Genomic DNA, 144,179 nt, shown 5'->3' with positions numbered 1-144,179 from the left:
CCGCCAGACGGAACACACCCCAGAGCTGACACAAACCTCACAACACAGCCAGCCCCAATCACAGCCCCACCAGGCAGCTCAGGAGCACCCCAAGTGAGCGCCTGGACAACACAGAGCCCACAGCATCCGGAAACCAGGTGGACACCCAAGCAAGCAGCAACCAGGCACGAACCTGCCGAACCAAAGAGAGCAGATGAGAGCCGGCGCACCCAGGTGGCACGGCCGGAGGCCAAGCCGAACCACCCGTAAGCTGGCCCTTAAGGGGCAACCGGAGAACAGCCCCCAGACCGCCAACCACACAAGGGTCAAAGAAAGAAGAACACTCACAGTGGAGCATCGCACCGGGAACCAAAACCAGCCAATAGAGGGACCTGGGACCCCAACAGCTGCAGGACCGTGCCACAGCCCCAGACAGCCAAAGCACAATGTGACCAAGGACACCAAGAAGCACCGAGCCTGCGGAAAACCCAGGTGGGCCACCACACAGGCACGAGCAAGGCTTGACCCAGCACAACTCCCGATAGGAGACAAGTCCAGAGGTAAGCTGGAAGACATGGCCGCAGGCCACAAAGAAGAGCCAAGGAAGGAGGAGAGCAGGGCAATGGGGGAAAACAAAAAATGTCTACAGCCCCAAACGTGGAAAATAAAACCCACCAGCACACTGCAGTCACAAGAAACAAGAGGCAGCAAACCCAGAGAGGAAAGTATCCCACCATAATTTTGGTCACACCCACCCAAAAAAAACAGGAGATGACCAAGATGAAGAAGAGGCAAACCCACAGAGGGCAACCAACACACAACATGATTCCCCCGAGCCAACAAGGAAGGAGGAGAACCCACTAAAACACCAGCAGAGGTCACCAACTGAAGGACAGCAAGGAGGCCACGCATGGAAGAAGACCCCAAGTGGCCAAACTGACCAGCAAGCCAGAAACCGGGACCAAGGAACACAGAAGGTGACAGCGACTCCAAGGAGGCAGCCAACCAGAGAAACAAGAAACAGCGCACCCAGGTACCAACAAAAGGTAAACCCCAAACCACCCAGTGGAAGGGAGCTTGCCACAAAGGCGACCAAGCCAAGAAAACGAGGCCGAAAAGGAGGCACCCCACAGAGTTCACAAAAGCAAAGCTCCAAAAGGGAACAGGGGCCAAATCAACCAACACCCTGGAACCCAGCGGACCAGAAAAGACAAAGCCCCAACAGGATACAAAAGCCCCCCAAGGGCGCCCACCGGACAAAAGGCTACCAAGCCCACAACACCTGGTAAACTCTGGCAATCACCCAACCATGTACAAACCAAGCCTGACACAGAACATCTCCTGAGAAAAAGATGAGAACAGGAGCTTGCATGTGGCATGGCCTAAGGCTGCCTCACACACACCGCAGCACCAGGTTCCCAGGCAGACTCCAATCAGGGAGAACCACAGAGATGAAGGAAAAAAGGAAAACTGCTATGTAGTAGTCACCCGGGGGACCGGGAGACACCCAGAACCTGAACAAGGCCCACCCTCCAGCCAGCCCAAGGCACAACACCAGCATCCATGCCCGGGCAGGATGAAAGTAAGCAGTCCGGTCACCAGGCACTCCAGGGGCATCAAAGACTGCCCTTCCCACAGCAATGCAAAAACAACAGTTGATGGACAGAATGCAGAACAATGTCATACATTCACCCCAGTACAGAGATCTGGGCCTAAATCCATCATTTGTTTTGCACTCCACCCCACTCCAGTTCAGAAATGGCCATATGCAAATCACCCTTGGCCCTGTGCCTCGTGGGAACAGTCCAGCCCGAACTGCCAAGCCATGTCTTCCCTGGACCGGAATCCAGCATCCTAGGACCGGTTTCTGGCTATCAGCCGTCATCAGCCAGGATAGCTTGACTCCAGTGATGTGGAGAGCAGGGGACTCACGTCTGAGCATACCCGTCCCACTCGGGGTGACAAATGCAAAAACAACAGTTGATGGACAGAATGCAGAACAATGTCATACATTCACCCCAGTACAGAGACTTGGACCTAAATCCATCATTTTTGTGCACTCCACACCACCCCAGTCCAGACATGGCCATATGCAAATCAGCCTTGACCCTGTGCCTCATGGGAACAGTCCAGCCCGAACTGCCAAGCCATGTCTTCCAGGGACCGGAATCAAGTATCCTAAGACCGGTTTCTGGCTATCAGCCGTCATCAGCCAGGATAGCTTGACTCCAGTGGTGTGGAGAGCACCGGACTCAAGTCTGAGCATACCCGTCCCACTCGTGGTGACAAATGCAAAAACAACAGTTAATGGACAGAAGGCAGAACAATGTCATACATTCATCCCAGTACAGAGATCTGGGCCGAAATCCATCATTTTTTTGCACTCCACACCACCCCAGTTCAGACATGGCCATATGCAAATCAGCCTTGACCCTGTGCCTCATGGGAACTGTCCAGCCCGAACTGCCAAGCCATGTTTCCCTGGACCGGTATCAAGCATCATAGGACCGGTTTGTGGCTATCAGCCGTCATCAGCTAGGACAGCTTGACTCCAGTGGTGTGGAGAGCACGGGACTCACGTCTGAGCATACCTGTCCCACTCGGGTTGACAAATGCAAAAACAACAGTTGATGGACAGATTGCAGAACAATGTCATACATTCACCCCAGTACAGAGATATGGGCCTAAATCCATCATTTTCTTTGCACTCCACGCCACCCCAGTTCAGACATGGCGATATGCAAATCAGCCTTGACCCTGTGCCTCATGGGAACAGTCCAGCCCGAACTGCCAAGCCATGTCTTCCCTGGACAGGAATCAAGCATTCTAGGACTGGTTTCTGGCTATCAGCCGTCATCAGCCAGGATAGCTTGACTCCAGTGGTGTGAAGAGCACGGGACTCACGTCTGAGCATACCCGTCCCATTCGAGGTGACAAATGCAAAAACAGCAGTTGATGGACAGAATGTAGAACAATGTCATACATTCACCCCAGTACAGACATTTGGGCCTAAATCTATCATTTTTTGCACTCACACCACCCCAGTTCAGACATGGCCTTATGCAAATCAGCCTTGACCCTGTACCTCATGGGAACAGTGCAGCCCGAACTGCCAAGCCATGTCTTCCCTGGACCGGAATCAAGCATCCTAGGACCGGTTTCTGGCTATCAGCCGTCATCATCCAGGATAGCTTGACTCCAGTGGTGTGGAGAGCACGGGACTCACGTCTGAGCATATCCTTGCTCACTTTGTCACTGGATTCAAGCAAGCCTGGCTGAAGACGGCTGAAATGCCAGAAACCGGTCCTAGGAAGCTCATTTCCGGTCCAGGGAAGGCATGGCTTGGCAGTTCGGGCTGAACTTTTCCCATGAGGCACAGGGTCAGACTGATTTGCATATGGCCATGTCTGAACTGGGGTGGCAGAGTGGGCTAAACGGTGATGGATTAAACCCAGATCTGTTGACTGGGTGTGAGTGTTTGATTGGTTCAGATGCTCCGTCCATCACCACCCCCTTTTGTACCGCTTCCCACATCAATGGGCATCCCAAGGAGGTCTCAAAGCCTCCAAGGTGGTCTCCCATCCAGGCACCAAAGGAACAAAGCAGGATCAACCACACCTGCCGAAGATCAAACGTTCCGTAAAGCCCACAGCATGTGGACCTGCCAGAGAGGCTGGAAGGCATGGGAACCAGCGACGCGGCACATCCTCCATCAGTCCAGGCCATAGGAAGACACGCCCTCCAACCCGGAACCGGCCGGGAGGCCGGTGCACCAGCCTCAAAGGGCAACCCAGCCGGAAGCAAGCCCGCAGGCCAGGAGGCATCACTGAAAATACCCCATCCAGAGCAGCCAGGCAGCCAGACGGGAACCAAAGAGGAACGCCACTCCAGTGCAGGAGGAGCAGCACCAGCACCTCATCCCATTCCTGTTGACAGACAGAAAAAAGGAGCAGGCGGAATTCTGGGTAACTACTACTTATATACTACCAGTGCGAGGGGTCGGGGTTAGGGTCCCCGCATTCCTCTGTTCTTTTTTTTTCGGTCAAGGGATGATTATCTCCACTTGTCATGATTGGGGCAAGGACAGGAGGGACCTGGGGGCACCTTTTATTCCCAGTAAACCAGTAAAACCAGTACTTTAAGCTCTATTTACATGCACAATCCATTTCCTGCTAAGTTAAGCATTTCTATCTTTATGTAAGGATGTTCACAAAAGGATTTTTTGGGACACAAATAAGTCCCTTTTAGCAGCCAATATCTGAAAAGAGTAGATTAATGAGAAACAATCCTACAGTGTTTCCTCTGTGGTGGGTGCCAAAATTACCTCAGGATTGAGGGATAACTAAGAGCTATAGTAACCTGAGTGTGGAGCACAAGATTGTACCCAATGGATTGTCAACCACCTTTTCCAATTGAATCTACAAAATGGTTAAGAGAGCTGCATCTATGATGTGAGAGTAGGCCTAGGCTCAATTTTAATTACGCCGGTGTAATCTGAGTAAATTCAGGAAGTTTCTTTGAGAAATTACAGAAAATTACATGATTACAAAATGATAAGTAATTTGGCATTTAAATCGTACTACAGGAGCACAGGAAGAATGAAATTGCTGAGCGATGGAAGCTGCTGCTTGTGTTCTTTGTCATTCAGCACTATTTTCTTAGCGCAGAGTGTATTCTTGTGTCTATTTTGGACGCAAGGGTGTATTTTGCATTAAGGAAAAAGCACTAACTACTGGGTTGCACTGCTTGAGAAATTCTGTGTATTCATGCATAATTTTGTCGTAATTTCGTGTATTTATGATACAGCATATTGCGAGAGTCACGCCCACCACTACCTGAGGGTATTTTGTGTAAAGATGAAAGACCTCAGAACCTTTCCTTGAAAGATAACTTCAAGGAGATAAAAAATCTTCCTGGATTCTTGCAGCTGCGGTGCAGCCTTCCTCCTTTGATTCTCCAGTATAAACATGTCACGCATGAAAATCAGGAAGGGTGATGTTTCAGCAGAAAAAACCAAATTCAATATATAATCCACTCAAACAACTTTACTACATGATGTAGTGATGATTGTGCTAAAGTGAACCAAAGAATACAAAATATCGGTCTCTAATCTGATAAAATGATCACAGCACTTGGTGTACGGTTGGACTGCGAGACCAAAACGTCGAGGATTGCTCCACGTTGGCCCTACATGTCTTCATAGTGCATCCTTCTTCACAAACACAAAAAACCTGCATGCGCACTTTATCTATGATAAACCGATGTTTCACTGAATGATGCTGCATGTATAAATGTGTACCCCACTATAGCACCTCCGTGACAGACATCATTAAGTGCCATTCCTCTGACCCTATGTACATATTTACCACCATTGTCTCAATGCTCAATATTGAAAACACGTGTCGATAAAAAAAATGCATTCTACATGTCTTTTTGTTAATTTGTACAGGATAGCCATTTGTATTTAAATTTACATAAAGTCTCATGATGGTGGTCAATTCATTTGTGAAGGTTATTTTCACATGATACTAACCGTAAAATATTATTTCACTCTGTCTTCTAAATGATTCCATTGGGCGCTCCTTTCCTATTTACAACAGTGCATAATAGACCCCACCATCCGTGCCTTATTTACAGCATAAATAGGGTTTACTTTTGCACCAGTCAGGCGCTGCCTGACAGTTCAATATGATAATCATACACTCTCGTTAATTGGATGCTGCTAAACTGTAACAAAGCGGGTGCCAGGTATGCTGAGTGCATGTTTCTGGGCCCAGGGACTTTTTGTGCAGCATAGGGCCATTTCAGTCCTGTGGGTGTGTGTTATGGTCAACCGAAATAATTACCAAATGTAAAACATATGCAAATGACTGTCGTTCTCCAAAGGTTCTACAGAACTAAACCCAGAAATGGGACCTTAGTGTACAACAACGCTGTGCAGAGCTGTGATATCCCACTACGGAGTGCCACAGTCTGCCCGAGGAACAAGTGGCCCTATGTCTAGAAATGCTGTAACTACCTGTATGACCTTCAACTGGAAAACAAAGATCTTTTCCTCCAGGAGCTACAGCATTGGACTCTATCTTCTAGCATAAACACCCACAATAGATGCTGTGGAGGAAATGTGGTATTGTGAGTTCCCTTTAGGGCCCACTCAGTTCTCTCTTTTTTTGTAGTCTAACTGCAACTTGTAGGCTGCTTTGCAGACATTACACCCAGCATGTTTATTGTTGTGCCACAAGATTATTTTAGCAAAATACTGCTCATGTTTTTGTTATTGGTCCTTCTCTTTGGCATTCTGTCTGAACATCTCGTACAAAGTCAAACAACACTGTGCCCTGTCTTCTGTGCAGAATTCTTGCAGAGGTGAGATCCTGAAACGAACGCGCCAGCCTTGCACAACCTGAGATGCAGATTACCGAATAATAATACAGGTATGGAGTTCGGTTCTCATCCCAGAGATCTATGATATATCACAGTGCCCCCGTAGTGAGGACAGGCTGAAGCAGCTATATCTTTAAACATGGTAGGGCTTCTCATTGTATATAGTGCTATTTGCTTTCCTGGCATACATATGTTTTCTAGTTACAGTGCAGTTGTTTTCTAATAGAGCACAATACTTTCAGTAAACATTGTAAACTGTTCTCTTGTCTTAGTTTTGTGTACTATGGACATGCAAGAGAAAGAAAACAAAAGGTGACAATCTGTTTCCAATGTTCCCTGAGGGGACTAGAGTTTTGTGTTTTGGGGTGCTAACTTGCCTGCCGCTCTGGGAAGGCTATGAGTGCAGACAAGGCACTATGAGCTAGCTTGGATTGGGGGGCATAGGTACTGATGTGGCATGGTGACTCAGTCTCTACATACTGATGTTCTGTGATCCCAGGCAAAGTTATGTTTACACAGAATCCTTGCAACAGTGGACCTGATTTTTTGTAGATGTACCTTAGTCTATTATAAAAAGAGCACAGCCAACACCTTAGGCAAGGCAATGGCAGGGCACTCAACTTTCTTTGTGTGTTAGCAATGGATAGAAATGAGAATGCCAGGCCATGAACCCTGATTCCCTGTCCCCATTCCTTTTCAAACACGTGACTTCAGAACCTTCCAGAAATGGAAGCTAGATCTTTCATGAAGTCAGGGAAATAGTGCAAGCTCTGCATTGTACTCATTTTAGACATGCTAGCCTCCTCCTGTGTATGTGGTGCAAAGAATGTCATATCCATTATTAATTTGTTTAAAACAAGACGCAAAACGATACAAATCCAACATACAGTGACCAAATAACAATAAAGCAAACATTTACTTTATATATAGTTGCTTGAAGTTGATAGCTCTGTCCGCGGCTATTCACAGCATCGTGAGCAAAGAAATCCAAAAGTTCTGGCTGACCGTGGCGTTGCTGGGGCAGTTACAGTGTCAGGGAGACCCTAACAGTACCTTTGGAGGTGCAGGGCGGTGCATCTTGCCGTGAGCTCTGGAGGAGTGGCGTCAACAGGTGTTAGTTCCGGAAGTCGGTGCAGGAGTGGTTGGGCCCTTGAAGTCATATGTGTTGCAGGTCTAACACCTTGAGTTTGAAGCCAGGAGCCCTGGTGTTGGTAGGTGTTGAGGCTGCGGTGTGAAGCAGAGCAGTGCTACATGCGTTGCCCACAGTGCAGGCAGCAGCTTGGTGACAGTTGTCCGGCGGCATCAGTGATACCAGGGCTACGGTGCAAAGCAGGGTGGTGCGCATTGTGGTGCTAATAGATCACGGTGCAGGCAATGGCGTCATCGTTGCTGAAGTGCTGTCCTTGGTAGAACCAAGGCTGCAGTGCGAGACAGGGCAATGCGGTGTGCAGGTCGCACAGGTTGTGGTGCATGCAGCGCCATGAGTTGTCGAACTGCCGTCAATGGCACTGGTGTTGGTGGGCCAAGTCTGCAGTATGGGGTGCATCGTGTAATTTACAAGCGGTGCCCCAAAACCACGGTGCAAGCAGCAACGTCGATGTCAGCTTGAAATGTTGTCATCGGTGAGATCAGGGCTGCAGTGCGCAGCGGGACGGTACTCCATGCTCTCCATGAGCTGTGTCCACAGGTCAAAGTGCAGGCAGCAGCGTTGGTGATGGCATTGCAGCATCATCGGGGATACCAAGGTGGCATTGTGAAGCAAGGCAGTGCGGATTGCGGTGCCCACAGGTCACAGTTCAAGCAGCGGCTCAGTGGTGGTAGCATTGTCAGTGAGACCAGGGTTGCGATGTGAAGTGCGTTGGTGCCCTCTGTGGTGACTTCAGGTCACGGAGCTATATCAGCTTCATTGACGGCGTTGGGCTACATTTTTCTTCTGTGGCAGCTGAAACATCCAGTTCCAGAAGCCAGTACTCGTAAGAAGTTGAAGTCTTTGATTTCCCTGAGACTTCCAACAGGAGGGCAGCTCTATATCAAGCCATTAGAGATACTTAGAATGTAGAAACAACAGTCCAGTCCTCTCCCTGTCCAAGACAGAAGCAGCAACTACAAGACAACCCAGCAAAACACACAGCAAAGTGGTAGTCTCTTCTCACTGTTCTTCCAGCCCTTCATCCTGGCAGGCTCCTTAGTCCAGCACTAATCTAAAGTTCTGAGGTCAGGGTCCCAATATTTATACCAGATTTTCCTTTGAAGTGGTTTGAAACAAAGTTCCTCTGGCACACATAAACCAGATAAGCCTGGCTCAGGCCAAATTCACCAAAGGAGGTGGAGACAGCTTTGTGTGAGGCAGCCACAGTCCTTTCAGGTGCAAGTGACAACTCCTACTACTACTCTAAATGCAGCCAGGTCTATCCAGCCTGGTTAGACAAGAAAATAGCCACTTTATAAAAGTGGTATTTTCAAACACACAATACAAAAATCAACTTTACTAAAAGATATATTTTTTAATTCTGAATTCAAGCATTTTAAATTCCATTTCTCTATCAGCTCCCACTGGCAAGCTACCTACGTAAATTTTACCAAGCAGCCCCAGGTTAAACTATGAGACGGATAGTCTTTTAACAGTGAAAACTAAATAGACTGTATTCCACTATTAGGAAATGCATCACACACCAATAGATGCCCTACCTTTCACATACACTGCACCAAGCCCATGGAGGTATCTTGGGCTTACCTGAGGGGTGTCTTACATGTAAGAAAAGGGAAGGTTAGGGCCTGGCAAGTGAGTATACCTGCCAGGTCGACATGGCAGTAAAAACTGTGCGCAGACACTGCAGCGGCACATCTGAGAACACTTTGAAAGGCTACTTGTGTGGGTGGCACAATCAGTGCTGTAGGCCCACTAGCAACATTTGATATGCAGGACCTGTGCACACATGTGCACATTACTAGGGACTTAGTAGTAAATTAAATAAGTCAATCATGGAAATACCAATCCTTAAACACAATTTACATGGAGAGCATATGCACTTTAGCACTGAATAGCAGTGATAAAGTGCCCAGTGTCCTAAAAACAACAAAAATAATGTCAAAAACAGGAGGTCAAAAAGCAAAATGACTGGAGGTAAACCTGCTGAAAAGTCCAAGTCTAACAGCAGCACACAACCACACATCTTATTTTCCCTGTGGACTTCAGGACACCAAGCATACAATGCTATATATGCATGCTATGGCCGTATCTATTGAACGTCCCTCATCTCCCCGGCTTCTCTGATCTCCTACCCCATAAGAAACTAATTATCCTTTGCCCATTAGCATTAGCACCATTAGCACAAACTTCATCCAAACGTTTAACTATACAAACATCCTCAGCTGGCCCTGCATGTATGCATGCTGTTCTCTTTAACAGTCGACAGCCACTTTTTGGGTTGCTCTTGAGGCCCTCTCTGTTGTAATGGCATCTTGTATCTTGGGATCACCTGCAACCCATAACTGTGCCTGGGTTTCATATTTTTCACATGCACTATAACCTGGTATCTTCTCATCTCGTCTGACCCAGTACCAAACTGGGAGTGGCGGTATAAGTGAAAATTATGGGGCATATTATCAAGGGGGTTTATCTCCGCTTTTTTGGCTTTAAAAGCCAAGAGAGCAGAGATAAAATTATCTCCCTATTACCAAGCTGTCGCTAACACCAGTTAGCGACAGCTAATAGGAGATAGCGACCATCTTGGGCCCCGCTTTGCATGTCAGTGATATTTATCACTAATGACATGCAAAGTGGGCGTGCCAAGATGTTAGCGACTGGAAACAGTCGCTAACATCGCTATCTCCTATTACCAACTTTTGGAGATATTCGCGCTAAGCGCGAATATCTCCAAAAGCTAACACCTGCCCTGAGCAGTTCTTAGTCATGTTAACCAATGGGAGGTGGATAACATGGCTAAGAGCATTTGCTCGATAATGCATGAATATCCCTGACTTTTCAGCGATATTCATGCATTGCGGCCGTTTTTTATCGCATTTGCGATAAACCTTGCTAATAGCAAGGTTTATCTGCGATAAAAATCGCCAATGTGCGGCGATAATTTTTGTCTCTAAACAAGTTAGAGACAAAAATTATCTCTATTGGTTGGTAATATGCCCCTATGTTATGCATGCTTGAAAAATGAAGGACGGTTATTCCAAACTGCATGCCCAGTTTATTTTAACTGACTGTGAAACTTATGATTTTTAATCCAGTCTTAGGGAAATTACAATGTAAACTTTTGTTTTGTCCCAATTCAGTTAAACTTGCATGTAAATCTTATGATTGTTTAATCAATTTAGGATACACTATTAAAAACACAGTTGCTGAAAACCATTGTCCTGCAAGCCTGATTTATAGGACGCAGTACATGCAACGTTTAAAAATATTTAATTGGCTCGCCAATGGAAAGCCACTTCATGATACATTCTCGCCGGCGACTTAGATTCAAATGATGCTCCGGTTATAGCTAAGGATAGCGGCTGCATGGAGCACAGCGATACCCTACGCTTTACCATCCGTACAGAAACATCTGCGCCCATTTTTCAATGTCATGCCTCTGTTATCAGATCAGAGACACTGCCTGCGGCACGTCTGAGGACTTACGGCACTTGTGGGACTGCTTCATGGGTGAGGGATGTACCTTTGGCTTCCGAATCTAGGGCATTCTCTCAGGCATAACAACCGCGGGCAAGAGAAAACCGGCTTTCATTTTGTGTTTATTGTACCTTTGTGAGCAATAGATGTGTTTTGTCTGATTACACTATTAGAATGGCTAGATGTTTCTGCTTATTCAATCTGTGTCATTTTTGCTGCAATAAAAAGTGATTTATAAGAAGACAGGAAATGAAATAAAAATAGCCGGATGTGTCGCACTTGGTGCTCTAGACACATATTCCAGGGAAAGGTACATAGTACAATATCATTGGCTGATTCTGTAGACCCTGGGCATTTTCATGAGTAGTTGTGTATGATAATTCCTTCATGGTCATAGTAGGGGTCACTTTTCAATGGTTGCTGGTTTGGGAAGTATTGTCAGCCACATTTTAAGCCATGTGCAAAGTGTGCTCTTCACTAGGGCACCATCCTCCCGTGGTCCCAATTTAGGGGCTGATTTGGATGTTTGTCAGAAAGCCTCCGACCGACATCCAAGGTTTCAAATCTGACAGTCTTATTACAATGAAAGCTGTCGTATTTGAAACTGGACGGCCAACCCAACTGGCTTCCTTCCGATGGGCTCAAGGAGCCCATTGGCCAGTTGGAGGCTGCCCATAATCCCCTATGGACGGCATTTCTGCCGTGGGGATTATAATGTCAGTTTCTGGCAGGCTTTTCATGTCGGGCTTTCCAACATGAAAAAAGCCTGTTGGAAAGCAACTTTATGGAGGCCCTAGCAGGGTTCTAATGCCTCTAATGCTTCCAGTTGGAGCTTGGGGGGCACCTATGGTTCCTTCCTGTAAATAATTGCGCCACACAGTGCCTGCCATGCAGTGCAGGGATTTACTCACACTGCAATTTCCCTGTGGGGGCTTCTCCTGCGGGCGGCCTTTGACTGCAACAAATGCTCCATAGAGAAATGGAAGTCTGTGACCGCGCCATGTGCGATAGCATCCAAATAATGCAGTCGTGACTGCCGGACAGAGGTGGGTCAGTCCTGATTCTGCAATGGTGTCCATGACATTGTAATCAGCCCCTAAGTGTGACCATCTCACTGTGCTTTTTAAAAAACAATGTATCTAACATATCCCTAATGCGGAAAGTTCAGGATGAAGATGGTTCTTCTACCTTGTTGGACATCGCTTACTTTTTCTTTTATCCTAATTCTGGGGACAATTTATTCTAGATCGGTTACACCCTGACACATTTATCTTGCTTTACAATGCAATTCCAGACTCATAAGTCACATGTTTTAATAGAAACTAAGGGCCATATGTATCAAGCAAATTCGCATTCGCAAAGACCGAAATTCGCACGGCCTTTGCGAATGCGGATTTGCTAAATGGAATGTATTCAGAAAAATTTGGTGCAAAATAAGGAATCGCAAAATTTGCGATTCTTTATTTTGCAATTGCATTTAAGGAATCGCAAAGTTTGCGATTCCTTAAATGCAATGTATGTAGCAAAAAAAAATTAGCAAAATGCCCTTAAGGAATCACAAATTACCACCAACTTCTAGTTGGTGGTAAGTTGCGAATTCCTTGAAAAATGCACGTTTTTGCATTTTTCAAAGAGCCATGTGATGCACATACATGCCCTTAGGGCATGTATGTGTGCCACATGTGCACCCATGCATATTTAAGGGGTGCAACAGGGTGTCCTTTGGACACCCCTGCACCCTTGAAATTATTCTCAATTTGCGATTAGCAAATTGCGAATCGCAAATTGAGAATAACTTCCCATTCATTCCTATGGGCCTGCCCATAGAAATGAATGGGAAAGTATTCCTAATTGCGATTCGCAATTTGCTGATCGCAATTTAGGAATTTTAAGGAATCGCAAAAAAAATGTGATTTTGTACATACATACCCATTTGCGATTCTCAAATAGCGATTTCTTAAAAATCGCTATTTGAGAATCGCAAATGGGTATCTTGATACATATGGCCCTAAGACTGATAAAATGCCTGAAAAAAATTATTTTTTTGTTTAATGGTTTACATAATTCCACTCTGAATTTAGAATTTTTATCATTCAGTGTTGCACATGTTTACTATCTGTTTTATTTTCCACCTTAAATGAAATATTTGGCAAATGTGAAAAATGCAGACAGAGCTCACTGCATGTACTACCACACGAGTATAATGATATAGTCCAATACACAGCAACAAACACCAAGGAAGTTGAAGAAATGCTTGGATTAATTACAGCCACTGCTGGTCACTTGGACGGAATTCCTTTCCAGTATTTTTTGTTACCATTCTACTTTGGACACAGATGCACAACTTTCAATTCAGTCTTGGTCCTCTTTCAACAGGAGCAGTCCAGCCCAAGCTGCCAGGGCATGTACCCTCCAGATGGGAACACAAGCAAACTCATACTTGTTTTGGCCTTCTCAGGCTTTGTCATCAAAGTATATGAGTCCAGTCGCACAATTAGCTGAGGATCCACATCTGGACATACCCATCACAATTAGGGAGGTGACCACAGTAAAGAATAAGGTGACAACCAATATACCTTCACCTATTCAATTTTTAGACAGTGGTTTGTCTATATCGAAAAGTAAAGATCTTTAAATACTTGCCATTCAGGATGGTGACCACAAAACGCCATGAGACAGACAGCTATACCAGAGAGTATCTATCTTTCTGTATACTGGATAGTTTTCAAAATTCTAAACAGAAGCATAGCTTTGCTGTCACATTCTTGAGTAAGGTAGATGTGCATAACAGAAGAGCCGCTCTCCAGCCATATGTCTGAGCCTGTATGATCCATGTAACCCAACAAATACCTTTCTTGTCGTAGACTTCAGCTTGCAATAGCTGTGTAACCTCAGCAATACCATTGAAAAACTGAGCCTGTGAGATCTAAGAAATTAGCAAATACAGAGTAATATATTGTGAGAAATTGGGTTACTGATTGACTGTGGTGTGAGCCTTGGTTAAACAGCAGCCACAATCCTTGTCAGGGTAAGGGACAGGCAAACCCCTAATTAACTTTTGCTCATCCCCCTGGTAGCTTGGGACAGAACAGTAAGGCTTGAATTAGAGTCAATGTGTAAAGTATTTGTGCAACACTTCAAACAGTAAAATAGGGACAACACCACACAAAAAGGATCCCACACTAATTTAGAAAATAGAGTTGAAATAAACAAGACCAAAATGACATGAATCTTATCAGTAGATACAGAGTTATGAATTTTGAAATAATAAACTGCAAAATAGCGCATAAAAGCACAAAGTGTCCACAACAGCTATCTGGTCGCACTGGACTGGGTCAAAGTCAAAAGTTCAGGTTGACCGCAATGGATTGTCATCTGCATACAGTACCAGATTAGTCCGCTGATGTTTTACAACCTCAAATATCATGCCAAGAGTCCCATTAGCATTGGAAATGGTTGCAAGGGGCAAAGAGAGCATCACTGGAGGATGCTGGTGTGGCACAAAGTGCAGGCCAGGCATTACAGACGTGTGGGCTGGTGCTTCAATTTGTTGATCTTCAATGAGAGGTCAATGCTGCAGTACGAAGAGAAGAGCTGGCAGTGGTTCATGCTGATATTCGGCATGAGCGCCATGGTATCGGTGCGAGGGGACCTGTTTGCGGTCATGAAGAGCCCAAAGTTTGATTTAAGAGTCTTTGACCCATGCCAAGGGTCTAAGACCTGAGAGCCACCACTTGGGGGATAGAACTTGCTGCAGCTGAGTCCATGAGCTGTATGGGAAGCCTTTTATGCCCTGACACTTTGATCATGAAGCCAGCAGACTAGCCCTTGGAGTCACTCTGAGGTCAAGGGTTCAAGATGAAGTTGCAGGTCAAGTTCTTCTTCCCCAGGCAAGATGGCGGCAGGTCAGCACAGAAGGACAGCAGTCGCTTTAGAGTAGCAGTCTAGCAGAGTGGTAGTCCGTATAGCAGCACAGCCGCCCTTCTTCCTGGCAGAGTATCTACAGGTCCAGAGACATACTGAAATGGTAGTGACTGAGACCCGTTATTTATTCAGAGATGTGCTTTTGAAGTAGAGAAATGCTTCTAGATGCAGGCCTTGAAGTGCACAGATGCCCTGCCTTCCTGGCCCTGGCTCTTGCCTAACTACAGGAGGTATGCAGCCCTTTGTGTGGACACAGGAAACACCCTATTCAAGTGTAAGTGGGACTGGGCCCAGTTCTTCCCACCCATCCTGCCAGTGATAGCCCATCCATTCACTCCTAAGCTCCCCCTTGTATGTAGCGGTTTAGGAGGTATACACGAAGCCCAACTGTCAGCTACACCCAGTCATGTGATCCAGAGACAGGATGCAAGCACCAAACAGCTAAGACATGAAAATGCCAACTATCTAAAAGTGGTACAAAAGGGGGTGGTGATGGACAGAGCATCTGAACCAATCAAACACTCACACCCAGTCAACAGATCTGGGTTTAATCCATCACCGTTCTTTGGCCCACTCTGCCACCCCAGTTCAGACATGGCCATATGCAAATCAGTCTGACCCTGTGCCTCATGGGAACAGTCCAGCCCGAACTGCCAAGCCATGCCTTCCCTGGACCGGAAACAAGCGTCCGAGGACCGGTTTCTGGCATTTCAGCCATCTTCAGCCCGGCTTGCTTGAATCCAGTGGCAAAGTGAGGAAGGGACTCACGTCTGAGCATACCCTGCCAACTTATGGCGAACAAAGTGGTACAAAAGGGGGTGGTGATGGACGGAGCATCTGAACCAATCAAACACTCACACCCAGTCAACAGATCTGGGTTTAATCCATCACCGTTCTTTGGCCCACTCTGCCACCCCAGTTCAGACATGGCCATATGCAAATCAGTGTGACCCTGTGCCTTATGGGAACAGTCCAGCCCGAACTGCCAAGCCATGCCTTCCCTGGACCGGAAACAAGCTTCTGAGGACCGGTTTCTGGCATTTCAGCCGTCTTCAGCCCGGCTTGCTTAAATCCAGTGGCAAAGTGAGCAAGGGACTCATGTCTGAGCATACCCTGCCAACTTATGGCGGACAAAGCGGTACAAAAGGGGGTGGTGATAGACGGAGCATCTGAACCAATCAAACACTCACACCCAGTCAACAGATCTGGGTTTAATCCATCACTGTTCTTTAGCCCACTCTGCCAACTCAGTTCAGACATGGCCAAATGCAATTCAGTCTGACCCTCTGCCTCATGGGAACAGTCCAGCCCGAACTGCCAAGCCATGCCTTCCCTGGACCGGAAACAAGCTTCCGAGGACCGGTTTCTGGCATTTCAGCCGTCTTCAGCCCGGCTTGTGACCCAGAGAAAGGAAGCAAGCACCAAACAGCTAAGACATGAAAATGCCAAATATCTAAAAGTGGCATTTTCAGCATTGCAATATATAATCTGACTTTACCATATGCTACAATTTTAAATTGCAATACCAAAGACACCAAACATGGAGGGGTACCTGTTCCCATTTGGAAATTGCACTTATAAAATGGAATAAGGTCATTCAAATGTTATCCTATGACAGAGGTAGGCCTTGAAGTAATGAACAATGAATTTGAGAGTTTTTCACTACCAGGACATGTAAAACCTAAAAGTACATTTCCTACTTTTTAAATACGTTCCACCCTGCTCTTTGGGCTATCCAGGGCCTACCCCAGGGTTCACTTATATGTATTAAAAAGGAAGGTTTGGGCCTGGCAAAAGGTTTACTTTGTCAGGTCGAAATGGCAGTTTAAAAACTGCACACACAAGCTGCAATGGCAGGCCTGAGAAATGTTTAAAGTGCTTCTTAAGTGGGTAGCACAATCAGTGCTGCAGGTCAACTGGTAGTATTTAAAACACAGGCCATGGGCAGAGGTAGTACCACTTTAATAGGTACCTAGAAGTAAAGTAAATATGCCAATTGGGTGTGTCAAATTCTACCATGTTTCAAGGAGAGAGCACAATCACATTAGCACTGGTTAGCAGTAGTAAAGTTCACGGAGTCCTGAGGTGTATATAGCACATGTTTGTGCTATATAGAGACCTGGGGTAAAGAAAGAATATGTGTATCATCCAACAAAAAAAACGATATAATGGAAAAATATTGAGACCCCACCATTGTTGCTCTTTTTTGTGCTCATTTCAGTACAAAAAGGGTTGAGGAATAGTAGGTTTCTTCTTGTTTTATCTTAGTTTTTTTAAAAGGTGAAATGTCTTTAAAAAGTTGTGGGAGAAAAAGACTTTTCTTTGTCCTGAAGAAGGTGGTTGGTATTAATGAAATCCACCAAAACGCGTTGATGCACTAGAGTCTAATAAATCTGATGAGCTGTAAAGGATACAGTGGATATTTATTCTTTAACCCCTTCCTTGCTGATGACGGAACCGCTCCGTCATCAGCCGCGGTCGCGCTGTGCTGATGACGGAGCGGTTCCGTCATGGCCCGCTCGGCACGCCTGCGCGGCGCGGATTCCGCGCCTGCGCTGAGCGTTCTATTGAGCGGGGCGAGTCATGACGGAACCGCTCCGTCATAAGCACAGCGCAACCGACGCTGGTGACGGAGCGGTTCCGTCACCAGCATGCGCCCGCCGCTCTTCCTCCCCGCCCCCTTAGCACTGCGGCGGAATAGCCGCCGCAGTGAAGGGGTTAAGGATACCCTGTATAGTGTAAACAGGAGCTAAACAGATTAGCAATATAAAGACATATGTGTTTGTCCATTGTATTCTCTCAATTTGTGTTGATTTTTGTTATATGTTCCTATTTTTAAATGGAGTATTTTTGCAAACTCAGTGGAATATTTCTGATTGTATACCTAGTCATAAGAGAGTCATAACCCATTGAGTATTATGCAAATGTTTTTAAGCAGGCCAATTTCATGAAAAACCTTTTTTTAAGAAATGTTGTTATAATGTTTTATCTTTGAGATATGTCCAAATAATGTGATCAATTTTAGATGTTTTTGATTTAATTTGCTAATTCCTTGACTAATAAAACAGCAAATATTGTTCTAATATATCAGAGTGGTGATATTCAAATTTAAATATGATCCTATATCAAGTGTGAGTGGAGACACAATCAGAAGTGTAAAAGGTGTGGGTTATTTTGTATGTGTACCCAAAGGGAAATTTCCCTTTGGTAAAGTGGGCCCCTCTTTATTGATTTTGCTATTTTAGGACAGAACAGCCTAACCACCCTCCCCTTCTACAGAAGCATACTGATTATACAGCAAAGATCTCTGGGTTTAGCAGCAGACCCCGTACTTTTGCCTACACAGTTGAATGTTCTACATCTCAGATACAGGTGTGATCTGTTCTCAGGAAATATCTGTTTATCTCTGTGTGTACCTTGCTGTGCACACCTATATGACAAGCTCCACATGCTCATAAATAACAGCTGCATTTTTGTGTTGTATTCAGGTGCGAGTGCCTGACCAGAACAAAATAACAAGGAACATTGTTGTTTGACCTTGTCTGCTGTTCAGGCTAAATACTAGGAAAAAATAGAACGAGAAAACAACAGCAGGTTCTGACAGAAAATTTAATGTAGCACAAAAGCTAACATTTTTATGTAGTAACATTTGCAAAGATAAAGCGGACTGTGTCACGCACAGATAGGCTAACATAGGAAAAACTTCAATAGGCCCTATGTAGAACAGATGAGACCATCTGCAGCAGATTTCCTTATGCAGCAGTTTTCAGACGACAATAAAAATGTCAAGGTAACTCAGGTGGTTAATGTTCCTGATGGAGAAAGATGGAGTTTTGTTTTGTCTAGTGGCAGTTTTGACTCACCATAAAGTAGTGCAGAGGATTAATATGCCTGATGCAAACAACGTGTACCATACAGATCACAGAACTGTATTTTATGTGGGTAGCTTAGTAGGTTACTGCTTTTGGCACAGAGATCCCTTTGTTATTTGCAGTTCATCAGTTAAAATCCTAATATCGCACAGTGATTGATGAACTGTCATTAAAGAGCTGCATGAAATCTGCATGGTATAGCTTAGAACATTTTGCTTTTTCTGATATCCTGGAGCCATCAATACTCGTCATTCAAGCTGACATCTGGACTGAATCCTGCCCATGCAGCTGGAGCTGCAAAATGTACCTGAGATTTTGCATAACATTCCCATTAGTAATCAAAGTCCTAGTGTTCACTGAAGCCACACATTTGGTGACCATCCATTTGGAGGTGTAATAAACCAGTAATATAACATACCGCACATTGTAGGCCATCAATAAAAAAAAAACAGTGATGCTCAAACCCAACTTGGTCCAGGGCTCTGACGGAATTTTAACCGGGAATAGGGGAGCAGTTTGTGTCATCTTCTTTTATTATTGTTAGCACATTCCCAGCCGTATTTCACAACGCTCTCAACTTGATGATCCATCCCCATCTATCAATATAATTTTCGTAACCTCGTTTTACTCATGTTTCTCTCCAAATGGCCCTCATGAACCCAGGTTGATTAATTTCTCCCTCAGATGATTGGGGGTACTACACGATTGCCTCTGAAAATATTTTCTTCCACAATGCAGACTTCATCCTTTACATTCAAGAATCCTCTTAGGGTGACAGGAACACCCTTGCACCCTGGCCAAACCTTTAGAACGAATTATTTTTAAACCAAGAAATCCGTATCTTTAAAATTGTCATCAGCTCATTCAATGTCATCAATTGCAGTCTCACACACCCATTCCACTAACCTGTTACCACACTTTTCTCCATCCTAAACAATTGGCAATCTTGATGAGCAGTGTGTATTGCTATTCTTGGGTCCTGGTACATAAGCTACAAAAAAATTGTAGTCAGATAATTCCTCCATCCATCGTTTGATATGAGGAGACACATTTTCTATCTCTCTGTAAGTAAAACTTTGTGTCAGTGGCTGGTGAACCAATTTAACAGTAAAAGGTATATAGCACAAAAAGAATTTGATGTGGAGAATGACCCAATATACAGCTAATGATTCACCCTGTATAACGGAATACCGCTCCTCAGCACCTTTCAATGAGCGAGAAGCAAATACCACTACTTTCAATTTACCATTAACCAACTGAGATAAGGCTGCGCCTAAGACTCTGATGCTAGCATTAGTAGAAAAGACTGTTCTCTTGCAAGTATCAAAATGCCCAAGTGTTGGTAACTTCCCAATCCTGCCATTAATATTGGTAAATGCTACGCCACATTCAGCAGTCCAATCGAATAAGGAACCCTTCTTTAACAGACTAGCAAAGTTTGGAATAAACTTTAAACAAATCTCTGCTAATCCCAAGAAGGTGCGCACCTGATCTTTATTCTCTGGCGTAGGTACCACAACTATACTGTTAGCTAAATGCAACTTTGGGCTTGAGGTGAATAAAGAGCTATTTTAAAATGCACAATCAATAGTTCCTTGAAAAACTCACACACCTCTTGAGAAACTAATTTTACCCCATTGTCTGTGATGAGATACTTGCGAATACCTTTCCAAGACAATTGTGATGTGGCTAAGGCTTCAATGTTATTAGAATATTGGGCATGTTATCCATGACAGCACAAAGCTCTGTACAATGGCTGTGTTCTAAAGTTAGAATTACTGTCAGGTATTTTTGCTGTCTTGGAGCTGCCAAAACAGGTTGGTGGTCTATTGCTGGATGCAAGTAATAAATCCCTAAAGCAACTTACACTGGAGTGTTTTTAGTGATTTGGAACTGGATGTATTTGTTGTATACAGCAACAGACCACCAACTCGCATTGAAAATTCCAGGACAGCCAAAATACCTGAAAGCAATTAAAAATTCTGAAAATAGCCAGTATACAGAGCTTTGTGCAATTCTAACATTCACAACATGACAACCATCAGAAAGAATACAACAGGTGTAGATGCCTAAAATGTACAATTTAAATGGTGTAGACCTATGTGAAAATTATAGTCCCATGCAATTCAATTGTGTTTTGTACTAATAGGGCTAGTTGTAATAGGCGTTCCTTCCTGGAGACGGTTATTTCTCTGACATTACCTACAAAGGCCCATTGTCCGTCATTGCGGATACACTGCTTACCTAGAAGATATTTACATTGTATGACATTACCTTGTGTTTATATGTATTGTAAATTATGCAAGCCTAATTAAAATAAGTGCATTGTAATTAGAGAATAATTTCTCTTGCCGGTGTCTTCCTTTTCTGCAGTACAGCAATGCCACCATTGCAATATTAACACAGATCACAGGAATAATAAAGATGAATTTTAAAGGGTGTTTGTGGCACCATTGAAGCGACAAATAAATATTCCTCTGGCTTGATTTTTTTGATTCATCCTGCTAGAGCCACGTTCGTGTTGTTCGTTCATAATCGAACAGTCCAGGCTCTAGAGGGTTATACAGGCCCCCCCTTTCGCCAGTACATATTGCAGAAGCTGCAAATCACACCTAACTGAAAAAGTGGCAGTTAGTCAAACTCACCTGAACAGACAATCATAGCAGTGATTGTGGCAGGGGTGCACGTACCTGTGCTCCTAATTTGTGGGAGAAAGGATGTAAAAAGTGTCCCAACCTTAGGCTTTTAAATAACCCTTTGCTCTTCTTCACTCGAACTTCCAGGAGAATACAGTATTCTCTACAAGAGTCAGAAGTGGGAGAGTCAATGCCGATCATGACAGCTGAAATTTTCTTTTTTTTTCTCCAGGGGCTCATTTTTTTCTCTAATGGAGAATATTTTTGGCAGGCGTGGGAGGAAGTAGGAGGAATGTTCTTTCAGGGAATGCCCACTAACATAACTGCTTGCTGTAGTTGTGTTCTGATTACACATTGTGTAATGGATTTTCTGACGTGGGAACGATCGACGTTTGCGTCACGTGCTTCACGCTGCCTCCTGTATGATTCACGACCATTTGGTACTTTATTGTTAGATCGCTCCTGTCATGAATTCAAGCTATGGTGGTATTACGGACCTGATTACTAGTAGTCTGTTAAATTGCGATCACTACCGAAATTTTTTTTCGCACAGGGATCGCAATGTTAGTGGTGCAATTTTTATCGCACAAGGTTATTACCAGGTGCAATAGAGTTCGTCAGATCAAACCTACCTGGGGCTTAACAGGCAGAAAAGACCCAGCATTTATTGCGACATCTACATTTTGGTACTTTAAAATCTGCATCCATTGCCTCAAAAAGTTAATATAGGCAATAATGATCACATTTGATACATTCTGGACAAGTCAGTGTCCAACAGGACCTACTCATAATCAAGATCTGAGTCGTTTGAAATTGTCACATGTTTACTTACATGGTTTCTCCTGCCAAAATTGTGTTAAAAACAAACATTTTAACCTTCAACCATTAGCCCCTGTACCATCAAGGTTCATCGATTTTTCTCACAATATGCTTTTTATTTCTCCTCAACTTATTATCTACGCTGGGTTAAACTGCTTAGTTAGCGAAACATAGGACATGTTTTTGCATATGGGTCGAAGAAAATTAACTTTCTGCTATAGTGATATTGTTCTGAGACAATCTTCCCATTTACAAAATTCATTACTTATCAACCACTTGTTACTTGTCTTATCTCTTGTTAAAACCAGAAGACAGTAAATCTGGTTTCAGCTCAATTTTGTAGAAAGAGGCATTTTTCAACACCTGAAGGTTTTTTAGAGTGTGACAGAAAAGAGTACTCCACCACAAACAGGGAGAGTGCCCTATAGGTACAAGTGCTCTATTTAAGTCTGGTTGAACCATTGTGTTACTCCAGCACAGGCCTTACTGTGTATTCTGGCAGAAACCATAGATCGATGGTGCATGGACATTAGGCCATCGTTCTATGCACCTCTGACCATTTACTTTATTTATGTGGAAAGTTGTAACTTTTTTCCACAGTTTTCCTATTTGGGACCACCCTAAAAAACGTGCTGGGCCTACGTAAAATAATAAAATGTTCCCCGGGTGTCAGGGCCAAGGATATTAGCTTTTCGTTTTACAAAAGTAAACTCTGGCTTGAAAAATGGTGACAGCTCACTAAATTTGCAGAGGCAGATTTACAAGCCCCTTGCCACTCATTTACGCCGCTGTTGCGGTGCGGGATACTTACAACGTGACGCGGAGATGCGTCATGTTGTAAAGCCCTGCGCCACATGTAGGTCTTCCTGCTCGGGGGGGATGGGGGTGGGTGAGCGCAGGAACGCCTCCTAAAAGTGGCTGAGTGAAATCTACAAGATTTCACTCAGTCACTTTTAAGCCCAAGCTGCATCAAAACCCTGCGCCTGCCTGAAGCGTAAGGATTGACGCAGCATTAACAAGAAAAGGCCCCCTCAGAGCATTTCTGGAGCTGCGTCGCGCTTGCGATGCAGCTCCAGCAATGCGCCGCCTTTACGGCACAGATGTGTCACGCATCTGTGCTGTTTTTGCCCCAGGGTGCGCTGCATTGTAAATGCGGTGCATCCATGCTGGCGGAGCCGTGGCGCACAATAACTGGCGCATCCCTGCTGATATGTAGCGATGCGCCAGTTATTGTAAATCTTCCCGCAGTCCTTTAGAGGAGCTGCTTTGGTGACGGCTCCTCTGAAGGCACAGAGATCTCCTGCAAGCAGGATGAGATCTGTGAGTATTGTGGGCTGTTGCTCACCAGCCCAGCAAAGTACATGCTCCTCCTTTCCTGGCGAAACTATGCAGACCTCATCAAATCATAAATAAACCGCTTACTTATTTAACCTAAACTAGCCTGAGAGACCTGGCGAAATGTCCCCATAATGAAATGTATGCATGGTGATTTTATTGACTTTTTTTTTCTGATGAGGGTTTTGGGATTATAAGGCACACATTCACAGTAAGTATATCTAAGGTAACACACTAGAATCATTGAGTTAGATGTGGCACATTCTACAGAACCAGTTGCAACTCGCCCCAATTTAGGTTTGTTGGCAATCAAATTTAGCAACTGTTTTCCATCGAGTCGAAAATAAACAACATTTTGTTGAAACACAACATATTTATATGTATTTAATGTGTGAGTTTCTTATTACTGTTATTGTTGTACATCTTCAAATCCAAATATTACTGGCAATGACTTATAAAATCCTAAAGAAGCAACATTTGTACCTTCAGTTATCCACAGTATTTAGGTATAACATTTTGAAATATAAACATAACAAAATTAGTTGAAAAACAAGAACTTCTCTACCATGTCAACTGAAGCAGCAGGGGTGGCTACTTTGCTGAGGCAAAGGAGCGTCGCCCCACTGCTTTCAAAGCAGTGAAAAAATAGAAAATAAAATGATAACTTTGTTTTGCAGGGCTGGGTTAGGTGGGGGTGGGCCTGGGTTCATAGTGGGAGGTGTGGTAGGGACGCTCTAAGTGTGCATGACTGTTTGGCCGGCCACCCTAGGCCAGCCAAATAGTCCTGCATACTTTGCATGTTACCTCCAGGCTGCATTACACAGCCTGGTGAGGAACATGCCCAGGCTCCCCTTTTCCTGTCTGAGTGCCGAATGAAGGTGCTCAGACCAATCACAACACTGAATTGCAGCATTGTAATTGGCTTAGGGGAGGGAGCTTGCGTGTGCTTCCAGTTCCTATTTACATTCTGTGACGTCTACAGCGAAGCAGAGCAGACACTTGACCAGTTAAAGAGGTAAGTGTTTTTCTGGTCGTTTTTTTCTTTACTACCCACTCCCCCTCCCCGCCACTCCCGTTCCCTACCAGCTGCCACTGTGAAGCAGCAGTCAATGCTGTGGGGCAATTGCTCTTAAGCAACTTCCTACCTCCATTGATGGGATGCATGATCTGAAGGTCGGAGGCCAGCAGAAAAAAAGGAGTAAGAAAAGAATTTGTAGGGCACATGAAAATCTGTTTGAAATGAGTAATTAGCAAATCCTAGTTTTGTGTCGGCTGGATAATGAAAGCATATTGTTGATGCTTGGGTAGATTGTCACCAAATTGGAGCTTTCCTTCCTCACTGGGACTGTGATTCCACCGCTGGTAAAACTATCAACTGTGCTCCATTATCGTGTAACTGGTTCTGTTCAGAGGACTGTGGCATTGTTCACTGGAATAGCTCAATGGACCTTTTGCTGCGTTATGAATCAAATCGCTGATGCCCATGGTGGACCAACTGTCTCATTTTATTACTGTTCCTCTAATTTTTGCTAAGATCAATGCAGTCAAACCCGACTTTTCTGAGTTTCAACTTTTCTAAGTATCATAGGTGGAAGAGGCTGCATGTTTGTGTGCTTTGTGTCACCCACTGCTTGTGAATAACTATTCAGGGCCAAAAAATGAAATATTCATTGCATGTGCAGATGATATGCAGTGCAGCCTGCTCCATCATTCACTGATGTGTGAACTATCAACAGTCGGCCCATGGATCCTAATCATACACCACAGGAGGATTCCTAGTGCCCAGCATGACTGAAACAGGCTATCGTATAAATTGGAGCTTTTGTACATTGGCCTATCCAGAGGCCTTTTTTTGAGTAACACACACTTATTCATGTCTGCTTTTCATGCAGATGATAGTGTCTACCCTCTAAAGCTATGGCTGCTCATTGCCTATCGGCATCCCCAGTCCGAGGCTGATGAAATTCATATTGAACCTCATATCGAAACACAGAGAGAACTTTTGAACTGCTGAAAAGCCACTTTCTATGTCTACACATAATCAGGGGGAGGAAACAGTCATAACACCACGGTCTGACCCACGATATGCAAAAGCGTACATACTTGCATCACATGCATAACATAATCATGTATAACATATTTACTGCAAAGTCATATAGATTTGTTAGAGAGAGAAGTGTACATTTTTATTATATTGTGGACAAGCACATACATGTTAACAGTCCCTGGTGGGAAACTCACAGTTTTATTTTCAATAAAACAATTGTTTCTTTTATTTAGTCTCCTGCTTAAAAATTCTTCGCAAGTATGGGAAAATGGCATTTCTATGATATTTTTCGTTAAATTTCGCTGTTTGAAGCAATACTTACTGATTCACATATGCATGACTCAAAGCTTTAAATTGTGGTTTCCTTCATCAGCTAAGCGACATTTCTTCTATTATCAAGCTTCATGCTAACCCTGTTCGTGACAAAAAAAGCAGCACTAACCACGGTTAACTCTGCTTTTTTATGTCTGCTAATTTTCAGACTTACAGCCAGATTCATCATTCTCCCGTTTTGCGAGCCCCTAATAGCGATTCATAAGGAATCGCTATTAAGGACTTGCAAAACGGGATTCATGTAGGAATTGCAAAAAATATTGCGATTCCTACATGTTCCTTATTTGCGATTAGCAAATTGCTAATCGTAAATAAGGAATAACTCCCCATGCATTCCTATGGGCCTACAGGCCCATAGGAATGAATGGGGAGTTATTCCTTATTTGCAATTAGCAATTAGCTAATCGCAAATAAGGATGCGATTTCAAGGGTGCAGGGGTGTCCAAAGGACACCCTGTAGCACCCCTGAAATAAATGTAATCTACATTGGTGTTGTGCACACACATGTCCAAAGGACATGTGTGTGTGTAACATGCAACTTAGAAAAATGCATTTAAATGCATTTTTCTAAGTTTTTGCTATTTACCACGAGGTCTGACCTCTCGGTAAATAGCGGCCCAAAATTGCAATTTTGCAATTTTAAAATGATTCATGAATTGCATTTAAGGAATCTCAAATAGAGATTCCTTAAATGCAATTCTTCGCAAATGTGCGAATTCTTTAATAGCGAATTTTGCATTTGGGATGATGAATCCCAAATACAAAAATTGCACTCGCAAAAGGCAAGATTCTGAGAATCTTGCCCTTTGCAAGTGCAATTTAGCTTGATGAATCAGGCTGATAGCCATGTAATCCAATAGGAGGTGGATTACATGGCTAAATCCACCATGGGTTATCAACAAGGATTTCCCTATCCTTGTAGTTTTATCGCTGCATTACCAGCGATAACCTCCCAAAATGCCGCTATCGCTGGATTTTTTATCGCCTAGGCGGTTAGCGTTGTTAATAACGCGATAACCAGGCAATATTATCCAGTGATAGCGGGCGTTAAAAAAATTAACGCTATGCGCCCTTAGCGTTAATTTTCCCTGTTACTTGCTAATATGCCCCAGAATTCTTACAAAAACTGGAAACGGTACATTTTCCTCACTGCTCCATTTCTAACTTCTTCTCTCAATACCGGACCAGCTCCTACCTCGCCACTCTCTGTACGCCATGTTTTCTCTCACTCCCTCATCTCTGTCTACACCAGATCTCAATATACGTCAACATTTGTTTGCAGCTTTACTCTTTGCTGCCACTGTTTCTCTTTCTACTTCTGCTACCTCTATATCCATGCTCTAACTACCGTATTGCTTTCTCACATGCTCTCCCTACCGCTGTCTCTTTTACTCTCTCGTAATCGCTGAACTTCCTGCTTTCTATTTGTACACCCCCTCTCTATCATCTCACCTTTCTCTACTTCTCTCACTATTAATTTCTCTACCTCAGAACTATATTTCTCATTCACCCCCTTACTCTGTTCCCCTGTATCAACCTTACCTCTCTTTCTTTACCTCACTTCTGTCTCTTTGCTGAACCTCTTTTCTATCTGCACCTCATCTACTTTTCTGTCCTTCACCCTCTCTCTCTACATTGTTCTCTAACTTCTCTTAGTATCTGACCTGTCTTTCTATGTCCCTTCTAATTTTGCCCCTTTCTCTGCCTCTCCAATTCTCTTTACACCTTGCTTCTCTCTTCTTCTCTCACAACCTCACCTCTTTATCTGTAAATATCATTTTCTCTCTGCCTCTACATCTCTCTAACTCACTTCTTCTGCCTTACATATCTGTCAACTTCACTCCTTGGTGTACTGTACTCCTCCACCTCTTGCCACATTATCTTACCACTGTCTAGCTGTATCTTACTTACTTCCACCTCTTCTTACCTCAATATATCTTTGTTTGTAGTCAATTCACTTTTCTCTTACTACCTTATGTTCCTTGCTACATCACTTCTACTCCATATCTGTCTCTATACCCCATCTCCATCTGCTTTACCTTTCTCATTATACAATTTGCTTTAGCTCTCTGTTCTCCTATGCCAGGCTTAGACAGGGCAAGATTTTAAGCAGAAAATGATCATGTTTCAACAAATGGAATGGTGAAAATCCTTGGAGCAGTGCTTTGAAATTCACTTTTACAGTGAAAATGTCAGTGGATTTATTTGTGATCACTAAGATCTGGAAATTAAACTTTAAATGCTATGTAAATATATCTTGTTTTAATGCCACCATGCTGTTACAATCCACCAGGTCACCCTTACAGTATTGTTGCTACAGAGGGAGGGGCAGGCTGGTGAGATAGTGAATTCCAAGTACAATATTGTTATTGTAAGAGAAAAAAACTTAAATTCAACTGCAAAAATAAATGGATTTATCAGTTCTTGTTCAAGCGACCCTTTATCTTTATTTGGATCACTGGTGACCCTCAGCTTGTGCTTTGTTACCACATGTGCCTCCATTTCTGAAGGTTTATTGAGTAATTAAATATTTGGCATCATGAGCACTCGAATTAGCTGTAAATGAAGAAAAAAATTAAAAGTTGCTTTGATCAGAAAGTATAGCTTACCCAGAGCACCAAAAAATATTTATGGTCGTGAGTGGTTAACACATCTGCCAAACACAAGTTTTTTTTTGTCAAAGTATTGGGTGAGGTTAGGGCTGTGACCTTCTGAATGGCTGAGAAAATGCAGAAGATAGGATGATATTTAGGAAACTATTATGCCCATAAGGGTTTTAGTAAGCCAAACATTTGCTGCTAAAACATGTGAGGCTTAATGGATGAAGTCCAGCATGCACAGCAGTTGGGGTTTATTTTTGCACCACAGACTTAATTCTGTGATGTGACTTATATAAAATAATTTGGATTGAAAAATGTACATTTGGAGACATTTTGCAAATCCCTGCAAATGCAGGGATGGAGGACTGTGATGGAGAACAGACTTACATCCCTGCGTTATCATTCAGCGTTTTAGGCATTTTTAGGTTGAGCTAAGAGTAAGTGTACATGTGCTGCTCTACGAGGCATGCTGTACTCCCTCTGTGAGGTTTGAACACACCCACACACGCACACTGATTTTTCATTGGTTGCTTGGTCTGCCTTTACAAATTCCATTGCTTTCATTGGCGAGTAGTGTACATTTTGTTACTGATGTGGGCTACTGCCCCTGCTACTTGGATCCTTTAACTAGTGGCCATATGTTTTGTTTCATTGGACTACTTTTTCTTTTGCCCTCTCCTGCCATCTTACTTGTATTTATTGTTTCCTGCTCCCGTCTTCAGGCCAGTCGTTGCTTCTTTTCATTTTCCAGCTGTGTTGGTGCCGTTTTCTTGTCAGCTTATTAAAATGATGCCATGATCTTTTTTTATATAACACCGCTACCTCATGATAGCTCTTTGTCATTAATCAGCATGGCACGCCATGCTTTATCTTTTTAAACATGGCGGACGCCCGCCTTAGCTGACGTGGGACCTGTTTCAGGTAAGTGAGTTCTTATTGATGGAGACCACACAAATTTTATTATAGCAGCACAGGTGCCACATTTCTGGTTTCAAATTCATTTATTAGGTCTCACCTGCTCGCTCTTCCCCCACCACCCACACACGTGGAGCAAATTACTATTGTGCAGAGTTACCCACCATTAGAGGATGCATCCCCCTCACGGAGGCTCCCTTCTCCCACCACTGCTTTCTCCACATCTAGTCATGGCACTTCCTAAAGCAGTATACTGCCCCTGACCACAAACAAAGTGTGTAGCATTTCTAATACCCTCTGAGACTGCATGCGGGCTGCTTGGAGGAAAGACGTGCACTTTGCTGGGAGCCCGTTACACTTGTACTTTAACCCTCCAATGTGTCGGACGCGTGGGAGCTGTCTGAAGCATAAGTGCTCATGTGCGTTGGATGGATCCAGCACGTCCGATGCCATGGCACAGGGAATCCCTCTGGTGCAGGCACAAGAGGGCTTTCCTTTTCTCCCCCAGAACCTCGGGAGCCGGGGAAGAGCTTCTCCAGCTCCTGAGGCCCCCGTGGTTTCTATGAAGTGTCGATCAGTGCGCACATCGCGCTGATGTCATTTCATAGAAGCTGAAACTGAAATGAGACTTAAGGCTGATTTCAGGTTCACTTTCTATGAGCTCAGGAGGCTATCTCAGCCCTCTGAGCATGTAGAAAGACGAGAGAGGTATCATTGCAAAGGGGAGAGTCTCCCCCTTCCAATGGTAACCTGTGGATCCCTGCTGGGGGATCACCACAAGAGGGCGATCCACAAGCAGGGATTCACCCACTAGACACCAGGGAGGTGGGAGCGGCCCCTTGGACATGGGCCTTTGCTCCCCCCCAAACAAATTGGAGGAATTAAGTCTTTCTGCTGGGGGCAGATGGGAGCAGGAGCTCCCAATCTGCCCCCCAGGAGGGCTAAAAGCCAAGTAGACACCAGCGATTTTTTTATTGGCAATTTTAATTAGGGTGGGGGCTGCCCAAAGCGGGCATGCCAATGCCCCCACCCCCACTGCAACAATTAGTCTTTCTGAGATGTCCCCAATCAGCCCCCCCCCCCGGTGGGGCAGAAAACCCACTAGACACCAGGGATTATTTTGTTGGCAATTTAGATTAGGGTGGGGTCTTCCCAAAATGGGCCTGCCAATGCCCCCATCCCTGCCAAAATGACAGCCAAAAAGCCCACTAGATGCCAGCATTTTTTGGGGGGCAATTCGAATTAGGATGGGGGCTGCCCAAAACGAGCATGCCAATACCCCCACCCCCGCAAAAATGTGTCTTTCTGCCCCCCCAGGGGGGGCAAAAAGCCCACAAGAAACCAGGGATGTTTTTGCATTCATGTAGGGGTAGGGTTGCCCAAAATGGGCATGACAATACCCCCACCCCCCCAGAGAAATTCCAGACTTTCTGCCCCCCAGGGGGACAGTTGGGGCAGTGGCCTCGGATCTGCCTCCCGGGGGGGCAGAAAGCCCACTAGGCAACAGAGATTGCACTGGCCTTTTTTTATACATAGGGGCTGCCCAGAATGGGCATACCAATACCCCCACCCCCCAAAAAATAGCCACAGTCTTTCTACCCCCTGGGGGGCATATTGGGGCAACCCCCTACCCGATTCCCCCCAGGGTGGCAGAAAAGCCCACTAGGCAAAAACTTGTTTTTAGCAATGTGCCTACCTGTGGATTTTGGTTCTTAGCGCAGCTGGCACATAGGGAAACATAGCAAACCTGTATTTTTTTGAAAACTAGACACCAAGGGGAATCCAAGATGGGGTGACTGTGTGCCTCTCACCAGGTTTCTGTTCCCAAGATTCCTTTGCAAACCTCAAACTTAGTTTAAAAAAAACACATTTTAACCCCCCCCTCCCCGGGTGTCTAGTTTTTAGAAATGTGTGGGTTTGGTAGTTTCCCAAGATGGCTGCAGAGCCCGGGGACAAAAACCCAGGTGACCCCTCTTGCAAAACCAGGTTATTTTGTGATAGGTCATTTTGATGTCTCCTCAATACGTTTTGGGCCCTTGCCCATCGCGGGTTCTTGGGGCACCCACATGAGTGAGGTATCATTTCCTGGGGGAACGCTGGGTGGTAGGAAATTTGTGGAGTTACGTAGATTCCAGAACTTTCCACCACAGAAATGTGAGGTAAATGTGTTTTTTTTTACAAAGTTTGAGGTTTGCAAGAAATTCTGGGTAACAAAATTTAGTGAGAGCCAAACAAGTCACCCCATCCTGGATTTCCTTGGGTGTCTAGTTTTCAAAAATGTATATGTTTGCTAGGTTTCCCTAGGTGCCGACTGAGCTAGGGTTCAAAATCTACAGGTAGGCACTTTGCCAATAAAGGGTCAGTTTTCACCGTGAAAATGTGGTGTGTCCACGCTGCGTTTTGGGCCATTTCATGTCGCAGGCACTAGGCCTACCCACACAAGTGAGGTACACGTTTTCTCTGAAGACTTTGAGCAATGCGGGGTGGGTGGAGTTTTGTAGATCCACGCAGATTCCAGAACTTTCATCCACAGAAATGTGAGGAAAATTTGTTTTTTTTTACAATTATTGAGGTTTGCAAGGGATTCTTGGTATGAGAACCTGGTGAGAGCCAGACAAGTCACCCCATCCTGGATTCCCCTGCGTGTGTAGTTTTAAAAAATGTATAGGTTTTCTAGGTTTCCATAGGCGCCGGCAGAGCTAGGGTCCAAAACCTACAGCTAGGCGCTTTGCAAAAAAAGGGTCAGTTTTCACTGTAAAAATGTGGTGTGTCCACGTTGCATTTTGGGCCGTTTCCTGTCGCGGGCACTAGGCCTTCCCACGCAAGTGAGGTACCATTTTTCTCAGAAGACTTTGGGGAAAGCGGGTTGGGTGGAATTATGTAGATTCACACAGATTCCAGAACTTTCCACCACAGAACTGTGAGGAAAAGTTGTTTTTTTGGACAAATTGTGAGGTTTGCAAGGAATTCTGGGTGATAGACCCTGGTGAGAGCCTGACAAGTCACCCCATCCTGGATTCCCCTGGGTGTCTAATTTAAAAAAATGTATAGGTTTGCTAGGTTTCCCTAGGTGCCAGCACGGCTAGGGTTAAAAATCTACAGATAGGCACTTTGCAAAAAAAGGGTCAGTTTTCACTGTGAAAATATGGTGTGTCCACGTTGCGTTTGGGGCCATTTGCAATTGTGGGCACTAGGCCTACCCACACAAATGAGGTACCATTATTCTCAGAAGACATTGGGGAATGCAGGGTGTGTGGAATTTTGTGGATCTATGCAGATTCCAGAACTGTCCACCACATAAATGTGAGGAAAATGTGGTTTTATTGACACAGTTTGAGGAATGCAAGGGATTCTAGGTAACAGAACCTGGTGAGAGCCAGACAAGTCACCCCATCCTGGATTCCCCTGGGTGTCTAGTTTTCAAAAATGTATAGGTTTGCTAGGTTTCCCTACGTGCGGGCAGAGCTAGGGTTCAAAATCTACAGCTAGGCATTTTGCAAAAAAAGGGTCAGTTTTCACTGTGAAAATGTGGTGTGTCCACGTTGCGTTTTGGGCCGTTTGCTGTCGCGGGCACTAGGCCTACCCACACAAGTTAGGTACCATTTTTCTCAGAAGACTTTGGGAAATATGGGGTGGGTGGAATTTTGTGGATCTACGCAGATTACAGAACTTTCCACCACAGCAGAATTGTGAGGAAAATTTGTTTTTTGGGACAATATCTGAGGTTTAAAGGGATTCCGGGTAATAGAACCAGGTGGTAGCCAGACAAGTCAGCCCATCCTAGATTTCCCTAGGAGTCTAGTTTTTAAAAATGTATAGGTTTCCCTAGGTACTGCCAGAGCCAGGGTTCAAAATCTACAGCTAGGCACTTTGAAAAAAAAGGGTCAGTTTTCACTGTAAAAATAAAGTGTGTCTGCGTTGCACTTTGAGCCGTTTCCTGTCACAGACACTAGGCCTACCCACACAAGTGAGGTACCATTTTCATCAGGAGACTTAGGGTAAGACAGAATTGTAGAGCAACTGTTATTACCTATTGACTTTAAATGCATTTCTGCCTTCCAAATAAAAGACAATGTGTAAAAAAGAAGTCACTTTGAAAAATGGCCTCTAACTCTCATGCTAGTATGGGTACTCACAATTTTGGAAATGTACAATTATCTACTGTTTCTAAACTCTATATTTTGTTACAATTCCAGAAATACATAGGTGTCTTTCATACCGATGTTTCCATGTATATGTTTTCCCAAATATTTTGCTATATACCCGGTACATAATAAACCATTGCAATACGATGCTCAGTTATTGGCTCTGGGTTCGTCGGGTTCTTAGTGAAACTACAAGTCTTATATATCACCACAACCAAAAAGGACCAGTGAATGTAACGGTATATTGCTTTCAAACATCTGTCATATTTAGAAGAAGTTAAAGGTGAAAACGTTGGCACAAATGGCTGCTTTTTTCAACTAATTTTCAATTTTCCAATATCCAACTGTTAGTTTCTATAAAGAAAATTTGAAGGATCTACACAAATGACCCCTTGCTGAATTCAGAAGTTTGTCTACTTTTTTTAAAATGTATAGTTTTACAGGATCCATTATTGCTTCCATACCCATTTCAACAATTAACTGGAAGAAGATTGAAAGCTCAAAAATTTGTAAAAATAGGCTATGTCCTAGTAAAATGCCAAAACTGTTTTAAAAATGTTTGTTTGCTGACAAAAGTCTGCTTGTCCCTAAAAGCTGGGAAAATGGTGATATCAGCCCCACAAACCCTTTGTTGATACCATTTCAAGGGGAAAAAAACCAGATGCTTTCATTTGCAGCACTTTTTTTGCACCCCCCCCCCAAAAATAAAATATGTTGCTGTATTTTGGCTACTTTCTGGGTCCCCTCCAGGGTAATCCACAAGCCTTGGGTACCTTTAGAATCCCCATGATGTTGGAAGAAAAGAACACAAATTTGGCATGGATATCTTATGTGGCCTAAGCGCGAACTACCCCAAATAGCAAAAAAAAGGCTTAGCACGGGGGGAGGCATAGCATAGCAGCGAAGGAGTTAAGAAGCCTTCATTGTTGTCAACATATATGAGCTATTACTCTGTGTAGTTTGAGTTAACTTGCTGTGCTGTGTGTGTGTAAGTAATTTCTGTCTGTCTTTTGTCTGAGTCTGTTTCACCACATTTAAACATGGCTGTCCTCAGCTCGTACACAGTGAGGACAGAACTGGCCATGGGTTAAACCGCTCCCCATCTAACCCTCACTCCTCTATCAGAGTGTGGCTCCTACACATCACCTGCTAGAAGTAAAATCCAAAATTAGTGCTAGCGCTCCCCCGCTGCAGCAGAGTAGCCCCTTCACCTTCAGTGCACTGTCAGTGTGTTTTGCAAGCCTACGCAGTTTCAGTAATTCGTTGATGCGTGCTTTGGGTCAACGTGGTGGCACGTGTAATATGGTGTGCATTGAACGTTTAGAGGAACAGATGGGGCTTTAGTTGCACAAGAAGGGGACCTAACGGCCATCAACGCCTTGGAAGATAGAAGAAAGCGTTAATGAGCTGAAAAAATCATTTCTAAAAGCGAAGATAACACTCCCCTGGTCTGGGCAAAGGGCACAGCATCAGCCATACTTAAACATAAATGTAGCAGTTGTTTCAAGTGTTTTGGTTTAAGTGGTTGTGTGATTGGGTAAAACTTCTTGCTTTTTCGAAATCCTAGACAAGTCGGATTCCGTAGTTAGTAATATGGGATTGCATGGTTTGGGTGCGGCAACTGAACTTTTGTTGTTTCTTTCTCATGTTATAGTGTGCTTACGTGGTGTTGTTGTCCTGTCATTGCACATATATGTGCGTGGTTTGATTTTCTTGTATGGAGAAAGGTGCTCAATTCACTGTATAATTGCAGCCTTCTTAAATGTTGCCCATGTTGTCCACTGACGTCATTGTCGCTCATATAGAGATACAAGTGATTCTTCTCTTTAGCAGACCTTGTTCTTTGGGGGAGGGTTGGGGGGCATTAAATACTCTGTGGACTCAGTCTCACCATATGTTGCAATGCACAATATGTGACTGGATGTCCCGGTTTTTAAAACCCTTCAGTCAAAACCTTGATGTCTGTGAATATTGCATTGTGAATTATTAATAATGACCTAGCGCCTCAGAGTAGCCCAAAGTAGTGTCAGCACATGGTAAAAAGCTTATTAACACAAACCTTATAATTAGGGGTTTAAATACTGCAGCACAATGAAAATTACTTTCAAGCAAAGCATTGAAGTCCTTTATGCTTTAAAGTGCATCTGATTACTATACATTTCTCATGTTTTGATTAAATAACTCATCTTGGCAAGTGGTTTAGGTGTGATTAATGCTTTGAAGATGAACACGCTCATTGTGAAAGCCAGCATCCTTCTGATACTACCCATTACGCTGACACAGGATTGATGTTTTTGAGCAAGAATATCAGGTTGCCAGGCATATGTGTCCGTGGCTTTCACAAGCTATTCTATTGGGAGGCAGATAGCAAGACCAAGTCTTCCCTAGGCTTTTCCATGTAGTTCATATTTACTCTTAGATACTAATTGATTGTTTTTGCATCAAGCATAAAGCTGTCTCTCTGACTACGGAGAATGGGTGCCCCACAGCTGATCAGGACTGCCCCACCTCTACTCCCAAATCTATACACATAATTCTACAGCACACTATGCCACATAATTACACTACACAAATACACTTCACACCACACAATTCCATGCCATACAATTCCACAACAAACTAATCCAATCCAACCCACATAATTCCATTACACTCCTCATGCATAAACTCCATAACACATAATAAAAGACCTTGCCATTTACAATGCCTAACTCAAGCTCTAACTCAAATAAAATGCAAGACCTAGTGCATTTCCAATGCTTTTTGTAAAGAGCAGCTGCATTCCCTAAAAGAGATGCACTGACAGAGGTCCCCGGTCTGCTGGACACACAGGGCCGCAAGGAACAATTTACAATCTGAAAAATAGTTAAACGGACATATTCCACTGTGCTAATCAGTTATCAATTTACGTCAAGTGTTAATAGCTGTTAAATAAGTTGCCATCACTGTTGCGGTCACAAACTACTGATGTATTGCATCCATATTCGCAAATAGGAGAGGACACCTCTCTTACGCCACCTTCTAAGCATGTTTCAGAACGTGTCACAATAGAAACTTTGTGAATCCTAAAGAATTTTCTAAATCCCAAAGTATCTTTAGAACATTGTGACACACTCTTTTCTCGGTGCAAAATACTTCTACGTACAATAGAGTTTCGTACATAGGGTTGTCGTGATCTGTATATCAAGGGCCTCATTTATGAAAAGTGGTGCATCGCTGCGTGAAAACAGCGATGCGACTTTTTTCATTGCACCCTCCTTGCGACACAAATGATGCGTCATATTTACAGTGTGATGCATCATGGTGCAAGAAGTTACAGATACGTCAGGATTTCTGACGTATCTGTAGGCGCAAAAATGACGCATTGCTGGAGTGTCACAAAAGTGACGCAACTCCAGCAATGGGTAATTTACACATGGGCAAGTCCCACGTGAATTGTGCCTGTGTCAGTCTTATGCCTGCCATGAAGCAGACGTAAGATATTGATGCATTTGCGTCCTAGAAGTGGCGCAGTGAAATCTTATAGATTTCACTGCGTCACTTCAATGACCCTTTCTTGCGTCAGAACGCCCCCCTGCATGTATTATACCTGGCGCAGGTATAATGTGGCGCAGGAGTTTACAAAGTGACGCATCTACCTAGATGTCTCACTTTGTAAATATGGTGTAACAAGGCACATTTTTTACGCCGCTGGTGCGTCACAAATAAGTGATGCACCAGCGGCATAAAAGTGACGCAAGGGCTCATAAATAAGCCCCCCTGAGTTTAATCTCAAATAAAATGACTCAGATTTCCATCCATACAGTTCAGTAAAGTGAGTACTACTCAATTAGGTAAGTGTATTGTGTTATTCTCAGCGCTTAAAAAGGCAGAAGTATGTATGAAGCGCTATATAAAAAACAAATTGTTGTTATTAAAAAATGCTGATAAATGTTTTACTGCATGGTGGTTACAAGCTTGCCTTAAGCACTTTGTACTGAGAGATGAAATCTCATTACAAGGGTATGCACTTAAATTAGACTAGACTCTGGATGCAGTGCTCCTCTATTAAAATGTAGCCTCATAGATCAGTCCTCCGAGAAAAGGAAGGAGACAGTGAGATTGCTGGAATACTGTCTAGCCAATACCAGATTTGTGCAGTCAATGTGCTCAAAGACAGAAGTGAAATTCCCGAGGAAGGGATCAGGGAACCAGAATCTGGGATTTTTATTGCATACTCAAATCCCAGATTTGGAGGGATTTTTAAAACTCACCTCCATTTGCAGGTCATTATATGCTTGTTATTAACCGGAGAGTGTCTAATAAATATGTCACCCATGCACAAGGGAAGTTAACATTTATAGCTGTAAAGAAGGCATGAAAAAAACTGAGGAGATTTTTGAAGCCTGGAGTTTGTAGAAAGATATGCCGACTACCCAGAGCTCCGAAGTAGAAAAGATGGCGCCCTGTAGTAAACCCCCTGATGAAATGGCACAATGTGTTTCCCTAGGGCTATTGCCCGCACACAATAATACTTGGTGAAAGCTTTACTGCAACCTGGAATTTTTTGTGTAAAAGCAGTAAATAAAACACACAGGCAACGTATAAACGTTATTGGGGATGGAAAATCGATACCTTGCGAATGTAGTGTGTCAGATACTATTTTATGGTCCAACGGGTCCCATAAGCATGCAATTATTTTCATAAACCAGGTTTTTCTCCTGCATACCATTCAATCTCTACGGCTGCAGGACGGTTACATGAAGGTCATAAATCAAACTGTATTGGGTGTTAAGTAGGTTGCATTGTAGGAGGTGGAATAGTTGTCAAATGGAGGACTAAAATGTGTTGGGATGATTTACAAGGGGTGGGGGGTCACAGGGATACTGGTTTTATGGCTTTTTTTTTACGTTTCTGTCTGTATTTATCCATATTTCATTTTTGTTCATTTTTTTCTGTATGTATCCATTTTTATTATGTTTTTCGTGTATAAATGTAACTGCAATGGGCATATTTCTACATTTATAAAACTGATAAATGTATATTCTCGTTTAAGTGGCAAACAGGTTTTAGTTATATACACTGCAATACAGTCATCTGAAAACATTTCCATGGTAAAAAAGTGTAAACAGCTGTGTATCTGTATTTACTTAGGCTTAGTAAGGAAATCGTTTTTTCTTTTTTTAACTACCTAGTGTTTCAGTCTACATACCTACTGACCTGGGACTCGTGATTGACAGTAGTGAGAATCATCGAAAGAAGATCTATTTTCGGTATTTGAAAATACATAGACAGTTTTATGTCTGTATGTATCTGCAAAAATGGAAACTGGGAGACCTAATTAAAATACAGTTTGCACTTGATCATACCCAAAATGAACGAGGCATATGCAAATTGCAGCCGCGGTCGGTAGTAGGAGTTCCTGATGGGCGGTGATGTGGGGTGTGGGAGGGGCATGGTGGGGGGTAGTAATGTATGGATTACGGACCTTAACAGGTAAGTAAACATATAAATAAATAAAACAAATTTCGTTGCGTGCACTGCATCACCAAATGCGATGCAGTGCGCGCAACAAAATTCGTTTTACTTATTTATATGTTTACTTACCTGTTAAGGTCCGTAATCCATACATTACTACCCCCCACCATGCCCCTCCCCCTCCCCACGTCACCGCCCTGCAGGAACTCCTACTTCCGACCCGGCTGGCAAATTGTGCTGTGCATACGGCTGAAAGGAAATCTAACTAAAATATGTGCAACCGACAAGCATTGAGCAGAGGCTCACAATGTCCTCCATCTTTATCTGGGTGACATACCACAAAAATATTGTGGTCGAAAATTATTATTTTTTTAATATCAATAAACAATATCAAATTGGAGCAAAATATAGACTTTAACATCTTGCGTGCTGGTGATGGAACCACTCCGTCACCAGCCACGGACGTGCTGTGCTGGTGACGGAGTGGTTCCATCACGGCCGCGCCGCCGTGCCTGCGCGGCGCATTCTATTGAGTGGGCGGGGCCGTGACGGAAGTACTCCGTGACAAGCACAGCGCGCCCGTGGCTCGTGAAGGAGTGGTTCCGTCACGAGCATGGCGGCGCCACGCGGCCCCCCTCCCCCCCAGCGCCGCGGCAGAATTACCGCCACGGCGAAGGGGTTAAAATATATTTTATTAAAAAACATGAAAATTTTTGTCAAAAAATAAAGTTATTCTCAACCAATACAAAATAGATTTGAATAAAATATATTTTTAAAAATGGTAATACATTATTACATTTTTCAGCTGAAACATAAACTATTTCTTTACATGTGCAATTTAAAAAGATAACATTTTAAAAATACATTTAATTAAAAACATGTAATTCTAAAATAAGTGTATTTAATGCTACTAAAATTAAAATTTTTAAATGAAGTAAAAAACTACCACTGGGGTATCCTTGACAAAAGGTAGGACAGTGGCGGCCAACACTGATCGGGGTGTCAGGGCAGGGAGCTGGGGAGGAAGCCCGGAACAAGAAGAACATCCAGGCTCCCCTGACCAATCACAATGCTGCAATGCTGCGTTGGGATTGGTCTGGGTGCCGTGGTTTGCGCTTGGCCAGGGAATGGGAGCTAGGGCATGTTCTTCACCCAGGATGTAAGGCAGCCTGGGTGGAGATCATGCAAAGTACGCATGACTGGACGGCCTGCCAATCAGTCATAGCGCATGTACAGTGGGTCCACCCCTCCTCCCCCTTACTCTCAAAGCAAAGCAGTTCCGCCCGCCTCAAAAAGACGCTGCAGCAGAAACAAATAAAATGATAATAACAACAAGTTATTATCATTTTTTTTTCACTGCTGAAAGCAGTGGGGCGACACTCCTCCGTCTTAGCGGAGAAGCTGACACTGCATGGAGACCGAGTCGTGACCCATTAGGTCTACCAAGCAGGTATAGTCGGTGTATGTATAAAGGGCCTGAAAAATCAGAAGGTCCCCTAAAGGAGAATGAAAAGCCCAATAATTACTTAAAGCCAGGTTCCAAGGACACTGGCACTAGAGAAGCATACACGAGGACAGTGCAAGGTGTGCTTCTGCTCCATTTGACTAGTGACTCACTTGGGGAGCAATCGATTCCCAGTGGCTCAGTGAGGGAGTAAATCCTTCTGTTGGGAGACTGCATCATCAAAGGATAGAGACGATGGACTGGATGGCCGACGGGCGTAAGAATGTGCTTGAAGTCATCCAGGTAAAGGAAGAAATAGAAAGTAGACTGAACATAGTTACTCCGCAATTGAAAATAACAGATACAAAACTCAATTGTATGCCCTACTGAATATGTATATAAGTGAAACTATCCATTAGGAACTGCACAATGATATTACTCACATCATTTTCGTTAATACTTCAAATAAATGGCAGACATACATTGATACTTGATAATTAAATATACAGTGTATGTATAACAGTAATTGATGTTGGCGGTATTGTGGACAGTTACGCATGATTTCCTTAGCCACATATAGAAGGACATCTGGACATCAAAACAGTAATAAATGCGACCTTGAGAAATTTCAACTCATTTTATCCTGGTGATAAATAACACACTCTTTTAGAAGGGTTATTTTTCTAAAAAACAGATAAACCTTGCTCTCGTGGTGAGACTTTAGCGAGGAATAGAAAGAAGTCATGTCAAGCATCTATATAGGATTTAGATCAAAAATATTTAATTCATTTAGGAAATTAAGTCTCAGAGTAGTGGTTGAACATTTCATAATCCTTTTTAACTCACATATATTCAACAACTGTATGTTCCCCCCTCTGAGTGGATGTTTCCCATTGGCTATAATTTGCCATTTAAATGATGTTGCAAGGTGAAACATATTCATAAAATGGGCAACCAAAGGTGCATTTTTAACTTGCCTTCTGAAAAAACTTTTATTTTGGATTATAAATTCCTTAATTTTCAAATAATTTGGATGATGTATGTCAGATTACAAGAGCATTGGATCACATAAACTACATCGTAGAGTTACAGTTATTGAATCCCATTAATGTGTGAATGATATTGCCATGTTGAGATATTGTTGTGTCTATGGTCTGACTACTCACAGAGCAGTTGCAACATTTAAAATTCCCAATTGTGGCTTGTAAGCCCAGTATTGTGGCAGTGGTAGTATATGTAGGTGCCAATGTCATATGTAAGAATGATTTTTCACAATATTGGCAACTTTGTTGGAGACTGGGATAAAAGAGGTCATACGGGTAATGTGAGTGTGGCATGTGTGTTATTGTGTGGTTTAGCTTTAAGTAGGGTGTCCCTAGGACAGCACCACAGCCTCTTTAGGGAACAGGAAAATAAAACTTTTGGGTATCCCCTTTCTGTGAGTTCACTGAATACCATGGCCGAAACTCTGAAATATTATGATCTCCATTTGCTGTACCTGCGAATGTGCAGGAACTTGACACAGAGGAGGTTACCCGTCGGTCCCCTAGGATGATAAGTGCCATAGGATAAGAGAGTATTGCGTTCCATAGGTTTCCAGTGTAGGTCAGTGCTCAGTTTGCTCTCGTGAATTTGATGATAAGGTCATGGAAGGGTAAAGATGAGGTGCTATGGTTATTCGTAAAACGTAACTTTTCATGGGCATTGTTCAATCTATGGATGAAATTTGTGGCCTGAGATACACTTCCTCTCCACGTCACGAGGACATCGTATATGTAGCATAGACATGCGCTGCACAGGAAAAGATTGCTATTATGTACAATGGTCCAATTCTTAAAGTTGTCCATGTAGATGTTGGCAAAGTTGGGTGCAAAGCATGGTGCCGTAGATACACCTTTACGTTGCTGGCAAAAGATGCCCTCAAATTGAAACCTTTTTTTTTTAAATGCAATATTGAAGATTGTTGAGAGGAAATATGTAGGTATTTGGTGTATGGCAAGTGTGGATTTTCAGAGTGATATGAAGATACGACTCCTTCATTCTGTGGAATATTGTTATAAAATGACTCAATAGTCATCCACACAAGTAGGTCCTGTGAGGAGTCAAAACTTAGCTCTTCAATTTCATTTATGAGATGCATATTGTCCCCATATGAACGTTTTAGTAAGTGGGACATAATCTTTAATGAAGAAGTTTAGATATTTACTTATGAGTTATGCTACCAACCAAAAGCCCAAGATGATTGGTCTTCCGGGGAGGAGCATAGTATTCATATGAATCCTGGGGAGCAGGGCTAGGTCTGGTATACAAGGAGTTTTGTGATTGAGAAAAAAAAATCTTTGTGATTGAGAAATCCAGCTTGTTCACCAGTTTTAGTGCTTGTAAGATTTATTTCTGAACACCTTTAGTGGAGTCCTCTCTCAAATATAGAAACTGATAGGTATTGGCTCATTGGCGGAGGCTCTCACTTATGTAATCACAATAATCCACGATAGCAATTCCCTCACCCTTATCTTCTGGTTTGATGATTGTATTGGTTTTGGCCTTAAGAGAGGTTATAGCGAGTCCCTCTGCTTTAACAATGTTGTAGGGAGCATACTCAAAAGTATCCCAAACCCCTTTGCCACAGGGCTAATTCCCCCACTCTGCAGGGGAGTGGGGCTGCGTGCGGTGCCGCGGTGCTCATGACGAGCTTGGCTCGACATGCAGCACGGTGGCGCTGTGCTGATGACGAGCTGAGCTCGTCATGACCACGCCCGTTTTCGTGGAATGTTCAGCACAGCAGGGGAATTATCCCCACATGGACATTCCGCGGTGGTCATGACGAGCTCAGATCGTCATCAGCACAGTGCCACCATGCTGCATGACGAGCTGAGCTCATCATGAGCACCGATGGTCTTAAGTTTAGAGAACTCATTGAGGACAAGTTTATCAATAGTGAGATCCTTGTTGGTTATAGATAAACTCAATGGATTAAAGGTGGAGATAGATGTATCCATGTCACATCTTTATTGGTGTGATCACATTGGTCCACAAAGAAAACATGTAGCCGGATTCTCCTGAAAAATCTAAGTAAATATTTATGCCATTGAAAACAACCACTTACTTCTGTGGGTACATATGTGAGTCCCTTACTTGGAAGACTAACCTCTTCAGATGAGAGGGAATACTGTATTGCTGCGGGAGGGTGCGATATCATGTTCAGTGAGGTGGTCAATCAATGTTGTAGTCAACATATTGGTATTTATTGTAGATTGCCCCACTGATATTACCTGCGTCTTGTTCAACCCTCTCCTGGGTGGACGCAGGTATGATTGCCCTTGCCTCAAGTTCTGTCCCTGCCCCTGTCCCTGTGTGTTGTTGTGTGGTCTAAGCAATCCATACTATTGTGGGGATTTCAGGTGTTGAAGTGCTGGTTCCTTCAAGTGGGTCCTCGGAAGAATACCAGAGGCGACTGATTTCAGATTTGTAAATGTGCTCCACGGCCACTGTAAAGTGGGTGAGTTGTGGGTGTAAAATTCATCAAACAGGTATGGATGTACTTTTTAGGTTTCGCCTCGCCGAAAGGCTGCGCAAGGCGAAATCTTTAGTTCTAGAGTAGTGTGTGTAGTACCGCCCCTCTGTTCCATTGGCTAGCTCCATAAATGGAGGCTAGCCATTGGAACAGACATCTGTCCGTCATTGACGGAGCAGATTCGTGGTTCTTCCCGTGATTTTTACTCATCCCACCCCTTTTCCTACGTCATGCGGCGGTGGGCGGTGCTTTTTTTTTTTATCCTATCGGCATGTTGGTTTCATTACCAACGTGTGCCTTGTAGGGGTGGGCTGCGCGATTTCGAGTTGCTAGCAGGTACGTTTTTTTTTTCCCCTCCCGCTGTTCGTCTTCCCGCCCCCCCCCCCCCCTCCCGCTGTCCGTGTGCTCCGCTCTCCTCCGTGGAAGATCCTTGTTCTGTGGTATGTTCAATTCTACCGCTTTCATGTTAAGTAGATAACTGTGTGATACGTTCGTTAAACGGTGGCATCAAAGGAATCCGATGGTTGACTAGCTCTGAAGAATGCATTGCGCATTTGAGTCACTTGCACCTTGCTGTGTCACACTTCCACGACTCCAAGAATAGTCAAAAATACATTCTGGGAATAACAAGTTGTACTTTCTAAACCTGACACTAGGTGGCAGAATTATGCGCGCCTATCTGGATCAAACCAAAACAAGCAGCAAAGTAATAGCTGCATGGATGTAATATTTTTCTTTTATCGTGTGGTATCATTTTACCCTTGCTGAACTTGTGCTTGTTTGCTATTTATGCCACGGCCTGCCAAGGGAAGCCATGTGTTAATGCCCGTGTTTTCTGCGTGCACTTTGTCCTCCTATTATTTTCAGAGTACGGGTTATCTCTCTGAATATATCCATGGAGGTTTCTGTGAATTTACGCCAGCATGTGCGAATGTTTTGAGACATCGGATGTTTGTTTGTGGCTGGGTTCCGGTCAGTATTAGTTATTTGATGGATCCGTGCAACTCTGCCTTACTCGTGGATCTTATGCAGCGCCATTAATGGGATTTCTGGCCCCGTATGTGACTTTATCTTATGTGTTTGACACTGAACAATACTGCCCATCTCCCCTCCTCATGTTTTTGGCTCAGATAAGGGGTTATGTCTACTATCAGTTAGTTTCAATGATTGTTTCCAGCCACAATAACATGTTTCATCCTTCAGTCAACTTGTGGTCACTGTACAGCGCTTTGCCACCTTCGGGTAATGTCCGCGCTTTATAAAAATACACTAAATAAAAAAATAAAATAAAAATAAACTGAACCTGCCGAAGGTTCTAAGTTGAGGTCTCTCATTCCAGGGTAAAATTATTCCAATTTGCTGCAGCTGTAGGCCTGTCTCAGTTTTGGTGTTCTCTTCTCTACAAGGCTCCAATGAAAACCAGACCTGATTTACACCACACTCCCCAAGCAATGCATTTATCTACAGCGTTAAAGCTACGGTCCCCTGGTTGCAATATAGTGATTTTTCTAGGGTCTACTGCTAGAACATGGATATTTGCGGTTGAAGGGTTCAACTCGCGGTTCTTAAGAGGACGCTGGTCTTGGCACACTCCATCCTAGCACAGAATGTCGGAATTGCCTCTGCTCTGGGCTTGGTCTTAGACCCATAGTGTGGGATCTCCAATGAAGCCCCTGTTGTCCAGGTCTGTTAAAGGTCGACTCTCGAAAACCACCACATAAATAAAAAATTTGTCATTTACAATGCCAATAGCTCTAACTTTTACAAAGGCGAAACCGTTGCATTGTAAATGCTTGTTTTGGGTTCGTTTTCAATATTCTTCTAGATCCTATTGATTTTCTTGCTTTGTTTCATTGAATGGAACTTGTTGATAGTTTTTTTCTAGCTTATTTAGAGCGTGTTCGGCATCTCCCACTGCTTCTGTTTCCCTAATGATCTTCTACATTTTGACTAGAGTATCAAGCTCTTTCATACTGTGCTCTAACCCAGTGCTTCCCAAACTTTTTAGAACTATGACACACTTTGTAGTACGACAAATTTTGATGACCTACCTTGCTTTATTGGACATGAGTTAGGCACATTAAAATGACTAAAGCATCATGTAGCAGCATATTCTAATTTACGGAGCACATTTTCCATTGAAATGGTCATTACATTTGCAAAGACACAATTTTACTGATAAAACTATTTTGCACAGAATAATATTGCATAGAAATCGGGTTTCAGTGAATAACTATTTTTTGGGCATAACCAAGTTGAGTGTCTTGATTTGTTCTGATCATATTAAAATCTCTACTTTGTTTTCATCTCACTTTATATTACAAAATAAATTGCTTTCCTATTTGCTGAATGCATACAGTTCATTTGCAGGTAATTACACTGTGTTGCTTATCATGAAAAAATGACATCCTTCACCCTTTCCTTTCACACTTTATATACCCCAGCAAGATTGTCACGTAATTTGCCTTACTTATCTTTCTCTGACTGCAAAGTGAGAGATGTTTGCTAACACCCGTCCCCATGTCAAAAAAATGTAAACTGCAGAAGATATAGCCTTTCATTTGACCTCTGTCTTTGAAGCACAGGAAATGTGACAAGGAAAATGCAGAATTTAAAGACATCTTTACTTATTGCTTGGACTTTCGAAATCTGACAAAAATCGGCTCACATGTACCAGTGGGTCACAAACCACAGTTTGAGAAAGACTGTTCTAACTCATGTCACCTTCCAACACCATTCAGAGGCGTTAGCATGTGGTTGACAAATGTCTATATCCAGAAAGGCATTTGGGATCAACTATGAACATTTCTGGTGGGTTACGAATTTGCAACCCCAATGATATTACACTGGTTTTTAAGTAATCTTTTAACATATGAGCTGTACCATATGATGATGTGCCAACGTATTTCTTTTTCAGTTTCTCCAGGCGGTTAACATTGGCTTTTGATGTATTTGTAATGCTCTTTGGAGTAGAAGAAAGATAGGCCACTGTGTTTTACTAATGGTCAGCAAACTGTTTTTACTTTTACTCTAACTCCAATTCCACAAAAACCGGGAAAAATGCATTTATTTGGATGGTTGAATTTACTTTTCGGATGCTAGCCCCACAAACTTTGTGGAAAGTTAATTTATTTGGTAGATTCACTATTTAAAACTATTTTCATAGTTATTAGGGAAAGTGCACATATTTTGGGGATCATATTTACTTTTTGTCAGAAACCTTTTCAGAGGGCCACAGGGCAAGCAGGCATTACTGACCCCTTCCATCTTGGTAGAGGCTTTTCACTGCTTATGTCCTGTGGCCGGCCTACTATGTGCTTTGAGCAAGCCATGTACCCTTTCAGCACTTGACTCTCGGTGGTTTCTTGAGGAGTGAGTAGGTGTAGAATAAAGACAGGCTCAAAACTCAAAATAGATCCAGTAACCTCAACAAATGATTACCCAACAAAATACTTGCTTTTATGACAAAGGAGTATTTTGCTTCTAACGCAAAGTACAATATTCCACACCACAAATAATATACTTCATAAGGCAAGCATGTTAGTGCTACTCTGGTCAGCTCTCAAGTCCCACTTCCCATTCTAAGGACCATGGATATTCCCCATTTATATTAGGTGACATCCAAGCTAGTCCTGCTAGTGTATGCCGGTCTTAGAAGTTCTACTATGACTATTGTTATGTTATGTTATGTTAGGCGTGCTTATATAGCGCGTGGCTGCCCTAGCAAAGGGACCCACCGTAACACATCAGTCAGCAAGTTCCCCCAGAGGCCTGGCAACTCAGTATTTAGTCTTACCCACTCTTGGTGGTGTGGCAGTTCAGAGTTCCTGGGCAAGCATCAGCTGTCTGGCAGTGAACAGAAGGCAGGATGCTGCAGTTGAGGCAGCAGGCATCCACTTAACTGCTCTGGTCATGCAATAAATCTCTCCCTGAGTCTGGCAGCAGGACTTGAACGCTCCTGGATTTGGATCATAGAATAGTTGCTCCACTTGTGGGTCACAGCACAGTCCTTCTTCAGGGCTGTTCCTGCTTCCAAGCGATGGTTCTTTCACTTCACCAAAGGTCCCTTCGAACACACAGGAGGTCGTAACAGGGTACACAGTGTGATGACCCGTACAGGCTACTGCGGTACACATGCCAATTGCCCTCTTCTTGATCTAGCGCTGCACCAAGGTGACGGACCTCAAGCCTCACCCTCCACCATGGCCCTTGAGAGAGCACAAATCTGAAAAATGTAGAAGTGCACCATATTTACAAGCACGTAGTATTAGTTTAGTACAGAATATACAAGAGTGTCAAACTTATAGAGGGAGAATATATATATGTGTGTAATTAGAGTAGGGATACATATATCAGTGTGAAAAACTAATATAGAGGTTTGTAGAAATGTTAGAATGATGTTGGAGTCTTACGTTATATGGCTGTGTGAAAAAAGAAATGTAACTCTGCAAACCATGGAAATGTGTAGGCCACATGGCATTTACAAGAAACGAAAGATGCTGCTACACTTTTAAGTAACTTGCATTCTAATGTCATTTTACTGTAGAGTATTATTAATCATAGAATTGAAATGTTTTAAATAGATGTGTTACATTATAGTAATGTGTGTTAGTTAGAATACTGTTTAAACAAAGAAATTAAATGTGCATATTGCAGAGGCCCGTTTCATGTAATTTTAGTAGGCCTGAACAGATAAAGTCGCTTCTTTGATCTGCATGTGCTCGTTAAGGAGAGGTCGCGCAGAGCACGAACGGAAAGTCTGTAACATGGTTTACGACTTTAAGATATGGTGGAGGCCGAAATTTGGGGCCTACAGAAAAAGTGTCTGTTTGCAGGTGCGAGGGGGAACCTAATCAGAAAGTGATGAATAGGCTTTGTTCAGAGACGCCTGGCACAGGCCTGTAGGAGTCTTCAGGAATTTTTAGGGGGTACCGTCTTGTCGGAGAGAAGCCTGGGAAGCAAGGTCAACTTTAACGAAGGGTCCCGAGGAGTACCAGCATGGAACTTGCCGCCAGAACCAGTACCACGTGAGAGGCGTCTCCAGGGGCGTTCCTATTGGAAATGTGATTTTGTATTAGGGACAGCACCCCGGGGTGGAGTTAAGGCAGATGATCTGAGGAACCTAAGAGAGCGGACGGGTAGGCAGATAGAGAACTGCAAGACATCGACTTTGAAACAAAGACTAAGGGAAGTGTGTGATCTTCTTAGGAAGTCACCACTGCTGACACCTTTTTAGGTAAAGATCTTGCTAAGTAGGGATGTCACTTAGTCTAGTGTAGGGACAGTCTAACCTGAACTTTTCCTTTCTGTAAATGACGCATAAGCTACAGCTTGTATCCATATTAGCAACTTTAATGCTTTTTGAAATTGTTTTAGTGATATCTTTCTGCCGACTAAGAGCATTTAGAGAATTCTTGTTTGTATTGATTCCTGTATATCTTTTGAATCTTATTCTGAGATGTTTGTATCTCCAGATAGCTTTGGCTTTATAATAAACTTTTAAACCTTTTCCAGTGGTAAGTGGTTCTTTAGAGTGGAGTAAGTTCTTTCTTGATTAACCTAGTGGTGGATTGCCTTTTACTCAATGACAGGTACCAACGATTTAGTCGACCTGAATTGGGATCTGGATTAACAACAATAGACCAGAAATCCCGCATTAGCTGTTGGTAGCAGAGTGAGGATGGTTATCTTCTTGAGGAAGGTAATCTAGACTAGGTTAGTTTACCCCAAGGTCCCTAGAGTTCGAGAGGTGTCCTGCCGAAGAAGGCGCTGACGGAGAGAGAAAAGCAGCAGTATCGGACGAGAGTGAGTATAACAAGGGTCATGCGTGGACAGATTGTGGTGTTTTGTGTTGTATCTGTATTGTAATGTCTTGCGGAGTTGAATGCCTGTAGTGAGATTGTGAGAAGGTTGTGAGCGCGCGCAACCTGGTAAAATCTTAAGCTCGGGGTAGAGCTAAAGTGGTTCGGGTGTATCGAACATCCAGAGTAATTGTCGACCAGAGTAAGGGGGTCATAAGGTACCATTGACCGCCGCAGGACCGAGATAGGGGGAATGCAAGAGTGTGTGTGTGGGTAACGGACGCAGGTCGGACGTTACCGTGTGCAAGTAACCTATCAGAATAGGCGATTGTCTGGAAAAGACATTTCGTCGGTTAAGGTGACAATTACAGTTCGGCTGTGGACGTACAGTCAGAGAAAAGTGATCGCTTGGTCGGAGGTAATCATTTTTCAGAGTATGAATGGGACGCATGCATGACCGCGGAGACGAGCTGAGAAAGGAGGGGAACTGCTGCGAAGGGGGACGAGTGACGTCAGCTAGAGCCGCGCTGAGATAGGCCGGTTAGTGAGAAGCCGTGCCGTGATAGGGCGGTTGGTGTGACGTCAGTGAGAAGTCGCGTTCTGATAGGCCAGTTAGCGAGAACAGCGCTGAGATTGGTGGATTGTCATCAAGAAGTAAATAAACGCGGAGAAAAATAGAAATTCTGTAGGTTTTGAACATGAAGTGTTTTAAATGTTTGAGAGGGATTTTTAAGAGAAAAAGAAGGAACTCTTATTATGGGCAAGAGGCACCGCCAGAGGGTACACCAGCTTACTATATGGCAACGAATGTTGGCTTGCATACTATACTATGGATTGGTGAATGGAGCAAGATCTCGGAAGGGAATGAGGAACTGACGTTTCCTAAGTATGGAACGTTCAGGTTAGAGGCGTTACATCGGCTGAAATCAATTATGTCCTCATTGAATCCTTCGCCTAGACCAACACAGTTTGAGGCCCTTAATGCGTGGATTAGGGCGGCACACGACAGGAACCTGAACAGGCGCCAAGAAAGGTTGAAGCGATCAGTAAGGGCAGTGCGAGATGCCCAATGGGATGCGGACGCCAAGAGATGGAGGGTACAGGCGATTGAGGTGGATAAGTTGTACCCAGTGAGAGAGGTGGCAGGAGAAAAGAGACTCATGGAAGAGGATGAGGAGAGCGAGTCGGAGGACAACTTGATAAATAGGTTGCTGATAGATAGACCGCCTCCGAACGTTGGGGAATAGAAAATAGGGGACTCGCAAGGGAAGATGGGGCTGCCATAGAGGGGTATATACCACTCCCTATATCGGATTGGACACCTGTCAAAGGTGAAGAGGCACCTCAACATAGTACAGTACCGAGGGTAGTCGGAAGGTTTGTGGTACAGAAGACGCCAACCACTGAGAAGGTTGAGTCTTACGGGTTGCCAGACGCTCTACAAGTACCCGTTACCATAGGTCCTATAGTATCGATTTACAACCCCGAGAGAGACAGAGAGTTAAAGAACAGATACGGTTAGACAGAGAGAGAGTTGAAATGGAAAGGAGAAATAACACGACAAATGCCTGGAGGCAATTGCCAGGACCAGTGACGTGGAGCACCCCATTTGATTCAGCAGTGGGTCCCGCAGCAGAACAGGGGGTCAGAGAGGACCGATGGACCTGAGGGGACCACGGCCGAAATCCTTTAAGGAGCTGAGAGCTGACTTGAGAGAATGGGATGGGTCCACAGAAGCACCAAACAACAGGTCAAGAGCAGGGGCTGAGTGGGGAAGTCGAGGCAACAGGACAGTATCTCACTGTGGGGCTAGCGAAAGCAGTCAGGAGCGTGAAGGGCAAAGTCATGAAAATAGGGGAGTTATATGTCCTATTGATGGTAGGGATCAGCAGGAGCGAAGAGAGAGAAGTACAGGATGTGGGGAGACGTCCCGTCTCATTCAAAGTGAGGGAGACCAACGGACCCAAGAATACAGAGAGAGGTTTAGATGTACTCACCATGCACCTAATGAGAATGTACAGCACTGGAGTCGTGGGAGCATGGGGAACAGTGAAGGATCTTGCCATGGGTCGAGAGATCAGAGACCACCGGCAAATGACGAAGAAAGGGGGAATAACGGAATGTCTTACCATGCATCTAGGGAAATCATGCAGGATGGGACTTGTGGGATTATGAGAAATGGGAAAGTGTTTCATCATACACCCAGGGAGGATGGAACTGCATGGGACCTGGAGAGATGGGAGCATGGGAGGACTCCCCGTAACTCGCCTGAGCCTAGACGTAGGACTCAGAGCTGGGATGGGAGAGATGTGAATGGACCCCCTAGAGCTAGCGTACTGAAAGCTGCGGTAAAGGCCAAAAGACTCGATGTCACTAGCTTAAAGTCTGATCTGGATGAGATAATAGAAAGGATTGACTTGTACGAACAAGATGAGTTACTGTTTATAGCAAAAGATATTACCCGAAAGGCAAGAGCAATTCATGAGAAACTGTCTGGACTGGCAGACAAGTATATGGTAGACTTGTCCAGAACAAGGACATTGCAGAGTAACCATAGGTTGCAGTATTCCGACCAAGACTTAGACGAGAAGAGAACTACAGGATTAAAAACACACATAAGGGAGCTGATAACAGGAATAAGAGCGTGGAGAGATCTGGACAAATGGGAAGAGAGGTGGTCCAAAAGGGGTACTGTCAGACGGAGCACGAGTGTGATGTCTCCGGAAGGAAGGGTAATGCAGATGGAGGCATTTCCTTTGAGAGAAATATCGAATGGGAACTATGTACATGTGCCCTGGAGGAGAGGAAATTTGGCTGCATTTACCAACTCATTTCCGAAGTTAAGGGACAATCCTGTTCAGTGGTACAAGCAGGTAGAAAGGTTTGTGAAAATCTCAAAGGTATTGTGGATTGATTTGAATACCTTGTTTGACATTGTAGTTCCAGGAGATTTGTGGACAGCATGCAAGACTAGTGTCGAGTGGCCAACTGTGGAACCAGAAAGGGATGCTGCTACAAATGGGCCGGCTGAAATTGTAATGTTGAAATATGAAAGGGTAATGACTTGGCTGAAGGATAAGGTCCCACCACAAGACATAGATTGGGTGAAAATAGACCGAACAAGACAGTAACCCAAGGAGACCGTTCATGAGTTTTATGAGAGATTGCTGAAAACATTCAAACAATACAGTGGACTCGATGTAATGGACCCCAAGGATATAGGACAGTTTGTGTCAAAGTTCGTTTTGGGGTTGAGACCTGGTATTTGTTTGATGATTCAGCAACATTTAATTTGTTGGCAAAACAGACCATTAGATGAGATTTTGAGGTATGCAAGCTACTGCAGTGATGAAATAGATTCCAAAGCAAAGAAGCTAAAGGAAAAATTGATGGTAGTCCAGATGCAGTCAGCTGGAAAGGGTGGACAGCACCAACAGGGAACAGGGACAATGGGACGAAAACCAAACAGTCAGAATAGAGACAGCGAGGAAAACCCGAGACCTAGAATAGACCTTGCTACGTTGAAGAAAACGACAAAGTGCCACCAGTGTCATCAGGTGGGACATTGGAGACGCGAGTGTCCCTATAACCCTGAAAACGGAGAACTAGAGGTAGAGGAAGAGGTTCCAGAGGTTCCAGTTCAAGGGGTGCCAGTGCCGAGAATCAAGGTGGCCAAAGGGGGGACTTTGGCTCCACGAGCTCAGTTTCCGCAGCCACCAAAGATTTCGACAGGGGGAAAGGTCTTTAGACAAATGCCTCTTTTCATAGATGAGGAAAAATGTTACTACATTGATCCATTGACGGGACAACGTGTAAGAGAAGAAGAGGACTGTACCCTCGGGGCAGTTCTGGAAGTGGATCAAAGAGGACCATTTGTTGAGGCTGAAGTGGCAGGGTGTCCCACAACATTCTTGGTGGATACTGGAGCTACTCGATCAACCTTGAGATCGGCAGTGGTTCCAGATCTACCAATGTCGGGGGAAACAATTCAGGTGGTAGGAGTTGCAAATAAGAGAATGACTAGCCCTTTGACGGAACCAGTGTCAGTGAAAATCGGAAACTACATGAATGAACATCAGTTTGTAGTATGTGATTCAAGTCCTGTGTGTCTGTTAGGAAGGGACTTATTGTGCAAGCTGAACTGTACCATATACTGCACACCACAGGGAGTAGAGGTAGAGACGACAGATGATGACGCTACTTTCAAAATTGTAAATTCGAGAACATGCATAGAACTGTATCCTACTCTGACTGTGAAGGACCTTCCTTGGGACTTACGCGAGGCAGTATCATCAGAAGTATGGGATTTTACAGGAGAAGAGATAGGATTGGTCAAAGGGGTAGAACCAGTGAAGATCGTAGTGAAACCAAATGTCGATTATCCAAGAACGCCACAATACAAGCTGTCCCAAGAGACGATTGCAGGAATAAAACCTGTGATCGACTCTATGATTCAACAGGGAATACTGAAGGAAATCGTGGGAAATCCATGCAACTCCCCGATTATGGGTTTACAGAAACCTAGTGGGAAATTTAGAATAGTACAGGACCTTCGAAAAATTAATAACATTGTTGTTTCATGTTGTCCAGTGGTACCGAATCCATCAGTGATACTGTTTCAGGTACCATTCCAAGCTGAGTGGTTCACAGTAATAGATCTTTGTCAAGCTTTCTTTTCAATCCCATTAGACGAAGAAAGCCAGTATCTTTTTGCATTTAAAATGGAGAGTCGCGTCTTAACATGGTGTAGAATCCCACCAGGGTTCACAGATAGCCCTTCAATCTTCAACCAGTTGTTGAAAAAGAACCTTGAAAGTCTAGTGCTGCCACAGAACTCGGTTCTGGTCCAGTACATAGACGACCTACTTGTTGCGTCAGGAACAGAAGAAGCTTGCAAGGAAGACACCATCACCTTGTTGAACTATTTAGCTGAAAATGGACACAAGGTATCCCCGAGCAAATTGCAGTACTGTCTGACAGAAGTTCAGTACTTGGGTCACCGAATAGAAAAGGGAAAGCGCAAGGTGTCACCAGATAGAATAGAGGCGATAATGAAGATGAACTCGCCTATGACACAGAGAGAAGTCAGGATGTTTCTAGGAATGGTTGGTTATTGCCGACAGTGGATAGCTAACTTTTCACTGAAAGCAAAACCCTTACAGAAACTGACGCACAAGGAGGTGAGTGATCCGGTACCATGGGACAATGAGTGCTTGATGGCGTTCCTACAGCTGACAGATGATTTGTGTCGTGCTCCGGCTCTGGGGATGCCGGACTATGAGAAGCCATTTTCCCTCTATTGCTGTGAAAGGGAGGGCTGTGCTTTGTCAGTCTTAGTGCAAGTCCATGGAAATGCCCGGAGACCAGTTGCATACTTTTCGGCTACTCTAGATCCTGTAGCCGCAGCGTTGCCCGGATGTCTCAAATCCGTTGCTGCAACAGGTGTCAGCATTGAGCGTTGTGAAAGCATTGTGATGGGACACCAGTTAGTGGTGTATGTACCTCATTCGGTGGAATTGTTAATGACCAGGACCAAGACCCAGCACTTGACTAACAGTAGGCTCACGCGCTATGAGCAAGTTATTCTTGCTGCAGAGAACGTGACCCTTAAGAGGTGCTCCGTCTTGAATCCTGCTACTCTGATGCCACTTCCTCATGACATAGAAGGTGAAGACTGTGAAGATCACGATTGCCTTGATGTGACTGAACTATGCACGAAGCCCAGACCAGATATTGTGGATGAGCCATTGATCGACCCTGATGAAATTTACTTTGTTGATGGCTCATGTTTAAGAGACGATACTGGTCGGTTGAGAGCAGCTTATGCTTTTTGCACCATTACTGGAGTTGTGGAAGCCGCTTGCCTGGAAGTAGTACACTCTGCTCAGGTAGCAGAAATCATTGCATTGACACGTGCCTGTACAGCAGGCAAGAAAATTAGAGTCACCATATATACTGATAGCCAATATGGTTTCGGTGTAGTTCATGATTTCGGGCAATTGTGGTCTCAGAGGGGTTACATGACCTCCTCTGGTTCGCCAATCAGAAACGGAGAATTTGTTTGACTGCTGTTAGAAGCATTACAGGGTCCAGCCGCAATTGCGGTTGTGGAATGTGTAGCTCATACGAAAAATACAGATTTTGTGTCACAAGGAAATAGATATGCAGACGAAGTTGCCCGCTATTGTGCGGAGCACGGATATTCTTTCACGGAGGTGGAAGTAGGTGGGGCTCAGGAAAGGACAGAACTAAGCATGATGTTAGAAACTGTTGATACCTGGGAAGATTTGAAACAAATGCAAGACAATGCACCTGAATCTGAGAAGCAGGCATGGGAAACAGCAGGTTGTGTGAGAAGCGAGATGGACTTTTGGGTTTCAGCAGATGGAAGGGCAGTGTTACCTGAGGAGTTAGCGAGCCCAATGGCACGACAGATACATGGTCCAGTGTATTTGGGAAGGGATGCCATGCTGAGGGTGTTCAGGCAGACTTGGTATTGCCCAAAATTTAGGATTGCAGCAGAAGCAGTGTGTAAGCGATGTGTTACTTGTCAGCAGTTGAACATAGGGAAAAGAACACCAGTTACACTGAGTCACATTGGGAGGTCTGGGGGGCCTTTCAACAGAATGCAATTGGATTTTATTGAAATGCCAAAAGTCAACCGCCTTAGGTATGTTCTGGTGGTAGTATGCATATTTTCCAGATGGGTTGAAGCATACCCTACACGCAGGTGCGATACACTCACAGTAGCAAAGTTGTTGCTTAGAGAGTTGATACCGCGCTTCGGGGTGCCTGCCTCTCTGGAATCGGACAGAGGAACACATTTTAACAGCGAAGTTGTGAAGATGCTTTGCTCTGCATTGAATATTGATCAGAAATTGCATTGTAGCTATCGACCAGAGGCTTCAGGTATCGTGGAGCAGATAAATGGGACGCTGAAATGTCGAATTGCTAAAGTATGTTCCTCAACTTCCTTAAGTTGGCCTGATGCTCTTCCTTTGGTCCTTATGAGCATGCGTAGCACACCCGACAGGAGGACAGGTCTCTCTCCACATGAGGTGTTTATGGGGAGGGCAATGAGACTTCCAACTGTCCCCACAACTGCATTATTGAACATTACAGATGACCTGATCCTGGATTACTGCAAGGGGTTGTCTGACGCCATTCATTCTGTGTGTCTTCAGGTACAGGCCGCAGAAGTTCCATCTTCAAGAAATCAATGCCACGACCTGTGTCCAGGTGACTGGATTGTGGTGAAGAAGCACGTCCGGAAGAACTGCTTGGACGTGCGCTGGAAGGGGCCTTACCAGATTATCTTAACTACGAACACTGCCGTGAAGTGCGGAGGACTGCCAAATTGGATCCACGCTTCCCATACTCGAAGAGTTCCAGCACCTCTTGAAGAAACAGCTCCTCTCGCAGACGAAAATCCAGTTGTGGAAGAAGAATCACAAGAGGGGATCAGTCAAGCTGTGGGGGTGTCTGAAGAAGTTGGGAGTGTCACAGATCCAGAAGAAGAAAGGCAGGACGGCAGTGAAACTGAAGTTGCCACTGAAGGAGAAAGTTGTTGTGACTACGACTCAGAGACAGACCAGTACCAGAGTGATCAAGAACAGAGTGTGAGGACAAGAAATAGGAGAACAAGACGTGGAGAGGTTAGTTGGCCCGAAAGAAAACAGAAGCCGAACTTAAAGCCAACTCCAGAAAGAACTCTTGCTCCTATATCCGAAGACTTGGATCCAGAAGAAAGTGCACAAGGACAAGAACAGGAAGGTCCGAGAAGATCAAGGAGGGTGCGAGTGCCTTGCAGAAGATACGCTACTCCTGAGTGGACCTACCTCGCTACAGATGTCCGAAGGACGCAGAACTGGGAGGGTGAGGGAAGTGACCCTGACCAGAACTGACCCAATCATCACAGTGGAAGTAAGGTTCCTGATACCAGGAGCGGAGGTCGAAAGACTGCTGACACTTAACATCGTCTATCCTCCTCTCCTGAGCGGAATAAGAAAATTGATCTTAGAGACAGTTGAATTTCCATGTTGCTGTTCAAGGTGTCCAATACTTGAGGGAATCCTTCTTCGTATGGAAATATTCGAGCAAGTGGTGGGAGTCCTTGGAACACGCATAATTTCGGACTACTAAAGACTTTGCAAAGAACTTTGTAAATACAGATTGGAGGATAACCTAGCGTCAAGAAGAAGACGACGAAATTGGGGATTTCAAATTAGAGGATGGAGAAGGACTAAGGTTGTCTATTGCTACAGAACTCAGAGACTGTTTTTGCGGAGGGGATTTTCAGCTTCCAGGTGTGGTTCGAAAGATTGGAGAAGCAAAGAAAAGAGACTTTGTACTGTGAGAGAAAAACAGAACTACACTGTCTTGAGATCATGGAGGCTGGCAACCCGAACCGCAGGGCAAAATGCATAATAGGCACACTTTTAGGGGTAGTGATTTCTCTTATAGTTTTAGTAGTTACTGTATCATATGTAGTGGGACATGAAAATGATGTGAAAGCAGAAAAGGAAGCAAAAAGTATATTAACACAGAAGCCTCCTACGGCTGGCAAACAGGGGGAAAACACAGCGAAAGAGAAAGCTTTGTTAGATGCTGAGATTAAGAGATTACATGCAGATGAATCACAGGGGAACTTTAAATCAAATGCTTATGCTAAATTGCTTTATGAATACATTGATGTCATGGAGGCGAAGAATTGCTACGTCTGTATGCAATTACCAGCCTCTGTAGATGAGGGCATTAGATACCATCATCTTCCATTGACTTATGGAATCAAATGTAGTTTGTTGCTGAGCATATTTTATGAACATGAGGGGTTTGAGTATTACTTCTCAAACTTTGACTCGGTATTGCCAGAGGTGCCAAATTATAAACACCTCAATAAATGGGACTATTACAAGAGTGAAGACAGGTTACAGAAATGTTTCCTTCCATGGAGAACCTTAGATACTTCACATGCCCGAAGAAATAATTTGACTTGTAAAGTGTCAGAAATTGAGAAAAAGTTCATAGGGCAGGTGGATGATCGATACAGGAGACAGAAGATTTTAAAATCGTCAGGCCAATGGAAAACAGATTGGACCCAGGAAGAAAGGGAACACCAAAGGAAGGGTAGCAATGGTCCAATAGCTTTAGACCGAGAGAAAAGGGGAAAGCTGTGTATACACAGAAGTCAAACATATTATGAGAATGTGTTTGTGGGAGAAGTCAGTTGTGAACATGCTTTCCAATTGGAGTATTACTCCAAAGACTTCCTAAAGGAAATGCAGGTAATCCCAAATGTATATTTTGTTTGTGGAAGAAATGCATACGTGAAACTACCAGATAATTGGTATGGATCATGTTACTTAGCAATTGTCTTCCCCAAAATATACCATGCTGAGGACTTAGAAACCAAGAAGAGAAGAAAACAAACTAGAAGAAGAAGGGATGTAAGCGCTGAGGAGGTAGTTGGAGATGTGTTTGGTGCTATGTTTCCTATTTTAGGGATAGCACTAAATGATGGTAAGATAAGAAGATTGGCAACAGTTGTAGATAGACTATCCGCCAGTACTGCTAGATCTTTAATGCTGGTGGAGGGAGAGATGCAATCGATAAGGGCAATGGTTCTTCAGAACCGACTTGCTCTAGACGTTCTGTTAGCTAAAGAGGGAGGAGTCTGTAAGGCTTTGAAGGTCCAGGAATGTTGCACTTACATTCCAGACAATTCAAAACCTCTAGAGAAGTACATACGAAACATTACTGAAATACATCATGAGATAGAGGATTTGACAAAGGTAACAGTGTGGGGAAAAAGTAGGTCAAGGAATGGGTAAAGTTGGAGGTTGGTTTGCCAACCTGGGAAAGAATATCATTTGGTACATACTGAAACCTATCATCATAATAGTGATTTGTATAATCACTTTGTGGGGATTGGTGAGACTGTACAAATGGTATAGAGCAAACAGGTTGCAGAGATCCATGCGAGAGCAAGGGAGGAGATTAGCTGCGATGCAGGAGAATCAGTACAGGAGTTTGAGGGCTCTAGAGGAGATGAAACGAGGGAATCTTGCAACGACTTCAGTTTGATAATCTATACCTTAGAGAGGGTGTCGTGATGATGATGACTACTGGAAGTCATCAAAGGGGGGATTGAAAGAGCACAAATCTGAAAAATGTAGAAGTGCACCATATTTACAAGCACGTAGTATTAGTTTAGTACAGAATATACAAGAGTGTCAAACTTATAGAGTGAGAATATATATATGTGTGTAATTAGAGTAGGGATACATATATCAGTGTGAAAAACTAATATAGAGGTTTGTAGAAATGTTAGAATGATGTTGGAGTCTTACGTTATATGGCTGTGTGAAAAAAGAAATGTAACTCTGCAAACCATGGAAATGTGTAGGCCACATGGCATTTCATAAGAAATGAAAGATGCTGCTACACTTTTAGGTAACTTGGATTCTAATGTCATTTTACTGTAGAGTATTATTCATCATAGAATTGAAATGTTTTAAATAGATGTGTTACATTATAGTAATGTGTGTTAGTTAGAATACTGTTTAAACAAAGAAATTAAATGTGCATATTGCAGAGGCCCGTTTCATGTAATTTTAGTAGGCCTGAACAGATAAAGTCGCTTCTTTGATCTGCATGTGCTCGTTAAGGAGATGTCGCGCAGAGCACAAACGGAAAGTCTGTAACATGGTTTACGACTTTAAGATATGGTGGAGGCCGGAATTTGGGGCCTACAGAAAAAGTGTCTGTTTGCAGGTGCGAGGAGGAACCTAATCAGAAAGTGATGAATAGGCTTTGTTCAGAGACGCCTGGCACAGGCCTGTAGGAGTCTTTAGGAATTTTTAGGGGGTACCGTCTTGTCGGAGAGAAGCCTGGGAAGCAAGGTCAACTTTAACGAAGGGTCCCGAGGAGTACCAGCATGGAAGTTGCCGCCAGAACCAGTACCACGTGAGAGGCGTCTCCAGGGGCGTTCCTATTGGAAATGTGATTTTGTATTAGGGACAGCACCCCGGGGTGGAGTTAAGGCAGATGATCTGAGGAACCTAAGAGAGCGGACGGGTAGGCAGATAGAGAACTGCAAGACATCGACTTTGAAACAAAGACTAAGGGAAGCGTGTGATCTTCTTAGGAAGTCACCACTGCTGACACCTTTTTAGGTAAAGATCTTGCTAAGTAGGGATGTCACTTAGTCTAGTGTAGGGACAGTCTAACCTGAACTTTTCCTTTCTGTAAATGACGCATAAGCTACAGCTTGTGTCCATATTAGCAACTTTAATGCTTTTTGAAATTGTTTTAGTGATATCTTTCTGCCGACTAAGAGCATTTAGAGAATTCTTGTTTGTATTGATTCCTGTATATCTTTTGAATCTTATTCTGAGATGTTTGCATCTCCAGATAGCTTTGGCTTTATAATAAACTTTTAAACCTTTTCCAGTGGTAAGTGGTTCTTTAGAGTGGAGTAAGTTCTTTCTTGATTAACCTAGTAGTGGATTGCCTTTTACTCAATGACAGGTACCAACGATTTAGTCGACCTGAATTGGGATCTGGATTAACAACAATAGACCAGAAATCCCACGTTAGCACCCTCATCAGGCTCATGGGTGTCGGGTGCAGCACACTAAAGATGACCGACTTCCTCAGATCATGGTGCTTCACAGGGCGATGGCCCTTCTCTTGTTCAGTGAGGTACCAAGCGTGGTGGCCCTTATACTTCACCTCAGCCCCCACCTGTCATTTGGGGGTCGAGAACTATGGATATGGACAGACGGCCTGACCAGTATGGCAGTATTGTCTGACCAGAATCTCACGTCCCGCTCCTGGTAGTCACTAAGCAGGATTCTCACTGGAGCTTTTTCCTACAGGAAATATACTTCTCCTTACAGAGTCCTCTGCTCTTAGGCCAGGCAGAATCTGGTGCACCATATGAGTGTTCTTGATTTCCCTGGCTGATGTCTCCTCACGAGTTGATCGCGGTGCCCATGGTGTGGCTGCGGTGGTCTTGCAGCAGCAGTCAATGGTTTTCCATATATATTGATGCCTGTGTTGGCATTTTGACTGCACATGTCAAATTCTCACATATGCATGACACATTTTGAAAACTACCACCTACCGATTACCGGAGTCTGGCCCAGATGTGGGCAGTCCAGGCAATGGGTATGTGGTACAAAAAGGACTTACCTGTATATCGACGCAAACAGGGTCGTATTTTTCAGGGTGAAGTTGCTTCTCTGAAGGTGGGACCTGGAGAAAGGGACTCATATCGAACTCTGATAGGAAGCAGGGGAAAGGTGTGAGTAAGCACCCCAAATCCTTCCTTTCTGCCGACTTGAAGACAGCGGTCCCACTGCTGCGGTCGGCTGGTTGTAAAGTCAACTCGTAATACAGACGGTGGGGAAACTTCTTAGTGGCGCCCTATGTTAGCTGCTTTTCCCAGACCATAGCCGCAGCGGTCTGCTGATGGCGGACAGTGTCAGCAGTTCGCTGGCAGGTCTTTGCAAATGCAATCCAACAATCTCATAATACGGTGGTCACAACTGCAGAACAATCTTTTTGTTAGTCATTCTTTTTATTTGAGTATTCTAAAAGTTATCAATACCGGTTAAAAGTCAATCAATAAGTGTTTGATAATGAATCAACTTAATATATCAACATTCAGCATTAATACAATTTAGGTAACAAGTGCATTCCATTAAGAAACATCCATACTCTAAGCTGAGTGAAGATAGCGGAAATGGGATCAAGAACTCTTGAAAAGAGTAGAATAAGCTGGAAAGGATTTTCAGTACAAATATTAGCAGATCAAAAAATAAACTAATCATGAGGAGATAGCCAGTAAACTCAGTACAGAGTCTCCTCTCAGAGAGTCAGTAAAAAGGGAAAGTTTAAATGGAAACGCAATCAGTCTGCTTTGCATCAAGGGGGAAAGAATCTCATCTGACCAACTAGCTAGGAACACACACTATTATTAAAACAAGTTTTCTCTATTGCAACATGTTCTTTTTTCTTCAGACTGATTGACTAATTGATTGATTCGATTGATTTATAGTTTTGTAGAGTGCTTGAATGCCCTTGGGTGTCTTGGCGTTACTCCTGAAATTAGAAAGGAAAAACTGAACTAATTGCTGATAAGCCATGTTTTAAGGGATTTCCTGAAGGACAAAAGATTTGGACTATCCAATAAGATTTCAGCATGCTCCCGGGAACAGGTATACTCTTCATCTTCTCACCAGAGTGTAATCAGCCATGTGTCCTTGAATGTTGTGGGCACATCCTTTTTGATTTGTAATATCGTCTTCCCATGAATCATCCTCCCTGTCATCTACATGTTCTGTGGTGTGAACCTCACTATCAGTATCTAATACAATAAATACCTATTAATTCACTAGTAAACACTAGCTTCTGAAAATGCAAAGTCAGAAGTAAAGAGAAAAAAACAATTTGCACAATTGTTGGTTAAAGTGAAAAATAAGCATTTCAGTATAAACAGGCCTTCACCTTAAAACATGATGTGATTACATATGTTAACATAAAAAATAAAAAAACGAGGCCTTATTCCAAGGTTACGTGTCTTATAGTTTCTTAGTATGGTTTCCTGCTACAATTGTTGCATAAAACATACTTAAATTTTAAACATAAATTATGCGCATTGTACATTAATAAAAGAATTTTGTAAATATTTATATTCACGTTAGCAGAAATGCAGAGAAAAGTATCAGGAAGCATGTCAGTCCTATGTGAACTTTAAAGGTTATATCAATACTTTAATTCATCCATTAATTGGAGAATAATTTACAGGTCAAGGTGAAAATAGCAACTATGGGCCAGATGTAGGTAAATCTGTTTTACCGACTCTAGAATACCGAATTTTACCGATTCGGTATTCTAGATTCGGTAAATTAGATGTAGGTAACAATTTGGTAATTTTTACCGAATCTGTATGATTCGGTAATTACCGAATCGGTATTTACCGATTCGGTAATTGCCATTGCTTCTTATGGGCCTACAGGTAATTGCCATTGATTCCTATGGGCCTACAGGCCCATAGGAATCAATGTCAATTACCGAATCGGTAAATACCAATTCGGTAAAATTACAGAATTTGCAAGGGTGACAGGGTGTCACTTTGACACCCTGTTGCACCCCTGATTTTTGCTTGTGTGCCATATGACACACATACATGCCCTTACAGCATGTATGTGTGCCACATGGCACAGGTGTACATGCACAGATGTGCATGTACACAGGTATTCGTTATTTACCATGCAATTGTATTACATGATAAATAACGAATCGGTAATGGCCTGTGGCACTGTTTGAAGTGCCACCAACATCTGGATTTACCGATTCGGTATTTTACAGAATCGGTAAATTTACCGAATCGGTAAATTTACAGATTCTGTAAATTTGAAGGCCCCTACATCTCCATTTGCAAATACCGGTCAGTAACGGCCGAAATCGGCCGTTACCGAACGGTATTTGCCGACCTACATCTGGCCCTATATCCTGCTGGTTCCACAGTGTGACACTCAAAAAGAAAGAGTGAACAGTTTATCCAAGTTAGCAGTTATTTTTCAAACCCAGTCTAAATATTTTATGAATTTAGTATGAATCCTGTGTGGTTAGAAATGGCACTTATGGATTGTCACTCACTTGCATGACATGGACAGGATCCATAACCTACTCTAAAGATAAGGTTGGGTCATCACCTCCCTCTCTTTCATCCCCACCTTCTTACCCTCCCTCTTTTTCCTTCTCTCACTATCTTTCTCCTCTCAGCTTTTTCAGCTTTTTCTTGCTTTCTTCTTTTTTCTTGTTCTTGTGTTCGTTCCCACCACACGGTTGCACATTTGTAATACTCTTCCCTAGTTGAGTCAGGGGTTTACTGTTTATCAATATTCACACCATCTAGTGAACTTAGAGCCCTATTTACGAGAAACGAACTCAGCGTGGTGCTGTAAGTCATTTGCTGCACTGCATTAGTTTGGAAGCACACAGATGCGACATAGTTACAACAATATTTTGCATCTCTGTGCTTTCCCATGTGCTGGTGCACAAACTGTAATAGGAGCCTGTAAATAGGCCCCTATGTTTTGCGCATCATTTATTAACTGTACTCAGCTCGTCTACGTGCCAATCATTTGTTTTGTATATTTGCAATTTTCAGTAACAATTTGAGAAATAAAACGAAATGCCACTGATGTTCTCAACAGTCTAGACCAACAAAGAAAGTGAACAAGGTCTTGCTAAAACAAAGTGTGGCAAAAATGGAAGACCACAGAGTTAGTGAATACCTCGATCAGGCCTCTCCTTAAAGCATAGCCAAAGTTGCAACAACTAATTGCTCTGAGAAAAAGCTATTTACATATTTATTTCTAGGTGGAAAAGTAGATGATGACAGCTGGCACAGTGGTTACACGAACAGGCTGGGCGGACACCTCGGGATGACTAATCCCCCTCTGATGATTGCACCTCAGAAAAAAAACAATAGTGCACTCTGTCTCATCAGTCCCAGTCATTCTCACTCATTCTGACAGTAACACTCAGTTGCACTCACTATCATTCTCCCCCACTAACTCACATTCATTCTCACACATACTCATCCTTACTGTCACTCATTCTCACTCACTCTGGCGTACTCCTTTACTGACTCTCTTTCACTTCAACTCATCTCTCTCTGAGTGTGATTGCACATCAGAAAAAAACAATAGTGCAATTTCAGTGGCGGCCGGCACTGATCTGGGTCGGCGGAGCGGTAGGGGGTCTGTTAAGAAGAATGAAAATAATAAAACAATAATGTAAAAAACTTACCGCACCGATGCTTCTCTTCTCCGTCTCTCTTCCTCGTCCCTCAGCACTGCCGGAACAGAACAGGAAGCACACCCAGGATCCCTAAGCCAATCACAATGCTGCAAAGCAGCGTTGAGATTGGTAGGCAGCGTTGTGATTGGTAAGCACCCAGGCCAATCACAATGCTGCAATGCAGCGTTGTGATTGGTCTGAGTGCCGCGATTCGACACTCAGCCAGGGAATGGGAGCCTGGGCATGTTCTCCACACAGACTGTAATGCAGCCTGGGTAGAGAACATGCAAACTGTGCATGAATGTTTGGGCGGCCAGAGATGGCTGGCCAAACATTCATGCGCACTTCCAGTCCCCCTGCTCCTGTGTCAAAGCAACCCCACCCTGCAAAGCTGCTGCAGCAGGACAAAATAAAATTATAATAACCTCGAGGTATTATCATTTAATTTCCCCTTTATTTTACTGCTACACAGCAGTGGGGCGACGCTCCGCCACTGCGAAATTTGGCATTCCTACAATATGGCCATCCGTACGAGGGACCAGGACTTGGGGTGAAAGTAATTTTTACCTGATAAAATCCGGCTCTGCACAGATCGCGATTTATTGTGCGTGATAAGTAGAACCATTTACACCTTTTTGGGGTATACTCTAGTACTCTGTGGTACACAGAATGTCTTGAAAATGACACATAATATGGATCAGCAAATTGCTTTGGAATCTCTTCCTTATCTAACCCTATTAGCAGATGCTCTGAGTCAATTTAACCTGCTCATTATTCTTTGGGGGTGCGCTGGTTCCTCTTTGTCAAATTAAAACAGGTGCTTTGTGGATTTATTTATTATCACAATCCCCTCTCATTATCACATCATTTAAAATCAGATGGTAAAACCCAAACAAACAACCATTGTAATCACTGTCTGTCTTTCTTTTGCAAGTTGAATTTGTTCTGAAAATTCTCAGATCAACCATGAAGTTAACCAAATCTTCTCTTTATCACTAGATGGGATTTCAAGATTCCCTGGTGAGACAATATGTTACTGGCGTGCCAACTCCCTGGCGCCACCCCGCGATATACAATTTCGGCTTGCTTCACACGGTCTTTCAGTGAATAGCCAGAATCACACTGTGGCCCAAAAGATGAGCTGGAGTCCCAGTCACAGAGTGGGTGTCTAGCTCGTGCTTCGAAGTCCTGCACAGTCAACGTCCATTACAGGGTGTGATACTGCCCAGGACATGGATGGCAGGCTTAGAAGCTTTTGTTCTTGTTTCAGTTTTTTAAAGTGGTGGCGTTGGGGGCCAGTCGAAGTGCTTCAGGCTGTGCTCTGTACTAAGGTGCGCCCTCTCCAAGTCCTTTCCCTCTCCACATAGACGGAGCTTCTTTTACATTGACATGTTATTTATTTAAAAATATGTTTAAAGGGTCACCCGGTGAACATTAAAGCCATTGGGATTGTTATCCTTCCTGCCTCCTCTGGTGAAAGAGAAATTTGACTAATAACAACGTGAATTTTATATAGCACTTCTGCGTTTTCCTGTAGCTGCTTATCTTACAAAATTCACTGGTACTAAATTTAAATTTCTCTGAAGTATGAGCTGGCCCTGAGAGGATTTGACCCCAAGACCCGCCGATCGCTGCCTCTTTAAGTCGGAGCAGGGGCTGGTTGCTCGGTGTATTAATTCGACCACTGCAGGGGCCTGTGTTCGACCTCATGGTCACAGGTTCAAATCCTGTTGAGTTCACTCAGCCTTACATCCATCTGAGGTCGATAAAATGAGTACAGTTGGGTAAAAATAAACATCTGTTGTTCAGCGCCAAGATACCTATGGGTGAACGTAAGCCTTAAAAATGCATGTGTTATGTTAAATGATGGACACTCAGCTCACTGAGCCATCTTTCCAGTCAGAAGCAATCTCCATATATGAGCTGGAAGTGGACCCAACGAATTGGAGTCTGTATTTTGATGAGCTCTTTTTTCCAGTAGACACCAGATGTCAGACCCTGATGTTTAGGCGAAGTCAGAATGTAACATTATGCCACCCACACCTTGAGCCAGCAGCCATGAGAGAATCAGAGGCAAACTATGACAAACAGATTAGAGGGGAAAGAGTTATCAGTTGCTTCCCCTAGTGGGCTTGATAACTGTTTTGAATACCCCCGAACTGTTCAGTGTGTTTCTAATCACACCAGGCAATTGTTCATTGAAAGACAAGTTCAGTTAGTGAGTGAACTTTCTGGATTCCATTCATTCAAGACTAAAGCTTTTTCCGGATTCATTCATCCAAGAATAGCAACTCTCTCTGTACACCTCTTTCTCTTAGGCAGTTCAGAAGTCAGTTGTGTCTTACTTTAGACATGTCAGTAAGTAGTGAGAGGAATAAAATCAGATAGGGCATTGAAATTCTCTCCTACTTCTGCAACACTGCAAACCAGAAATCCTTCTGTAGAATCATTTGCTCACAAATGTTCCTGCTGCTACCTGTGTGGCTATCCTCAAGCTGGACCCTTCCACAAAGCAACAAGCCTACCTTGCAAAGTCTTCTTTGGGAGATATTGGGAGCCACTGCTTTTGTGCTTCCTTCTCTTCTCATGGACTGCACTATCTAGCGGTTAATGCTGTTCAAGGATACCTTTTACAGAAACAGGAACTTAGGGGCCCATTAGGATGTCGGGCGGATCGCCACCACCACCACCATGCGGGCGGTGGCGATCCACCCGCCATCCTGGTCCACCCGCCACCCATTCCCCCCCGCCATATTACCATGGCGGGGGAGACCGTGGCAGACGGAAAGACTGTCCGCCGCTTTTCCGCCCCGGTCGCCTTGTGGCCGGGGTGGAAAAGGTATAATATGGTGGCGGTGTCTATCAGACACCGCCAGCCATATTACAATGGGCAGAAACAGATGCCTTTCCGTGGCGCATGCGGTCTTCACTTCGGGGACCCCCTGCGGGCCCCCGAAGTGAAGGCGAGGTGGGGGGTGCACATGGAGGGTACCTTTGGTACCCCCAGCATTTGCATACACAATGTGGCAGGCACCGCGCGGTGCCTGCCGCTTTGTGTATTCAAATGCATGCAAGCATTTTTAGCATTGTGGCGAGTGGTGCTGAGAGCACCGCCCGCCACAATGTTAAATATGCAGAATGCGCCCGCCACCGCAGTGGCGGGCGCATTCTAATACCCCCCACGGAACCCCCGCCCTTATGGCGAGCAGTCCCAAGTACTGTGAGGATGGCGGAGCGGACTAAGTCCGCCTGTCATCCTAATGACCCCCTAAGTCTTGCAAAAGCTGCGAACTCAGTTTGAGAAACAGGGGACCCCTACGCAAATAGGTTTGCTATAGGTAGGGAAATAACAGTTTTGAAAAAGACTTATAGCAAACAGATAATTAAATGCCAAAACCTCTCACTCATATATTGACATATATAGCTACAACAATCACACAATTCGCTATGTATATAATAGCAGAGAGATATATAGTTTGATATACAAAAAATCTTTTTATTTCATATCATTGATTACCTAATTCTTTTAGTTGTCCTATATAGACTTTATAAATAGATGTTTATAATACAAAATTGTATATTACATTTTCTAGAGGTATACACATAAAAAGAAAAACATGAAAACATAAACATATATCACGAAAAACCAAAGAGACAAATCGGTCGATAGTCTATAATGGTAGGCAAAAGCGGAGAGTTTTGACACTACGCGCGTTTCGGCATTCTGCCTTCATCAGGTGACCGTCATTCGCGTGTATACTGTACAGGACAACAAACTTATGTAGCATTGGTATGTTGATAGAGGTAAATTGTTTTAGAGGCCCACATCTATTTTCCTCAATCGAATTAGCGCCGATAGTGCACTAGTTTTATGATTACCGTTTCCAGAGATGCTTTAAAATAGGTTCATATGGTAATCAGACCCAGTCTGTGGTCAAGATGCTTGCTCGGAATAGGTTCAAATGCTCTAATCCAACACCTATAGGTGGTATCGATGTCTTTAATCAAACATGTAGGTGAGCTGAAACGCCATATTTGGGGGCCGGCACATATGTTTTCGATATCTTCTTTTCTTATAACGGGCGAACAAGTGGCAGTTTCTATTTTTTCATTTTTGTTGTAAACGACGGACGTCGCGTATCTTTCAATAGGCAAAAAAACCTTTCTTGATTATACAGAGTAGAATTCTCGCGTCGGACCTCCCCTCCGATGTGCTGATAGCTGCGAACTCTCAAGAGGTCCAAGATGGCGGATACACAAAGCTTAACTGCTGGCTTCAAAAAAGTCATGGGCCTGAGAGGCAGGATCCAGGCACAAATTATCTAAGACTAGAAAATGTCAACTTTTTAAAAGTAAAATTTTCAAAATTGTAATTTAAATTCACATTTTACCAGAAGAGAGAATTTTCCATTGCAATCCAAAAATACCAAACAGGAATTAGTTACATGCTCCTATTGTTATGAACCCCAACATACCCCAAATTAGACCTAGGTAGTTACATGGCCTTTTACCTACATCTGTCCTACCATTGCTTTTAAATAACTGGTCTAATGCTGACCTTTTGCCTAGTTAGGTGAAACATGATTGCTGTGTGGTTTTCTCTGCAAACTAGCCTCATGTATTAGGCATGAGGATTCTCAGTATCACAGGAGGATTACCATCTTCTGCATAATAGCTCTGTATAAGGGTCACCTATATCATCATCCTTGCCCAACATTCCCACAGTACACTTATAGGTAGAACCCGAGGGTACTTAACTTACTTGAGGAGGTGGAGGAATGTAGGCTACCTCATTATATCACTCCTCTGCTTTAATCACAGCCCCACAGAGCACTAACTGACATTCTAGAGAGGGATTCTCCCTAAGGAAGACACGTCCCTTTAAGGAAGGGAACTACCTGGATTACTTCAGCTTCATTGACGATGTCAGAGAGGCACGGGGGGGACAATCATTGCCTCCACCAGTCGAGAGGATACCTATCCTGAAAATGACAAGGGAAGAGTACACTTCCAGAGCAGAGAGAGGAACCTGCCATTGGAGGAACGCCATGGAGAAGACCCGGCCTGCCATTCATTGAGGACCAGGGAGATGCCAGAAGCTGAGCCACCTGAAGGGCCCGGGAAAGCCAAGGGTACCATGAAGTGTCCTGCCACACTCCTTGGGGATTGTGGCTCTCACAGGTGCATGCCAGAATATTAGGGTGACCAGGCGTCCTCATTTTGCCAGGACGGTCCCAGTTTTTAACCAGCTGTCCCAGCAAATTTCAAGAAATGTAGCTCTTGTCCCTGTTTTTAAAGAGGGTCGACTGAAAACGGTGGGAGGTGTTTTTTATGTTTTACAAAGCAGGGATAGTTAGCAGTTGTTTCAAGAAAGCAATTTAATTAACAGGCAAGCTACTGGGTTTAAAAATTGCATTTTATGTATGTTCTTACTGCCTGTTCTGTAATTCTCTGCTGAGGAGCGCTCTCATCGCTTGAAGTAAAATTGCAGTCCTTCTTCTATTTTTGTGAAATGTCCCAGTTTTTGGCTTTAAAATTCTGGTCACCCTACCGAATATGGGCCCTGATGAGAAGGAGGGAGGAAAGGGCAAGCGAGTCTGCTAACAGGACTCACAGAAGAGAAAGCATGTGATATTGTTACCCTAGGAAATCTCGTAACTGGGACACCTATAGCACTGGTTACGGTCTCACGTAAAGGGTGATTTTTCCGTACTCCTTCTCCCGTAAAAGAGTTGGGTAAGGGAAAAGGAAAAACCCATGCCTGCTCCTTAATCTTTTTCCCAAGGGACAAACATTGTTGTGGCATGAGAGAGGAGAGGACATCTCCCAGACTCTATACAACATGGAAAATAGGAGTAATCTTTCTGGAACTAGAATATGCAATGTATAAAATAAATAGTAAACAACAAAAAAATTCACACTCTCTGACTTTTAATCCCACAAACCCTTTACACATGTTTAAAGGAGAAACCACAAACACTTTAGCACTGGTTTGCAGTGGAAAAATGCACAGAGTCCTAAGGCCAGAAGAAACAAATTCAGCAAACAAGTAGAGGATAAAGGCAAAACGTTTGGGGGTGACGTTGCAGAGAGGGCCAGGTCCAGCAACCATGCAATAAACATAATGTAAAAATATAATACAATCTCTTTAAAATTATAAAAAGTGTATTTATTTAACATGTGGAAGCTTTCCACCGTAGTACATCAGGTTACATCACTGCTTGGACAGTAATAGTTTTTAGAACTATTTATGGCTCATGCTCTAATGACAGTGCCATTAGTTAATAAGAGGCAAGTCAATTGTCATGTAAACTCTAAACCTGGCCTAGATATCTATTATAGATGGAGCAACATCACAGTCTATTAAATGGAATATGAGGTGATTTTACAGTGCACAACCTGCCCTTAAAAAAGTGGGGGGGGAGGGCGGTTGGGGGTGGTGTAGTTTGCCTGGGTCCAAGATGGCCGCAATGTGGAGTATCTCCTGCGAGCCGGCACATACTCCGTCATTATCCTACAAATAGAGTGCACTAACTTACACCTAAACAAGTTGCCTACCTCCAGAAATGACTTACCCTCCGGGCATCGGGAAAAAAAACTTACCAAGGAGCACCCGGGCTCGACTGGCGCTTGGAGGGCCCTGGAGGCGGGCCTTAACTGAGCAGGCCCACTAAAGCACAGCGGACCCTGAGGTGCGCTACGCCCACCATCACCAGGACTGTCAGAGGTGAATCTTGCACAGCGCGTGGCCCTCACAGCAACCAGCACACGAAAATTAAAGTGGCTGACACACTGCCACTTAACGAGCAAGAAAAACAAGAGGTGCTGGGAGTGGGGAGGAAAAGCCTACAGGCGACACCTCATATGATACGATCAATGAAACAGGAAGCTTGTACCCAACTATGAGCAGTTTAGAAATGGGACCATAGAAAGCCAGAGTGACACTGCAAACATGGTATGGAGGTCTCCTCACCACCAGGATAAGCTACACCCCTCTATCTGTCTTGACACTATGAAGGTAGGCCCTGATGAGACCAGAGACACACAGGGTACTCAAGGCCAGCTCGGCACTGCGAACAGAATTCCTTCTTGACAAATCCAAGCGCCGAGCGCCAGACAATCAGGGTGAAATAAAACACATGCAGAACATCACGAGCTGGCGCTGGCACCACATTGCTGAAGTGTTAGAGAAGATTATACATACTAGAGAAGCAATCGAACAAAAAGCTGAGGCAACCCCCCCATCATAGACACCCACTATGGGTAAAGCAGACAAATTACGGCCTAAGTTACAATTTGAGTCACGCAGGACGGACTCCCAAGCACAGAGAAACTGATATGAATGCTGCCTACTCAGGCTAGGAGGCTGCAGACCCCTCCTCGGATACATTGTTAAAATAGATATTGTAAATTGATACTTGTATGGCGCACTACTCACCCGCAAGGGTCTCAAGGCGCTTGTACGAATACCGCTGTGGAACCCATCCTGGCTTTCCCTGTGAGGTGTCCACACCTGGGCACCCCCAAGAAGGAGGCCAGGCATCCTTAGCGTTGTGGAGATTAAGCAAGCTATTGCCCAGAGTTGCAGAGTGGGACTCCATGATTGGAATAGGCACCGAGGCGAGAATTATCAGGTCCATGGAATTTTTGAGCTCAATACCCGCCGAGGTGGGGAATTGAACCCTGGTCCCAGGCTAGACCTCTGCATCTGGGTCTGCCGCTCTAACCATTGAGCCACACTTCTCCACAATTATTAACCACTATGCAACGGAGCCTAATGATAACCGATGCAAACATTGACGCACTTACATTTAGAATGGATAGAATGACTGAGTGCCTAGACAAACATACAGAGAGACTGGACACTGTAGAAATGAGAGTATCAGATGCTGAGGATAGTATAGCCGAGGAATCTAGATAAGATCCTCCACACCATACAGTAAAAACAGAGGATTTGTAAGTGTACTCATGGAGGAATAATGTTCGCATTGTGGGATTTTCAGAGTCCACAAACACAGAGAATATGGAAAAAAATTGTGGAGAATCTTCTCACAGTGCTCCCTGGAAGAGACATTTTCTCCGAGATTTTCGTGGGCGAATGGGCCCACCATTCACTGGCGCCAAGACCAGTACCAGGTGCAAGCCCATGATGATTATCGCTCGACTCTTGATCTATAGGGACCGCAATGCTGCATTACGCAAAGCACGAGAACTGAAATCACTGCGTTATGAGGGATCTGAGATATCCCTATAACCAGATTTTACCCAAACAGTTCAAGATGCACAACAACTCTTTGTACCAGCCAAGAGACAGCTCCGAGACCTACAGCTGCAGTACAACGTGCTATACCTAGCCAAACTTAATGAAGGTGGACAGGAAGGCCCACTATTTCACTGATCATAGACAAGTTACACGCTACTTTAAGCAACAAGAGAATACAGGCACGCAAGTGAAGTCCCTAAGCCTAAGGCACACCCAGAGTGACAACGGAAGTACCCAGGACATGGATGAACAGTAGGCACACATTCATAACACTAGAGTGCCAACGATTGGGGTACATGGTTATCCAGCCAGAGACATCATGCTGTCACAAAGCCCAGCAAACCAAAAAAACAGCCAACCCCTGAACTACTGGTAAGACTGTTTAGGGTTACACCACGGAAAGTGGAATATTAGTGCCAAGACACTGGGGACAGATGCACAACAGGTAGTATCGATTGTAATGGACAAGATCAGGTATATATACCTGCAATACACATGAAAAAAGGGCATTTAGAAAATGATAAGGGAAAGAGGATTGATACATGGAGGCAGCATCAGCTCCAACCTGACTTTTAGAGTCTCTGTAAGATAAACCGGTTCAACAGGTAGACCAGAGGCAGGCAGCATCCATCTCGATGTGTTTATCACAGTCAGGTTTCAATGGGAGCTGTTTTTACTTAATTGGGGACACACAAGGAAAAGAGAGGGGAGGGGGAGATTTCAGCCAAGCAGAGTTCCATTGCTATTGGCGTGTGAGGGATTTACTTGATAAGTTGATGGGATAAACAAGAAAGGGTGGGGGGAGGGAAAAGTCTAGTCATACAAAGTTTAATTGTTTATGGAGTGGGAGGGAAGTTAATAGGAAATGCGTTCTTTGATATTCACCAAACAGTTAGTGAAATACACCACGTGGACAGGCAAGATGTTAAGGTACAGACTGTCGTGACCCGACAGATAGGGCGACAGGACATGGGGACACTAGGACCCTGTGGGTCATGAGGGAGGTGACCAGGTCACCGGACACCACATCCAGTTAGGGACAGGAAGGACGGCAGACTGATCAGGACGGGCATGGGGATGGACGTACATGTGGCCAGCAGCTAGGAGAAAGAAATAAAGGAAACGCTGAGCAACCTACCTGTGTCCAGAGTCCAGTATTTGTCTGGCGCCCACTAGCCCGACACGACATCTTGCAACGAGGGAGACGTTCCCATCTTGTGCATGGTCTTCGACGTCGGACGACAAAGATCGGCGATTTTAGACCAGGAGCCTACCCTGGATCGCGTTTGCCACAGAGGATTGCTGAGGAGAAATACAGCGACGCGGGAGCCCACCCCGATCGCTGGAAGCAAAGTGCAGGAGTGCCGGTAAGACGCTGTGCAAGTAGCGCGAAGTTCGAAGATTTGGCGCGAGCTCTCGCGAGAGTCTCGGCGGCCATCTAAGAATCAGGCGCGTGAGCCAATAGGAGCAGAGAAACAGCGCGGTGGCCATTTTGAGGACAGGCAGAATCACGATTGGCCACGAAACAACGCGTGAATACCGGCGGCCATTTTGGGAAAAAGGAAAGACCATAGAAACCAACAGGGCGGCCGTTTTAAGGTCAGGCAAGAAGGAAAAGAAGCAAAAAACACAGAAGAAAAAGACAAGAATAAAGACAAAAAAAAGGACTAAGGAAGTCCAGAAGAGGCCAAATAAAGTAAAATAAAAGAATAAAAACAAGAAATAAAAGGGACAAAGATCACAAAAGAACAAAGAGGACAAATAGGCAAACAGAAAGAAAAGAAGCAAAAGAGACAAAAAAAAAAGAAGAAAAGACGAAGAGCATACAAAGGCAAGAAGGCATGAATGGCAGATGCAAAGCCCAGCGCACAATACAGGAGGCCACTGCCGTTCAACTTATCGGAGCCACAAACAGGAATAAGGTGGGAGAAGTGGATCAGACGGTTCGAAAGATATATGGAAGCAACACATGTAACAGAAGGAAAGAGACTAGGGCTGCTGCTGAAATTAGCAGGGGATGACATCGAAGAACTTCTGGTGACACTGCCTACCGAAGAAACAAAGACATATGAGACATTAAAGAAATGCCTAACGGCCAAATTTGACCCACAACGGAATATTGACTTCGAACGATATACATTCACTATTGCGTGTCAACAAGTGGACGAGACGCTGGATGACTTCGCGACAAGGCTGAGAAAATTGGTGACACATTGTGAGTTCGACAAATTTGACAACGAACAAGCAATAAGGCTACGGATCATTGAAGGCTGTCGTGACACAGGATTCAGGACAAGGATCCTAAAAGAACCGACCTCATTGGAGAGCATCCTGTCACTGGCAAGAGCAGAGGCTAGAGCAACGGCACATGCCAAGGAAATTGAAAGAGGGAAGAGCGTCGAAATCGAAAACGCACACTACGTGATGAACAAATATCGCACAGGCCGGCGGAGGAACGACTGGAGGGAACAAACAGAGAGGAGACAACCCGAAGGAACGTGCTACAGGTGCGGAATGGAATTTCCACACAGAGGCCCGTGCCCAGCGTTTGGCCAGACATGCAAAAGATGTAATGGAAGAAATCACTACCCCAGTATGTGCCAAGGCGTACAATTCAGAGATGACGGAGGAAGAACAGGAAGACAACAAGAGTCGACAACAAGACACGTCAGGTATGTCGACGGAGAAAGGAGAAGTTCATCACGAGGGTCAGGCGAAGAAGAGGATGAAGAGAAAGTGGAAAGACTATACCACATGTCGGTGGTTCACACAGAACTGAGTGGGGGAGACGAAAGAGGAGAAACAACACACTCAACAGGCAGAAGCGCCCAAGAAAAGACGGACTTGGCAAAGATAGGAGTAGGAGCACATGAAGCGGAATTTGTACTGGACAGTGGTGCAACATGCAATGTCATGTGTGCATCAGAGTACGAGAAGATGGAAGCCAAGCCGACACTGAGAACGTCCAGGGTGAAGATTTTCACCTGGGGGTCCAAGGAACCGATAACAAGCCTGGGAAAATTCACAGAGGAACTGAGGCATAACGACAAAAAGAACAAAGAGGACATCCACGTGTTGAAAGGCGATGTCCCAGACCATGCCTGCTGAGCAACAGCACCGCCCAAACAATGGGTCTCATGACCATGACATATGACACAAAAAAAAATGAAAGACACACTGAGAGCAAGCAACGAGAAGACGCAGGGACGCCCACTAGCACGACACGACACAGACTACAGCTGTATGCAACATAACGTAAGGCAAGACATGTGACTACACAAAGCCAGAACCCACATACAAGTTCTTACATGGAACGTAAGAGGACTAAATGACAATAGGAAGGTACGCAAGATCATGGCATATCTCAAAATACATGAAATCCAAGTAGCCATTCTGCAGGAGACACAGCTGGCGCACAATAGCAGTACACTCTCCCAGCAGCGCTTGTAAGGCCACTTCTGTGCTGCAGGATTCACATCACATGCCCATGGGGTGCTGATATGGGTGGACTTTAAATTGAAAATACAGCTTTACATAGACTCTGGGGTAGATGTGTGGCTGTAATTTGTTGTATAGATTGTAAGGAGGTGAAGCTAGTGAGTGTATATGGCCCAAACTACAATGACCGTCAGTTTTACCATACACTAAGGGCAAGACTGCTACAATGGAGATATCTACCACAAATCTGGGGAGGTGATTTCAAATGTATATTGAACCCTGAACTTGACCAATCTAAAGGCCCCCCAGATGACCCTCAGCAGCAGCACTTGCACACAGAGACACTCCGGAACTCTTAGACTTGGTCGATCTTTGGAGCTATGACAACCCACAGGGAAAGAGATTTTCACTTGAATAGACTACTGGCTGGTATCTAAAAACCTGGAGCCACAAGCCCGTCGCTGTGAATCATTGCCACACACCTATTCCGATCACTCACCAGTAGTGCTAGATATGGACATGCAAGGCCAGGCAGCAGCTTTTATATGACACTTCCCCCCTACTCTCTACTGGACCCTGTTTTTAGAGCAGACGTAGCCAAATAAATAGAAGATTTATTTGCCGACAAAGTGGGGTCAGTGACAAATTCGCCATAGTGTGGGAAACATTCAAGGTTTGTATTCAAGGGATAACTATCTCTAAATACGCAGGGGTACTGAAATTACTACGTAGAAGACTATTCATATTTGAGAGGTAATTAGCTGAATTGGAAAGCGGCATCAACAAATGGGGGAGAACTCACTACTAGGTTACATAAAAACAAGGCTGACAGTGTACCATGATACAGCCAACAGTGAATTAAAACATATGGGCAAATATGCCATGTCCAGATTATATGAAGAGGGTGCGCACCGGGTCGGCACAAGCCGCTCTGCTGAGACCATAGAGAGAAACTGTAGGGATTAAGGAAATCCTAGATGAAGAGGGGGAAACACTGCATGATGAGGACAGTATAGCAGACACGTTCCGTAGATACTACGCAGACCTGTACCGCTCACATACAGAAGTAGAAGCCTACTCCTCTTGAAGTCCCTTTGGCCTGGACGATGGAACCAATCAGGTATCTAGATAGTCAGATCCATACAGATCCCACAACAGTGGTATTGGCAAATTTCGGCACTGCGATTACAAAATTAGAAAAAGACATAGATCGCTGGATTAAACTCCTATTTTCCTTACTGGGGCATGTTGCAATTATGAAAATGGTGATCCTGCCTAGGTTCTTACTCTTATTCCGAAATATCCCAATACTGCTAACACACACATTTTTCACTACGCTGAGATCTCATCTAATTTAACTCTAATTTAACTCGCTTGGGCATGCAAGCAACCAAGAGGGAAATGGGAAACGATTACCATGCCATATGACATGGGAGGACTCAACACACCATATTTGGAGTCATACTATAAAGTTGCACAGAGCTCTTATGCACTCTATTGGTTGCATGGACCACAAGATCTGCCATATCTCTACATAGAAATGCGACAGCCCCCCCGTATGCTTTCACAAACGCTGTTCTCTACCCCCAAATGGTGCATTGGAGTCTTTGACTCCTTGAATACCAGAACTCAAATTTGGTGGAGTCTTCTGGAGAAACAGAATCTGTGCTGTATTCATCGCATTCACCGGTGAAATGGTGCTCCTTGTTTACAATAGGAAAGGAATGAGAGGTGATACAGGTGCTCGGGTCTGTGGAGATTACCAAAATGGGAGACCTATTCAAAGATGTGAAAAGCTGGGACGAGTTAGGCGAGGAATCAGAACACTGAACAGTCAATACCCACTTTCATTACTACAGAGTTAGACATATGATATGCGAACGGTTGGGAGATGACATGCTAGAGCCCCTTGACATGCCAGCACTTTCATCCCTAATAAGGGAAACGACACCTAATAAATTAATTACAGAACTTCACGCCCATGCCCAGGAGGCCCCAGGCCCACTGTAATGAAGAGGAGGTTCAAATGGAAGCGAGACCTCGGCATTGTAATCACGCACGAATGCTGGAAATACTGTTGCGCCATGATTAAGGAAGTCTCATAAAATGGAAAAAACAGACTCATACAATTTAAATACATTAACCAGACATATTACACCCCCGAGAAACTATGCAAATTTGGGGTACAAGACACTGCGACATGTTATAGATGCTCTGAGCAAAACACAAACTTCGTACATGTGGCATGGCACTGCCCCAAGATATTTGCGTTTTGGAAAGAAGTTATATTAGAGATAGGGAAGATAACTACCGCGAATCACTGAGAAAATATTGAAGGTTATAATATCGACGTACAAAAACATCGCCACAAAAATATCGAAGACAAGAATATCGAAATCCAATCTACATTATGGTAAGTACCAAAATATCGAGGACAAAAATATTGATATAAATAATATCGTTGTTAAATTTTTATTTTTTTATTTAAGTTAAAAAAATAATGTAAAATGAAGTAAATAATATATATAATTAAAAGAAACTTAGTTAAAAAATATTTTAAATGCTTAGACATTATAAGTAATGTATATAATTTAATAATACATTATACTTATTAATATGTTTTAATATTTAGTTTAATAACGTATAAATTGTAAAAAAATCTAAATTCTAAATACATCTTTACACATAAAACAATAATATAAGTAAGAATTAAATACATATATGTATCAAATGTAAAATAAAATATTATTTTTAATCTTTTTAAAAATAATTATACAGTACATTAGCTAAAATAATACAAAAAATATTAGATACTGGAGGAAATATAATTACTATTCCAACTCCAGTGACTGCAACAGTAGAGAACGTGTTGGATAGCATAGGGGTAACAATTACTATTCCCACTCCAGTGAGTGCAACAGTAGATAAAGTGTTGGAAAGAGTTGGGGTAACATTTATTATTCCCACTCCACTGAGTGCAACAGTAGGGAAAGTGTTGGATAGCGTAGGGGTAACAATTACTATTCCAACTCTAGTGAGTGAAACAGTAGGGAAAACGTTGGATAGCATAGGGGTAAAAATTACTATTTCCGCTCCAGAGAGTGCAACAGTAGGGAAAGCGTTGGATAGCGTAGGGGTAAAAATTACTATTGCAACTCCAGAGAGTGCAACAGTAGGGAAAGCGTTGAATAGCATAGGGGTAAAAATTACTATTCCCACTCCAGAGAGTGCAACAGTAGGGAAAGCGTTGGATAGCGTAGAAGTTAAATATAACATACTTATAAATATTTTTTGTATTTAAAATATTTGATTACATTTTTAAATAACTCTACATCATTTACAAATACCCTTTAATAATTATTAAAAACAATTGAATAATTAATTAACAATCAATTAACAATAAATACCAATAAATATTAATTAATAAATATTAGTTACCAAATATTAAATGTTGAACAATAAAATATTTTTCATAACCAAAAACATATTATTTAAAATTGATTAACAATTTAAAAATATTAAACAATTACATTATTTTTTATACCAAAAAATACTTTTTATGAAATATTAATTACCAATTAACAAAAAAAATCCAATTAATAAAAATGAATGACCAATTAAAAATATTAACTGGCAATTAAAAATATTAATTGGCAATTAAAAAAATAATTACCAATTAAAAAAATAATTACCAATTTAAAACATTAATTACCAATTAAAAAATGTAATTGCCAATTAATAATTAATTAAAAATAAAATAATTATCAATACCAATAAATAAAAAGAAATCATTACTCGGGGCTCGCAAAACTCTTTGGGGGCATTGCTGAAAACTCCCGCATTGTTGCCTGTTTAGACCATCGCCCAGGGGGCCTGTTCAAGCCGTGGTTTCTCCCCCGCTGCCTGTAACAACGCGGCCGCCGAGAGGGGAGAAAGACTACAGCTACCAGCGCCCCTTGCCTGCTGCCGGTGGACGCCTACCTGTCACCGCACACTCCCGCGCCCGCAGGCGCATAAAGGCGAGCTGCTCCTGCTGAGGAGCGGGGGCTCGCAAAACGCTTTGGGGGCATTGCTGAAAACTCCCGCATTGTTGCCTGTTTAGACCATCGCCCAGGGGGTTTGTTCAAGCCGTGGTTGCTCCCCCGCTGCCGGTAACAACGCGGCCGCCGAGAGGGGAGAAAGACTACAGCTACCAGCGCTCCTTGCCTGCTGCCGGTGGACGCCTACCTGTCACCGCCCACTCCCGCGCCCGGAGGCGCATAAAGACGAGCTGCTCCTCCCGCGTCGCGGGATGCACGCGGGTGCGCCCGGGAGAAATCCCGGGACAAGGGCGGGTCGTCTACGGCCGTCCAAGGCTGTACAAGACTGGACTGGGCCAACCCCCTGAGGTTTCGCAGTAAGCCGGTAAGAGCCTATTTGGGGAGTTGGGACATTTATAACTGTGTGATCGGAGCATATTGGACATAACAAGACTTTGTCTGGAATGGCCATGCAACCCAAGAAGGGGAAAAAAACAGCATCCATGAAACATGGTGGCAGCATCACAGGGACCCTCGATAACTATATTAAGAAAGCAGTTGTGGTACTAGAGTGAGCAATAGCTCACGCGGAGAGACGTCTATCCATGGAACTCCTAGGCTCTAAGAGGTCTTCCCTGGGTGTTCTTATGAATGTGGTTACGCCAGAATATGCTGACAGACAAAAACATAGTGCAATTACCCTAATATCGCTAAGTAAAAGTCTAGATCGTACTATTCCTATTATCGATGAGTATACTTTATCCTGTACTTTATCCTGTAATAGTCTATCCTCAGAGAATACTATATCATGTAATAGTCTATCCCCAGAGGATTTTCACCCTATTGTTTTATCCTCCAAGATAACATCGAGTGTGGATTCACTTAAGGATACATCCATACGCCCCAATCAAGTGGGCAAAAGGAAAAGGGGAGGGGGTTGCCAAATTGGCAGGAAACCCAAAATCCCCAAGACATCCAATAAACCGGTAAAATCTATTTTTACCAAAGTAACCGAAACATTTAATACTCTTCCTATATGTGTATCTGCTACAGCTACATCTATACCCGGTATTAATTCCCAGTTTTCATCTGCTCGTGTAAGTGCATCTTCTGATGCGATATGTACCGTATCCCATATGGAACAGTTGTTAAAATCATTCACGCTTCCACTTATTGAGAGGCTAAAGGTATTAAATGACAAGGTGGATAATCTCTATAAGGCAACTGCAGAGAACACAAACAAGTTGGTGAATTTAACATCGAATATCCATACTAAGGGTACTGCGATAGATCTAAGCAAGCAGGCTAAAACCACTTTAAGTATCTCCTGTTTGAAATCAACCAGAGCACCTGAGGTATTAAGGTCGCCCTTAAATAAAAAGGACGCAATGAATGGAGCCCAAGGTAAAAAAGTAGTCCAAGAGGAGAATAGTAATAACATCAAGCAAAACATCCCAGCAGTAAAATCTCCATCTGTACAGCCTGAGGGGGCAAAGCACCTGGTTGAAACTATCGATAATGTGGCTACGCTTCCAGTTATTGACCTTCCACCTCAATCCTTACCTCTGGTTCTAGTGCTAGGAAATGTACCCCCCCCCCCTTGTCGAGGGAGCTAAAGAGGATTATAACCAATTAAGAAATAAGGTTGTGCATTGGTTGTCAAGCAACACCTCAGAAGGCAAGCTGGTAGGGCATAGTATCATAATGGCCCGTCGGGTGTCCTGGCTTGGAAGAACAATGAAATCCAAAAAAGGGGACTGTATTGTGATTAATTTTAATATTCCAATGCCAGTGGACAGGATACTGAGGCAAGTTGTAAATGGTGGGGGTTCAAAGGGGAATGGGAATTGACGCCGATTCGAGTAAGACCCGATACATGGAACAGATGGGAACAAGTGAGGAGGCCTCCACATGGTACGCAATCTAGATTAGGTGGACCATGGCATGGCCCACCTGGAGAACTCAATTGGGATAGATAGGGGTTTCCTATGTTTTCTACGTTTACAGGGCCAAACAGATTCGCAGGATTATCTAGCCTAAATGACTGCGACTGACTGTGCAATAACGATGTAGATCACATTGGGGATAAGAACAGACAGGGACTTAGCTTAAATCAGAGTATGGCCCATAAAGAGACCACCACACGATGGGATCAGCCAATTAAAATACTAACAGAAGTCCAAATGGTACCAAAACTAGTTCTGGATATATCTTCCTTGCTTGTGCATAACGTTTCAGCCGGTGAAATAAATAAAAATACATGTGCTAATCTGCCAAACCCGCATATTCTACAACCAAATTTTAAAATAGTAGATCCTATTGTTATAAAGAACGCAGTATGTGTGGAGGAAGCTGGTTTAAGGGGAACATCTATGCCTCTTACTGAAAATGTTAGTTTCTCACAGACTAAATTTTTAGTACCACGAGATCCAGTAAGGATAGTTTATTGGAATATTTGTGGCCTGGAGAATAAAGTCTCTAACTTTGTATGGGGGAGTTCATACAGAACTTTGAGATCCTCTGCATCCAGGAAACATGGCTCATAAATGAAAAACACATGGATGGTTTTAAGACCTTCCATGTCCCAGAGGTGCGCTCTACCCATGGCAGACACAAAGGGGGTATTTGTGTATATGTCTCAAATATGCTGAGGGTTCAGGGGTTAAAAATGACTAAGTATTCTTCCTATTATCTAATGATATCTATCCATCTAGTTTCGGGCTTAGAACTGCTGGTGATACATTTCTATAATAATATCAATAAAGGGAATTGTATAGAGGTAATGAATAACCTTATAGAAGATCTAACCCAATCAAACTTAGTCAAAGGAAGAGATGCATTTTTGGTATGGGGAGGTGATTTCAATATAAGTCTCTGTAATTCAAATGCATGTTCTGCACGGGAAAATGATTGGGAAGAAAACAGTGGTATGAAACATTTTGCACATTAGGATAGAGGGGAAAAAATAAATGACATCATAGCCACATTCGATCTCGGTTTTGCAAACATGTTGTGCTCCCCGACGGTTAAATTTAGCTCGACTTTCTCAGCAAGGGGCTTTCAGTCTATTATTGATTTTATCCTTCTCCCTATCAGATATTCCAATTGGGTGGAGAATTTTGTGACTCATTCAAATGGCCTTAGTGACCATTTGCCCCTTAGCTTGCATCTTACCCTACCTGACAGTAACAAATCCACCACTATTGAATCTTTGGCATGGTCACAAGATATCACATTGGCACGCCAAAATGGCTTTGCACTAAAGTGGAGTACAATAGACCCTGTAAAAGTTATTGATGGTATTATCTCTAAGGCGCTGTCACATATCTTGGTTTGTTTGGATGAGGACTCCACACATGAGGAAATCTTAGATGCCTTTGGACTTATCACGGGGGTCATTCAGGATTTCCTCATAAAATCCAACACCAAAAAATGTAACAAGAGCAACGGATGGTTTAATCCCCAGTGCACTAAAGCTTATTCTCAGCTCAAGATTGCACTCAGAACCAAACCTAGGGATCTTGGTCAAATTAGAGCCTGCAGAAGATCATATAATTTAGCACGGACCCTTCGAAAAAAAGAAATTAAAGAATTAGCTTGGCAGAACTTGTTGAATGCCTCCCAATGTAGAGACCCCAAACTGTTTTGGCAGACAGTAAAAGCTCCTTATTTCACAAACAAAGATACGGCAAGAATAGAGGTCGCCATAGACGAAAGTACGTGGATAGACTTCTTTTCGAAGGTATACAAAAACGATGCCAGGAATTTGGATATTCCTTCTGAGGAAACTAAGCTAGGTACTCAAAAGCCGGAACAACTCCCGATAGACTTAAAATTCCATACGATGAAGTCTTATTGGCAATAAATAACAGTAAAAGAAGTAAGGCTCCGGGCCCAGATGGAATCCCAAATGATATTTTTAAAATGACCACTGAGCTTTGGGCCCCAATCTGCACACATGTCCTTTTGGCGTGTTGTGCTAAAGGATTTATTAAAACTTGGTCCGAATCAGTGATAATACCGATTTATAAAAAGGGAGATAGAGAGAGTCCGGCAAATTATAGGCCTATATCCCCCCTGGATTCTCTTATGAAGATAGCTGGTAGGGTGGTCCTAAATAAATTGCAAACATGGGCAAGTGATAACAATATCTTAAGCCCTGTCCAATACAGCTTTAGGGAGGGGATGGGCACTGTAGAGCAGGTCCTTCATTTTTGCTGATGCAAGGGAAATATACCAGGGCAAAGAGAGAATGTTTATACGCCATATTTGTCGATCTCACAGCCGCGTTCGACTTTGTGGATCATGCAAAGTTGTGGCAAACCCTGGAAGAAATCAGTGTGGGACCTGCTATAGTGCAATTCCTCCGACAGCTGTATTCTGGTGCAACTGCCAAGGTGAAACACAGATTAAAGGGAAAGTGTACTGCGCCTTTTCGCGTAGAGAAGGGTGTCAGACAGGGCTGCGTGCTGGCCCCATTCCTCTTCTCCATCTATACTAACTCCTTGAAGGGGGAATTGGAAGCCAGTACAGTTGATTCTCCGAGATATGGTAAAAAGCAGGCTGTCTCCCTCCTCTATGCGGATGACTCAGTGCTTATGGCCCGAACTAGGATAGGCGCCCAAAGGGCACTTTCGAAATATAATGATTTTATGGTAACAAGGGATCTAAAAATTAATGCCAAGAAGTAATTCATTATGATGTGTGGGAGAGGACGGGCTAAATGTAAGGGTATCCAAGTGGATGGCCTTTTAATAGAACATACTAAAACCTTTTCCTACTTGGGGGTTTTGCTTGATGGCTCTGGTTCATGGGCTCCAGCCGTTAAGAGCAAGAGCTGTTTAAATGCTCCATAGCGGCACTAATGAATTTCTCTAAACAACTGGGTAAAAGACCGCCTGATATTCTTCTAAAAATGTATATGGCTAAATGTAGGAGTATTGCCCTATATGGGGCGGGCATTTGGGGCATCCTTAACGCAGCACCTATCCAAATAGTCGAAAACTGTTTTTTAAGATTTTTGTTAGCGCTTCCCCAGGGCACATCAGTATTCAATTGTCATGCAGAATTAGGCATGGAATTTATTTCCGACCTAATAAAACTACAACCAATTTTGCTCAGGCACAGAGTTTGGACTGTAGAAGCCCTGGGCCTTAACCGGGAAATTATAAAAGATGTAATGGCCCTGGAAAAGGTAAAACACATCCCATGGCTGACATATGTTAGGAAAACTTTTACTGATTTGCAAAGACCAGAACTGTATAATGTCCCGGAATCAATCAGTGGGCTATCCAGAAAGGAACTAAAATGTATCTGCATGAATCATTTTGAGCTGTTAAGATCTCCAGGCGAATTTACCAAAATGACTGTAATCCACCACCAATTGACTCTGGCCTGTTATGAGATACAACCCTATCTATCTATTTGCATTGTGGGTTTTGACCGTTTTATTCTGACTAGGTTCAGATTTGAATTATTTCATCGCCTAGTCACGTTTCCATCAAAAAATGATTGGTCAAGAAATTTGGAAATTTGCCCATGCGATGGCTTATCCTCGCAATCCACTTTCCATGTAATTCTATTCTGCAAGTACTATGACAAGGAACGTAGAAAGTGGTTTAAACAATATTTAAAACAGGGCTATTGGCGACAATGCCGACCAGCATATTTAAACTTACAGCAACTGGAAAATGAGAAATGTATTATGGTCATGACTGGTTTCTTAAAAAGTATCCTGAGGAAGCGGAATTTAATGATCAATGTCTAATGATTACTAAATAATGACTATTGTATTCCTTAATGAAATTCTTAATATGCAAATGCTTTACTCTGATAATGCACCTATTTAATACTATTCTAATGTTTTTAATGATTGCCTGTTATTTATTTATGATGAAGCCTGTCGTCCACAATCCAGAAATCCGAGTCAGATTCCTTTCCGACCGAGCCCATTGGAATGGCTCAGTCAGAAACGAATCCGGCCGGCACTGACCGATTCGGTCGGAAGGGCTCCGAACATGGTACGGAGCACTTCCGGACGAAATCGGAATCGGGCCCAGAGTAGCAGACCCAACGTAGGGTCCCCAGACCCAGTTACCAGGGCCGGCCTTAGGCATGTGCAAGCTGTGCACCTGCACAGGGCCACCAAAACCCAGGGGCCGCCACGCCAATATATATCCTTCGATACATATTTGCGTGGCAGCCCCTGGCAGGGATTTGGCGGCCTCGGGTCCCCTTCCTACGTTCCCTGCCCAGGGCCACCATGAGCCTAGAGCCGCCCCTGCAGTTACCAAGTCAATCGTGCATTTATCTGGGGGCATTGGGGGTGGAGGAGGACAGACCAAACCCTACCCCCACCCCCTGAAACTAAACTCCTGACCAGCTTTGCCAGCATTGAAGTTCATGACTTGCTCATCTCCACTTATTCTAAGCGATAAACATTTAGCTCATTGAGCTACTCATCCATCTAAGTGTCACATGGCTGTTATGGTCACAGACATGAATGATACTGTTGTTATGTGAAGTGAATAAAGTATTACTGAATATGCCTTTATGAAGTAATGAAAAGTACAATTGAGACTGAGGTTTTGATCAATATTACTAATTGTTTTTACTATGAATTAGTATCTCTCTGCTAGATTAAATATGTTTCAAATGTTGCCATTAAAAATGAGTAATGAGTTGTTTGTTAACAAAACATCGGTGGGGATTCCTACTGTTCCGCGGGTCTTCAGCCCAACCTTGAGCTTCCTCTTGTGACTTACACCAGCATTTTTACAGTACTTACCTCTGTCTTTCTGGCATCTCTGGAATCATGAGCTCACCTGGATTACAATTCTTGTTCCCCTATATTTCAGTAATTCTGGACATCACCTGGGGTACCCCTATCCAAGGTTCTATCACTCATTTTCATTACTGAGGCCATACAGGGTGACACCCACTTCCACTCTAATCAGGGTGTCTAGGCTTCTCTCCTTAAGGAAGAATACCCTGTGGTACATCAAATCAGAAAGGGCCCTGAGACATTTTTGGAATTGTCAGCACTCAAGAAAAATCTGCAATGAGTGGCTCTCTTCATTCTGTTACTCTCTTCAGCTTTTGTCCCCTCTGAAGCACCTATTACCTTCAATTTCTAACCAGTTCCATAGTTCAAGTCTCTGCTTCAATTCTCAACTTAAATCGCACTGACAGCTGACCGTTTTTTTCCTCTCAGACAACTGAACTTTCTATGTTCTTTCAGTACTACCATACAGACAGGCAGACACACACACGTGCACACATCCACCCCCACACACACACACACACACTTGCACACAGAACAGTTACACAGAGCATTTATATATCCAATCGTTAACATGTTGTCAGAACATGAGCAACCTAGAGTTTCTGCTACTTCTGAAATATAGCATCCCTTTATAATATGCCAGTGCCTAACAGAATAGGCAGTTTCATTCAACAGACCTGTGTCATTGGAGTGTCACAGAAATCAACCAGGGCACACCTTCCACATAACACCTCAAAGCTAAAAGGGATGATGCAAAGATCCCATTGAAATCCTACAGCAGGAGATGTGTATAGCTACCTTACTTCCACAAACACACACACTCAATCAAGCTCACATCAATGATCTTAATGGGGTGGTTAAGCTTTAAATGTGGTGCTGAGGAAATTGAATAACACACAGTCACTTAAGGTAGTAAGCGAGCTGTTATCATAAACTTGTTGAAACCTTACATAAAGAGTGAGGTTTCCTGTACATCTTTTAAAGGTTAAAGGCACCCTAGCTTGGCGTCAAAACCTACATTGGGACCCTTTCCTGGTATGTTTTGTGTTGAGCTCAGATATACCAACAGAGGATGCTGTAGGCCGTCCAGCTTGGAAAGGGATAAGGATTGTATGAGATGGGAATAATAAATGACAAGTGCTTCCACACTGTCGAATTTTCTATAAGCAGTGGTGCCATTTCGACTTCCTACAGCAAACCATGCTGTTCCTCATGCTGGCCACTCCCTCCCTCTTTAGTACATAATGACCATCCCTTCCCGGACGCGCAGCGGATGCCCCGAAGGCGAGCCTAAGGCAAGCCCGTCTGCGACCGTCCGCGGCCGGCTAGGGCCAGAGGCCACAACCCCTCCATCTTTTATTAGTCCTTTCAGGAGTTACAGTTCCAAATCACTCCTCAAATTAAGAACAAATGTAAAAACCCCTTGTTTTCATTCCTGCCATCCACTAGACTTAGCCACTATTTGTCCCCAATGCAATCTATAGCTCAGCCTAACTCACCAAAAAAAAAAAAGCTTGAACTTAAAATGTATATCCTGAACTGCAGGTCACTCCCCAAGCATCGCATAGAAATCGCTTTGCTTCTAGAGGAATTTACGTCAGATGCACTTTTCTTAACAGAAACTTGGTTAACCACCGAATCTGAACCTGATTTAATGCAAGCACTTCCTCAAGGGTACCAGATTACACGGAAAGACCGCTCTTACGAAAAGGGAGGCGGCCTGGCAATTATATGTAAAGATCGCTACACCTGCCGCTGTTCCTCTGATCCAATCCCAGATTGTGAAAGTCTGTCCTTCTCTATTGACTTTTCCCCTAACAACAGTTTTTCCGGAATACTTATATACCGCCCTCCCGGAACCTTAAAACAGTTCCATACTACTTTACCTTCCATTGCTGCCGACCTAGCCACAACTCCTTCTAATTTTACTCTGTTGGGTGATTTCAACATTCATTTTGATGACATTTCAGACCACACTTCACTAGAACTGATAGCCAGTCTTTCTGCTTTACAATTGGAACAAATCGTTCTTTCCCCCACTCATGTCAAAGGTCATCTTCTTGACCCCGTTTTTAGTAACTGTATTGACCTTAAGGTAGGGTCCCCCACCCCTCTCCCGTGGACGGATCACTCTTTGATCCCCCTCGTTTGGAGCACCCACAGCCTTCCCCCTTCAAATCCTATTTCACAAAAATCGCGTAACTGGTCGAAACTTCCCCAAGACAACAGGACTGCAGCCTTAGAGACCTCTAGACCTTCAATCAATCAGGACCCCATATCAGCCAACAATAACTACAATAATTGGATTTCGACTTCATTGGACTCCACACTCCCTCTACGCAATATTAATTCGAAACGACATTCAAAAACTGCCCCATGGTACTCCGCTGGACTCAGGGAAATGAAACACCAGTGTAAAAAACTGGAAAGGAAGTGGCGATTGGATTACTCTTTAGCAGACAAAACCATATATAGGGAGGCGATAAGTTCTTATAAAAACGAGATCAAAACTGCACAATCTGCTTTCTACATAGGAAAAATCACTGCTGCTACTTCTAAGCGAAAAGAAACATATCAGATTGTAAAAAGTCTTACTAAACTTCCCCAAAATCCACCACCCTATCACAACATACATTCTCACTGTAATGATTTGGCGGAATTCTTTTTCCCAAAAATTCAACAAATTTACACTTCGTTCCCCGCTACTGATATTGACCTTGATTTTACCCCCCCCCCCCGAACCCATACGGCACTCATTAAATATTCTTGACAACTTTCCTCTTCTGGACCCAAAAATGCTTAGACTCATAATGCTCCAAGTAAAGTCCGGTTCCCTCTGTGACCCAGCCACCCCCTGCACTCTAGTTGCTGCTATTCACAGCATTCTCCCTACCATCCTTGATTTACTTAACGCATCCATATTCTCAGGCTTTGTCCCTCCCCTGTGGAAACAAGCGATGGTACAAGCACTCCTTAAAAAATCAAACCTTGACCCCAGCAATCCCAGTAATTACCGTCCCATTTACCTGCTTCCCTGGGTGAGCAAAATCCTCGAGAAACACGTCAATAAACATCTAACGGGGTTTCTCGAGAGTAACCATCTGCTCAACCCCTCCCAGACGGGCTTCCGCCCCAGGCATGGGACAGAGACTGCTTTGCTCACAGTAACAGAAGAAACTAGGGGGATCTTGGATCGGGGGCTATCGGTGGCAGTCATCCCCCTCGATCTAAGCGCCGCTTTCGATATGGTGAATCATAGAATTCTACTGCATCGACTCCTTAGTCTGGGAGTGTCAGGGACAGGGATAACCTGGCTCAAATCTTTTTTGAGCGACCGATCATTCCAGGTCTTTGAAGGGGACACCGTCTCCCTTAGCAAACCCCTGGGCTGTGGGGTACCGCAGGGCTCATCTTTGAGCCCTACGTTATTTAATGTATATATGAGCCCACTGGCTGAGATTGTTCATCCATATGGTATAAAGATCATTACATATGCTGACGACACTCAGCTAGTGGTATCTCTCAAACAGCTAGACAGCCAACTGGCACAGGTCAATCTGATGGGCTGCCTAGAGGAAGTCAATAATTGAATGACCACCTCATGTCTCAAACTTAATGGAGACAAAACGGAGCTGATGCTCCTTGGTAGCTCTATCTCTCCCACGATCAACTCAATATGGCCCCCCTGTCTTGGTTCTCCTCCAATACGCAAAGACACTATAAAAAGCCTCGGTGTCTGGCTGGATAAATCTCTCAGCTTTAACAGCCAGGCAACCAAATTATCAGCCACCTGCTTCGGCCTTCTTAGACTTCTTAGGAAGATCCTTCCCCTCCTGCCCTTCGAAGCCAAACAAATCGTGGTTCAAGGTTTGATCCAGTCCCGCCTTGATTTTGGCAATGCCCTCTACCTAGGAGCCCCTGAATACACCCTGCGAAAACTTCAGTTAATACAGAACTGTGCCGCCCGAACTCTGCCTCAGCTCCCCCGCAGCCTTTCAGCAAAATCCGGTCTGAGAAGCCTGCATTGGCTCCCTGTTAGGGAAAGAATCAATTTTAAAACTCTCTGTATTTCCCATCAGGCCTTCTGGAAAACGGGTCCGGTCATTAACCATTCCCTAATCACGCCGTATCATCCCAATAAACAGCTTTGCTCTACTTATGCCTTCCTTGCTACAGTCCCCACAATCAAGAGATCAAGATCTGGAGGCCGGTCATTTTCTTACAATGCAGCAAAATTGTGGAACTCCCTTCCCCTTCACTTGAGATCTGACTCCAATTTACTTTCATTTCGTAAACAGTTAAAAACTTTCCTTTTTAAGAAGTCTGACTAAACCCTCTATGCCAACAGCCTCATCAGGAAGCACTACTTCTCTAGCGCTAGGACGCCTCAGGGCAGCTACCGCGCTTTATAGATTCTCTTTTCATTTCATTCATTTCATTTCCTCAGAGATGCAGAGCCATTTTACAATAAAGGTTCCAAGCCTAGTGATCCAATTTGACAGAACAGAACAACACACATAGGGGCATAATCATAAGAAAGTGGCGAAGCGTGTTGTTAAGCCAAGAAGGCTAAAATCACGCTTCGTCACGTTAGAAACACAGGGCTGCACCATATGTGTTCTGCTTAATGCAGTACACATAGTAGTTGCAAAACAGCACTTTTTAAAAATTATTATTTATGTGCAGGAAGGGTAAACAATCATGGACAATTTGCTGTTTCAATGTAAGCTGCACAAAGCAGCACACATTAAAACAGCAAAAAACTAGGAGAAATAAAGCATTTCTCCTTGTTTCGCCTGATAAGACCAGGTTTGTCCTGGTCTTAATTTTTTGACCTGCCTCCTATTCATGCTGCCCTTGTAAATAGGAGGCAGCGTCAAAATCAATGGGTGTTGCGGTGGAACCGCCACCGCAACACCCATTGCCATCTCCTTTCACGCTAAATACAGCGTGAAAGGGTGCCTTATTTACAAGGCAGCGATAAGCCATGTGAAGTAGCTTAACACTACCTTGTAAAAAAGGTGAGGCCCCTATCACCGTCAAAACATCACTGAAAGTGATTTTGTGGTGGCAATAGGGGCTTGTAAATATGCCCCATAGACAGGAGGAGCTTCATAATCTCAACAACGTGATAAAGTACAGTACGCAATGGAACGGATGATGAGAAGATCTCATAATAGGACTCATCTAATGATTGTTTGAATTAACTTGAGTTTTAACATTATGATTGTCAAAGTACTTTTAGTACTTACATCAATTCAACAATATACTGACTACCAGCATATGGACAAGGAATGTAGATTTAGAGTTAAGAATAGTATTCTAGACCTCCCTATGCATTCTTTGCATAATGATAAATTGAATATAGAATTTGTGAAGTGGATATACGGGCAGGTCGATATTATTGATCTTTATACTGTGACTTACAACCATGAGCTTTCCACCGTTCCAGGAATTTTAGAAATTCAACGTTCATGTCACAAAAGTAAAATTCCTTCCTCTGAAGAGCAGGTTCACTGCAAAATTGTTTAAAGGCCCTGCATTGATTTCTAGCAATTTATTAAAGGACATAAGAGTGTTCAATTATACAGTGTTTCTTTTTATACCTTCATCATTGTATCCAATCATATATTAATAGGTATTCCTTAAGCCAACCTTCTGGTTTCTACATATTAGCTGCTTGTAAGGCTAATAGATCTGTCTACAGAATCTGCTGCAATGCAAATTGTCAAAAATGGAAATATCAAATATGTCCTTCACCTCGTAGAAGGACTATACTTGAGTTTGTGATTGATGGCAGTTTGTACATTTTGCAATGTCAAATGCAATTCCGGTTTCTCTGCAACTCAGGCACATCAGAATGTTAATGTAGAACAATCTTTATGTAGTTCACACGGACAACAAATGTAAAATGTAAGTCAAAGTATGCTTGATGAGGCTAAGTGCATTCAATTGGGTTCTTAAAAATTAATTACTAGTCACAGTTACATAATCATGGGGTTAAGGTTGGCTAAAAGACCCGCCAAGCCCTGTTACACTTGGCTGCTACATAACCTGTGTGCTCACAAGTTTAAATCACAAATATGTCTGTCACTGTTAGAAATGGGATTTCTGGTTGTCTAGGGCATGCGCCTAAGCCAGGCAGAAACCACCACTCTATTCAGGGCAAGGGATTTCCACGCTGAAGAAAACTCCTGCTCACCCCTTTGGTAGCTTGGCACGAGCAGTCAGGCTCATCCCAGATGCAATGTGTAAAGCATTTGCGCAACACACTAGGCACACCACAAAGGAAACTCCACACAAGGTTATATCAAAAATTACCCATAAACACATTAGAATTATAGTCACAAATGTACACTGTGCCACCTGGCACTAGGCAATACTTCACAGGGGATTATATACAGGACAAGGCCAATCGGGCCACTGTCAAACACATAAGAACAGGTAAGTAATGAAACAACCAGTGACTACTGGCAAAATACTGTACTTAGTGGAAACATATTATGGATAAACAAATTTAGACATAAATCACATTTAGAAGTGAACTGTAGTAACACTCCCTAGGTGCATACATCACCTCAGGCATAAACACATTATGCATCCTTTTAGGGCCTTGCACCCTACCAATACCACACAAATGACCCCAGGCCAACTGGCCTTCCCCTGGGCCCATCTGAGCTGTCCCAACTGCCCTTTGGCCCAAGGGTCAGGGCTTGATAATCATAGGGTCTTCCACCTGGCCCTCCAGCTGCCAATGCAACAGAAAGATGTGCGTAATGCACAGGGGGGCGTTGGGTGCATCTCACCCCTTCCTCGCTATTAGAAAAAGCATGCCCCCATCGTTGAAGCTGCCAGCGCTCTCGCGGTGCAGCTGGGAAAATCAGCGCTGGCACCACTGTGCCTCTGAAGCCCCACTCTGGGACTTTTAAACAAAAATGCACCTTCGTTGCAGCTGCTCGCGCTCTTGAGGTGCAGCTGTGACAGAAAATAAAGCACTGGCACTAACCGTGCCTTGAGGACCTCCTCCACCGGGGCTCTTCCGGTGCCTACTCATGGAACCAACAATACTCCAGCTTCAGCCCCACTCACTGGGGCTTCATTTCCTGGACAGCCGATGAGGAAATCAGACGGGTCTCCACAGCTCTATTCCTCACCCACAGCTTCCCGCGATCAGGCGGTGTAGCTGCTAACACTGGCCTTAGATACCAGCTCTCCAGGCAGGACCCAGCGGCAGCGGGACACGGAGCGAGGTCTCCGTCGGCGGTGTCCCCTCCGCCTTTTCTTCTGTGCAGCAGTCTCTGGCCACACACGGGACTGCCTCTGGCATGGGAGCCCCGCCCACCTCCAGGCAGCAGGTTTCCTGACTTCTGGCTCATTCAGACTGAGCGGAGCTGGAGGTCTTCTCAGCACAGCGCGCCCTACGAGAACCCACAGGACCCTCGAGTCAGTGCTCACAGCGCTCCTCATGCGCTTTCTGATTAAACCGGCTTTCAGGCACATCGCTCCCCACCCGTTCAGCAGGGAGCAGAGCCACACAAATGCTCCTCCCTTCGGGTAAGGGAAAGTGCCCCAATTTCGGCAATAAAGCGCTCACCTTGCGCTTGGGGGAAAACAAAGGAAAAGCGCCCACTACGCGCTTCTGGCAGGCAGTACCCCCCTCGTTTTAGGGGTACAAAAACATGCAGCGCTTCCACAGCCAGGTGGAGGCACCATCAAGGATTCCTGTGCTCTCTTAGCACCCAGTATGCTGAATGCAGAAGGACAGGATCCCTCCAAGCCCTGAGGGAAGAGAATCCAGCGCTCACCACGCGCTGAGCCCCACAGTCTTGAGGGGCCGACCTGGGCACAGGCAGGCCTGCTCACAGGGCTCTCCAGCAGAGGGGCAATTCTTTGTGGTGGTTCCTTCTGGAACCCAACAGTTCTCTTCACCCTGGTCCAAGCTGCTCCCAAGTAAGCACACCCACATTGGGTCACAGCCCCAATATTTATACTGGGTTTGTCTTTGTTCTGCCCTGGCACAGGCCTTCGGGAACCTGTCCCAACTGGTTCTGGGGGGTACTGAAGCACTTTGTTTACAGGGCTCATACCCTCCTTTGTCAGGTTGGGCTCAGTCCTCAGACGCACCACAGGGGGGCGGAGCCAGCATTGAACAAGGCAGGCACAGACCTATTCAGGTTCAGGGGTTACTCCTCCCACTACTCCAAATGCAGATCTGCCGAATCAGCCTAGTACTGACTCACCCAGCTCTCTGGAGCCACACACCTCACCAGCCCCTGTCACTCCAGAGCCAGACATGCAATACACATCAGGCAGGCAGAGGCACATAGCAGGCAGAAAGGCCAACTTCTAAAAGTGGCATTTCTAAAATAGTGATAAGAAATCTGTGCATACCATTACTCAGCATTTATTATCACTCTTCCAAACATACCAAACTTGACCACGCTGCTCCTCTCATATCAGGAATTACCACTGAAACACTTATCAGGCAATCCCAATGCATTCCTATGAGAAGGCAGCCTCACAGCAGTGAGAAACCAAAAATGGCTGTATGTCACTACCAGGACATGTCACCCACTTAAGGTACATGTCCTACCTTTTACCTATAATACACCCTGCCCATAGGGCTAGCTAGGGCCTATCTTAGGGGTGACTGACATGCAGTAAAAGGGGGGTCACAGACGTGGCAACCATTTTGCGTGCAGGCCACAGCGGCAGTAAACTGCTCGCACAGGCCCTGCAATGGCAGAGGCCTGAAACAGGTTTTAAAGGCTACTTTGGTGGTTGGCGCAATCAGCGCTGCAAGCCCACCAGTAGCATTTATTGTACTGGCCCCGGGTATATGAGATACCACTTTATTGGGGACTGATAGGTAAATTAAATACGCCAAACAAGTGTAGACCAATCTTACCATCTCTACTCTCATGAAAGAGTAAAAAGCCACCCGTCCCTTAATTTGTAAACAAATACCACAGAGAACACTGGACAGCAGTGCTATAGTGCCCAGAGTCCTAAAACCACCAACACCAGGTCAGGGAAATGACCAGGAGGAAGGCAAAAAGTTCAGGGATGACCCTGCAAAAAGGGCTGAGTCCAACAGTCACAAACTATTATCAAATACTTTGCTTTTCCAAGCTCTGAGTTCCTTCCAGTTACATCTGCTCTCTAACACCCTGTCAAGATTAATGGTGAAGTGTGAGATATCAGCAGGCAGCTTTGACATTAACCCCACTCTTTCAATAGAGTCTTCCCATGGAGCTTTATCAGGCTCACTAGTACATGCCCATGGAAAAGGAGAAAACAAAACAATGGAAGAGCTGGGGACCACACTTTGGGGCCGATTAGGATTGCGGTTTTTCCGCATACTCCGGGCCGGCGGAAGTGTCCGCCGGCCCGGAGGATGCGGAAAAACCGCTGTGGAGCCTTCAAAGACCCCCCGCCAGATTAGGATGGCTTGGGGGTCAGGAAGACCGTCCGCAGCTTTTCCGCCGTGGTCGCCTTCCGACCGCGGCGGAAAAGCTTTAACATGTCTGGCGGTGTCTATCAGACACCGCCAGGCATATTAGGATGTTGGTGGTCCTATGCCTTTCCACGGCGGCATTTCTGCCGTGGAAAGGCATAGGGACTTTCACTACGGGGGCCCGTTGCGGGCCCCCTGGGTGAAGGGGGGGTGGGGGGTGCACATCGGGGGTACCTCCCTGCATTTGCGTGCACAAAGCAGCAGGCAATGCACGGTGCCTGCCGCTTTGTGCATGCAAATGCGATGCATGCACTTTTAACCTTGCAGCGGGTGCAGCTTGAAGCTGCACCCGCCGCAATGTTAAAGATAGAGGATGTGACCGCCACCCTCGCGGTCACATCCTAATCTGCTCGGAGGGAACGCCGCAGCCCATGCGGATGTTCCCTCCTCCTCAGGGGTCGCGGATGGACTCAAGTCCGTCCGCGATCCTAATGGGCCCCTTTGTTCGTGACTGGTACTAGGTGATGTTAATTCTCAGCTCAAGACCGGCCTTCATTGTGTCTCATCTGGTAGGTGGTGCACCCAAGGAGATTTTTGCATCATGCACAAAATATCAAGGATGTACGAACTCAATAAAAGATAGGAATTTGCTTACCAGTGTGCACATTAAGCCTGTGACGAACCCCATGATGAACCTGGAGGCCTTCTGCAATCTGTCAGCTGCTGGTGTACACCTGTGGATTGGATCATAAACACAGAACAAGACAACCAGCCAACAAACTAAACGAAAAGGAGCAGGAAAAGGTTGGGAATCACAGGGGACCATTATGGAAACCACAATTATAAAGGTAAGGAATGCTTTGCTGGTGGACAAACTAGAGCAAATATCCGGAGCCACAACAACCCAAATGCATTGCTTCCATTTAAATTGCATTGAAGTTGTTTATGTAAAATCTATCACTATCCTAAACACCCAAATGTCCGTCTGGCTGTACGTAAACAAGAGGAGAAGAAAAGAAAGGGAAATAGAGACTATGTAGTGTATAGGGAAAAGGAGGAAGAAATTTCCTTCAGGAAAAGAACCCTCCATCACCGTTAGTTGACATTCTTCATCATATGGGTTCCCTCCTCACACCATGATGTGGGCTAGGACTCCCTGAGGAGAGGAGCTGAGGTGCTTTTCTCAGAAGATGAGTGTAAGAGAATACAGATGAATGAGGGGCAGAGTGCAGAGACAGTGAGTAAGTGATTTAAAAATGTCTCTCTGGATCCACTGAATTTTTATTGGGTGGTCACAAGGACATGGTTAAAAAGCAAGAGGGCTAGGGATTCAACAGATCTAACCCTAGTTCTCTCGAGGGATCAGTTACCTCTGGCTTTCACAGATCCCCTTTGATCTCAAGTGTGTTTATGACAAATCTGTCACTATCACATGATGAGTTATTACAAACACTATGGCCCCCATTAGGATGGCGGGCGGACTTTGCCCGCCCGCCACCCTTGCGGAAAACGGGACCGCCTGCCTTAAGGGCGGGGGTCCCGAGGTTAGCATTAGGATGCACCCGCCACAGTGGCATCCGCATCCCTCATTTCTAACATTGTGGCGGGCGGTGCTCACTGCGCCGCCTGCCACAATGTCAGATATGCATGCATGCATTTGCATACTCGAAGCGGCAGGCACCGCGCGGTGTCTGCTGCTTCGTGTATGCAAATGTTGGGGGGTACCTGCCTCCTTTACTCTGGGGGCCCACAGGGGCCTCCAGAGTGAAGACCGCATGCCTTTCCCTGGCGGCATTGCCGCCACGGAAAGGCATCTGAATTGGCCCATCGTAATATAGCTGGTGGTATCTATTAGACACCGCCACCATATTAATCCTATTCCGCCCCGGCCGCAAGGCGACCGGGGTGGAAAAGCGGCGGAAGATCTTTCCGTCCGCCGCGGTCCCCCCCGCCATACTAATATGGCGGGGGGGAATTTACTTGCGGATGTCGGGGGATTGCCCCCGCCAGGCCGGCGGTGGCTACCGCCAGCCAGGTGGGGGCAATCCGCCGACATCCTAATGGGCCCCAATGTTCTTATATATGCGTAAGTTTAGACGTTTGTGATGTTGATTTCTTATTTTTTCTTTTTACTTGTTAATGATGTTTTTCTCTCAGCCACTTTATGGCTACTTACTTGTGTTATATTTACTTGCAATTTTGCAGTATGTTTACTCACTTGCCAACCAAGTGTAATATACTATTTGTGGCCATGGACTTCCAAAAATAGACTTCCTAATATAAAAAATGAGAAGCACTGAGGAAGTGATACATTAACCTCACAGTCAAGAAATAATGATTGGCTCCTATCCTTCTGAGATATCAACTTGGCTATCAAACAAATTATTCAAATATTCGGATTCCCAAATAATCCCCGCATCAATTTCTATTAAAATCCTATGATTTTACAAAAGTACTTACATTTAAAGCTGACTCAACTGCTTAAGAATTTCTCCCCCCGATTTTATCTTTGCATTGCTTCCAGGCAAAATGGACATAGATCTTTACAACTTTATTCTGGTAGTTTCTAGAGTAATTTGGAACTACTGTGTAATCCACATTTCTTAAAGGACCCGCTGTCCTGGAACTAATACTTGTTCGAAAGGGCCAGTGTGTTCCTTGTGTGTCATCAGCCTGTTCTACAAAGTCCCCATTTTCTCATACTCAGTTACCTTATTCCTGTTCTCTCCAGATTATTCCGCTTTGCATCTGGTTTTGTCCTGGGCCTTCTTTCTAACTTCCTGATGCCCAGATGTGTGTGTCCGTCTCCTGTATTCTTTAGACTAACAGTGCATAGCTTTTAATACAAAAAATGAAAACTGTACTCTAAGTCAGAAAATGTTCTTGAAATGCGTGACAAATTGATAAACAACGATTTTCATCTACTTAGCTACATTATCAGTATAATACATCTAAATTACTGTCCAGTAAACCTATTTACCCAGGACAGAAAAGGGATAAGGTAAATGAAAAATAAACGCTTCTGTCTAAAAAATAGCTAAGTAATAGGCAAGCAATACAGTTCTGCTACTGTAAAATGCACCACTTACACTTTCATGAAACAACCGCACTGTACCTTTCAGTAAACTGCCTGACTGAGTGATTGTGGCATATCATAAACTAATTGTAAGTTCTATGAAGCTGTATTTATGATGTATTAGAGCAGTTTTGCTCAACGGCGCCATATGCAGAATCAAGATGTAGCTTGCAGCAGCAACCTCTAATATTCTGGATGAGAAGTAGACACTAAGCATACAATAATGCATAGGAAGCTTCTTATATCTTTAGCTGCTAAAGAAAGTCAATCATTGGCATTTTAGAATAAGTACAGTATGTATATGATCACTCTTCACAATCTAAAGATATTCTTAAAGACATGGGGGCATACAAGCCCTTAAAGCAACGAGAGCATTACTTTTTATGATGCTCAAGTGGCATAGAGGCATTCCCTATACTTACAAGGTGGAGCTGCTTAACCCCACCTTGTAAATATGCCCCTTCCCACCCCAGTCCTCTGCGGCAAAGGGGCGTGCAATGGGTGTTGCAGTGGGCGTTCCAGCACAGCACCCATGGCTTTTTTACACTGCCCACATTTACACGGCTTGGGCAGCACCAAAGCGAAGGCCAGGGAATATCTGGTCTTAGAATGGCAATGAGAGGAGAAATTATTAATTTCTCCATGTTTTCTGCTCTTTCTATGTGTGTTACATTCTGCAGCACACATAGAAAGAGCAAACCACTATTATTTATTGTTTTTGTGCTGGAAGGTGTCCCTTCCTGCACATAAACAATTGCCCCTGCAGCGCAGGCACCCTTGCAACATGGCGGCAGGGTGCCTGCGCTAGCACCTGGCTGCTTTTTTAGCATCAGCGCTAGGGGAAACACAGGGATGCGCCCTATTCTTGTGAATACAGCACATCCCTGCATTTTGAAAATGTCAGAGTGCGGCGTTGCCAAAATTCGGCGTAACACTGAGCTCTGACATTTTTTGTAAATATGCCCCATGGTCCCTGATCCAGAGTTTGGAGGATAAAGTACAATCAGTCAGGGTGGTGGACAATATTATGTTCACCACTATAACAAACTACCATCTGCCAGATTTAGAGATCACCACCATTCCAATGATGATCTCTGTACTTTGATAGGAACTACTGATATGGCGGTTCCCGTCAATGACCCTCACACCCAGATTTTGCCCTGAAAGTGATGGTCACTATTTGTTTTTTTCGGTCCCTTGAGGGACAGAAAAAAGAGACATCACGTCATTTACCCTAAATAGGGTGGCCAGTGTAATGCTCTTCCTCAGACTGCCCCTTCTCCATAGGGCCATTGTGAGAAGCTGTCTATTGACGGAGCCAAAAGGAGCTCAGTTGAAGGAAAGGTGGAAGTCCTCCTGAACCTAAAGAGGGTAGAGGGACCATCAATTTGGTGCAGAAGGGACTCTGCCAAATTTGTGACAGAGCACCCTATCTGCCAAACTCTAAATCTACCCCATGATTCGCTCTATCTCTTTCCATTCACTTCAGTGCCACATCTATTAGGGATGAACAAATGAAAAACGTTTTGAACTGGTTTTGTGAATAATGTTACTTAATATTCTTTTGCTCAAAATTTAAATGAATGAAGACATGTCATTGGCAAGGAATGCATATTTGCATCTTTGTGTCAATAACTGAGTATTATTAAATACATTTTCATACATTAGAATATTTTTGATTGATGAAGAACCACTATTGATTTGCTAATTCGTTAATTTGTGATTGCGTGTATTGCCATTTGAACCATAGGATTTTGTATCTACTTATTTTGGCAACGTAGGTGAAATAATGTGTTTTGGTGTTCCTCCAATTAAACATCCATTTCCACGTTTGTGGTTTTTGTTCATAATAAACTGAGAAGAGTGTGAAGAGAATGTACGAGAATGTTAGGAAGGGAGTGTAAAGAAATGTAAGATTGTATAGCCTCTCAATTGCTGAGTCATCTCATACATGAGCAGTTTTTTAGACACCGTCTGGAATGGATGCAAGACTGAAGAACCACATCGCAGAGCTACAAGTACCACAGTGCACTAGTGAGACTTTGTCAGAGTCTGAAGTGGATGCAATCATGAGAGACAAGAACAGCACTACAAGTACAATAATCCTTCAGCAAGACATTTTCAGAGTGCCCTAATACACAAGAAGAGATCGGTGTTTGAAATTAGGTCAACCTCAAGCAGGTCTGAACAGGTGCACACAGGTGCCTGTATAACTGCTGTTTCCGGGGCTAAAACTAGCATGCACCAAGCCGATGAGAGCCACCAGTGGATCCCCCATAGCAATCTGGCCGAAGGCTGCCACCTCTGTGCCAGGATGTTATACATGTTGTGGTAGTGTGGCTGCTTGTTGGAACAGGACCTTAATTTTGGAACTGCTTTATACATGCCTTGGTCCACAAGACCAACTTTATAACAATGGATGGCACATGCTTTGCACTACATTTAAATTTTGGTATCAAAGGGAAGGAGTATTGGGCTATTACTACTCGAAGAGAGTAGAAGGTCCATTCACGACGTGCCCAAACGAATTATTTTGACAAGTAATGCTGTGCTGTTCCTAAAAAGGAGGAGAAATGTTACAGTCCGCGATGCATATGATTAAGGCAGGGAGACCAAGAGGTGACCATGGGAATCCATTTTGTTGGATTTAATGCCCTCACACACCCTTTCAGGTGTCATGCTTCATCATTTAGGCCTGCTCCTCGTTGGGTCGGCGGTGCAATACCCAACGGGCAACACCTCAAAGATGGGCTCTTTGGCGGAGATCTTTTTCCAACTGCCGTATGGATGAAGTGCGGGTGTGGGGCCAGAACTAGAGGGTAGACGTTGTGTGGTGCGTTAAAATAAAGCTAGTGGTACCGGGAATGCTTTATTCAGGAGGACCACTGCTTAAGTTAAAAACGATTATCTAGAGGAGAGTGGTGGAAAATAATGTTTCCAGCTGTCATCTAGATTTTGTTGTAGTCAGGTCAACATGTTTCTCGCTACTGCTAAGTTGGCTAGCGATTCTTCAGGACCAGAGTGACTAATTAGCATGTATCTAAAGGTGCAAAAACTATCTATGCTATTACCCTAGAGTGTGGTGCATGTCTGCTCATGTGGCTATCACTCTAGTGGGTGAAGGGAGGGACAATACTATATTACCCTTCTTCTAGTTGTGACTGTCAATACCTGTTGAAGAAAGAGGGAAAGCATATCACAAACAGGATTGTTTTAGATGCATCAATGACTGTAATCCTTGTGCGGTTTGCATGCCAGTGGGTATCAGGCGTGTCACAACACCGATGCACAAGTGTAACATGCACTCTCAATTGTGTAACTTCAGTGGGAGTGGCATTTAAAAACTGTAACATAAAGAATTAAGAATTTTAAAAATACCACTTTGGTATGAATAACTCGCAGTTATTCAAAACTCACCTAAAATTAAAAACAGTCAGACAACGACAGTGTCCAGCGGGTAAAGCTTCAGGTAGATCTTCCACCGCAAGACTATGTATAGGAAAAGATCTTAGTGCCTTGTAAACTTTAGAAACAGTGACTGGGTATTGCTCACACATGTATATTCAGAGGGGCGGGAAAGGAGCTCTCTGGTTAAGTGCTGATGAAACCTTTTACACTAAAGGACATGGTACTCTCTATGTCTTAGGAGTCAGCCTGTGCAGATGTCAGACGTGCTTTAGTGGGCACACTTACTTGGTAATCCCTGAGCTTCGCTGTATGCACCTACCCTTCGCCGCTGGAACCGGGTGGAGGAAGTGGGAAGGATCAGTCCCGGTTATAAATGTGTAACATGCACCTGATTGGTTCGCTAAAGTGGAGGCCATTTTGGATTGTCGCCCCAAGGTCGATATTGGGTCGGCCATCTTGGAGTGGTGAATTGATTAGGCGAGGTATAGGCTCCTCGTGGGGACCTCATAAGCAATGGTACACCTTGTATATGCAAAGGAGGTTAAGATGTAAGCTAGTAGAGATGCAGTAGATTAATTACAGACTGGCCCAGGGGATGTCTTCATTTAGGCCATTACTGTCAGAGGATAATCTATGTATCCAGCGTTGTTCTTTGTAGAATAGTCCTTCTTTGGATATCTTCTGACTTGCCTCCAGGATCAGCCATTGGAGGGAGTCAGGGGTGTGATTCATTTCTAGGAAGTGTTTGCACATTTTGGTGTTACTTTTCTTGCATCTGAAGTTGCTGCGGTGCTCTGATACTCTAGTTTTCATATTCCGAGTCGTCATGCCAATGTAATAAAGATTGCAAGGGCATATGATCAAGTAAATACAGTTTGTGCTGTTGCAGTTAGTGTGGCCTCTCATTTCCCACTGGAAGTAACCGGACAGGGTGATACTTTTGTATTTCTTAGTAAATGGACATGCCGCACAGCCACCACATGGATAATGTCCTGTGACAGGTGGCAGATTCCATAGTGTTACTTGGCGGTCGGATTCGTTTGTGTTCCTAGGTCTGGTATGAATCAGGATGTTTTTTATATTTTTCGACCTCTTAAAGGCAAACCTTGGTCAGTCTATATTCAGAGCTCCAGTATTCAGAATCGACCAATGACTTTTCACAATTCTCCTCAGCTGGTTAGAAGCTGATGTGAAGGTTGTCACACAGGTCATAGGTTGAACGGCTAGGGGTTCTTAACTTTAGGTTCTAGTAAGCTCTCCCTGTTATTGTTCTATGCTCTTTTCCTACATATAGCGATTTCTCTCGTAGGGTACCCTCTCTCTCTTAGATTCCTGGACAGGATGGCAGATTCGGTCTTGTAATTGGCCAGTGTACTACAATTGCGCCGTATCCTGAGGAATTGTCCAAACGGAAGGTTGGACCGCAGGGCTTTCGGGTGGTGACTGGCGTAATGAAGTAGACTATTACGGTCTGTACTCTTTTTGTATAGAGTGGTACCGAGTGATCCCCCTTCGATACTTATTTTCAGATCAAGGAATGCTATGTGATTATTTGAGGCCGTGATTGTGAATTTCAGGTATGGATTGATATTGTTAATCCATCCGAAAAATTCTGTGTAGGAGTCTTCGTTCCCTGACCAAAAGATCAGGATATCGTCTATGAAACGTTTCCATAGCTTCATGTTTCTATGGTATGGATTTGTCAAAGGCGATATATGGTTCTCTTCAAAACTAGCCATGTAAAGACATGCTATACTAGGAGCTACCGTACTCCCCATGCAAGTTCCCTGTATCTGATGGTAATAGGTACCTTTGAATTCAAAATAGTTCTCGGTGAGCACTTTTTCCGCGCATTCCATCACAAAGGTAATGGGCGTTGCCGATGTCCATTCAGTGTTTTCAAGTGCCGTCTCCATAACACCTAGGGAGGCCCTCTGTGGGATGTTAGTGTAGAGGGCCTCAACGTCTAGGGTTATCAGGAAATCAATGGATTGGGCCTCTTCATAGACCTGCAATAGGGGTAGCAGGTCTGTAGTATCCTGGATGTAGGAAGGGATTTGCTCTACCAGGGGTTGAAGGAAGTGGTCACAAAACTGCGATAGCGGTTCTAGGACGGAGTCAATGCCCGAAACAATCGGTCGCCCTGGGACCGGTGTGACCCCTTTATGTATTTTGGGCAACGTGTAAAAGTACGGGACCCTAGGGTTCTTTTTCACTAGAAAATCTGCCTCCTTTTTACTCAACCAGCCGTGGCATTCTGCTGACTCTACCATGCTCACAATCGACGTTGTGAGTCGTTCAGTGGGATTCTGCGCAATGGCCTTATAGTATCTTGGATCATTAAGTTGTCTTTGACACTCTGTCTCGTAGTCCACTGTATCCATTATTACTGTCGCGCCCCCTTTGTCAGCCTGTTTGATAGTTAAGGAGGGATTGTTTGCTAGTGTGTCCAGGATCTTTCTTTCTTCCATGGTCATGTTATTATGGGTGGAACACTTAGATAAGTTGTTGACATCTCTTAGGACCGCCTGCTCAAAAGTGAGCACCTCACTAGGTACCATACCGCTATGGGGGGTAAAGGTTGATGGATTGTGTAGCCCAGAGTCATCAATGGGTTCTCGCGGTTTACCATCGAAGAAGGCATGCAACCTTATTTTTCTGAAGAATTTATTCAATTCAACAGTTTGAAGGAAGCTGTCGGTTCTTGGAGTCGGCACAAATCCGAGCCCTTTTTGTAAGACCCTCTCTTGTTCATTCGTTAGCTGATGCGAAGAGTGATTAACTACAAGGCTCATTTCTTGCTCGTTTTGATCCTGGTGTCCATCCCTTGCGGTGTCGTGTCCTCCCACTGCACCTGTTTCTCGGTTGCGTTTCCTCTCTTTCGCCCTCGCCCTCTGCCCCAACCTCTGTCTAAAAAAGGCCGATTACCTTGGGGGGCGAATTGGGGAGGGTACTGTGGTCCAAATTGTGGTATGGCGTGAGGGAACTGGGGATATTGTCACATTGGGGGACCAGGAAAAGGGATTTGGGGGTGGGGTGGTGGATATTGTCCACCTCTCCCGCCTCTTCCACCACGTCGTTGGCGGAGTTGCCAGTCATCCCCACTCGAATTGCTGTCCTTATTGGACCCTCTCCTAGACGAGCTGTTACTGGAGTCGGAGAGGTACCCTGTGCCTGACGGTGTATAATCCGTTTTAAGGTATGGGTATACTTTCTCTTTATCAAAGCGTTCAATCTCCTTTTGTAATTTATTGACTTTCTGCTTCATCAGGTAGTCCTTGTGTTCACTTGTCTCTTTACTAATTTCTGCCAGTTTGGTTTTGAAACCTGGGTTAGTGACCGCGTTTTTCAATGTTGCTTCTAGCGCCTGAATCCTTTCTAGAAGGGCGTCAGCCAAACGCTTAGAGGTATTCACGATCAAAATCAGTAGATCATGTGTGCACTTCCAGGCAATCTGGGACCATTCAACCTTAAAATACCATTATTGAGAGAACTGCCACTAAGAACATAGCAACATAGTTTATGCGACGTATATTTGTATGGGTAAAAGTTAAAATAAATTGCATTATTACATTTAGCAAAAGTGTTAAGGTAGGTTGAATACCAGGGTAAAAAATTGGTTAAAGTTTGTAAGAGAAATGGGATTACTTTTAGGTGGTAAGCCTAGTCTTATGGTTAGGGTGAGGGAAATTGATTGGTTTGGTTTAAATGGGAGGGTTAGGGAGTGCATTGGGATTTGGATAACGTGTAGGCTTAGTTTTAGTTTGAGTGCTAGGCTTAAAGTTAGGGCATATTTAGAAATGGGCTTGGTGTTTAGGGCTGTGGTATACATTTAGGGTTAGAAAGAATTAGGAATATGGTGAGTTTATGTTTTAGGCTTCTTTTTAGTAAGTAACATTGTACGTAGTTTATTAAAAGTAGTGGTATTCTCAAAGGTGGTATTTTCAATAGTGGTAACTCCAATGTAGTGCATTCCACTTATGGTGTCTCCATTTAATCATGTTCTCTATAGACACAATCGGCCAGATTCATCAAACAAAAATCCGCTCGCAAAGGGGCAGATTCTGAGAATCTGGCCCTTTGCGAGCGGTATTTTTGCATTTGCGATGCATCATCCCAAATGCAAAAATCGCTAATTAAGAATTCGCTAAATTGTTATTCTTTGCATTTAAGGAATCTCAAATTGAGATTCCTTAAATGCAATGTATGAAAGTGAAAGAAATAGCGAATTCACTATTAGGGCACACAAATTACCATGAAGTACAACTTCATGGTAATTTGCAAAAACTAAAGTGCATTTTTCAAAGTTTCATGTTGCGCACACACATGCCCTAAGGGCATGTGTGCGCGCAACATATGTGCACACATCAATTTCAGGGGTGCAACAGGGTGTCCTTTGGACACCCTTGCACCCTTGAAGTCGCAATCTCAATTTGTGAATCGCTAATTGCGATTAGCAAATTGAGATTGTCTTCCCATTCATTCCTATGGGCCTCTAGGCCCATAGGAATGAATGGGGAGATATTCCTTAATTGCGACTCGCAATTTGCGAGTCGCTATTAAGGAATTATTAAAAATCGCTATTTTTCTAGTGATTTCTTGATGCATAACATTTTGCTATTTCTTAATAGCAAATCGATATTTTTCGCTATTAAGGAATAGCAAAATGTGTTCTTGATGAATCTGGGGGAATGATCCTACCTTGGTTCTGCAAACTAGATAAAGTGCATGGTCGAACCTACTAATTAAAAATAACTATTCAGGGTGCACTAGCAGACAAAAGCAAAATGACTGACACGTGTGTACGAAAACCTTGGAAACTGAAGGGGTAGCATAAGAGGGAATTCATGACTGGGTGCTAAAGTACACAATAGATATCTGATATAGGACAATGGTAGCACGGGCAGGCTTCGGCATTGGCAAGTGATGCTATGCAAGTTAACCCCTTCCATGCTGATGACGAACCCCAGCCGTCATGCACAACGGGGCTCGTGTGCTGATGACTGCTGGGGTTCGTCACGGCCCCGCCCTGTTCGTGTGTTTACCGCACAGCAGGGGAATCGCGGCCGCATGGAAGGGGTTAAAGATGTAATATCCTTACCAGGGCTTTGAAATGGCTAACTCTTCCTTGTGTAACGTAACCGATGCTCATGTAAATTGCTCCAATACCTTCGGGTCGAGTTCGCACTATATAAATCTGCAAAAAAGAAAAAAACTCCGTTGAATGCCCTTTTTAATTGCATCCGTCCTTCCCTGAACCAAATTCAATTAATGTATTTTTTATTTTGATCATCTATACATCCACCTGGACATCAATCTATCCATCCTTCTATCTAGTCTTTTGATTAGAGCCTGAGGTTCCAGGGTTCACTTCAAGCAATTATTTTACTCCTTGAGCAGTGATCCGTATTTGGCTTGGGAGTGCATTTTTAAAAATAAATATATGAGTTTATGTCTGTAATTAAATGACAACACACTATTATACACGTAAAAAGCATCTATAATTCAAACTGTTTTCAGCAGGAGGAACACGTGATTGCTTTTGAACAATCGCTGTGCAACCACATATCACAATTTGCAATAAATGTGCAACATTTCTAGTGACTAACATTTCTTTGGCTGCTGGTCTTGGTAAAATATAGAATTGAAGTGCATCTGGGTGTTGAGCAGCGCAGGTTAAAATAGGGCAATTTTTCAAGGTCGGTCGAGGGGAACGGGTTCTCCAAGGTCAGTGCACAATTTGCTTGTTAAACAGCTCTAGCCCCTTAAGTGGAGAGCTGATGTCACCTACGTTTTGGAAGACCTCAGAAAGCTTTGAGGTGGAAGCCATGACACTTGAGCAGCTGAGCCCAGCCTCTAATGGATAAGGCTCATCTGTCAACCGTGAACGTCACAAGGAGCATGTCTCGAGGGACAGGGAGAGAGCCACTGGAAAGAGAGTGAGGTCAAGGACCAATCTGTATGTTTGCCTGAGATACGGCAATTGTTATTTTTTTTTAAGCAGCATGCCCGGGCAAGCCAAATAAAATCAATCAGCTACTTGTCAGCTAGAGTTGTCTTTGGAGTTGATTTGCTGCATACCACTGTATAGCAGGTGTGTTTTGGGTGTGTTGGAGTGTGTTGGGACACCCACCCTATGTATCCATGATCAGTAGGATAACAATAAAGGTTTTTGAATTTAAGTGGTTCAGCTTGGGTGGGAATATCGTGACCCTCCATTTTCTCGTAATTGTTATGCCACTGTGGTTCCTTTGTTCAGTTTCAGGTTTGTTAGTTGTTTGTGATCATGAACAGTGTATAGGTGGGGTCTCCAACCTTTTCTGTAATAGGAGCTACTTTTGTTCAATGAAACTCACCCTAAGCTACTATTATTAGTGTTGTAGGAGTGACCACATCAGACAAGATTACCTTAGTGACCATCATGTGCAGATTACCAGCGTTGATCACCTCAGTGCATCAGCAGAGTTGCCAGCAGTAATGTAAAAACGTTTTCACAACTTAGAATGCCCTATATGGGTAATACGTATCCATTGCTGCAATGGCCCTGACAGCAAGGTAATACTGTTAGTAATAAACCTTCCCATAGCCATAACAAAACAAAAAATTCTAATTTAGTAATCTGAGCTGCTCACAGGAGACTGAGGACAGCTACTCATAGGTATCTTTCGAGGTACCAGTAGCTCATGATCTACTCGTTGAAGAAGCCTGGTGTATAGTGTTTATTTCAGGAGCCCTGGTTTTATCACTTTATTGTCATTCTTACTGTATGATTGTGCAGTGTATTTTGTGTACTTTTTTGCAATTTGATTTAACATTTATGATGAGTGTTTTTACTATTTGATTCCCATTTGCACTGTTGACATTTTTGGCTGAAAATTGGATTTTTAAGTGAACTGTGACAAGTGTGTACCCTTGTACCTCAACTCACTCTATCTCCTTTATTGAAAAAGGGCCTTTGCTGCTCATTTCCTGTCAGACTCTTGGTTGCACTGCAAGGATGTCTGGGGTTCAACGCTGCAGTCTCACTCATCTTATACGCCAAGAAGGCTACAATGTCACTGCTGAGAACAAAAGCAGAAAGGGGAAGTGGGAAAAAAACACGTCACTGCATAGACCCTGTTTTGAACCCGGTATGGATTCATCTCATGTTTTCCAGTTCACAAGAAAATAAACAAAAAACATTACTATATAGTCTTCGGAAGTGGCATTCTAAACTACTGTGCATAATATGCCTTTTAGAGGTGGGTAACACTCTGCAGCTATGTGTGCTTGTGAATACAAATGGTTTGCATGTAACATATAATATGAAATATTAGTACAAAGTCTAAATCTTCTGAGGTGTAATGATAAATGCACGTGGAAACTGTCCTTCAACAATCTTGAATAAAATAAAATGAAATTTGCAGTACTTCAGAAAGTCAAATCAAGTACTAGGTTCAAAGTCTTTAGAAAGAATGGGAGATTTTCATCCCACAGACGGAAATGTAACTTTAGTTCAATGGAATCAATCATGAAACAATACCTCCTTTGAAAAAAATGCCCAAGTCCTTAGAAACCCTGATGATGGAACTTCAGCATTAATCAGTTCAGTTAAAGAATTACGGATAATATGAGGATTTTCAGGGTTGATCGTAGCACAATTCAGTCGTCAAACTGAATGAGACGCAAGAAGACAAAAATGCCCATGGGAACCAAGGTTCTTAATGGTATGTGCTTTCACCTACTAGAATTCAAAGATGTTCCCCACATACTAGTTCACATTTGTTCCTTCTTGGAATAGATTTACTCTATGTGTGCTATCTTGGTTGTTGCCAAAAATACACCCCACACTCGCCATTTCAGCTACCATCTTAGAAGTGTAGAACATTACTTAGATCTACATTCAATATTAGAAATGGGAAATCAATGTTGAAGATATATTGTTCTATACTACTAAATGTCAGAAACCATAGACTTAGCCATACCTATGCCTCTCTACCTTGAATGATCCTGTTGTAAACCCCCTCATACTCTGACCACAAGTACTGCTTATCACCCTGATGTTCATGGCATTGACAGGTGGCCAGAAAGCCATGTTGACCTAAAAGGTCACCTTCCATCTAGGACTGAGTACCTAGAATGGTAGTAGAGGGGGTATACAACCTTTACCACGCATTTTTTACCACTCAATACCATTACAGCGCTGGCATTACAACGCAAACCATTACAATGCATTGCGCTGGGGGGCGCTCTAGGATAGGGAATACGTTTAATTCTCTATCCAACACCTTCCCTAGTGTCCACGGGGACTGGAGTTGGAATAGAGTTGGAATAGAAAATTATACTTACCACTATCCAGCACCTCTAAGCGCTATGCGTTGTAAAGGTATGCGTGGTAAAAACCGTGTTGTAAAGGTATGCGTGGTAAAAGTATGCGTTGTAACGTCATACATCCAGTAGAGGGCAATGCCAGCTTTCTCACCTTTGATTAGGCTCAACTGTTTGCATGAGTATGTTCATTTGGAAAGAAATGAGACAGTACAAAATATGCTTATGATTTCTAATCAGCTCTATGAGTTGAGTCAGTGTCACATATAGTATGTCGGGGCCATATGCAAGATCCATTTTTTTGTGTCACGTCACACTTTTGTTTGCGTACACAAGACGTATTGCTCCCATTTTCTTTTGTTATACTCCACCGCTTCGGTTGATTGAATTGCATTAATTAATGAAAATGGGCAAGATGGCTTTTTAAGTTATGCGGTCACTTTGAATATGTTTGTTACCTACTCACCTGCAAGTCATCTCTATGTATCCGAATAGGGTCACCTCAGCCTTTCATAGTTCGGAGGTCAATATATTGTATACTATTAAATTGGGTATTAGTAACAGTCACTATTTACAAGCCTTGGTTATGACATAACTGTTCTGTTCTGTGCTCCTCGGGTCCTCAAGGATGCGCTCTGAGCATAAAGTTCCACATGGATATGCTTTGAACATCGTCCTCTCCCAAGCACTCAGGGTGGTGGAGCGCCGAGAGGCCTGATGAAATCCACACAGAACTAACATCTCAGGTCTAGAGAGACAGCTATGACCAAATGGATTGCTGCTGCTGCAAAACCAACATTTGTCAACATATGCTTCTCAGAACCTCTGGTCCCAGGATCTGGGTGCCACAAACTGAAACATGGGACACATTGCAGATGCAGAAGAATGTATTAAATTAGCCCTTGACAATGTTACCAATAAATAAACTTAATGCTTTGGAGTGGAAAAATGCTAACACTGAAGACGACTCTCAGTCCAGTACAAGAAAGAATGGTAGATCTGACACCCAGGACCTGGCACCATAGGTGAACAATCAGGAGCTCGCTGGAAGGTGACGTAGAACTTATTCCACCTAAAAAAGTAAGGAACCCTGGGGTTCTGAACATTCTGGGTGTGATAACTATCTCCAATTGCGAGTTTCCATTTTCAAGCGGGGATCAACATGCTGCCTTTGGTGCGTTCTAAACCCAAATCAGCATGGTACACTATTAATCGATCCTTTTTAACTCCCATTTAATTTCAGCAGGCTTGACTTTCTGAGCTTTAACTCATGCTGCAACCTTTAGCACACCCAGTAATTTCCATTTACTGTAAACTCTGCATCGCTTGTAACTTCATACTCTGTGCAAACAGGTGCCTGGACAGGGATATGTGTTTTGAAATGGACATCACCCACTCCTGTCTGGGTTGTGCTTTTAAAAAACAGCTAAATCAATAAGCCCATTGGACACCATCTGTAACTGGAGAGAAAAGCAGAATCTATATTTAAGGTATTTAAATGATTGTTCGTAATTAATGGTTAAAGAAGCTTGAGAACTGCTCTAAAGTTTTGTGGGGGTGAAAAAGAGGTGAAAAGGATACCTGTCGTGCCATGAAAGATCTGGAGATGTAACGCATGAACAGCATACTTACCAATTTCTGTGACCAAAATGTGGTAGGTTATTTGGAGGTTTTAAAAATAGTATTTAGAAAAGTTATTACATATTTAGAGTTGATATTTGAGCAAAGGGTTTTACAAATCTGTGTAGCAATGACTTTATATCCCACAGATCTCTCCAACAACTCTTAACCCACTCATCTGCTTTACAACCATATATATATGGTGACAACAGAGCGTGACCGAGATACTACACTGCTGCTATCCGAATCTGGATGGGATGTGGGTGAGGAAAAGGAAGGAGGTGGTGTCGGTTGTGGTGGCAGAGGCGTCAACCTAGCAGTCATGAGTAGGACTAACTTATCTGTGAGATCGGTGCTGGCCTGGAGCCTGGCCACTTATAGTCTTGCAGAGTGCATGTGTGTCAGGTAAACTAATATAGGTTCCCTTTTCCCCCTAATTCCACAGGATTAGAAATTGCCAAGCACATGTTGGATGCCGTTGAGCAAAAAGCTGACAGCACCACTTGTGCCATCTATTCATCAGATGCTAACAGGTAAGAAGTTCTGGACTGGGTTATGTCATGATTTATTCATGCTGCAGGAAGAGGGTCCAGCAAGGACAAAGTGGACCCTAATGCCAACACAGGAAATGGGCTAGCCTATTTCTCTGTTAGGTAAAAAACGCCAATATGGCACCTTCTATTCGTGTGTTATAGTGTCCACCACTAATCGGTACCCCCTGGGAGAGTCTCTCGGTTCTCATTGGGCTGCACTGTGCCTCTAGAGTCTGGGATGAGGCCTTTTCCTGTAGTACTAACTACGGCAGTGATGAAAATGCGCCACAGACGTAACACAGACAGCCTGCACCAAACAGGCATTGGTAAAGCCAATAGATCTTGCACTTGGATGAGACAAAGTGACAGTGCGTGGGGCAGCACATTGGGGAGGTTACAATAGGGGGTTACTTTCAGTCCCCTTTAACCGTCCATGAAAATCCAGGCCTTTGAGAACAGCCCTTCCGGCCAATGGCAACTTAAAAAAAATACAACAGCTCATAGCTGAAGGGGTTCTCTAAAGCCCAAATGTGTATGTATTTTTGTGTGTTTGTACTGTCTGCCCCGGATATGGAGCACTATGTATAACGTTGTTTCTTTCTACAACTTACATTCTCCAATCGCTTGCCAACTCAGAAGCCCTCAATCATTCTTAATAAATTCTTCAATTGGCTGAAACGTCATTTTATAGATCACAACCTCTACTCTTCAAAACCCTATCTCTGTAATCTAAAATGACCTAATCTCTTCCAGCCTTTCTGTCTCACCAATCATGCACCTGAAACCACATAGTCCACACTAGAATTCACACTTACCTGGTAGTAATATGTCACAAAGTAACTGGAGTAAATGCATGAGATTTTTTCTTGAGATTACATGACTAATCACAATATCCAGGGCCACTGGAATTAAGGGGCAGTGGACGGCCAGATTATGCGTTAGGGTTGAGTAAATTATGCCGCAAGAGAAAACAAAGTGTGCAGCATGATGTGTCACATATTGTGATAGTATTAGTTCATTACTTTGTCTTTTTTTTCTTGTTAACACTGCCTGGTCCTTGGCTGTACCTCATTAGTACCAGTTTAACATCCAACTAATATAATAAGCAGCAGAAAGGTGACCAGTGAAGCTTTGTACAGGGTCTTCCACTGTGCTGCAGCACAGGCTGCAGTGTTCTTAGTAATTTGTGAACCATTTGAGCTAGAAACATAACCTTTTTTTTTTGTAAACTCTGCAAACTATGCAGCAGATGATGGATTATATGGCAAATGTGGCAACTTTATAATTATGCAAAAAATGCAGTTGCTGCACAATCATAAACGTCCTGTGCCCGGGCAATAACCAGCAATAACCAGTAGATTACCCACAAACCCTGGATTCCAGCCTAGCTTGCTACTTGTCGTAAAGCACTTCAGCACCTCGTTTGCGCTATGTAAATTCAATTAAAATTACAATCTCAATATATCTAGCATGTGAGATAGCTCAGTGGGTAATTGTGCCTACAGCACAAAAGTGAGCCTACACAATTAACTTAATTGAACAGATCCAAAACGCCCACCATTGAATGATTTCATAAATAAGAGGTCAGAACAGGAAACAATGCCCCTTTAACATGCAGTCAACTGCTTTTTGCTTCTGCCTCTCCTCATCTTCTTTCCATGGCCTCTCTTGCCATTATCATCCACCCTCCTCAATCAGAGCAGAGCTGTACCGCAGGGTTGACACTTCACTGCTGAGTGATAGGCCAAGGAGAATAGTAATCAAGATGCCAAACATTTGTCAGCAAGCAGAATTATGCAATGCTGAAGCTGAGGAAACTGGGAAGGTGGTTCGAAGCATTAATAACGTGCTTCTATGGAAATGATTGCTCATTTCTGTGTGAGGCACTATTTGCAAACTAAAATGTGTTTCAACTCTAATACCTGCAAACTGATATGAATTGACCCAGGGACAAAACAGTTTATAAAATAATCATTAGACTTAGCTGCATAATTATGAGGTCGAGGAGGAACAAAAACTGCTTCACACACATTTTAAAATATTTGTCATTGAAATTCTCTAGGCAGATAATGCTTTCATTACAGGACTGGAGGTTATCATCATGCATACATTTGTATTGCTCCTCAACCTCGTGTAGCACTTTGAAGGACATAGTTGCATCTGCAAAGTTTAATTTCCAAAATAGAATGTCCAACAAAACCAATGCTGCTGACACAATCTCTTCCTTTTTTATTGGCTGCTCCTGTAGCAAATGAATAACTTATTTGCCAGATGTCATTTATGTATTTAAGGTAATGACTTAAGAATTGGTAGTTTGTTCACTTTGTTAAATTGGCTTACAGCTTCAAATTTTCAGAAGCTTAGATTGTTTTTTAGGTCGTTTTAGGTTGATCTATTACTTATTTTCAATCATATATTTTGCTTTTGTAGGCTATTCATGAAGAAGCAAGGTTTGTTGTTTATTGAAACTCATTTCGGTATTGATACTAGAGTACATGTCTCACAAATGGCACTTTGTTTTAAAAATGTGCAACATGTTGATGTAATGTGTCACATTACTGATTGGCCATTTTGGAATGGGTTTGGTGGAGCGCAAAATTAGTGCTTCTGGCTCTCTCACATCATTTATATGATAACCATATTAATCTGTGAGCATTAAATTATTTAATTAACAGAAGATGGCTACATTTATTTTTTAGGAAGAGCCTCAGATAAATTCAAATATAATTATATTTACTCATACTAACTGTACTTTCAGGAAGCCATTTTGATGTAAAGTTAGTTTAACATGTAACCAGGCCTGAGTAACATGCTATATTTTATTAAAATGCTTTGCCAGTGTCTTGTTTTTCTTTCCTCTGAAGGAGTCTTATCATGTAGCTTGTTAGCTTGAATTGGCTTTTTGTTTACTGTAGTAGAATGATCAGTAGCAGGATGCTAATGAGAAATTGGCTTTGGACCTGGAGGCTGTGACTGGGGAGAGATCCTCCTGTACCAGGCAGACTAGACCAATGTTACATTCAAGGTCACCGGGATGGTTGCTACTTTGCTCGTGCTAGAAATCTGGGGAATTTACAGGCTCCCAGATAAAATTCATAATTGGTCTGTTTGGCTGTGAACTGATTTGGAGGGTCTTCTAGAGGTTTCTTTCATGCTTTATATATGTGCTCCTTCAAATAGTTTAGGAGACTCTATTTTGACTTGCCGGAGAGAAGACTGCTTCCTTACTCTGCTGATTTCCCCCTTCAAGAGTGTTGAGCTTCAGACTTGAGCTCTCAAAATGTTTCCCCTTCAACCTGGTTCAACCGATGCTGACACCTTCTTCAAAGAATTTCCTCTTGCCACTTTCAATGCAACATGTAGAATAGGGAAGTGCCTGTATGGAACCTGGTTGGTTGATAATTTGTTTGCTATATGTAATTCTATTTTGCATGTTTTTCCTTATAACATGCAAACTCATGATCTTTTAAATATGTATGCTTTTACATCATGTTTTCTTTAATTTTGCTGATTGATTTAATATGTAACCTAAACTAATTTGCTGTCAAAACCCTTAAGGTTTGGACACCGTCCATTCTGTCGCTTCTATAGAACCACATTGCTTTCACTGTACTTTAAATGGATTGCTGATGTTAGCTCCTTTCTTACACTTCAGGTTGACAATCAAAGGGCCATGCGACTAGTGAGAGGGGGTGATCTTTGATGACTTCGCTAAGAGATTGAGAAAAAAGGACTTTAGTTACACTGACTTGAGAGTACATCTAGTCTTCTTGATAATGGATTTAAAAGATTTATAAAGGGAATAGAACAGACTTTATTGGAGTCAGAGAATCTGTCTGGGGCTGTTATCCTCATTCAAAAACGTATTTAGAAAGTGAAGGATTCACAAGTGAAAGCTTAAACTAAAGAAGCAGCAGAGACTATTTTTCAAAGAGAAGCAGAGATGATTTCTCTGAAGAGAAATGTTGGTTCTTCTCTGATGATGAAAGCAGGAAGAAAAGACAAAAAGCTGGCTAAGTGTATACATAAAAGAAGGCACATGAAAATTGATAATAAAAGGATGGGGAGGAGCCTGGTTGTAGGAACAGTGAGGATGGCGGTCCTAAGTGGCACAGAACAGCAAGGTGTGCTAAGCGACACACAAAGAGAGCAAGAGTCCTACAAGCAGGAGGAATTTTGAGATGTGACAGGATTTGCTGATTGTAACAACATTATTTTGGATTTGCAAGAAGACAATGTTGCAATGGAAAGTTTAGATGATGACCTTTTGGTTCAACCTGACAAGAGTGTGCTAAACGATCTGCTTAGTGCATTGTGCCATCCTTATACTTTGAGGCACATTCACAGCACTGATCAGAGAGGCGGCCAATGGAAAACATGGCCAAAATTAGAAATGAGTGGCTCAGAAAACAACAAGAAAGTTAGGGCATGTATTTTAATGAGAGCTGAATGTTGTAGGTAGATTACAGTTGATAATGTATGCTTGCCCCCAATCTGTACTGCCGGTCGATATCACTTCTTTTTAAATTGGTGTTGTATTGGGTTGCATATTTGTTGTTTCCAATACTTGCTATGCTCTTTCTATTTGTATTGGTTATGGAACTTGGAATGTCAGTTTGTTCAAAGTTTACCTTGGTGAGCATTCTTGGTCCTGGTGGCTTCTGAGAGAGGCTGTTTCTTTGTTACTTCCAGTCTGAGCCTTGTTGCTGTTCCTTAATAAACCATTGCTTTACTTTTCTACTTTGGCTTCCTGTTTTTCTTAAAGGACGTCACTACAATTAGGAAGAGTCCCCAGGAAGGGTTAATCTTTTTGGGGCTTTTGGCTTGTATTTTGGAGGCACACACTAAAGATGAGCCCACAAATGTAGATCTGTGGAAGGACTGATGTAAGCTTGCTGTATGTTTCCGTGGTAGCCCTGATTTCCCCTATGCAGGAGACCAGAGAAGCCCTCCAGGTGAAAATGACCCAATATTTGCTGCTATGGCCTCACAATATTTGTTAGGGTGCAGCCACGGTTTTATTATGTGGAAAAGAGTTACTCAAGGCATTGTAAAGATATGCATCTACTTTTACTGTCCTGAAAAAGGCTCACACAAATATGAGGTGCATGTTTGGTCAGGAAGTTTTTGGAAAAGCTGGCAGTAGGGTACTGGATGCCAGACAGGGATTTCACAGATACAAATGTTATTCAAAGAACGGAGGAGCTGACAGTTGTTTCCAAGCAACCTCAACCATTTTTTCCTCAAAGAGGAAGAGGAGATAGAAATTGAGGTGGTGGTGCAAGAGGCCAGAGAGCAGGTAAGCAACTACCATTGGTTCTTTCCAGGTAAATGTAGGAGGCAGACTGAGAAATTTAAAGGCCAATAGATATAATCAGATCATGAATCTTGGAGACTGTGGAAGTTTCAAAATATAATTTGTGGAAGTTCATTTTTAAGATGTGGAACCAACAGAGCTGCACTTTCATGTTCAGAAATTCTGTAAACTTGGAAGTAGAGCAAATGAGAAGGAAACAGTTGTTTGCATGAATGAGACTCTCAGGGGATTTGTGAGTACAATATTTTTAGAGAAGGAGAAGGACAATGGTAGCCTCCTGTCATACATTTGCTCAGCGCAAACAGTTTCACTGTATTCAGGGATTTCAAAATAGAGCATATACATATGCTGAGGGGTATCTTGTGAATGGAGGACTGGCTTGTAAGATTAGATGTGAAAGACATTTTTTATCATCCCTAGGCAGAAGAAAATCCAGAAATGTCTTCTACTCAGGTGGAGAGGGAGGCTGTAACAGTTTACTCGTCATCCTTTCTGTCTGTCCTCAAGATTTGGCCCAAGTGATAGGCCTTTTAAAAGCCTTGATTTTACCAATTTTTCCAGGACCATTACATGGCAGACAGTTGCCGAGACTGAAAACTTCAGTTCTAAGGACCGATATGTCATATTACATTTTCAGATCTTTACAAGGGTTTGTATTGGAGAAAGATGCAAGCTATATATCTGAGCACTCGTTTGGAATTACAGGCAATAGGAGGAAGATATTCAGCAGAGGAGAAACCTTTTTCATTTAAATTGTTTAGAGATATGCATGGAGCAGTTTTAAAGAGTTGAAGGAATTATACTTTTTTGCTCAGTCAATTAAAACTTACAATGTAGCACAATTTAATCAACGAATAACACATCATCACTAAATAACATCTTTAAAAAATATCTTGTAACAGTTAAAAAAAAAAACAAGATTCATTTCATAAGCCGCAGAATAAGAAGTTAAACTCTATAGCAGTAATCCACAACTACAGCCCGCCAACTAGCTAATTAGTAAGGCTCTGATCTACAATTCTTACAATCCATAAACCTTATTGCTCTACTTTAGTGGTAGTACACCTAAAATATATCTACTACCAATAATTGTGGTTAAATACCAATTTGTGAAAAATATACAGAAAAGTGCAACGTGCCTTTGATAAAATCCTTTCTCTTCTTAAAACTAGATTGTAACCTCAGTGAAAACCATCTAGTTTAGCATGTTCAATCATACATATCAGTAAAATTCATTGTTGTTCAGAATAAAACTAACACAATGCAACTAGGCCCCCTATGCACTGCATGTAATACAGTGGCCATTACAACTCACACGTTGTAAGTATGGACTCAGCAATGGATATACATTTTAAAAAATTTCTGCAAAATATCTTCTTCCCCTTGGAGACAGGCTATAACGTATATTTAAAAAATGTCTGCAAAATATTGTCTTCCCCTTGGAGACAGGCTATAGACATATCCTGACATGTTCGTATAGTATTCCAATTAAAAAACTGTCTCAACTGTCTTTTATACTCTTCCATTAGGGCTGGGCAGGACAAATAATGTGACAAATATCTTCCCTGCAATAATTACAAAGACAACATGAGGTCTCTTTAGACAATGTCACCCAAGACAATGAATTAAAACAACCATGCAAGGTTACAAGCCTGAAGCCCAACAGCTTCAATTTTAATCCATTCAACCCTACTTATGACTGAAATTTCATTGGGCCGTATAAACCAATAACCATCCAGGCATGAGCTCTTTTAGCTAACACCTCTCTTTTCGTTAAAGATGAAATATTTTTCCTATTCCCTTTATAACTCTATTAAATACAGGTTGAGAAAGGGTTAAAGTCCAAAGCTCCCCTGCCTTAAAAGTAGATTGGGCCAGGCAAAATATTAATGTCCAGCAATATTTCTAGAATCACTTATTGCCTCCCACACAGTTGTACTGAGCATAGATATTGGATAATTTTGTAAGTTATAAAAAGGCATTGAACAAAATATTTATTCAATCCTCTTTCTGGTATTGTTAAAAATGGGGAAAGGAGAGGCATACTGTCCATGTGTTTTCTATTTTACTTGTATTGAAAAGAATATAATAACTTTATGTCCTATCTTTCCAGATCTAAAAAGAACATATACCGATTGTGTATCATATTGTATGTATGATTTTCTTAACACTTATTAAGAAGACCTAACTGGTGTCACTAATTGGAGTAATACTATGGATCATTGTTATGGTTCTGATGAAAAGCCTCAGGGTGATGGCTTGAAACATGTTGACCATGAGATGCACAAACATAGACGTGTGACTTTCCTTTCCCCATTTTTAACAATACCTACTGTACATACTTATCCAGGTATTTCTTAACCTTTGAGTAGACCCTCCCACTTATACCATCTATTGCTTTACAGTATTCAACTCACAAAGTGCTCCCACGTCTTTGTTGGTCGCAGTACGCGCTGTCCCACAGCAGCATGGGAAGAACCCCATGAGAAGCATGCCACCATGGGACATCTTGGTGGGCGAGGGTTATTTTAAGAAAACCTTTTCTTTTCCTTAACTATAAAGAATAGTGGAAGGATAGACCATTCAGCATAGATGGACTCTTCTTAGTCCTCTTTATTTCAGCCATGGGTGTCTTTCTGTGTTGGTGTGGGTGGACTTTGTGGACTGTAGACTAAGCAGGGAAGCAGATGCTTGAATTGAAGTGCACACGTCAGGTTGGATGGATGCCTTTCTCCTACCAGCCTGACATGTGCACTTGAGGCCTCTCCCTATTTGCGTAACATTAGTGAGCCCAGAGAACAACAGCCACAGTCCCCCACTCTCCTGAGGACCGCATGGATCGCCTGCCCAAGCCAATCCAGGTGCTGCTCTTATGCTGTTTACTAACATAAACAACAAAGAAGCAGCATCTGGACTGGCTCAAGAGCAGACGGGGGGGAGTTGGACTTTAGTTACCGCACAGAAGAAGCAGCCCAGGCGTGGGAGGCTGACAGTGCACAGCCAATCACTGTGTGGCTTTATTTTGAAGCCATGCATTGATTGGCCATTTTTTATGTGCCCTTGTGCTCTTTCCTTCATGCCAAGCACCAATAATGGCAATGCGCACAAGGGTGTGAAGGAGACGAAATGATTACTGCTGCTGCATTGGAGGGCACACAAGCGTGTGGGCTTGGAGAGGAGGCCTACATCTTTTCAGGACTTCTGTTTTGATTCCGGTGCCGCTGGACTGTCAGCATCTCTCCAAGGTACCATCCATGCATGAGGGATGTCACATTGTTCACAATCGGAATGACATTAAAACAGGGGTAGTTTCTCCATTAGGGCTCAGGAGCGGCTCTCCTCAGAATACCTACACATTTATATAAAATATATTAAATATATCAATTTATTTAGTGATACGATCATATCTGTAAATAAATTGATGTATTTAAGTCTGGGCTGTCTGTTTCAGGCTGCTTGCCCCCCCTTGCTCTGAAGCAGGAGACAGAAGGCAGGCAGTAAATCAACTTTCTTTACTGTGTTGCATGACACAGGGCTTCTGTTTTAAAGCTCTTCATTGTCATTGTGGTCTAGGTTGTATGCACACTTTAGGCCAGTGACGCAATAAGCATCATGGTTTCGGGCATCGGAGACTTCATCCCTGCTTGATTTTAGACGTCTGTCTTTCAAAGGCATAGATCCCACCCTTTCATTATACGTGAGAGTGGATGCAAGCACATCTGATCTGATGACTTGTTCTAGGTAATGGTGTTTGCAAGCTAATGCTGTGTTCTATATTGTGCTGAGGCCTCTCATCATGCTAACCTCCCACACTGTGACACCCCAGGCCCTCGCTGCATATTGCTTGCTCCTCTAGAAGTAGAGCTGCAGCATTTGTTCCCTTGTGAAATGGATCCAAATATCCAAGTCAAGCCCAAACCGAGAGATATGTGCTTACTGTGGAACATGTGCTTACAGTGAACCGTTCTCTGATGTATGGCATTAAAACTGGCCCTGTCTTCATGCCCCTAAGTGAGCCCTGATGCCAAAAACATGGATTGGCTTGCAAACAATGAATGTTAAAAATGTCATGGGAATGCATTTCAGAAATTTAGTTCCTCTCTTTTTTCACATTCTTTAGCTAATCTTGCATTCCCCAAGAGTTAGCAATTTTAAAATGTTGTTGTTTATCTGTATTTTTTTCTGTGCATACTTTGAGGCATGAGCCATGTCAGGTGTTTATGAGGAGCTATTTTTGAGCACTCAGGCGCTACGGCTGAAGCAAAACAAAGTGCCTGACAGTGGGTTGGCCTCTCTACAGAGCACACAGAACAATGTTTGTGTATTCCATTTGCAACTGAAATTCTGTGAATATGTGAGTGAAGGGGTACACTGATGTCAAAAAATTTGCCAGGCAAAAGTAAGAGAAATCAAAGTGCTTAGTTTTGAGGGAGGGCGTAGCATGTTGGGGCGGTGAAGTGACAGATGTGAGGAAGTGCATTCAGGGAACAGTGAAAAGAGAATGCTAAAGAGGACAGAGAGGGGATTGAAAATGTGCATATAGACAAGAATCGCAGAGGAAAATAGGATACATATCTAATATAAAGCACACATAACTGAAGGCTAAAGTCCTTCCATAGGCCTCAATGCTATTTAATTCACAGACTCACTATTTCCAATGTTAATTATTTATAAGAAATCATGATTGTTACTCATTTGTCTAAAACAGATAACACCCAGTGACAAAGCCAATTACACTGACAGGCTTTAGGTGTATGTCAGTTGTTGTGTCATTTATCTGAATAAAATTACATCTCAGAGAGAAACCAAAATACCAGTCAAGGGGTACACTGTGGGAATCACAGAAATGTATTTGACATGTTCATTTATAGAGAGCACCCACTTTTTTCATCTCACTTAAAGACATGTCTGCACACATTTCTATATGACTGGTTACAGCCAGCAGCTGTGAGTGCTTCTCGAAGTCTGGTTAGAGCATATTTTTCCAAAGTTATTGCTGCATGCACTGCAAGACGCTGGACAAGCATACATTTTAAAGAGCTAAAGTTGTCATGCTGTACAATTTACACATTACAGTAACTGTTGAACAAATGAATGCAGGAAGATATGGGGAAGTTTTTAATGTGTTTAATATTTCAAGAGTATACGTTCCCACTGCTTAATAAGTCTTGCTTTATCGCTTCATTCATTTGATTTAAAATGCACAATATTTTTAATCTTTTTTTTCTTTCTATCTTGGGAGAGGGACTCACCCTGGACCCTGAGGACCAATGAGAACCGTTACGATGCTAGCGAGTGTGGTATCTATGAACCGTAAATGACGAGATTAATAGGTGTACGCATTTTCGCTACGCTACTTAGAAGGGTTCGTCTTATTTACAGGTTCTTCATTTGAACCCTCGGGTTCCATTTTAGATACGGCATCCATTTTGTTTCTTGCCCTCACGTAGTCAGCGAACAGGCAAATGTCCGCCTCATGATCCTGTGATTCCCAAGACTGGGGGATGACACGGCAGAGACAGATGGCTCCGCAGCTGGGTAATCTTTCCACGTTGGCCTATTGTTTCAGCTTCGCATGCGCTCGGCTTGAATCCTTTGATCCTGGGATTGCGCTTCCGATATTTCCTCCACACTCCTTCTTCTTCTGTTGTCTGACTTCCTTGCACCTGTTCCTGTCTCTTACTCTCGCCCTTTTACAACTAGAGTGGAATGTGCATAGCAGCAGGATAATGTGCTTTTACAGTTGGGAACCGACAAATGTTACTATGATTATGTTCCGGGTTTCCGACACCATGAATGAAGCCCTTTTAAGTTTATTGTGGGAACTGAGTTGTAACCTTTTGTTCGTTACGTTATTGAATGCTGAAAATGTGTATAAAAGGAGCGATCCACATTTGCAATTTGAGGCAGACTCTTGGAACCTACACTCTGTTGTACTTCCCATGACTTTTGCATCCCTGCAGTAATAAACGCTGATCTTTGACGCCGAAGGAAGTGTCCCGTGTCTCTGTCACTTGTGCGCCGAACAGGTATCCTACCAAGGTTTCAGGTGTTGTTCCCTGGCACCGCTGGTTCTTAAAAGTCCAGTTCTTCAGTTGGCGCCCAACGTGGGGCGACATCAGCGGTACCGGTCCAAAACCTGACGATTGCGAGGAACTTCGTGTGAAATCTCCGAGGAAAAGGTGCACCCCGCTTCATCGATCCTGTTGTCGAAATAAGTGGTCCAAAGATTTTTCCCGCGAAGATTCCTGCCTCCTGACGGCTGCAACGGATCGATGCTCTGACTATCGACCTGTTTTGGTGCCTGGCGTAGTCCTTTGTATGGCGAGACGATAGACGGGCCTTCCGGGTGACGCCATCGAGCTCTCAGTTAAGTATTTGTGGGTCGCTCCCAGTCCTTAGTTGTTGGTACTTAGTTGTTTGCATGGTTCCATTGCATTTGTGGTGCTTAGTTGTTGGTCCTTAGTTGTTATTTGACAGTTGCAATTGCCAAAAACCGAGGGTTTTGTCTTTCACGAAGATTTAGTACTTTGGTACCCCTTGAAGTTTGATACTTGGTTAGTGTGCATGATGCCTAGCCGTAGTGGTTTCATTGGTTTCTTCAAATGTTGCAACAAGGATTCCCGGTTGGAGGACTCGTGTCCGATACCTCCAGTTGGAACTCCGATATATGAGCTCTATAGTCGACATGGTGTGGGCCCTATTATATATAATGACTGTTGGGTCCGTTATACGAGAAAGGATGGTGTCCTTAGTTGGCCCCCACACGGAAGTTTTGAAATGGAGATTTTAGATAATCTAGAAACTAAATTATTTAAGAAGAAAGCTAGGCCAGCTATGTTTGATTCCCTTCGGTTGTGGCGTAAAGAGGCCAAACAGAAAGAAATCAAACAGCTTAAAAAGAATCGTAAAGAAGGTATCGTCCCGATAATGCAGGTTGTACAACAATGTCAGCGAGATAAAGAAGAAAAAGAAATAGAAGTTTCTACTAGACTACATCACTTGAGGATAGACAAATGTTATCCGGTATTATCAACTAGTCTTGATAAGACAGAAGAGGACTCGAAGGAGGATCCTCTGTTAGCGTATTTGATGAAATCGCCACCTCCTTATGCACAGGGTGCTACAGCCCCTGTAGTTCCTCCTGTAGTTCCTCCTGTAGTTCCAGCGGCTGCTGGTCAGCCTGTGTTGGTCCTGCGTTTGTCCAACCACCTGGTCCTATTCCTACTGCTCCTTTGCCTGTACCTCCTCAGTCAATTGTTCCTGTTACCTCAGCCGTCCCGGCTACCTCTGCTGTCCCTACGTTCACTTCTAATGTTGTTGCTCCTGTTCTTTTTTCTCCTTCTGTTCGTAATCGTATCCCTAATACTGTCGCTACTCTTTACTCCCCACTCTCTGGATCGTTACTTCGATCCGAAGTCTCTGAAACTCCTCAGAGGCGCAGTCAAATCCCTGGTGGAAGGGAGAGTGCCACGTTGGTAACTACGGCGCGTAGATGGATAAGACACCCTGCTAACTACCCCCCGCGCGTGGTCTTTGATACGTTTTCTCAGTTTAATGAGCCCACTCAGAGATTTGTGTTTGAAGAAATGTGTAACTTTTTGAGAGAAGAATGGTATAATGATGATTTAGATAATATACCGCCCGATATGACTGAACTTCAGAGTCAATTTTCGAACGGCATGATTGTAGGTGGAGATGTACGACGTGCATTAGAGCGATTATTAGCCTTACGGTGCACAGTGTTTTCTCGAGTGTCGTTTGATGACGATTCCGATACTCAGAAAACGAACTCTGGTCAGTATCCTATGAGAGAGGTTCCGCCAGTATACATGCCAGGTGATCCGCAAGCTAATCCTGTGATTCTGCCATACTTTCAGAGAGTTTGGATACACCTCCCATGGAAGCGATCAGAAGTTTTGCAGGTGAAACAATCTTTACCTGATCCACGCAAGAATCCGGCAGGTTATTATAAGGAGTTGTCTCAACTGGTAGACGCTACTATTATGAATCTTGCGGACATCGACATGCTGTTTGGCAATGTCGTACCACAACCGATTTGGGCGAAAATTCGCCAAGAGAATCATTTAGTTGAGTTGGGTGGTGACTGGGCTACACTAGTAGCGGCAGATGGACGACAAGTTGGTGGGGCTAAGCCTGAGCAGTTAATTGCGGATCTGCCTCAGAAAATTATTACACTTATGAAAACGCTCATGCCAGCGATGAAGGTAAATTGTGATAAATTATCGGCTTGTAAGCAAAAGAAAGACGAGAGTGTCTCCGATTTCTTTACTAGATTTGAGGAGGCATTTGTCGATCATAGTGGTCAGGACATGAGCACCGAAGGTGGTCAACGGTTATTTGTTGATAAGTTTGTGTTGAATTTGTTGCCTGAGCTATGCAACAAATTGAAGAATTCAGAAAGTGCATGGGCTGTTTCAACCACTGCACAGATATTAGCTACGGCTCAATATTATGAGAATAGGGAAAAGGAAGAAAGTGATCGTTCAGACAAGAAAACGAAGGAGCTCAAAACAAAGGTTTTGTTGCAGCAGGCATATCCTCCACGTTCGAATCAAAATGATTCGCAACAGCAGTATCGACCACGAGACCAGTCCACTAGAATGCAGTCACGATCTGACTTCTCCGACTTTAGATCTACGCTTGGGTATAATCAGTGTGCATATTGTAGAAGAGAGGGCCATATAAAATATGATTGTCCAGCTTTGCGTGACCGGCTTAATGGTGTGTCGGCACGAGGGGGTCGTGGTGGTCCTCAACAAGCACCCCGAGGTAGAGGCCGCGGTGCCCCTCAACATCAAAATCATGAGCGCCCTCATACCCCATCAGACGCGAATAATTATTTTGACCAACGAAATGTGAGGTCCGATAAATCAGCACAGTATCATGTGGACGATTATTACGTCGAACATGAGATTGATGCAGGTAACCACTACTAGGACAGCCACCGACAGAGAGAGGGAGTAGTATCAGTTCCGGTTGATCAGAGTGGGCCTTACGTCGCAGTTGCTACATCTGGCGTAGTTGAGCCTTTTCTGTTAGACACTGGTGCGACAAAAAGTTCCATCATGCATCCGAAACTCCCTGGCGCACCTTTGTCCGGCTTAACAAATGTTTCCATTGGATTCTCTGGCGCCCCTGTTAGCAATCCTGTCTCTAGCCCTTTGTCCCTTACGATTGGTCCTCATGAGCTAGAGGCCCCATTGATTTTATCTACTGGTTGTGGTGAGAATCTTTTGGGCTTGGATTTGTTAAAACGGTTATATGCGACTTTGTACTGCTCCCCTGCGGGAGTGGAGCTTACATTAGGTCAGAGAACGATCTCTCCTATGTACTTATCAATTGATAAGTTCCCACCGGAATTGAGTTCCCTTCCTGCGTCGTTATGGGCTACGGGTCCCAATGATGTAGGCTTATTGAACATCCCACCTTATGTGGTTCAGTTGAAATCGAATGTGCGTTTCCCACGTATACCACAGTATCGTATCTCTTTTGATGGTGAGCGAGCACTATTAGCGATCATTTATGACTTGATCGAAAAGGATGTCATTGAAGAAACTCGAGGCAATGTGTGTAATAGTCCTGTGTTACCGATTTTGAAACGCACAGATCCAACTAAACCTCCTGTGTACCGCTTTGTAATTGATTTGCGAGAAGTAAATAAAATTGTGATTCCCCAGTTTCCTGTGGTGCCTGACATCACGGCTTTGTTGACCCTGATTCCGGCTTCTGCCTCCTGGTTCACGGTAATTGATCTAAAGAATGCTTTCTTTAGTATTCCGATCGCTGAGGAAAGCAGAGACCTATTCGGATTTTCACTAGGTGGTCGCAGTTTTAGATTTAAACGCGCACCACAGGGCTACTGTGAGAGTCCATCGATCTATAGCCAAGCACTTAAAAGTCAGCTTGATGCATTTGTGTTGCCGACAGGCGCAGCCTTAGTTCAATACGTTGACGACCTATTAGTGGCAGCTGATACAGAGGCTATTTGCAAAACCGCTACAGTATCATTGTTGCAGCACCTATGTGACTTACATCACAAGGTGTCACCTTCTAAGCTACAATATTGTTGTCAAGAAGTAACCTACTTAGGTCACTTACTGTCAAAGGATGGGAGAAGGTTGACCCCAGAGAGAATTGCAGCGATTGCTCGAATGACTGTGCCAAAGACTCAGAGAGATGTACGTGCCTTTCTAGGTATTACGTCATACTGCAGACAATGGATTCCAAATTTTTCATTGTCGGCGAAACCATTGATAGCCCTTACGTGCAAGGATGTTTCATCTCCTTTGCCATGGACTGAAGAGTGTCAGAAAAGTTTTTCTGAATTGCGTCATGCGTTGTGTTCGGCTCCTGTGTTGGGTACTCCTGATTACAATAAGCCGTTCACACTTTATGTTCACGAGAGGGACGGTTGTGGGTTGAGTGTTCTGACACAACAATTTGGCGACAAACAGCGTCCATGCGCATATTTTTCTTCGACCTTAGACCCAGTAGCTAGAGCCTTGCCGAGTTGTTTGAGAGCAACAGCGGCAGCTGCGGCGTCCATTCAACAGTCCGCAGGTCTGGTCATGGATAATATGCTCACGGTGATGGTCCCGCATGCAGTCGACACTCTCTTGAACCGAACGAAAACTCAACATTTGACGAGCGCAAGGTTGTCTGGATATGAGTTGACGTTATTGGCAAGTCACATACGGATAAAACGGTGTAATATGTTGAATCCAGCAACGTTGTTGCCGATCGACATGGAATTAAGTGATGTAACACCACATGATTGCTATTTAAGAACTGAAGAGGAGACGAAGGGTCGTATTGACCTGAAAAACACTCCATTGGTAGATCCCGATGGTACGTTGTATGTGGATGGTTCATGTTTTAAGTTACCAAATGGTGATGTGACGACTGCGTATGCTGTAGTAACATTGAGTACGGTTGTGGAATCTGCGAGATTGAGTCAGAATTTGGCCCAAGCGGCTGAATTGATCACCTTGACGAGAGCGTGTGTGTTGTCCAGAGGGAAGCGGGTGAATGTGTTTACAGACAGCCAGTATGCTTTTGGTGTGGCGCATAGTTTTGGTCGATTGTGGAGAGAAAGAGGATTTTTGACGTCGCATGGTACGAAGATTCAGCACGGACAGCTTGTGAATGACCTTTTGGACGCACTTACATTGCCTAAAGAGGTGGCAATAATCAAATGTAGTGCGCATCGGAAGGTGACGGATGATGGTCGCGGTAATGCGTTTGCGGATGAGATTGCGAAGGAGACGGCTAGAGATCTGACAAATCGAATGTACGTTGCGAGTTCAGTAAGATGGCCAGCGGAGACTAGTATGTGTGAGGACACAGTTGAGAGTGTGAAGAAGATACAGAATGAAGCTACTGAGATGGAAAAGACTCAGTGGAAAGAAAGTACGGGAAAGTTAGACGAGAACGGATGTTGGGTTGATTTGTCGGAAAAGCAGAGATGGATGTTACCAGATGCATACGTGCTTGCTGTTGTTACTATGGCTCATGGTACATCACACATTAATACGAAAGGCATATGTAAGTTGCTGTCGCCCGTATGGAAGAATGATGGAATTACTAAATGTGCGGAGAGAGTGGTTAAAAATTGCATGGTATGTTTGATGTATAATCCTGGCAAGGGCACCCCCACTCCACGTGGTCATTTTGCTCCTCCCACATGTCCCTTTGAAATTATTCAGTTAGACTTTATCCACATGGAGAGATGCAATAATTTGAAGTTCGTCATGGTTGTAGTTTGTGCGTTCTCCAGATGGATTGAGGCTTACCCCCTAAAGGATAATACTGCCCTGTCCACAGCAAAGGTTCTACTCAAAGAATATTTCCCCAGGTATGGAATGCCGCGGATTGTATGGTCAGATAACGGAAGTGAGTTTGTGGGAAGTGTAATGAAGAGTGTATGTCATGGTCTTGGCATAAATCAGAAGTTTCATAGTGCTAATCATCCTCAGTCTGCGGGTTTAGTGGAAAGATATAATGGCACTCTGAAACTGAAACTTGCCAAGATCCAGGCAACGACTGGTCTATCATGGCCCGACGCTTTGCCTTTAGCTCTCTTATCGACCAGGGCGACTGTGCACTCTCGAGTAGGGCTCAGCCCATATGAGATTGTGTTCAGCCGTCCTGCGAACATTTGGGGAGTTCCGAGGCCTAAAGAATTTGACAGACTTGAATATCCAATGTTAATTGACTATCTCTATGATCTGACTGCTAAATTGAGTTTGATTCATCAACAGGTCTTTGAGGCTCTACCGGCACAAACAGAGGGTCCTGGTCATCGGCTCCAACCAGGTGATTGGGTTCTTACCCGCAACTTTGGACGAAAACGAAATCTTGAGCCAAGGTTCGTGGGACCTTACCAGGTGTTGCTGGCAACGAGGACTGCGGTTCGGCTGGAAGGGAGAAAACATTGGGTGCATGCCACCCACACCAAGAAAGTTCCGCTCCCATTGCCAGCAGATAGTTGGATCAGAAAAGGATTCGGCTCGTCTGAAACTTACGTCCCTCTAAGTTACGTGCCGTTTAGTAACGCGCAGCTTGTAGGAGATAACACAGTAAGACCCGACACCCCAGTTGAACCATCCGGAGTTAACCCTCTTTCAGCAGCATTGGAGAATTCAAGTTCTGAACAATTGCGTGGACAATCGAACACTCTTTTGCCGTCTGATCCACTGTTTGAAGAGCAGACTCGCCCCGGAAGAAGTCGATACTTTCTTCGACCGCGCTAACAGACTAATAAATTCTGGTTTTTAATTTTTTTTTTAATCCACATCACCTCTATTGTTGCCATAAAAATTGTGGACATTACATATATATATATATATATTGTGTACCTTTTCCTTACAGCTAGGAGGCGTATATTGAATTCAATGAACTCTTTATGGCATCTGGGTTAACCGTAAGGCCGTGCGGGTACTTCCTCCTGTTTAGCAGGTATCTGACACTAGGTCGATTACTTTTGTCGATTTCTGGGAATTCCTGGGGATTGATAATCGCTACTCAGAACGAAGTGCGTCAAGAACGTCACGGACGGTTTTTAGAAGATGGAGTCTTCTAAGCTGTTGGAAATTGAGAAAATGGTGGCGCAAAGATCCAAATTGCACAAGACATTTCGGAAAAAACGTTTTTTGTTACAGGTTTTTATGTTGTTCCTAACTGTTTCTATGCTGCTGGTGGGTGGAGTATATTTTGGTTTTCAATCATTGCTGCCTTCTACTTTACCTACTCCTCCTTCTCATGATTTAAAATCTGTTTCCACTATGTCTCCACATTCCTTTCATCTTCTGCCCCAACATGAACAGGTCAGACGTGCGGAATTTATGAACAATTCTTTTGTTCAACTTCTACATCAGCATCAGTTGGTGATGAACACTACCAATTGTTGGGTATGTGGGTTAATGCCACATACCATGGATAAGGGCATTCCGTATTTTGTCCTTCCTTATAGCCCCCAGGGGTCAGCTCGAGCATTCCAGACCATGTTCCGTAGTGCACTAGATTCCTACCCCCATCGAGAGCCTCGCTCTGCAGACCTTGGTCCTGGCCCGTACCACAAGTCTTTGGCGATAGCAATTGCAGATTTAAATAGAGATATTTTTGACGCAACACTTATCCCAGAGGAAGAGGTGCGAGCTTATAAGGATCTGAGTGAGGTCGAGTATAGTACATCAGTGAATAGTAGGCAGTTTAAAAGCTCATCTCCAATCTGGATCGTATCTCATCTCGGTCATTTCTGTCTGCAAGGTCTTGGTCGCAATCCGAGAGCTCAGCTTGGGAAGAGTGCTTGTGTTGATACTTACGTTTTACCAATGCTCTCTTCCCCTGTCTTTCTGACTGCCAAGGGTACCTATTTTGTATGTTATGATCGCGCATATACGTGGTTACCTCATGACTTCTCGGGTACCTGCTATATCGCGAATCTTTTGCCTCCGACTTTCACTGTTGCCTCAGATTATCACAAAACTAGAGTTGTGAGAGGTGTCATTAGTTTTTTTTTGTTTTTTAAAACCTTTATTGATATCAAAAGAAGACAAATAGAGGCCCACAACCAAGCCGGACGGCCGCAGTGTACAAAACAATCAGGAGTCATCAGGCAAATAGTACATAATCAATCAACACAAAGCAGAGGCCGTATAATCGCAATAGGGAAAAAAAAAATACAGAAACTAAAGGGCTAAAACACAGGAGTAAAGAAGGCTTAATTTTACAATAAGGGGAGAGGACATATGACAGGCACAATTGCAATACGGAGGCATCCGATATCCCGTAATCAACCTCAACATTAAGAAGGGGGCGTGGGGCAAAATATCAGGGGGACAACACAATGCATTCAAGAAATCAGGATATGCGAGATACAGTCAACCCCTGAGCGTTATCCTCGTAACACGCCCGCCACCCGGGACACTACCAAGCCAGAACAGTGGGATCGGAAGACAATGCATGAAAACCCGCCCGTCACAGTACCCTCTGGGACGCAGGAAGGGAAAAAGGGAAGGGGACTAGGTAGGGGGGGGGGGAAGAGGAAGGGAAAGGAAAATGGAGGGAAGAAAAAAACCAAACAATATAAGGGAATAAGGAAATATGAAAAAAGAAAGGTAAAAGACACGCCGACACGGCACCCCATGGTGAGAGGACAGGAGACAAAAGGATTAACGGTCCAAGTGGGGCATGGCAATCGGATGAAAAGACAGCCAAGATGTAGCAGGAGGAGTAACGACGCCATACCCCCACCCGAAACACACCATAGGAGGTCGGGACAGACGCGGCCTCACGAAAAAGATATACAAAAGGGCCATAGAACCAGAAGACAAACAAAAAATAGAACCCAACCCACCCGTCCCACCCTGCACCCCTGTAGAAGGCTACGGCCTACCCTTCAAACAGCGTGCCTGTCGCCCTAAACCAGAACCCGAAATATAGCAAGAAGAAAGAATGAAAAACGAGACAAAAAGACCACAAAAGCGGAGAAAGAAAACAGGAGGGAGGAGCAGAAGAGCTATAATACAAACGATGGGCCACAGCCCTCCGCCCAACCGGACAAGTACAATCAAAAAAGGACCAGGATGTCACCCCCATCACGCGCCACCAAATATTAGGAGAAGGGGACCTCCCACCCCTCTACAATCAGAGACAAGTGTGCAACGAAATCGCATACCGGGAATCAAGCAGAAGTCGTACATTTCACCCCCAACCCTTCCGAGCGACAAACCCCACCCACCACATGGCAATGTACAACCACATACTAAATACGAAATCAGCAGATAATCGAGTGGAATGGAGACTAGCATAGCTACGTGGGGAGTAGATAGATCGACAAGTGAGCAATAGTTCAAACTGAAAGTATCGATGCATCAACAATCGAAGCACGAGCCATGAGAAACAGGAGTTCAGTTGCGCCACTGGAGCAGGCGAGGTGGTCCCATCTTTAAACACAGGCAAAGTCATCGAAGTAGGCACAGGAGGAAGTCCACCCATAATTCCAGGCAACAATGTCGAACAGGGTCGCAGTACAGCATCCGAGTCCCCGGGGTCCGAACCTCGAAAAGCAGGGCGCCCCAAAGTCACCAGCACATTACACGATCTTCGATCAGCGGTGGAGACACTCAGGTCAATCGAGGGGGGTGAGGCAATGGAGGCATCGAAACAAGAGGGCGACAAGAAGAAACGGCCGCCCAAAATGGCGGCGGATCGTGGCGGACCCACCGAGACGCCCAGGGCCAGGGAAGCGTACAGGGATCTGAGGGCTTCCAGGATATCTCCGACTGTCGGCTCACGCCCACCAGATCCGATCCCCACACAATCAGGCAACTCGGGCCCGCCGCCACAAGGTGACTCTCGATCCAGAGGGCCGGCCGCCATTTCGTGAATCAGCCCAATCGCCGCCCACGAGGACCCCCGGAAATAACAGTTCTCAAATGTAGGACTTTACAAGCGCCGGGGGTCCCAGCAAGGGCGGCCTCAATGCCAAAAGGATGTCCGCCCAAAACGGGTCTCCGCCCGCACCAGCACCGGTGCCCCAAACAAGCGGAGTCCGGGCCTCGAGGACCAGGGCCGCCGGACAAAGCAGCGGCGGGGGGAAGACCCCCTCTCAGAATCAGGTCCCGGGGCTTCTCACCCACGTCTGCCACGCGACCAGCAGGACAGGTCCGGGTCAGGATCGCCGGGATCTTCGCACATCGGCTCCCAACACTGGTTCTCGCTTTTGGCCGGGGCCGAGAGCCGTCGGATCCCACCGGCCAGGTCCCGGTCCAAGTCTCGCAGTGGCCCCGATCTCTCGGAGGCCGGAACTCCGGAGCCACTGCACGTCAAGACCCCGGGGTCAGATGGTAAGTACAAACAAGCCGTAATGTTTCCAATTCCCCAAAAGTGTGCCGTCCCGGGACAGGATAAAAGACAGGATAGGCAGTCAGGATGGAGGGCTGCGGGAGCCGAGCTAAAAGGCGACCATCACGGCCGCGAGCTAGGCTCCTCCTGTGAGAGGTGTCATTAGTAAAGAAGATACTGCCGGTCAAGAAGCAGGAGATTTCTTTAAGGGTTTCCTACCGTTTTGGGGCCCTATGGTCAGTAGCAGGAATCTGAGACAGTTAACTCGTGTAGTGGAAGCAACTGCTAACATAACTGCAAGCGCCCTTGGTAATCTGACAGCAGAGCTTCAAGCGGATAGGCTTATGACGCTACAGAACCGTATGGTTCTAGACGTAGTACTAGCAGACAGAGGTGGTGTGTGTAAGGTCATCCATTCGAGCTGCTGCATTTTCATACCTGATAACGCTCCAACGGTTTACCAAGCCATCTCGAAGTTGCATAAAATCTCAGAGTCCATACACGTGGACGAGGGAGATTGGACGCTCCTAGGATGGTGTTGGGGTCTGATGTCAACTTGGGGTTGGAAAATTCTGATGATTATAGGGGTTGTTGTGACGTTTCTGTTCACGTGTCTTTGTGTGCAGTGTGGTCCTGCCTTATGTGGCCTTTGTGCTACAATGTGTATAAGAAGGCCATCTGTTACCGGCGAGACATTGATGAATAAGATGATGTTCCAGCAACACTTGAATGATTTGATGAATATCGACATTGATTATGATTCCGACTAGTGCTTGCCTACATGAGGGCAAAAGGAGCGTCTGAGGACCAATGAGAACCGTTACGATGCTAGCGAGTGTGGTATCTATGAACCGTAAATGACGAGATTAATAGGTGTACGCATTTTCGCTACGCTACTTAGAAGGGTTCGTCTTATTTACAGGTTCTTCATTTGAACCCTCGGGTTCCATTTTAGATACGGCATCCATTTTGTTTCTTGCCCTCACGTAGTCAGCGAACAGGCAAATGTCCGCCTCATGATCCTGTGATTCCCAAGACTGGGGGATGACACGGCAGAGACAGATGGCTCCGCAGCTGGGTAATCTTCCCACGTTGGCCTATTGTTTCAGCTTCGCATGCGCTCGGCTCGAATCCTTTGATCCTGGGATTGCGCTTCCGATATTTCCTCCACACTCCTTCTTCTTCTGTTGTCTGACTTCCTTGCACCTGTTCCTGTCTCTTACTCTCGCCCTTTTACAACTAGAGTGGAATGTGCATAACAGCAGGATAATGTGCTTTTACAGTTGGGAACCGACAAATGTTACTATGATTATGTTCCGGGTTTCCGACACCATGAATGAAGCCCTTTTAAGTTTATTGTGGGAACTGAGTTGTAACCTTTTGTTCGTTACGTTATTGAATGCTGAAAATGTGTATAAAAGGAGCGATCCACATTTGCAATTTGAGGCAGACTCTTGGAACCTACACTCTGTTGTACTTCCCATGACTTTTGCATCCCTGCAGTAATAAACGCTGATCTTTGACGCCGAAGGAAGTGTCCCGTGTCTCTGTCACTTGTGCGCCGAACAGGTATCCTACGAAGGTTTCAGGTGTTGTTCCCTGGCACCCCTGGTTCTTAAAAGTCCAGTCCTTCAACCCCTGGTTTGTCCATTGAACTTATTCACATCGCTCAATATATAAAAGTCGTGCCCAATGTTTACGCCTAACCACTTTCAAATGTCACCAGCCGCCACAGCATTAAAACAATGAAACCAGTCTAGATGCCAAGAGTACACAATAGAAAAATCCCCAAATCTCTTTATTGTTTTTAAATAAATGACCAATGCTATAGGGTAGTAACTGGGAAGATGCCAGGTAGTTTAAACAGCATTTTCGGGGTCCTGCTCCGATATGGCATCTAAAGTAAAATTCAGACTTTTACTTTGACCAACGAAATCTAAGGTATGTTATGAACAAGTAAAAGTTGAAGGTGTATACCTCTCAATGACGATTTGTACTTTTAAAGAAACATTGTGAATTAAGTTTGTTTTCTCTTAGGATGGCGCCAGGATTGGAGCGGGAGCGGACACATCTTCCTTGCTCACAGTGTTGGATTCCAGCTTTCACTTTCTACCAGTATTTTATCATTGCATCACAGTTTTGGGAATTAACATACTAAGCCACACTTATTTCTCAAAATGAACCATGAAGGCTGCTGGTCTTGGGCAATTAAATGTTGTTAATGCTGGCAGAATGTACTTAATGATGAGCAGCCATCATGATAGTAAATCGCCGACGGTCCCACGTAACCTGATGCAAATGTTAATTACAATTAGGACAGGTAGGTAGCTGTCAGGGCAAATTAATTTCTCCTGGTGGCCTGCCTATAAAAAATGTTCTCTCCCTTCTTTGGGTCCACTAGCGTCCCATGTTTATACCACAAGTTGTGGATGTAGCATTTCTGCTGGCAGGAGTGCTGTGGGCACAAAAGGAGCCTCGTACTCTCTCCATTAAATCATGTTCTGACTTATATGAACTGCAGGATACTGACCCACCTCTAACAGGGTGATACAATTTAGAGCTTGCAATTGTGACGGCTGCTCGTCCAGGGTGCATCCCACGTCTTGAGTCTAAGATAATTGCAGCACAAAGGGTTGGACCTGGACAGAAAATAGGGCCGGGTGCCGGGTATCAGAATAAAAAGGGTTCCATTACTGAATCAAATATATATCTATATTTTTAAAGGGGGGGTAACGTTTACAAATGGGGCAGTTAGTGTTTTAAATGGGCAAGTATACCCAGTAACAAGTACCTGCACATCATTAATTTGAAAGGGAAAGTACTTGCACATCTCAACACTGCTGCTGTACATTTAATTAGAGAGTACCACCCCTTCTCAGGAGCGGATGGTTACTCTCATTAGCTGAGATCTGCACTTCTATTTTTTCAATTCACTACAGGCAGTGGTTTCCAAGGTAGGGGAGAGTGCATGCATTAATGCTTGCTGCAGGAGATGTTCGTGGTAATATCAGAGGCCTTAACAGTAGAAACTGCCCCACCAGACAATATGGGGCAGTTTTAATGTGTTTAAATATTTCAATACTTCTTATTCACAATTGTTTTATACACCTTCTTGATTTTTCCAAATTTGCTTTAAAACGCACCATGTGCCACTTCTTTTAAGGTCGAGCCTGAGTCAGCGCACATGCGCTGCCCAGCGAGACTGCTGTATAAGCATGGGCGGATCTAGCGAATCTGGCGTACGTGAACTTGCGTATTTACGGATTCGCAATCTGCAAAATCCGCAAACTCTCGCAAATTTGCGGATTTTTGTGTTTTTTTGTGTTCGCAAGGGTTTCTGCCAGTTCGCGAGGTTTGTTTACCAGTTCGCAATTGCGAATTTACTTTTCGGCTCACAACGGCCGCCACTATGTTGTTTCTACGTCTGGTTCATCATCACAGGTTCACAGCACCCTCTGTTTCACCACTGCCACCCTCTGGTACACCCATGCCACCCTCTGGTACATCCTCACTGCCACCCTCTGTTTGGTTTATCACTGTAGATTATGGGGGTGAAAAAAACAAGCACACCTGCCCTGCTTCAACTGCCATGAATTAATTTGGGGTTGATTAATGTGTCACTGATTTTTAAACTTCCAGTCTGGCTGGCACCTGCTTCCTTCCTTATCTGTAATTTGCTTTCTGTTGCAGTGCAATGTTTTTTCACAGGACCTTTATGGCCTACTTGTAGCTATTCTATGAGCCTGCTCTGAGGGTCAGAGCAGGGTCATAGAATAGTTGCAAATAGGCAACTGAACTCTGGAGGGGCCCCTCAGGAAGCACTAGAGTGAATGGTTACTAATGTTAAGATGGAACTTTTGCACCTGCTGATTGCTTTCAGTTTTGCAAAAATCATTTTTCTGCAATTTCGCGCAATTTGCGGGGCCCAAATCCGTGCGAGATCAATTTCGGAAGCCGCGAATTCGTGCGAATACACGATTTGTTTTTTGCTGCGTGTTTGTTCACGTGATTTTTTGCATGTTCGCAAGCCGCTTGTAGCGCAACATTTACGAAGTTACCCTAGCGGTCGTACATGGGCGCGGCCATCTTGTTTGCGTGACGTAATTCCGTTTCCGGGCGCTATGTGTAATCTCGCAAAGTGTGCGGCTCGCTCGTACATGTTTGCGTGTGATCGCGAGGAAAATCTTGTGCGAACTTACCCACGCGGTCGTGAACGGGCGCGGCCATCTTGTTTCTCATTCATTGCTATGGTTCTGGGCATGCTCTCCGTATCCTTTCTTAATCTCTGCCATCCTTTGCTTGTTTGAAGTTTTTTTTAATCTATTTTACTCATTATCTATCCCTCTATTTTTCTAGCTCTATATTTCTGTGTTTTCTGCTACTTTTTGTTCATTTTAAACTACTTTTTTAAACGCTTTTCTTTTCTTCTTCCCTGTTCTATTTCTTCTTTCTTATTTTGCTTCCTTTCTGCCCAGACCATGGCAAAGGGAGCCGGGAAGAAGCCCGCAAAGGGGAAGGGTCCCGCACCCCGTGCCCGGCTCCTGTGCGGGCGTTTGAGGGGGGAGACAGTTGTAGCTCGGGAGATTTTTAGTGCGGAGGAGGTGGCCGCACTAGTCTTTCACGTCCAGCGCCGCCTCCCCAAGACCATCATGGGAGGCGGCAGGATCGCTACCGGCTACGGGATCCGGGAGCGCCGGAAGCGGTGGGAGAAGGTGTGCCGGTCCATGTTTGAACACTCTGGGGTCCGGCGCACCTATAACCAGGCCACCCACCGCTGGACGGATCTCATGGACCGAAAACGCGACTTGCTGGACGTGCTCGGCGTAGAGATCCCCGGGCTTGGTGAGTAGTAGTAGCTATTTATATCTATTTCATCACTACTCTGTTTTATCCCGCTCTGTGTGTTATTATATTGCAAATTTTTGTTTTTTACCAAGAGCAATAATGCTGCCGATTACATTGTAGGTAAATTATATTTCAAAATCTTCTATGCATTTCAGGTGCACTGCTCTCCTTCTCAGTATCCTTGCTACTATGCTTATTTGTTTTCTATTTTGTGTTCATTCATTGGCCTGAGAAATTATGTATGAGTGTAGTGTAAAGAACTGCGTAATGCTAGACACTAAGGGTCAGATTTTCAATTACCGGCGCATCCCTGCAAAGTAGCAGGGATGCGCCAGTAATTGGGCGCCATGCCACCACCACCCATGGTGCGCCGAATTTACAATGTGGCGCACCATGGGCCCAAAACGTCACAGAAGCCTTACGCATCTGTGCCGTAAAGGCGGCGCATTGCTGGAGTTGCGTGCCAACGATAGCGCAGCTCCAGCAATGCTCTGGGGTGCCCTATCTCTACAATGCTGCATCAAGCCATACGTCGGCTTCAAGCAGGCGCAGGGTTTGAGTCACGCATCATTGTCCTAAAAGTGACTGATTGACATCTTGTAGATTTCCCTCAGCCACTTTTAGGATTCGTTCCTGCGCAGGAACGCCTTCCCTTGCGCGGGAACGCCCCCTGATGGTGCAGGGCTTTACAACGTGATGCATCTCCCATATGCGTCACTTTGTTAATATACGCCGCACCATGGCGCCTCTTTTTGTTCTGCCGCTGCGTCACAAAAGTCACGCAACAATGGAGCAAAAGAGCCGCAAGGGGCTTCTAAATCAGCCCCTACAGATTCAAGTCCAGTCCTTCCTTTAGACACATGGCTATAAGAAGAAATAGTGGTGGTGGACGGTGGATTGATAGTTTGAGTATTAACTGATCTGCAAGCACGATGGACTTTGTCTGTCACTTCGCGTGCTGCGGACTGCTACCTGCCAGGCCTAGGCAAACCTTTTTAGTAGTTTGTTTAGTGAGTTACATAGGAACTTTCCAAGTCAACGGTCTGCAAATCAATAACGTAGTAGACCACATGAGATCGGTCAGTATATCCCGTGGAATAGTTGTCTATTTGCTATTTCGCCAAAATATTTTGTTATTGTTCTTTTGAAATGTTTGATTTGGTTGACAAATATCATCCATGTTTTCTGGTCTTTCTTTCTTTCATGTTGTACATCAGCTCCCCCCAGGGGCAAGAGGACACAGGAGGAGGAGGAGGGTGCTTTTCAGGGTGCAGTCCAGGATCGGGCAGGCGAGGGCTCCTTTGCTGGCCCCAGTAAGTTTTAAATTTAATATAGAGTACCTATTTTTTCCTAGCGTTCCTCATTCGATTTTTTTCTAAATCGTCTTTGATCTTCTTGTAGACTTTTGGTTTGGCTAGTAGGACAATCCATTCTACTACTGTTGCAGGGACAAATCTGCACAAACAGAACTATGGACACTAAATAATGCATTGCTTAGCTTATCAATTATAATAGGTGCTGTTAGACTTTCCACATACCTCAGTGATAACAGACGTTGTAGTTGAACCCCCAATCTCCTCACTGACTAGATAGTGTGGCAGAGTCATTTTGCTCCCAAAGTCACCGATGATTGATCCCCAATGATGATTAGATTATCCAACGCAGGACAAGAGTACGGAGTCAGAGTCAAGAAGTGTCAGAGGCACGGACTCATGCTTGCAAAACTTCCACAACCTTTAGCTCATCCACTCTAGTCTGGAGGACCAAAAACCACAGAGTCTATTTAAGTTTAAAAGCTTTATTAAAAGTAAACACATTTATAAAAATCAACTTTGTCATAAAACTAAACGTTTAACTGAAAATGGAAAAGTGCTTAGTGCTGACGATTAATTGGACACATTTCTTGTGGTCGAGCCGAGCTCTCACCTGGTTTGAACTTGATCCTGCTCGTGTTCTTAGAAGTCAAGCTTCTGTCTGTTAGGAGAAAAAGTGGTGCGTGTTAAAAATAAAAAGCAAGCATTCATCAGTTGTGCCAAAAAGTGCAGCAAGACAACAGCCTTCCCTGGAAAAAGGGACATTTTTACTTTAGAGTAGACAGACACAAATTATTACATTGTATTCTGTTTTTTTCACATTTCTTTATTCCTCCTAGACCAAATATTATATAGTAGTGAGTGGTGTATTCTAACATTCTTAAATGTACTTTGTAGGTGGAACATCTGGTGGCGGGGCCAGCGCGGAGGTGGTGGTATTGGACGAGGGGGACAACTCTGGGGAGGAGGCGGTGCAAGTGCCGGACGTGCCTGTGAGGGTTCACACGGTGGTGGCGGGCAGAGGTAAGCTATATATTCCTTACTTATTGAGATTGAAGACTGCATAGTGTGCTTTCTGCATGGGTGTTGTTAGACCTGACACCTTTGGCGTGGTTCTTCTCCCATCTTTTTGCCTCTGACTCATGTATTTTTGATGCTGTGCTGGATTTCGTTTTTGCTGGTTTAGATGCTTTGGGCACTCTGCCACTGCTGATCAGTGCCAGAGTGTAAGTGCTACCTCTGTAAATTGTCATATTGATTGAATATACCTGATTGGCATATTTGTATCACCACGACGCCCCTACTAAAGTGCACTGTGTGTGCCAGGGCTGATGATGACAGATGCTACTAGTGGGCCTGCAGCGCAGATTGCGCCACCCACTTGATTAGCCCTAAAAAGGACTCAGGCCTGCCAGCGCAAGGCCTGTGTGCAGTCAGTGGACTGCCCTGTCCCCCTGGCCAGTGTCTCCACTGGCTGGGCCTAACCCTTCCCTGTCTGTGCACATCAGTCACCCCTATGGAAGGCTCAAGGTACCCCCCTGGGCAGGGTGCAGTGTATGGATAAGGTAGAGCATGTACTAGTGCAGGTCACATGCTCTGGTAGTGGGCAGCAGCCATTTTATGTGCTCACTGCTGCAAGGCTCTCTTGCTCCATAGAGTAACATGGAGGAGGCTGGCCCCATGGGATACCAGCCTATCTCCCCATAGGAACAAGATGGGACATGAGTGAAAGATATCCCTGAACTCAGAATTTAATGACACATCTTTTAGTGAAGGGTGTTTT

The sequence above is a fragment of the Lissotriton helveticus genome, chromosome 11 (genome assembly GCF_964261635.1).
Source record: "Lissotriton helveticus chromosome 11, aLisHel1.1, whole genome shotgun sequence".
NCBI lineage: Eukaryota > Metazoa > Chordata > Amphibia > Caudata > Salamandridae > Lissotriton > Lissotriton helveticus.
Note: the sequence above shows the minus strand (reverse complement) of the source record.